Here is a 144,179-nt window from a genome sequence, read left to right as displayed (position 1 = left end):
TAACTAGGTTCAAAACCATAGATGTAAAAGTTCTAAACATCAATAAAGCTCAAAATAAACTCAGAGTCTGATCTCAGTAGCCTATTTTAACAGCATCTTCTAATAAGTTCAGCTTTAACAACCTCCAGCTGAGGGGTGGTTGGGTGCAGTTCACCAAAACATATAAGCAGAGGCATGGTGCAAAGAAGCAGCCCAAAAGCACTGTTTAGTTTTCTCATCACTGGTCCTGACTCCAGCACAGAACCAGTGACTGGTTTACATCTATTTTCCCACTAGCTGACATAAGCAGTTTAATCTGCAACCTGCCCTACCACGTAGACTTTAAAAGCCAATGATTGCTTCCCTTTTCAGTCACATCATATGACCATGGCCAAAAAATATGTTTGAAGAGCTCTCCCACCTCAGGCCACTGAGTTTTTGAGGGCTTATTTGGGCATGTTCCAGTTCAGATGCTTTTTTTGAAGTTAATCTTTGATTTTTACTTTAGTAGTTCTGCTACATCCTGAAATAAGTCATAGAGTCTGCAGACACTGATGCTCAGTCCTTGGGAACACCTGTAGAAGGGGAATAGCAGGTGCAGGTGAGAGAAGTACCTGGGCCAGCAGACCTAGGGCCCATGTCTCAGGTATGCCACCAGCTGACAGCCACTCAGTGACAAGTTTTTTAAAATAACATGACTTGGGAGCATCAGCTGTCTTTGTAAAAGTCACTGATGAATTTTGAACTCTAAGACCAAATGCCTTTCATAAAAGCCTTGGCTCCTAAAAGCCCTAGTAGGGCAGATGGGTGCAGACTGGCACCAGGAGCATCAAGTAACAAACAATCTGATTGCATTTGGAAACAAGAGTTTCAGCAGAACTGGAATTGGTCTTTAATGACCAATGCTAAAGCCCAGAAATTAAAATGATCCTTTTCTATACTGCCAAATACATGTTAAACTTATGTTCTATCTTTATGATAAGAAAGTTGTAGTGCATGAGGTGTTTGGGATTCACTGCTGCATGGCTGAGGGGCAGGAGGCTGTGTCAGGCAGGGGCAGGGCCAGAGATGTGCAGCTCAGCTTCCTTTGAGAAATGGATCTGAGTATGAGCGTGTGGGAGCTGTGCACCAGCCCATGGGATGGTTTTGCTTGGTCTGTAACAGATACTGCCTCAAACAGGATTTCTTCAAGGGGACAAAGCAGGCTGGAGGAGGACTAACACAGTGCCCCAATGGCTGTGGGATGATGTATTTGTGCCTTACCATCACATCTGTTAAGAGCTCAAATGCACTTTGGAAAAAAAGTCCAAACCTCACTCGAACTAGATCTCATGCAATCCAAATCCTCCACTCTCCCACCTCCCAGAGCTTTTGTGCTGCACTTTCAGTGCAATTACATGCTAAATATCTGTCTGTCAATATGCTGGATCCCCTCAATTTGTATGACACGCTTTAACGCAGGCCTAGCCAAGCTTAATGGAATGACAGCTATGCCCTCCAACCATAGACCGAGTGCTGCTGGGAGAGCTTGCCCGGCTCCGTGAGGAGCAGGGGAGGGGGAGGACAGAGGAAAACCAAATGCCACCAATTAGCTGCCACACTTGGACCCCTGGCTCAAAGAGAAGAGATTGCCACCTTCTTTGTTGTTGGCTCTGGATGAAAAACCAGCAATGGAATGCCATGCTGTGTGTGTTCCCTGGTCCCAGACAGATACACAGCCTCTGTCACGGGTGGTTTGCCAGCAGGTGTAAACATGGGTAGCATGTACTGAACTTTACTGGGCAACGCTGGTGTACAGCAGCTGAGGGTTAGATCCCTCTGTCTTTGCAGTGATCCCATATCATGGGTGTTTTAGTCATGCACACCAGGAAAGAGTCAAACTGACAAAAAAAAAAAATTCTTTTTGAAAGAAATCCTTAAACTCCCAGGCTAATCTTCCATAATATCGATGAATCTCTCCAAGCTTGTTTTTGTCTTCATGTCCAAAACAGCTGGGAAGGTCCTTAGAAATGACCAAATCCATCATCCTCTGGTAGGAAGCAAGAAAAAAGGGCCAAGGAGAACTGCTTAACAACCAGAGAGAATTCTATTTGTTCAGAACCTGGTACAAGGGGAGGGGGAAGATAAAATGTATCCCAACTGCAGATTATCAGGAGGGGAACGAAAACCGACTAGAGCGACACGGCACTAAAAATAATGATTTTTCAGCCAGCAGCCAGACAGGCGTCTAATCCCATCTGAATAGAGACATCACTGGAATAGCACCCGTCAGGGTGACTGCTGATGCTGATTCCAGCTGGACAGGTCTCATACAGCCCAATAAACATACCTCAATCCTGTGTCTCTGTCAAACCTTTTCTTTTATTCTTTTTGACTGCTTTCTTCCCTCAAACCTTATTGTCTCTATTGTAACCTAAGAGGGTTTTTTAAAAGCTATAATGAAAAAAGTTAAATGAAATCCATATATTATTAAGCCTGGCATTTCAAGGGACTGTACTGGCATTTGGTTGCAAAGGTGTTTGTAGCTGGGCTGTGGGACTGTTCCTTTATGCGATGGTTGACAACTCCATGGTGCAACATCTCTTTTTTACAGATAAAAACTGTTGACATTTTCCTTTTCAATATCAGAAGTGTTTAATAAACACCTCCATATAACAAATACCAATTCCTTTGCCTGGAATAACAGCTCTGGACAGAGATTCAGCTATTCTGTAGGGACAGTTTGTTTGTTTTAAATCAGTGCAAGAATTTCCTAACTTATATTTACGGAACAGAAAACAATAAATCAAATGAATACAAGCCAATTCTTGCCTCTGGTAGGAGCTGTCAACTTGAGCTCCCAGCCTTCCTCCTAGTTCTTGTTCTTGCAGGAGCCATTGAGCCTCCCTGAACCAAAGGCTATAGAATGGCTGCATCCAGGATAAATCACAACTACAATACCTTAGCTGTGGGATTCCTGCTCTGCAGTGGCTCTGCAAGCAAGACAAACACTGTGAGTTGGTGAGCTAAAGTCCTCTAGCTGAGGGCAGCAACGAGCAGTGTGCAGCTGGACTTGCACTGGGCACATTCCTCTGCGATGCCAGGCCTAGCCAGCCTGCAAGGGGAGTTCCTCGTTTCAAGACTCTCTTCATCTTGGCCTAATGCCCTGTCAAGTAGCTGATGTGTTTTATTGCACATTTTAGCAATGACTGCAACATGAGTGTGCAAATCAGCATCCCAAAGTATGGCCGTGCACCAGCTCAGTCCCCCTGCTCTCATAATCATTTTTATAGCCTTGAAACAGAGAGGTCCTGCTAGCTAATCATCACAGGGCACCAAGGACGCTTTGCTTTCTGATTTAGTGTCTTTTTCTTGCCTTTTGTTAGTGTTTAACTATGTCTATAAAGAAGTAATAAGCAAACCCCTCTACTTTGCTCTGTGACAACAAGAACAACAGAAGACCATCCCAAGGAAACAGCAGCACCTGAGAACTACCATTACTCCACCTTTTGTGGCTTCTTCATTCACCCTCTAAAGCTGACTGCCAGATTCTGTTTGTAATTAATTATTCCTCCTTTATGTGGACCTTTGTTGCCATGCAAATTCTGAAACTACAGACCACCTGAGAGAAAGAACAAAGGTTATGGGTGAGGGTTTGATTCTCATGTTCAATGCATTTTGACACTTGAGCAATCTTTCACCTATCTCAAAGGGTAGGAAATGAAGACAATCCAGACTAAAATGCCCCAAAATAAAAGCACTCAAAAAAATCAAACTTGAACATGGTTCAAAAGTGCCCAGTAGACTGCTTTTTATGGAAGGCTGAAATGAAATTCTGTTTCCAGGTTTTCCCTGGAGCATTCCAAATCTTGACCCGTGGCACCATTATTGCATTTTAAGCACATTTACTGAAATATAGAAAACACCTTTGCTCTTTAGGAGTTCAGAAACACTCTAGACTAAATGATTCAGAATGAATACCTGAAATAATGTCAGCAGAGCCAGATGTTTAGCATTTGCAGAAGTTAGTACAAAACAGCTCAGTCTGTACTTTCCAAATGCTCAAAAGCAAAATATCCCAAAATATTTCCAAACATGTCAAAATCAGAAGTTCTTCATATGGGCTTTGTGGAGAGATTTTTATTTTAAAGTCAGCCTTATGGGTTTTTTTCCTAGGCCTGAATAATGATTCAAATCTGATGAGAATTAAGACAGTAAAGGAGCCTACAAAATCCTTTGGCTACACAGCAACAGAGAGGGGGTCTCCAGAGAAGGAAATTTCATCCGTCTGCTTTGCTGACAGGAGAAGGCTCAGTGTGATAAAAGAGATCCTGCCACTTGCTCTGAGAAACCCCAGCAAAACTCTGCACTGATACATCTACTCTGACACCTGCTCCAGCTGATCCTTCGCAATTTGACAGGGCTGGAAGGCTGAGGGCTAAAGAGGAGGTAGGCCAGGTCCTGAGAACAAGCATAACATTTCATGTGTCTGATCTGGCTCTTGGCTGTTGCAAAGGCAGAAAATGGAAAAAATCAAATATTTGGGCACCCATTCTGTCATGTTGCCAAGGTTATGCAACCTATTCTCTGATGTTTATCTCCTACTTGAAGTTCATTTTGCAGTACAGTATTGCTAGACACTTTTTATTTTTGCCTTCTTAATATTTTATCTCACAAATCAATCCTTTCAGCTCCCTATTCCTTATCCTCCTTGAACTTGTATCTGTGCAGGAGAGCACTGCATCGTTTATCCCTCTCTAGTCCTCTTGGGACTTCACTGAAATCCTCACCTTGAGAACTAGGTGAAAACATAAACTGCCCCTGGCTCTAGTGCACAGCCAAAAAGCCTTGGAGGTTGCAGGAGACCAGAGGCAATGTTCCAGATGTGTAACACAACTTTCTCAATTTACACAAAACATATTCACTTGCAAATATTGACGACATGCAAACTCCTGATAATCTACATGCCACACATTACAGAACACATACACTTGCCACAGCATGACAACATCAGCTAATGTAGCTTTTAGTAAGTCTTAGAGAAGAGCTTTCTCTCAAAAGGCTGGCTTTGTAGCTGTGTCTCCAGAGCTTTTCTGTGAACATTACTGTTTGAGGCTATGATTTATCTCAGTTATTGCCTGTGAGGAGAACAATGTAATGGTCTGAACCTCACAGAATTTCTCAATTCCATGTACCGGCACTGCTTTTCTTTCTGGACTGAAGGAGTGTTTAGTCTATTTAGCCTTTGTAATTCATGAAAAAATAAATAAACAGGCACTGGCTGTGTTGATCTTTCCTCCCTTTATAAATACATCATCCTGATATGTGTTACCTGCTGCAAAACCCAGCCAATTTGCTCTTTCCTTTACAGGTAAGATGAAGCAGCTTTTTCCAGTGATGAAAAACTGAGTCAGACCACATTACCTGCAGTCATTGCAGGTGCCAACCAGCTGCACATCTCCAGCCCTCTTCCTCTGCCACTGTGGTTTGCCTTTCTGAGAACTGCTCCCAGGGACTGCACAGAAACCAGGCAGGGGGGAGGCTGAATGCACTGTTTCCACTCATAGAAAGCATAAACCTTACACAGCACTGGCTCCTTTGTGCCTCTCTTTCTGAAGGAGGAGTCTGTGTTTGGCCTCTAAAACTGGTGCATGGCCACAGCTTTATTCCCCAGTAGTGGTATGAAATTTCCTTATAATTCAATTCTCATAAAGTGGTGCTATCACAGCAACAAAATATGCTGCTGTCCTTTCATTCCCTTTCAGTCCATCTGTGTTTACAGTCCATTCTGTAACCACCGAACTTGAGTTTCCTCTGGTTAAAAATCGGTAAGAACAAAAATCAGGAAGGATTACACACCAGCAACAAACTAGTTTAAAAACCCACTCTGATGGCATTTCTTAAACTGTGCCAGATGGAAGACTTTCAACTAAGAGAAAAACTTGGAAAAGTCCCATGTCTTCTGGCTGAACTATGAGCAACTAAGTTTCATTGCACCCACACGAAAGGCAGTAAGAGGCAGTTCATAAATTACGCTCTGTTGCTGCCATCATGAGTTACCAGTTTGTAATTTTGTAGAGATTACACCAAAGCCATGGGCAACATCAACCTGTCCTGAGCTCTCAAAAGCTTCAAAGCTTTATAATTGTCTGAGCTTTCTGCTCCTCCTAACCTTGCAGCAGGGTTTGTTGTTTGCCTCAAACCATGCTAACAACAGACAGAACATTTTCTTTTAATGTCCTGTGCATTAAGACAAGACAGTCTCATTCCTAGTGGCACAGGTAAAGCTATAGTGCATGTCCCCTCTTAAGGAAGCACAGTCCAGAGCAACACCAGCCACACTCTGAAACACAGAGCTCCCCTGTGCACAGAGCAGTGTGAGGTTTATGAGCTCACACGTCATAAGACACATCAATTCTCATGATTGCAAAGTGGATTTTCACCTATTTTGCAAAGTGAATCAAAAAAGCAGAAGTTTTTAACACTTTAGTTAAGTTTGATCCAATCCCAAATGAGGTTTTTTTGGGTAGTTGGTGACTTGCCAAATGAGCAAACATGGAATAGCTCCACAAACACAGAGCAGTTCACTGGAATTCAGAGGGAGCTTGGAGAAACTGCAAAACCCAAAGGTGTACGAGGCACAGCCCATCCATTCTTCCCTCTTTAGGTGGCATAGAGTGAATTTTCTCCATGAAGGAAAGGAGAGAAATGAGAGAGCTGGTGTCAGGTGAGGATTTCAGGGTCTGGCTCATCAAATTCCAGGGAAATGACCACCCTCGTAATCCAAAACAGCTGCTGTGTTTATAGTAAACATAAATGATAACTGGGTGGCCTTTGAAGCCACCATGTCCAGTCCTGGTAATTATGGACAAGTGGATACAGCAATGATGATCCAGAGCATTTGTTTAATGTTCAGACATAATTAAGGCCATTATCAAATTTCTGCCCCTTCAGCAAAAAGGGGGAATGGGGTCAATCGCCTGATACCACAGGCAGAAAAGCAAGGGAGGAGTTTCTTCCCAGTGTAACTCACACTGGATAAAATTCCTGAGTACCACCTGGTGCAGAGGACGCCTTCACTCGGACAGAGGCAGGTGATGATGGAAAGCCCCTTGGGCACACCAGCCAAATGGATTCAACACCAGGGCCTCCCACAGAGCTGTCCCAGCCCCTGTCCCTTGGGTCCAGGAGACAGGGTAGTTCAAACACCAAATGCATGTCTTGGAATGTCACCTCTTGAGTGAGGGGAGGGGGCAGTGGCAGCATTACTAATTGCAGGGAGGTATTGCTTCTGTGCACTGGGAAGCATTACCTCCCCCCACCCCCCAGCGCCACCCCCATCCTGACCCATGGTGACTAGTTTGTGAAGGATGCTCTCCTTTCCCAAACACTCCAGCTTTATGGCAGAGGGAAATACCTAGTTTGCAAAGGGTTATTCCAAACACCAGAGCTGATGAAAAGGTAACTACACAAGGCCTTTATGGTGGGAAATTGAAATGACCCATAGTGAGAATTATCAAACAAAATCTAACCAAGTATGACAGTGAGAAAGGCTGGAGGGATGGGGAATGAATTTTACCTTTTCAAAGTCGGCGACCTAGTGCTTGTTTATTCCCTAAATAAAACTATATGATTATAGCACATCTAAAAATTCTCCAGAAGCTGGCAGGAGCTGCAAATGCCCAAACTGTCAAAACCACACTTTAGCCACACTGCAGTGAGATGCAAAGCACCATCCACAGATACCTGGGCATCCCAAAGGCCTTTTTTCTTGTGCCCTCACAGGATTAGCTTTCTTTCCCTCCTCAGAGGGAGAAGACTAGAGATTGGAGAGTGGACTGAGATGTCAAAGTGTGGCCCGGAGGACTTGGAGCAACACCCCTGCAGAGCTGCCCTATACAAACACAGCTCGTTGCTGAGCAGTCTAGGTGTGGATCATCATCCATCTCCTCACTTGCAGGAGTCCCTGGCACAGACTCATACTGCCAGAAGCACCTCTTGCTCCATCCAAAGGGATGCAGCTCCAGTAGGCCAGAGGGGCTGGAGGGATGGGGTAGCTGCTCTCTCAGGAGCTGCTCCCTAAGGTCAGGGCTGGGGCACAGTGCCAGAGCAGCACTGAGAATGCTTAGAGCTCTCTGCTCATAGGATAAACAGAGGGCTGAAATCCCTGGGGTTGTTAATCTGTCACCTTTCCCCAGCACTGAATTAATTTTTTTAATGTGTTTTTAAAAGGAAAGTAAATACAAAGAAAAAATAGAAGAGATGATAAATGGGTCCTTTTCTATTCCCTTCATCATGGGGCAATACCACCCAGATATCTGGCAGGGACAAAATATTAAAATGTTTCCCTGCCTTGCCATCCCCAAGAGCCATTTGGATTGACAGAAGTTCTAAAAACCCATGTATCCCAGATCTCTCCTCTCCTCTCCTCTCCTCTCCTCTCCTCTCCTCTCCTCTCCTCTCCTCTCCTCTCCTCTCCTCTCCTCTCCTCTCCTCTCCTCTCCTCTCCTCTCCTCTCCTCTCCTCTCCTCTCCTCTCCTCTCCTCTCCTCTCCTCTCCTCTCCCTGCTACAGAAGCTGCCATGGAGTGGCCCTGCTTTTCCCAAGTCAGGAAACTCCGGACTGCATGAACAGTGCTGCTCAAGTACAAACCTGATTTAACACCATGCTAAGCTATTCCAAAAAGATCCTGAGATTTCATTGTGCTGTCTGGATTTTCCTTCTAAGAAGCTGGAAGAACACATCACATAACCTGAATCTGTCCTGTGCAAAGCTTGCAGCTGTTAAAACACCAAACTGTTTCCCAGAGTGTGTCTGTCTTTGCTGCAGAAGGGAGTGTGTGAGGCTGCAGGCCACACTGGGCAGTGAATCAGCCTGGGACCCGCAGGACCCGGCCCAACTCTGACCTGCTGCATGACCTTGACCCTGTTACTCCACTTCTTTGTGCCTCTGCTCCCTTTGCAGTACTTTATCTGGCCTCCCTGTTTACCCTGTCAGCTCTCTGTGCTGGGTTTGTCTGCTGCAGCCTCATACAGATGACACAGGCAGGGGCCGATACCATAATATTAACACTTGCTAGCCAGGTTCTGCACAACTCTTCACCATGGAGCAAGGGATTTTTTTCCACAGCAGTGAAACATGGTAAGAGCTAGTACAGACCCTGCCATCACCCATGAACACAGACCAAACGACACACAGATCCTGACAAATACTGTCATCTATCTCTAAGAATCAATGCTTCCACCTCAGGGGTGGCCTTCTCCTGAAACCCAGTGCCTCTGCAGCCAGGTGCTTTTAGATGAGAGGTGCTTTAGGAAGCGTGTTGCCACAGGGAAAACTTACAGAGTTTCTCTCATTCCATTCATCTTCCTTGAAAATATAACTGAAGTAAAGCAAGCACTTGGCAGCATGTAGCAGGAGAGGAATATGCTCCAGAGGCTGCTGGAGCGCATGCGGTCCTGGTGACACCAGTTGTCTTTGGAACAGGTCATCTCAGCTGGATCGTCTGCTTTCTTCCTAACACAGCTGCCATTAACAAGGTTGCAGCAAAAGATAAACACTTCAGCCCCTGCAAAGTGCACGTTCATGTGTGCACCATCTCTCCAACTGTCAGAGCCAAATGTTTACTTGAGGCGCGAGCCAATTACTGCTGAAGACACACCAAAAAGAGCTGATTCAGTGGGAGACATGCAAATGCATGCTGGGGTTCCTGTGAGGGTGTGAAAGCGGCAGACCATGTGCTGCTCCTCTGAACACACCTGTAATTGCTTCTAGCCCAATATTTACCTTCCTGAAGAGAGCGGTGACCAACCACATAACAGCACCTGGCTACTGTACAAAGCCCCAGTGGAGCTGCTTCCTCTGTTTTGTGTGAAGGAGGAAGCAGGGACAGCTAGTAATTTCTTCTCTGTAGCTGTACCATACAAGTAATCAAACAACTGTTGAAAGTTGGGAAGGGAGGTGTGGGGGCGGGGGGGGGAGAGGACCATGTGTTAACGTAACTGATAGATAAGCTTTGCCCAGCTACAGTTCAGCCTGTCTTGAAGGTGAGGTGATGGGCATGTGGGTTTGTTCTTAGCAGTTCACCTGCTGCTGGCTTTCAGCACTTTTTATTCCGTTGTTTTGTTTACCTTACGGGCCTATTGTCATCACCTCCGTGCTGCCAGGGCAGGCCTCAGGTGCGAGCGAGCAGTCCACGGGCGCTCGAGGTGCAGCCACCACAGGGCCACGCCGGGAGGGGCTCCCTGCTCCCGCTGTTTGTGAAAATTGCTTCCTTTGCTGATAGTGATAACACCAGGCAAACAAAAGCTGTGTGGACTATTGAGCTTGTCTTTCTCCTCGGGACTTGAATTGCGTGGAGCATTCAAAGCAGTATAAATAGACCTAATATCCAATAATGAAGCTGGAGCAGACACGAGCAGGTCTGAGTACCACCTGATGACAGGTCCTGTTGTGGGATTACTGGATGAATGGAGGTGCTAAGCATGGTCATTGTTTTCAAGTAAGATTCAAAAGGACTGCTTCCCATCTTTTGAGCTCCCATTTTCAGATGTAAAAATCCTGCCCAATAAAGCCCAGTATATTCACATGTGATTTTTGGACCACTGTCACAATTACACACACAACACAGGCTCCATGCCCAGGGAAAGGCACCCTGCCTAACTCAATTTTGTAAATTTTCTGCAGATTGGGGGTGTGTGTGTAATTGGGAAGAACCAGTGGATGTGCCAGATTTTGACAAAAGTGCCTAAGAGGGTAAAAAAACCCCATCCAAGGGTTCGTCTCCAACTCACATGTCCTTAAGAAGGCTTTCCCTAAAATACAGAGCACCATCTTTCAGTGTTAATGAATCAGCTGCTTCCCTTGAATTTACTCCCAGTGTATTGGCAGAGCACAGCCACCACCCTGTTATTTATTCTGCTAGACAAAATAAGCCAAAATTTGTATATAAAATCCACAAACAGTACATTTTCCTGATCATTTTAGGTCTTCTCTGTACCTCCTCCAGTATCAATCTACCTCTTCTGAGTACAGGTCAACCAATACTGAACACAGCACTAAACATGGGATTTCCCAGATCTCCTAGACGGCACTGACACAGAGACAGTGTACCACCAAGCACAGGCATTCAGCATTGCAGTCATAACCAGCATCCTTAATGGTACCCCCATCACCATTTGAGCTCTTCTCCTCCCTTCCCTAGGCACTTCCCCCATTCTGCTCACGCAGTACAAGGGTGGCTGGTTCTCAGGCCTCCTGCTCAGAATCCTGCAGCAGCCTAGTCCACAGCTGCTCAGCCACTCAGGGATAGTGGTGTGCAGCTGCCAAGCCTCAGAGCCAGCCTCCAAGAGCCCTGACATGGATTTTAGTGGGATTTACTGCACTGAAATGCAGAAAATCTTGTTGCCTTTAGGATTAGCCCCCTCATTTGCACATAGAGTAGTGCATGCTGTCTGGGTCCGCTTCCTTGCACATGGTGCTCAGTCCTTCAGTTACCACCAAATGGACTTCTGCCTGCAGGACCCCCACAATTTCAATTCCTTCTGTCAGCAGTCATTGCAGCTGGGCGGCTTCCTAATGTTACTGGAACAAGGATCAACAGCAATTTTATCACAGTCAACCTAACTTGGGTTAATTTGTACTGATTATGAATGATCCCAGGTCATTAAATACAGATTAGTGTTACTGCAGTACAAGATTTTTACAGTGCTCTTGGAACTAAAATGTAGTTATTTCATTAGAAATGTTCTAATTTTCCATTACAAATGGTAAATAACAAGGCTGGAGCAAGGTGGGCTGAGGAAAGGCTGCTTGGGCAGGAGCAGTGCAGCCCTCAGCCTCCATGGCCCCCAGAGCCTGCTCAGGGAGCACAGCTGCACCGCAGGGTAGCATCCCGCAAGAATAACAGATAAACACGCTCGCTTCACAAGCCACTGGACACTATATTTCTTCTGATGAGAACCATCCATTATTCTTCCATCCTCCTCTTTGTGTCACATTAGTGAGAGGTTTTACAAAGCAAGTCAGGGGACAGCTTTATTTACTCCCAGACGCACTGCACGGCACCCAGGTCCATCAGTATTGGTTACACATGACCTCGGGTCTTCCATTACGGGCTAATGTCTGCAGCCCTCTGACCTCCGGAAGTGCTTGAGGAAGAGCTGCAGTAAATCAGAGCAGCACTTAGTCGTGGAGGAAGAAAGTCCCTCCTTATCAATCTGCCAGCAGGAGAGGAAGGACTCTGGCTGGGCTGCTGAAGGGTGATGTGCTGTCGGCTGCTCGGAATACTCCACAGACAGAAGCAGCCCTTGCATTGCATGTTGCCACCATGGACTGTAAGAGCAAAGGTGGAGGGGGGTGAGCCTGTCTGTGTTCACCTCTCAGCCTGGGCTGGCAGGGGGAATCCCACCCACTCCATTCACAGGGCAGGTACTGTCTATGAAGGCCTCTGCTTGGCACAGACAGACTTTTCTACTGCATTCCCTTGAAGGATGCCTGGTCTCACACACTGACTTCATGGTAAAGCAAGGGCTAACCCAGCCCTAGACCCTAACCCTGCACTAAGGTCTATAATCAATCCTTACTACCCAGCTTCTTACCAGAGGACATGAGTAGTCTGTGCAGTCTCAGAAAATCTGTCATCATGGAGTTAACCCAGGGATGCTATTAAACACCCTGTGTGCTAGAGCATGAGAAATTACAGGTGGAAGTAATAATGTAACCACAAAACACCATACTTGCAAATCATCATCAGTACAAGCAGTTCTTCCCGTGAGGATGGAAACAAGCAAATTTGCCACACATCCTCTGTGCCAACAGGTGAAGCCCCAGAAGGACACAGAGCAGGGAGAGCATTACAGAATAAAGTTCCCATTTCTGCTGGTCTTGCAATCAGCAGGAGATTTCAAAACTAGTAACAAGTAGCTCTCAGGGAGGCCCAAAGAACATTGGGACGGGACCAGGTACTTCTCTGCTCTGGATGGGGCCTTAAGGGGAGAGGATAAAGATCTGCCAATGAAATGCATTACAATCAAGGCAAGAGGACCTTGGAGAACAAAAAACCAAGGTGGCAATATCACTTTCCTTCCCCATTTATCTCCTACACAGTTGCAATGTTCATCTCATTCTCAGAGTGCCTGGCTCAGTCAGGTCAAGGAGCTCCCTCTCCCAAAGATAATCAAATACCTCATACAGAAAAAAAAAAAAAATCTGCAGTCCTAGAAACAAATGAAAAAGCAGCTGATCAGGTTGCTCAGGTCTGGAGAAGGCTTGAAGATCCAACATGCCATCTCCATCCTTCACCCCTAGAGCAAGAATACTACCCAACATAAAGAGCAAGGGAGGAAAAGGGAACAAAAGGATTTTATTGTAATCAAATGTGTCATGTGCCTAAAAAGTATTCTGCTGTGTCATATACATGTATACATAGTATATGTATGTGTTTTTTCCTTCTTGCCTGTCTGCAGAAAAACCACATCAATTTTACTCTCCCATAACTGGTTCTTGGCTCCCTCCACACATTCCAGTACAGCAGCATCACAAAATCTCTATAGGAAGGATTTACTCCCTCAGTTGATGTAGCTGACTGCCAGACTGGCATTATCCTCTTTGTATGAGGACTGGTTCTTCGGGGAAAGACAGGGTGTAACATCCAGCAAAAGGAGACGCTCTGCCCTTCAGGATATAGGAAATACTACCAGAAAGAATACTCTTTTTTTCTGGCAGAGCTTAAGATTCATACAAGATTCTCCAAGGGTGGAGAATCACCTCCTAATGACAACTCATTAGGTCACCTGGAGAGGTTTTTTATGGTTTATGTGCTTTGGGGGTTTTGTATTCTATTGCACAAGGAAGTTTACAGTGAGGAGGTTTTTGCTCAGCTACAATTAGAGACAGGCCCAGACCAAAACCTCCTAATTACGGAATCCCAGGTCTTGGAAATCCCCACACATGTATTCACACTTCACAGTTCAGACCCAACTTTCCACTACATAAGGACCAGTAATTGGGGTTTCTTTAACACGTAAATATTAAAACCAGCCACACAAACACAAAGACTGCAGAAGGAGCAGCATGTTTCCATACAAACAGTGCAGAAAAGATTTTTTAAAAGAATCTGCAGCATCCATTAGGATCCTGGGAGCCTGGATTCATGAAGACAGCAAATGTGACAGCCCTTTTCTCCTCACCTCTGTAACTATTTGCTTGCTGTTTACTTGGTGTTTCAGAAGTACTAAGTCACAAGATCCTGTCCTGTCAATTCTGTCACTTTTCATGTGACAGCTGTCTGTCTTCCACATGATGATAACGACTTTGAAATTCACTTGGCATTTCAGCTCCCTTCCTGCTTCTCTCAACAGCTACACAAATGATGTCAACACATACAGAACAATAGCCTGTCATGAGCTGATAAGCACAAAGTGCACAGGAGCCTGTTTCCACAGGGTGATCCCCAAAAAGAGACTTGCATGCATTAAAAAATGTATAGAATCACTATTTCTCATGGATATAAGGAAGCCAGAATTTATTGCTCTGTTCATGTTGAAGGTCCCAGGTGCTGTTAAGCACTGATGCAGATGGATCTTGCAAAACAGAAAGCTAAGCTAAGTAGACCTGAGCTGTCTCAAACAGAAAACTGAGCTGTCCCACATGTGTGTCTCAGTTGTCACAGTCACCAGGGTTTTTACTTTCTGCTATGCCTGAAGGAAGGAGCAGGACCACAGCCCAGCTCACCACACCAAATACACATTATGTGACATTTACACTTCAAGCCAGAGTTTCTCAAGGGCATACACTACCAAATTAATGCATAATTATAATTTACCACAGTCTTATAAAGACTTTCCCTACAAATCCCAGGATATCCTAGAATAAAATCCAATGTATGGTGTTCTTCAGAGGTTTCTTGTTTTGTAGTTACTTCATCTTTTTCAGTGCAAAAGTTTATTTAAATATTTCTCTAACAAAAAAACAAACAAAAACCAACCAAACAAAAGACCACAAACAAAAAACAACAAAACAATAGCAAAATAAGGCACAAATGCAAACCCAATGTTGTTTTCTGTGGTGCAAACATTTAATGCCAGTTTCTTATTATGGCAGCTTAAAATCCTGTGACTGCCCCCTAAGACACTATCTGAAATAAAATAAAAACAGTGACAAGTCTGTAGCTGAAGAAAAGGATCACCAAGGCAATAGCTCCTGACACACTATCTTTGGCAGTGGAGATATCCTTGCCTTTCACTGCTTCAGCCTACTCCTAGAGTGCTTTTATAGAGCGTTGTTTTAAAATCAGGATCATTCAATGACCAGATTTATAGCACAAATGGAAAAACCATGCCAAGGATCCCTTCGGTCCTGCTTCATAAGCACTGCTTAAAGCTGCCCATCCCCTTATTTTTTAACTTTTTTTTTTAAACAAGCAGTTTTCTGTCATGAACACACCTATCTATCAGCCATTAATAGTGAATGGTGGACAATTAACATGGGCACTTCAAATACCAGGGCCATATCAGCATACAAGTCTCTAAAATAGGAATAAATGCAACTCAAGTGTGCAAGGAAGTTCTATATAAATATGAATAGACTGAATCTGAGAGCTTTGAAAACTTGATAGTGCCAGTGAAATCCTGCTACTATGAAGACAACCAGACTTTGCGCCCATCCATACTAAATCATTTTGAAACCTGTTTGCTGACTATTTTTATAGTTACTGTAAAGTGAGAGAACTTCCAAATTCACACTTCCCCAAGTATTTTTTACCACAGAGAATCTTACTGCAATTAGTCTGGTTTGTAATGGAAAACAGATGAAAGGAGAAATTAAATCAAAACCTTGCCTCATATCTAAGGTGTTTTCATGCCATGCATCCCAAGAAGTTTCCCCAAAACCAACAACATTAAATTAAAAGCTCAAATATTTCTACCAGACCCAACAAATGCAGATTAAGCTTAAATTTAAATGGAAAGTGAAAAGATTTTTCCTTCTCCTCACCTGCCAAGTCTTCAAAGTTCAGGGCTCTGTGTTTCTCTTTCAACACTTAGCAGCAGAAACACCTAGGGTTGAGTGGAGAGATTTCCTCCTCACACTGGCATTATTCATTATTTCTGAAGTGTCGACAAATGTCTTCAACACTACACAACGCACACAAACAGAGAGTCCCTGCCCCAACAAATTTACAGTCTGAGGCTGTTATCTTTGTTCTGTTTTGGTATATCACCACAAATTTCAACAGGGTACCAAATGGGCCCAATCCACCTTCCACCAGCAGTTTTCCACTACTTTTAATAGGAGTTGGAACAGCCCCAGTCAGACTAAGTTATAGAATTAGCTGTTGCAGGAGAGAGCAGAGTTCTTGGCATGTCTGCAAACAGCAAAAAACCTGATTCTCAACAGTTTTGTTTGAAATTAAGTGTATATTTGAACGTTTTCACACATAATACATTTTGAGAACTTAAAGAGCTCCCTTTCACTGTGTCTTTCAACCCCAGCAGTGCTACAGATTAAGCAGCAGCAGGCAATTTCTGAACCAAGGCAGGCTGGCAGCTACAGTAACAGCTCCAGCTGGTGGAAGTTGGTGAAAGTTTTGGTTTAGTTTGTGCTAAGCTTTCTGCCAGGACATTTCACACACTGGAAGTGTGTATTTTCTCTGACATTTCTGAGAGCCTCCAAGTGTTCCTGCAAATAGCCCCACAAATTTATTTCAAATTCAAATTGTGGCAATTTCTACCTATCCAAAACTCTGCTCTGAGTTGTTATCCATGCCTTTTCCCCAGCTGTACCCTGTGGAAGAGAATGCAGTCACACAGCCCTGCATACTAACACACACAAGAGGCACATACACCTATTTACACCTAAAAAGTCGTACAAGGATAGTACCAGCTGGAGACATTGCCCCTCTGGCTTGTGCTCTAGCTGGGGCATGGATCCTTGTCAACATTCCTGTGTAAACCAGACTTGATTTTAAATGTTGTCATAATTAATTATTGCAGTTCAAGCAGCATTTCAAACCACAAGTGAAACACATTCCAGCTAAAGGCAGAAGGGAATTACTGGGAAAAGACTGGGACAAAAAGCATCTTAAACCCACACCCACAACGTCCTAGTTACTACTGATGCATACCATGCCAAAGCTCAGCACCAGCACAGCCAAATGCCAAATGCCACAGCTCACAACAGCCTGACCCCACCACTGCATAAACCACACTGAGTTCAGAGAAAGACAATGTGAAATGACTGAGAAAACTTCACAGTTCATAGAGCATCTTCAAAGTCACATACCAGCAGTGTCCCCACCCAAAGCCCTCTCCAGCCTACCTGGTGCCATCTTCTGGTAGAGAGGGATCCAAAAGGGCTTTCTTGCTTACAGCATTTTGCTGATCTGCTCTCCCTTCCAAACAGGACATGGCCACTAACTGCTGTGAACATCCAGGCCAGATGCCAGGTGTTGCTCTCCTTCTGTCCTCCAGCTTACAAGTGCTTCTTGCAGTTATCCCTGCTTAAAACCAGTATTTTCCTGATTTGCTCATAGATCTCCTCCTCCCTCCAAAACACGAAGTCCAAGGGGTTTCCATCCTTTTCCTCAACTGCTTGGCTCAGCCACTGTGGAAAGCAAAAATCAAGATCATGAGACTTGTGTGCAACAGAACAGACAACTTGTTTGCCGTAAGACATGAAAGTACACCACAAAGGTTTGCTCTGACAATTCTTATGTTCAACTCAAACAAATTGCTCTCTGATCCTTTTTAATGACATTTTTTTATTTCTATTTCACTGATATTTCCAAAAGCTCCAAAACAAACGTAGGCATTACTAGCTTCCATCAGAAAGTACTCAGCCTACTTACCTGGAAACACTGCTTGGGGATTTAATAAGGTAACTACTTGTCTACAGCGCATCAAAATACTTAATTTCCAGAACAAAGCTTTTTAGTACTTATTAAAGTTTTAGCTTGTACTTAACTTCCTTCTTTTGAAAAGCTTTTTCAGTTTCTTTCTCTGAAGTAGCATCATCCCACTGATTACACACTTCATGAAGACCTGATAGGACCAAACACACTGCTCAACTGTGTTCAATGTATAATTCAAGATCAGCTCTTTCCATCGTAAACTGATCTGTTTACTGTGGAACCACTCTGGGATACAAGCCTAGTATCAAATTGGTTATTTGGATAAGAAGGGGTTTTTTGCCACATCTTTCAGATGGAAATGGAGTGTTCCAAGATGCATTAGGTTTACGTTATTGTGCAAATGGGATCCATTGTGAAGGTTACATGCAAGCTTAGTTTCTGAATGATTATAAAATTTTCGATACCCAGGTTGAGAGCACAAGTCCAAGTCTTATATAGAAGCTGCCTTCAGCTTGAAGGAAATAAGAACTCTCAGGGAATGAAAGACTAGCTGATTTCCTTTATAAACCCTGAAAATTCTTGGGGGAGAAGAGACTTGCTCTACACTTTTGACATCTAGAAATAACCTCCTCTTGCTCCCTGTCTCCTACCTTCCACTTGTCCATTTCCCATAAAGGTCATTTCCAAACACAATTGATTTGAAAACTCAGATTATTCTGTTAAAATTGCTGACTTTGTACTTGGCACCCTGAGCCAGATTGGGACAACCCCCTCAGGTCCTTTTTCCAGCTAATTTATAGCAATTTTTGTTGAGACAAGGAGTTATGGTCTGTAAAAGGCTTGCTGTCAGCCTCTCATAAAACCCCAGCACCCTGTCAGAGAAGCGACAGAGCCTGGGAAGAAAGTTTCAGCAGTGATCAGCTGGTTTCCAGATGGGTGGCCTTCTACACGCTATCCAACCCCATGGGTCCAATAAACTAGCCCTGATTTTGCACTTTAAAAAAACAAAGATACAAACCCTCCTCTACTCTCCAATAGGGTTTTATAAACACGCTCCCAGTCTCTGTGTCAAATTTATTAGGAAGAAATTCATTCTGCTTTCTCTCTCTTTGCATGCATGTGGCCAGCCCCTTTTGCTCCAGTTTCTCACTTTTACATGGGGTGGAGAGACTTTATCATGATTTACATCCTTCTGGGTTGTTTTCCCATCAGAAATAAAGAAGGGGGTAAACAAGTCAGAAAGTTGAGGGATTGGCCTCCAAGGTATAAAACCACCCACATGAGGCAATGTTTGTTCTCAGTCTGGCATAAATTCTCCTCTTGTTCTCTCCTCTGCACCTTAGCAAACCAGAAGAGCACATGATTCAAGAGGTAAAAGCCTGATCAGCAGGACCAGTAGTGAGAAAACAGCCCAGTTCTGAGCAGGAGAGCATCCTGCCTCCGGAACAGAACTGCCCCAGTACCAGCACTGCTGCTTGGGGGCCTGGCTCTGCCTCAGCACACAAACCACACTACCTGCACCTACAGATCTTCAGTTCCCTTCTAAGTAGAGAAATCTGTACCAGCCTCTAGACAACTATTTATTCAGCTGATATGTCTGTCTGTTTACATTAATTGTGGCATGCATAATTTTCCCTGTATTTAGCCCAAACTCCCCTTTTACTTTCAGCTCATTATTCTTACTGGCATCACTGACTTCAGCAGTGCAAAGATTTCAACTTGGCATTACCCTGAAGGGAGACAGAAATGGCTGTTATCAGCCTTTTGCCTGGTAGATGCCTCAGGGCCAATGTTAAGGCTTTGGACTTTCCTTATAAAGCTGCAACTTCGAAGCCAATTGTGTTCTTCTCTAAACTCAGTCCATAAACATTACTACTTGATGACCCTGACTATAACATGCTCAGAGACTTTCAAATAGTGCAAAAATAGAAAACATAATTGTAGGGGGAGACTGATTGTCTTCACAAAGAGTGAGTAAATGTCATATTTAATCAAGATGTCGAACTAAATTTTTAGGCATCATAAATGTCTGCTCACTAAAACACATAATTATGGATGATCCTGGAATTTGAGTATGTAGGCTTTGCACTGAGGAAATTAGTAGAAAATATGCTAAGGAACAGACTTAATTGTAAATACGTGATAATGATACCACTGATCCCTTAGAGCTCTCTGAAGGATTCACTGTGTGTATGGGTAAGAACGAGCCAGTTGATACTATGTAAATATATTATTTTTTTTAAAAACCCAACCTTTTATGAAGGTCCCTTATGGATGTTTCATAATGGTGTGAGAAGGAGGCAACTGATAAGCCCCATCATTTCTCTGATATATCTATTAGAAAAAAATTTCAGATTTGCTTGCTCTGACTTGCAACCCCCTGAAGGCTCTGACCAGCTTCCCATGGACTGCACCATGGCCAGGATTTCATTCTCAGATATGATTAAACCTTAAATAAAAACAGCATGTCCCACAAACAATTACAGCATTTTTCATCAACACGAAACTCATCAACCTCAGCAGTACAGACAATCTTTGTTAGAACAATGAATTTTCAGCAGGGCCTACAGAAACCTCATGGTGTGGGATCAGGGTTATTATTACCTTTTTAGAGGTATAAAGTTCCCTTATTAGGTGCACTGAAACCCAGAGCTCCTTCGGAAAGAAAGAATGCTTCACATCCACTATTAATAAGCTTTCACTACTGACGTTCAGGACAGCCACAAAAAGTTAATATCAATCTTTCCTGTGAAGCTCTGCCCATCTGCAGCATTTGGCACAGATTTTAAAATACAGTAGACTCGAGTTTTCCAGGGAGCAGCCATCATTCCTGTGCTCCCTCTAGAGTGACTACTGGAAGCCAAAAGCATTTAAGCAAAGCTAGATAAAATCAGCAGCACCCAATGTGGGTTCTTTCTGGTTTCCTGCAAGTAAACAGACATGTTTACAAGGGGCTGTACATTCACATCAATCATAAGGTGACTTTGTTTACAGTAGAGGAATTTCCTGCAGGCTTTTGCTGTCCTGGTTTCTTTCTCTTTGTAATTACTTTTGTTCAAATGCAATTTAAAAAAGCCATAGGTACTCCAGCTCAATTCAAAACGTGACACACTGAAATCTGAAGCAGGCTATAATTCATGCCCAGATTTAGTTGTTCTTTTTCTTGTTTGTTTGTTTAAGCTAACACACATCTCTGCATTAAAAAGCCACTTTTCTCTACCTATCCAATTCATCTACACCTGGAAGAAGGCAGCTTTAATTTATCACCCCATAAAGAACTGCTTTTCTTACCAAACCTACACAACAGCAGAAGCCCACCTTACACAGGGATCAGGCTTATACTTCAGGTATCTAAGAGACAGATTCCTCAGGGGAATTAAAGTAAAAATGTTAGTGAATGCAACTGAAGACTGGTATTAATAGTAGCTGAGCAGCTGGGATTAAGGACTTCTGCTGCCATGAATCAGAGTGAACTATTTCTCCACCACTTCACTGAATGAAAATTTACTTCAGTGGGGATTTAATTTGAAGAAACACTACAGAATTTGGCTGCAAAGTTCAGAACTTGGACAGGGAACCATATTAGTTGTTCTGAGATACACATATGCTTGATAAAAAGTCATGAACCAAAAGTTCACTCATGCTTAAGCTACTGGGTGCAGATAAGAAAAGACTGCAGCACTTGGGCAGACATCTCACCCACTGTGATGGCACAGATCTTACAGTTGCTCCATCAGTCCCCTGAAGGGATGTGCTCACTCCAGCCTTTTCTGCCTGAGCTGTTTGCTCTCCACTCTGCTTCATGGTTCAACCACACTTTAGGTAACTCTGAATTATTCCTGAGTGCAAGTGAGCACTAAGAGGTCAAACACAGGAAGGGCCAGGAAAGGACACTCCTTTAACACACAAGTTTTAGGAGGCAAGGTGCACCTAACCCCCAAAGGCTACAAAAGAGAGATGTGCAAGAATATGAAGAGCAGAGCCAGAGATTCGCCAAGAAAGAAGTAGATTGGTGTTTATGAGTGGCAGAAGAGGGAAGTAGCCCCCGTTTGCTACTGAGAGGCTCAGTTGCACAAATAGGAGCAGGACCCACATGAATATAATTTCATGAATTTGGAATTTCTTTTCAGTAGTTCCCAATGTACAAGCCATGGTTCGGTATAAAAATCAGCCTAGTACAGGCTCTCTTTGTTAGCATCTGTTAGCAAGAATGTCAGCTAATCAATACATTGTTATTGCCAGATACCTACAGGGCTGGAATAGACACTATTTCTGACATTATTTTCAGTGTTCTTCTTACACTTCTTATTCCTGGAAGCTGTTTTCCTTCATCTTGTGTGGCATCATTATTCATCTTAAGCGATGCTTATCTACCTCCATAAATTTGCAAAAGGCCATCCAGAGAGCTGAGTCCCTCTGGACAGGTTACCAAACTCATGCAGGTAACTGTCTCCTCCTCACAACTTCATGCTGTCAGACTGTCACCTGCAGTTGGCTCAGGCTTTGGCTCTTCATGGTGGTGGGGACCCTTGTAGTTGACTTGCAGTGTCCCCACAGATCAGTTTCCCTGCTGTAGGTGATATGAGGGAACAGCCAGGACTTGGCAATACACGACAAAAAATCTTCCCAAACCTGTAATCCAATTTACAAGCAGCTCCTCGTACCACAATTGTGTGTCACAGGTGAATAGAGCCATGAGCTATATCTGTTAGCAGCTCCTGCTGCAACCATGGACTTCTGCAGAACTATTTGGCACCCTGAAGAATATGTTAGCAAGCCTGGAACTGCCTCCTGGAAATTTCCCAGCCTCTCTGTTTGCTTCTTCAGACAGACACTTCTTCTCCCATCCCAGGTATCTGCATTTTTCTCTCCCATACATTGGCAGAGCCCTGTGTTCCTCAGTGCTTTGTGCTTTTGAGGAATCCTGGCTGCACACACACAGGGCAGAGATAAACTGGCACATGGTGCTTTTCTGCTCCACAAGTGCTGTGTCCCAGGAGGATGAGTAGCACAGAGAGCAGGGCACTCTGAACCAACTGGGAAGCCCTGCAATCACTTCCAGTCTGACCTCTTGGCAAGTCACTCATCTCTCAGGGTCCTGTCCTGCACCTCAGCTATTGAACTGTCTGAAACAGCACCTTAAATGCACAAGCTCCAAGCTAGGTCTCTGCTCTGCTTTTCGTATTTCCTTTGAGATTATGGCCAAGTCACTTTTCGTGAAACTGTGTCCCAACCTGAATGTAGGGGTTCTCCTTCAGCAAGAAAAAACATGCAGTGTTGTGACACCACAGGGGGAACAGGAGGAGACAACACCAAAATTTTTCAAAGATGTCCATTGCCATGATAGAAGCTACAGAGAGCAAGATCTGTCTCTTGTCACGTGCTGGTAAAACCAAGCACCCACTATGCTGTGTCACTTTGCACTAATGCACCTCACTCCATAAATAATAGTGTATTGGTGTATGGGCCATAGCCAGCAGAATAAGTACCAAGTATATAGGATATACCACCTCTAAGTTAGTGTCTGAAGGGAATAAAATTAGGGTAAAATTCATCTACTCTCACTTCAAATCAAGTGAATAAGGCAATAACATTTAAAGGAAGGGGGACACAGTCAACTGTACCATGCACTCTTTGGCAAACACAACAATATCAACAGTATCTTGTAATAATATATTTAAGAGAATTATTATAATTCTGAATACTCTCTTGCCTCAGGACCAGTTTCTATTTGTCCCAAGACATGTTGAAACAATAAGGAACATTTTCTCACCAAGCCCCTGCAAAAAATTTTCTCTCAAGGGTTTAAAAAATTGGCAAAAAGCCTTCTGCAAGAAAAATGGAAATACTCTCTATTGCAAAATCATCACACTCCCTCAAACTGTGCATACAGATATCGGCAACTTAGAAAAACTCACATATTTAAAACAAGATCTTTTTCTGGTAAATACAAGGGACCACTCTGCCTTTATTTTTAGAAAGGGACAACATCAAGCAAAACTTCTCAGCATAGTACACAAACAGATGATTTCTGTAAATGCTTACACTGATGAAGTACGTGCTGTATTTGACAGGTAGGTTGTGAAATGTTTGTTTTGCTGCAGGACAACAAGATCCTGGAACTTCTACGTGCTAATACAATCCAAAGGATCATCAGGTATTTTGAAGGTTTAGAAATAACCAGGACATCACAATGAACACCCAAGTGTTTGCCATTTGCCTTACATTAACTGACCTAACAAGTCATCTGAATAAACCTGCATGTACATAAAACACAGGCGAACTGATCAAAATGAGGAGCTACTTTGCTTAGTGTCTGGCTGCAGCCTTAAATTCTTCAAGGGAAACTGGCTGAAGTAAAAAGCGAAAAAAGTCTTACTTCTCTGTGAACCTCTTTTGAGCAGTATCTGCCACTAAGAAGATACTGAGGGAGAAGAAACACATCCCTAGCATCCCATGTCCCGATATTTTGGATGGAAACACTAGGTGGTAGCCTGAAATTCATCAGACTTCAGAAGGAAAAATGCGAGGTACAGCAAGCTCTTTTTTAAATTACTCTTTTGCTGTAGAGAAGACCATAATGGCTGTTGAGCAATATACAGGGGCACTACGGAACAGCAGAGGGTACAAGGACTAGCTGGGGGTCTCTTTGGCAGTGCCTGCCACAGTAGCTCAGAGCCAGCCAGCAGCGGGAGGAGGAAGAAAATGGATTTCAGTGTATCAAACAAAAGACCCTGCAATTATTACCATCCTGAGGCATCCCTGACACAGAGTGGGCTCACTGCAGGAAAAGAAAAAGCTGCACAGAGAGCTGCCTCCCTTTGCATCATGTACTGAAAATCCACACAGAAAACACAGACCAAGCCTCAATAGTTTGCTCCTGGAGGCACCCTGCATGCAAAGAGGAGGGGGTTAATCTAGCCTATAGACAGGTACAATGTGAACTAGGGATAGGGGTAATAAGGAAGAAAACTTACTGAACCCAAAGCAGTGAAGTCACTAACGAATGACTTCCTTGTCTTTGCACCCCGTGTGAGGATAAACATAAACACTCACAAGTACCCTAGCGAGCCTGGGCTACTTATTTCATCAGAAAAGGCACAACCTATGCCATGAAGATAAATGAGCTACAACTGGGGGTGTTTTTCCTTTTTAAAGCACAGTGGGCAGCAGTAGACACCTAAATACTTGGTATTTCTCATCCCTGTAAGAAAAGGGTTTCTACAACTTTTTAAGAAAAGCAGAGGAATCATCAGCATTCCAATCTCCTTGACATTGTTCACTGTGAATATCTGCGTAACAAATTCTGCATACCTGACATTTCCTTACCCAGGCTGTGTGCATGCTCGCACCTGACAGCAGTTCTGCTGTATTTGCTGCCATAGAGATTGCTTGGCAAACATCAGAGATAAGCAGCAAACTCAGCTATCATTCTGTTATAAGGAATCCAATCAATTCTAATGTAAAAATTAGTCAAGTGTTCTTCCTCTGCCCATTCTGCTACTGATTAAAAGTTATAACAAGCTTCACAGACCTCCCATCCCTCCCCACCTTGTAAAACTATTTGTCTAATGCACTGGGGGGTGTGGCATAACCATTTGCACTGTCCTTCAGCATCAATTCAGAAAAGTGTTTCAGCATATGATTAAGGTTCTCTGAGTACAACACCAATGCTAAGCAAATGCCCAAGGACACTGCTGAGCTGGCTGTACCAGTGAACCAAGACTTTTAGCTGTCAAGCTTTGAATGAGCATCTTGCTGGGGCACCCTGGTCTCAGGGCATGGGCAGCGAACAGAAAGCAGCACTAGGGCAGAGCAGTGCTGATGAGCATAAAAGAATAGCATTAGAGCTAGGAAGGAAACACTTAAGAGATTCAAATCACAGGATGAAATGTAGGTAGCAAGACACATCACAGCTGTCTCATACATAACAGGAAATGTTTTAAATCCTCCTCAGTATCAAGACAATCAGATCAGATGATCCACTATGGTCCCTTCCAACCCAATCGATTCTGTGATTCTGAGAGCGTGAGGAAAGAAAGTGCTGCTGGCTTGCTCACCTTCTCTCAGGTCAGTGACCCCTGAGCTCAGAAGGAAAACTGGAATGGAGCAGGGAACAACCAGTCCAGGGTTCTTCTAACCCTCACGTCCAGCTGTCCTGCTGCCACACAAATAAGCTGATGAGGCACAAAGACACAGTGGAGCACAACTCAGAGGCAGCGTTGGACTCCTGGGGGCAGAAGATGATCACTCGTGCTGTGCTGCCAACCACTCCTGGGATCCCCTTCAGAACTCTGCTTGGCATGTGGGACTAAGAAACTGATGTCTCTGGGCACAGCACACAATTCTCTCTGTGTTGGGGTGGTATGCCCTAGGAGAGCACACACCTGCAAATACACTCCTTCAGGTGGCAAATAGAACAGGAAAGTGAATCTCCACTAGAAAGCAAAAAACCTCCTGATAATAAGCTGTGACTGAAGTGAAATTCTCTTTATGCATAGCCATGTGATATCCAAAACCAACCCAACTGTCCTTCATTCTGATCTTTACCAGGAATTATTAGCACCCCTCCAGGAGAAAATCCACCTCCTGTATTCTGTTTCCAGCTGGCTCCAATTCACTCATGTTCTAAATGTCCCACTGGATTCTTCTAACATTTTATAAGGTGTCAGCTTAAATTCCTGTAATCCGTGGCCCCAGCTATGGCTATTAGCATACAGTATGAAAAACAGTATTTGGGAACAGGAGAGCCAAACTGTGAAAGTGCAGTCTCTAAATATGGCTGCAACTTCAGAAAGGAGTTTGCAAATGTCCAGAGATTGGGCTGCTCTCATGTAAACCAGGTCACTTAGACACCAAATCTCCTGATCTGATCACATGTGTTGGAGCTTGAAAGAAGTAGGGAGAAGGGGAATATATGGAGCTACAAAAAGTCTCAATTTGCAACACTGCCAGTGTACATTTATCTTGAATATGTCTCAAACAGGAGAAAATCAAAAGAAATAATCTCCTGTGTCTGCTTGGCTCAGGACATAATAAAAAGTGGCAAAATTTCCCTCTTGTAATACAGACTATTAAGTTTTCCATCCCAAAGAAAATGGAGGGTTCCCTGCTATGTAAATGCTTCTCTCTAATAGCAACTGGTCAGCTAAAAGATGGGGGACTGATTTAAGAATTATTTAGTGAAATCTGGTGCCTTCTTTTCTGTTGGGTGCAGCCAAAGGCCAGCTCCAACTCTCCCCTCCCTAAGCATCTTGACAAATGGGTTTTTAAACACCTCTAGTCCCTCTGGAGGGGGACTTTTTACAAGAGCATGCAATGATAGGACAAGAGGGAATGGCTCGAAACTGAGAGAGGGCATGTGTAGATTACATATTAGAAAGAAATTCTTCCCCATGAGCGTGATGAGGCACTGGCACAGGCGGCCCAGAGAAGCTGTGGCTGTCCCATCCCTGTTCAAAGTTAGATGGGATAGGGCTTGGAGCAACCTGGTCTAGTGGAAGGTGTCCCTGCCCATGGCAGGGGGGTTAGAAACAGATGGTCTTTAAGGCCCAGTCCAACCCAAACCATTCTGTAACTCTGTGATAATAAATTAAGAAACCTTGTCTCAATTAATAGTCTCTCCAAATTGGAGGGGAGTGAGAATAGGGAGGAAGTTTGAGTCTTGGAGAAGATTCAGGTATTACAAGCTGAGTGTAATGTAACAAAACAAAGAACCAGATAAAGCTAATAATGAAGTAATCATTAATAACAAATCTGTCGTACCCTAAGCAACAACATATCATCTGCTAGCAGCATCAGTTTAAAATGCCATACGTACAAGCCCCTTCCACATGTATCAGATTTTGATTTCTTCTCTTAGTCATGTTCAAATACAGCTGCCCCTGAAACTACCTTGTCCCAAAGGAAACCACAACTTTAAAGTGCAAGCCAGGAATATTTCCTTGGCTACAATGATTCTCAGCAGCATTTGACATTACAGCCAAGGTCATTTATCCACTAGCTAGTCAGGGATCGTTAGTGACCTATAAGTGCAAGTCTATTACAAACCTGTAGGTCTTAAATGAGCTAACAGCACATACCGTCTCCAGCCTTTTAGGGTAAGTGTGAAGACGCCTCTTAGATCAGATCCTCAAGATAGCCTGGGGATACTGATGCATTCAAGTTGGAAATTCATGCCAAAACAACCCCAAATAAAAATGCTGTGAAAAAAATCCAGTGTCAGGGTGTCTACTTGGGAAACGAGAGTGCCAAAATCACTTATTTTGCTGGGAACAGAGCTTTTAGAAATCACAGGCCTATTTAAGGGGTGTATGTGGGTGTTTTGGTTTGAGACAAATTTGTAGGACAAATACAATATCATACAGTCACCCCAGGACATTGGGACACTTTACAAAAACAGTCTTATTACCAAACAGTAGAGAACTAATAAATGTTTCAAGTAAGATGAGCTTAAGCTTACCTCCATTTTTTGGTGCTGTTGGGAGCAACATGATAGTGATCTTAATGGACACATTTCCCATAAGTATCCTGGATTGCACCTTTATACTCTAGTGTATGGTTATTGATGAGCAGTATTGTATGTGCAGTTCTTCCCATCTGGGTGCAAAATCTGCACTTGCTATATTTGGAAGCTGAATAGAAAGCCATTTGGCATCTCCCCTCCTTGCCCTCACAGGATGCCCCTTTATAGCCCAGCAATCACCAAGCACTAGATGACACCTTTAACCAGTCACTCATCTTGACTCAAGTGTTTGTAAAGGTTCCCATTAGTCCATTTTTCTCTGTTTCACACCACCAGCATTTGAGCTCCCATTAAACTGAACCAAGGAGACATTCAAACATGACAGATCATCTCAGGATACTTTATATTTAGAAATCAGCCTCAGGCTACAACAGTTCCTGAGATTCCTAGCTCCCTTCAGACCCAGGTTTATAATGTATCCTCCACGAATCACTTTAATTTCAAATTAGCACTGCATAGTCCCCAAAAGCCACAGAGAAGAATGAGGCTTCCACCTAGCCAAAAACCCCACAAATGTCAGGAAATGGAAGACATGGTCCTAACCACACGTAAAATCCAATCAGAGTTGTTCTGATCATTGGAAAGCTGTTCTCACAAATACTTAGGTCTTTTCCCCCGCCATACATTTTATAATTAGTTGCTTGCTTTTATTTAACAAAATACGTTTCTCACACACTGCCTTCAAGGTTACCCTACTCTGTCGGTCTAACGTGAGCTGGCAAAAGATAAACACAAGCTGCCTACAAGATAAATCTAGAGAAGAACACACTCCATAGTAAAATCCTCCATTGCATCTGTTCTCTTCACATGAACAACTGCTGCAATCTGGTATTTCTGTTCCAAGATATTTATGTGTTCCATACACCAGTGGGAAGCGATTAGGCAAGGCAGTCCCGACGCTGCAAAGTGCTCACCAGCTGAACCGTGCGTGTGTGGGACGATCAGCTGTCAGTCTGAATCCACATGGATTTTGTTACCTGTTGCCCCTGTGCAACACAGTAATCAATATTAAGGGATTACACTCTAAGAACATGAGTGGGGTTCAGTTTTCTCTAAGTGACCCAAGCACATGCTCAACGTGTTTGTATGAGGAGATCAAGTGAAAGATCCATTAGACAATAAAGCAGCACAAGCCCACGTTCCTGTGGGCTGAAATCAAGGGCACATTTTCAAGCACTGAGTAGGCTAAAGAAACTTGATGCCATCTGAAACAGCCCTCAGCCAGTGTGTGCTGGCTGGATAGAAAGTTCTTATTATCTTCTTATCCTGCTTTGTTCCTTGCTGGGTTTTTGCAGACTCAATAATAAAACAGGAAAGTAACATCCCAGACAGAGAAACTGAAGAGCCGCCCCATGTTTTCTTTATGAAGTGCTTCATGTATTTGCCTCCGGTAGCTTTTTCATAGAAGCTAAGGATATTCATGGGGAGAGGCATAGCGAAACCAATCTGTGTCTGGAAAAGCTGATATGCTCCTTACTTGTCGTAACCTGAAGCCACTGCCTTCTTTTTTCTCTCTCTCTCTTTTTTTTTTTTTAATTACTGGTACATATTTGAGACCTGAGCCAAAATGATATAAGAAGGAATCCTGCCATGGCTTTGCTGATTACTTGAACAGGTCCTTTGACAGCAATAAACACCCGTGCTGACAGCAGAGTATAATGCAATCTCAAATCAGGCCATAAACCAGGAAAAACAGATGAATGCTGAAAAAAAAATCCTGATGTAAGTGCATGTGATGGTCTACTACTGCAGTGTAACCCCAGGTGCTCTGGTAACTCCTTCTTGTCAAGGAGACTACAGTGCTTTAAAAACTCTCATGAGCTAAACACTGCAACATCCCATGGAAACAGGGAGGTATCCTTCACTCTGCAATCTGGTAGAGAGCTGATGTCTGCTCCCACCCCTGTGGGGCTGGGGAGTCTGATCCCAGGAGGACCACACAGTGCTCATCCAGGAAGCCATTGACCGCACTGAGACTAAGCCTGCAAATCCCAGCCTTTTGCCTAACCAGGAGCACAGTCCTTCCTCCGAGATGAAGGAAGAAAATAGACAAAGTTAGGTTGATAAGCTAGTCTGATGACAGATGCTGTGTTGAATTCCCACATTAGATAGTGATGATAAGGACTTAATAATTTCTATACTGAATGTACAAAAAGTTTAATAATGCATTTCTTTTAATAAATATTGAAAGCATAGTCACATAGTGTCATACCCAAGCACTCAATTTTATGATTTTGTCCCCAAACCCATGGCATTAATATTAAGATAGCATAACTTAGTGGGTTGTTGCTTCTTTTAAATTTGCCTTCTATTTCTGAGCTTTAAGTCCTGTTTTTCAGCTATTACTTTTTTCCTATGACAAGGAGGGTTAGAAACTGCCTTGGTTTTCAAAGGCTGAGATTCTCCATTAATTACATGCATGGCTCTAGGAAATACACCAAATATCACATAACTTGGCATTCTTACCATGTTTCATGTTCAAAGCACTTAGTAAAATTCAGTTAATGGGTCCTGATAGCACTGCTGTATTTGGGGTTAGTAAAAAATGGTTGCTCTGAGCAGGACTTGGGACCCTGACAAGGCTCTTTGGAGGATCAGGCCCTAAGCAAGGTTCCTCACGGTCATTGGAGGACTCATAACTGGGATTACAGTTTTGGATTCCTCCTGTCCCGAAAGCACACTTCTCTTATTAAAGAAATTAGCACTCAAACAGAGCCACATCCACTCCTGAGCATCTGTTTACACACTCTGGGTAATTTTTGCTTTGTTTGTTACTGACCTATCCCTCTAGCCAACCCTGCAGTAATGAAGCAGTATACAACATCAATAAAAACAATGTACAAAAAAGTTTTTAAATTGAAATACCACACACCTCTGTAAGATCTGGAAAGTAACAAAGCACAAAATGGCAGCTCTTGTTTCCACACCTGCCTTTCTTTCCCATCCACCCACCCAAAATTTTAACAGGAGTGTTTATTTGAAGAAAGAAAAATTAAAAGCTAATAGGTAAGAGATGCACACTGGGGACTCAGAGGGCCCTGATCTAGGGACAGGGAAGGTCTCATTACACCTGAGAGCCCTTTTTCCTTTCACTGCTAAATCCCACTCTTGGGCGTCCCTTCTGGAAGGCTTTCTGAGGTTGGTAGTGTTTGCACTGCTTTGAAATGCAAGTCTCCCCTCTTTGTTTGTTTTTGAAATGGTTTGAAAGGGAGGAGCAGACGTCCTTGGCTACTAAAGCTGAGCTTTCCCAAAACACAAGCTGCTGCTCTTTGTTTGCTTCTCGTTAATTAGCTGTGTGTCTAATTAGTGACAGGTTCCCTTTGGCTTTCCTGAAACCAAAGCCGCTCCATGTCAGTAGAGGTCCATCAGGGGACTTGTCAGTGACCGAATGGTTTCCAGCTGCTCTGGGGCTCTCCTCAGGAGCACGGTGCACACACACTGTCACTTACCCCCGAGGGACTGCTGATAGCCGAAGGAGATACCCTTATCCGCACTGAACCCCTGATTTCAGGCAGGTCCAATCTGTAATATCCTAATCCACATCGCATCCTAATTCACATCACATCCTAATTCACCGTGGAGACAGTTTCACAGCAGGACAGGAAACAGGGGCTCATTTTCTAACCCTCTGCTCTAATCCACTTTCCCTTCCCAGTGTTTTGCTCCGACACTTCGGTCAAGATTCACCCCAGTCCAATAACACTAAGTTCACCCGAGGGTGAAAAACTACTTTTCATCTGCACAGTGCATCACTCAGCTTTCAGGGCACTCACTGTAGGATACTGTTACTGCAGTTTGTTTATTTAAACTGAGGTGAGCTTGGCCTGTTACCAGCTTTAAATTCACCTTTTTGGGGACTCATTGAAAAACCCCTTCAGCTGTACATGCTGGTGTGAGAAAGAGGAAGGACACAGACTTGTACCATCCCAGGGGACCACTGAGACTGTTTCTCCCCCACGAACACACTTCCTGCTCTTCTCTGCTCACTTCCCCCCTACGGGTTTCCATCAGCAGATCCCTAAAGAGAGAGGAGTTTATTTAATTCCCTACTGATGCCAGATCCTGTTGGTGCCAGAATGATTGATGGGCAAGCACCATGACTGACGGGAAGATGCGCTTTCAATTAGCTGTGTGGGCCCCTTCCCTCTCCTGCTCTCACTCCCCAAAGTCCCTCTGGGGCAGTGCCCTCATTGCAGGGCTTCTCTTTGTACCAGAATTCTGTATTCCCTACCCTCTCTTGTATCAGCAGCACCATTTTACACAAACATGGCTTATTTTAAACTGGGCAAAGCTGAACATGGAATTTTCTTGGACATTAAACAACCCCCAAACCCATCAACCCCAGGCCACCAGAGAAGATATTTCTCCCAAAAGCCACGGGGTTCATAGCATTTAATTCAAAACCTCTCTGAAACCCAAGGTCTGTGATACATGGCAGATGACAGCTCTGGGGAGTCATGGAGCCAGGAGAAAAAGCATAATCTTTACATGGTTTTGACTCCTTTTTTTGCAATGACCACTCTAAGACTGGCCTACATACAAAAACCGGGATTACTCCTACAAAACACTATCAAATGCAAGGGAGATGAGAATTCATCCTATTTGGTTTCTTGTTTCTGCAGAACATGTAATATCTTAGCTCTTGCTCTCATTCTTGGTTAACAAATCCAACCCCTGGCACAGCCATTTGTGCAAATACGATGGCATAAGAACATCAAAAGAGCATTTTCATTTCACCTTTTCAAAGGTGATTTTTTTGCGTTTCTTTTCAGGTTGCACTAGAAATAATATTGTTTCCTGGAAATATTTTCCTGCACCAAGATTTTCCATTAAGAACAAACAGTATGATCTAAACATTGACTGCAGCCCAGAAGACTGAAACCATTTTCCTGTGTCAGAGTTTTAACAATAGCCACATGTGGATGAACAGCAGGTGCCAACAGAAAACATCAGATCTGAGCTGATATGCTCTTCACCAGCCAAGTCCAAAGCCTGCAGCAAGGTTATTACTTCACTTCCCACAGTAAAGGTGATCTAGTCAGTAACAATGGTGTGGAGATGAGAGAAATCAGGGCAGTAATGAAGAACTACACTATTCTGGGACAATTGACTCCAGAAACAAAAGCATTGGACTAAGAGTTGAAGAGATATGTAGAGAGACTTTGCTGGTGATGTACTGGAGATATGAACATCTAAGACCTCCTCTACTGATCAAATAAAGCTGTTCTGAGGAACTTGTATGACATTAAATCATGGCCAGAGAAACTTATCTGAACCTAAATCCCCTGTAAATGCTTCTCTGTGCCCCATTCCTCCATCTGCAAACAGGGTTTGATTATTTCCAGTAGATCTACACAGACCACATTACAAAGCTCACTACTCCCAACCCACTGGCTTTATGTATTTCCAGAAGCACTATTGTCTTCTGAAGTTTACAAAGCATCTTGGATTCAATTCTGGAAACACACATCTAGACCTTGCCTAGAATATATATGTAATCAACAAACTTGAGACAAACACTTCCGTACTGGCTGGTACAAAGATTCCTTACTACACAAACTAAATAGCCTGCCAGTATCAATAGCAATTAAATACAGTTACATAATCAACTCTCATTTCCAGCAATGAACCAAATCTTCCTTGTTTTAGACAGGCAACATAAGTAAAAGTCAGTAACACTATCCTCATACTGTTCGAGGAAGAACACTCCAGAAGACTGGAAAGAAATAGCCTCTAATAGAGATTCTTTCCCACATTTCCACATGGAAAAGGAAACCCCAAAGTATGTCTCTACTGCAGCCTTTCAGCTTCTGTTGCTTTTCTAGTTCAAGTTAAAAACATGACACAGTCCATAGAAATGCATGAAAAAGAAATCAAGCACCTGATATACTTATGATGTGTATAAGCAGATGTGTGAGACTTTCCTGTATGACTCATTGCTCATCCTTGGTCAACTACAATTAGGAAAACAACAGGAGGAATTAAAATGGGACAGAAAACCATGACGGAACAAAAGCTGAGACATCAGTCAGCCTAACCCTAGCCTCAGTTACAGCATGTGAACCTGAAATAAGTCTGCTAAAATCAGTGCTATTCTTCCAGACTTACATACATGAAACAGAGATTAGGAGGTAGTTCAGACAATAAATCAGAAGATGTGCGTATCATCACTAGTTTCACTGCAGTTGGTGTACTGCAACACATGCCTCTGGTAGGGGGATGCTATGAACAACTGAAGCCTGACATTCAGACCTGGTTTGGACTCCAAAGGTTGGACTGCTTCTTACGGGTTGCACACTGAGGGATGGCAGGCTTGTCTACACACTGCCTGCTGAGCAGTCTGAAACGAAAAGGGAATCTGGCTTCACTCTCCACTGTTCATCTGTTGGGAAAAGAATTTCCAAGAAAAAAAAAGAAAATATATTTCTTCTTCACTTTCTATCAACTTCCCCTGCAATTACACATGGCTTAAATCTAGTGCAAAGGAGGGACCAGGGAAAAGGGAAATAGGGTTGTCTTTGGAGAAGCAACTTAATTATGTGCAGTGTGGAGCCAGATCCTACATTTAAAAGGCCATACTACAGAGTTCAGCAGGCCATGAGGGAAATAAGAATTTGAGATCTAACAAAAACAAAGAAAAAGGAATGTCTTTTTAGATACCCCATGCTTTCAAAACCAGGGCAAGAAGCCTATAAGGAATGCCATTAGTGCCAGCCACTGCAGCACATCTGGCTTCAAAGCTGCCCTTGCAACTCTACATGTTTTTTCATCTGTGTCAATAGAAAAGAGCAGTAAACAGTTCTAGCAGAGCTGTGATGGTCCGATTTGGGATGGAGTTAGAAAAAGCCAAATGCAGGCTAAGTAAGGAGCGCTCACAGAGCCAGTACTAACTCCTAAATAGCTTGTCTCTTGATCTAATAGAAATTTGGAATTCTAATTTGGAAATGCCGCATGTGTTCCCTGTCAACCACCTCCAAGATCACCTGTAACATGAAGCAAAGGAAAGGCAGAAGGATCTGATCCAGCCACTGACCCTGCCAACAAGATTTGTTTCAGCCACCGCAGCAGAGGTGAGCAGAGCACAGTCCTGTCTGTGTGTGCGAGCCCCGTGGGCAGGTAATAGGATTCAGACAATCCTTTTGTGAAGCAGCCCCTTGATCCATTCCCCCAGTCTGGCTGGCAGGAATGAGAAACCGGGTGGATGTTCCGGCTGGGGACATTTCTATCCAAACGTCGGTGAATTCTGCCCCAGAGCCGGACGTCTCTTTTCCTCGCCCGCTGGCCGGTGGAAGCGGCAGAGCAAGCGCATCCCAAAGACTGTCTCCAGGTTACTGGTGCCCTCTGCCGACCAGCAGGAGGAGGAAGAGCCTGATGCGATAGTGAGAGGAGAAAGATCCCAGGCCTCCGCCAGTCTGCGTGGAAAGGCCTCAAACACAACGTACAGACCACACTTAGGTGTAAAAAGCTCCTCCCCTCTCCCCAGTCTGACCGGGTACCCCACGCAGCAACACATCTGCAAAGGGACCACATGATCACTGTAAAATCATGTGCATGAGATGATTGCAAGTGTCATTCTGAACCTCAGCCCTCCAACAAGCAAAAGTATTGAAAAAATCACCAGCATCCGCGGGTTTGTCTTCAGTGAACAGCCCCCTCAGCACACACTGAAGTGCATCAGCTCCTGCAGTCCTGCACCACAATGGGGCAGGGGAAGCGCAGTGTGGCCCAGGAGCACTTTGTTTGTTCTGAGTGAAAGAGGGGATTACCTGAGTGGGGCTAAACAAGTGCCTGAAGATTCAAGTGATGTCCAGAGCCAGCTGAAAACAAGCTGTATTGCAGCCACTCTGATGGCAAAAGATAAAGGGGCTGATGGCTTTAAGAAAAGGGCTCATTGCACAGGAGAAATGGAGGGTAAATTGGTCTTTTTATTTCCTGCTCGTGTCAGCTGGTGATGAATTAGGAACAGAAGAAGAGCCCTGACAAAGAGCTCCCATAGGCCAACCAGCAGGCTGAGAATTTGGGAGGTTCAGGTCTGCAGGGACCCCATGGCTGCCTTGTCGTACCTGCCCAGCTGTCTGTGGGCTTGGGGTTTGACTGCAGGGTGGGTGAAGAGGCAGGAGCTGCCTGGGGACTGCTGCTGTGACTGGCAGGACAGCTTCCCCCCCCCCCGAGGCTGATGAAGGGGCTGAGGAGAGACGAAGAGGAGCTCTTTGTTAAAGTGTACCCGCCTCTTGTGGCAGAGCCAGCCAAGCAAGAGGAGTTGCTGTAACTTTGCCCCTGGCCTGTCAGGGCTTTTTACAGGACAGAAACTTTGCTCTCTTAGCACAACTTCAGGAGGGACAGCACACAGCTTTCATGCCCCACCAGCTCTGAAGAATAAGCACTTGCTGGCAACCCTTCAGCTCCAGCCCATCCCTGTACCCAACAGCCCAGGAGCAGCTGAAGCAGGCTCAGAGCACCTGCACTAGAGGGTTGTGCAAAACCCCAAAGCCACATGACTGTTTGCCACACAGAAAAGGGTGAATCAGCCCTTCCAGATTGATCTGCCACCCTCCAGCATATGACAGATTTAGCCCTTGGCTACCCACAGCAATATTATATCCACTTTGTTTGTTAGGGTGTCACTGGGCTGAAGGAGCCTTTTCCCTGACCTGTCTTGAAGCCAGCTGACCTCAGTAAGAGCCCTACTTCCCCACCTCAGTGCATGTAACTGTCTATCATTCACTTTATCCCACATTTTAGGTGCTGAAGAAGAGCCCTGGCCTTGGCATCTGCTCTGCAAGCCCAGGAGGTATGTACTGAAAGGCACCTGCTTTCAGGCTGTGGGAACAACCCTCTCAGGTCTCCATTAGAGAAGGCGATGACAGTTGCACTTATACAGGTGACTAGGTTTCACCCATAAGAGACAGGCAGAAGGATGCTTTAGCAAAGGGCACACCAAAGAAATGCACCTTCTCTTGGCTAACCTCTGCCCCCCTGGTCCTTGCCACTCACAGTGAACTAGAGGTGTTCCCTGAGGTAGGACAACCAGTTCTGGTGGCAAGAGCTTGGCTTGTTGTCACAGAGCAAGAGCCAGAACTTGCAATAAACCGTTCTTTATAAAAGCACTTTCCCACATGTTTCCCTTTGGTGGCACTGCAGCACCTCCCCTTCTCAGGTGCCCTCTCCAGGACTGGACCTCAATTAACTCACAGCCTCAGGCTATAAATCAAGTCAATAAAAGGGGCTGTAAAATAAACATGAACAGATCTTCCCCCTTCCATTCAAAGGTACTGAAGTGGCAAAGCCTTTTTCCAAGCAGAGCTTAGACACCCTGTACTTCACTGGCCTCAGAAGAGGGAATCCAATGTGCTCATACATTAATAGAGGTGACCTGGTCACTGGGATGCAGGCAGTGCTAGGAAGTGCCCCATGGCTTGGAGGTCAGCCCCGGGTCTCTTATTCAGAATTTCCATGGGGTGGACAGTTCTAATTTACAGCTCACAAGAGTTGGGAAATATTTTAGAGAGGGAGGTTAAATAAGCAATGTTGTTGGTTTTTATTAAAAGGCCTGGCCTACAAGAACATAAAAGCATACATTTCATCCAGCAGACCTACCTGACACCTCAAATAAGGAAGAAAAGTAGATCTTCAGCACTGGAGCCAAAATCTGCTCCAAGGGATGCCCAGGAGGTCAGTAAAGTTGGCTGCGTGACACTGTCAACACAAAGGACTAAATTCTGCTGTCAAAGCAGCAGCCATGAGAACTGTAACCTTTTCAAATAATTTGCAAAGGAAGAGAACAGAGGATATATAAACTATTGTTACTTGTAATGCTCCAGTGTCCAAAGCTTCCAGCTGAAAACAGGGCCACAGCATGCCAGGTGCTGTAAGCCAAAGTGAGAGAAACACCCTGCTTTGAAGTAGTGAGATCCCTGTAGGCATGAGGGAGTAAGAAGATAAAGCAAGGAGAACAGAGCTTTGGCCTGGTTGTCCTGATCCACCCAAGGCCCTGTATACCCTCACTGGGCAATAGAGCAGGATAACCCCTTCAAAGGCTGTTGGTAACAGTCTTTTAAAGTAAGATGACCCAATTTATGGAAGGTTCTGCCTTTCAACCAACTCTCCACACTGTCCAGCAGCACAGCAGCCTCACTCATCTGGTCCACAGAAAAGAAACCAGCTTTATTACTCCAAATCACTGCCAGTTCCCTCCATGGTCCAGAGTCTGCATCAAACATTTTTATAGCCTGAAAAGCCATATGGAACCTTGAAATACATTATTCACCTTCCTGGGTCAAAAACGGCAAAGTAACAGTAACTCTTCAGATCTTTGGACTACCACACCCTTTGGAAATCCTCCATCTCCCTTGTAGCTCATAATCCAGCCCCAGGGAGTGTCTAACTCATAAGGAGACTGTTTGCTTGGAGCTAAATCCTCTGCATATTATCATTAAGAAATGGATGAAGCAACTGTAGCCTGTTTTCATTAGCAAAGGGTCCAAAGCCTGTTCAGAACTCAGCTGCTCCTTGCATTAAGGAGGGAGTGAGCACATGTGCACACACCCACAGTGGAATGAGAAGGGTTAAAATCCTTAGGTCTATCCTTTTGTGGCCGCTCTTTCTGTTATTGTTGGTTTGCAAAGAACTGCTCATTCAGAGAAGCAGGTGAGACATCTTTAGAGTCATGAGATGGATCAGAAGATACAGAAAAAAAGAGTTCAAGAGAGGAAGAAAAAGCTGAAGGGGACTGAAATCTTCCTTCAAGTCTTTGTCCCTCCTCTATAAATGGGGAACTATGACAATGCTCCTGTAGTTTGTCCAGTTAATTATAGAACAATAAGAGGACCTGGACTGTGATGGATTGGTGATTTACAAGATAGGAGTGTGAGAGCGGAGAATGGCAATTACACGAGCACTTCCACACTGCCTATATAACAGAGTGTTTGACTAAGGAACAGAATCCCTCGTATCTGCCTTCCCCTGATGATAAGAGCCGAATGCCTCACAGGCCCAGGTAAACAACAGATTGGCTTCACTCAATCTGGATGCCCGTTATCTTCCCCCCCCCCCCCCCCCCCCCCGCCCGGTCCTGGAGAGGCACCTAGGGAGAAGGTGCAGCACTGGCAACTGCTCACCTTCCCTGCAGGGAGTGGATGCCCAGGACCAAGATAAGAATCACTGAAGTAAGGCCACAGGCAGGGGACAATGGCAGGACTTGGGCCACAAAGCCATCCATCACTTGGGAAACAAAGCTGTTGTCAGCAGGGGTGGCTGCATCCTCCAGGCATGTCAGTTGTCGAGTGAGTTGGATGACAGGCTCGTCAAGGGCTGAGGGGGCCTCCGGGGAGATGCCAGGAGGAGCAGAAAGACCATACAGTGATTGTTGCTACTCCGAACCAGTGCCAGGAAAGGCCACATTGCTTCACAGATTCCTTCCAGGTGAAGAAAGCATAAATCTCATGATACCAGGTTTGATTTTTCTTAACTGAAGTATTTCTCCAGTAGTTGAGGATGCAGCACTTTTCCTTGGCACAAGGGAGTATTGTAATTGCACAAATTAAGGCCCTTCATATTTTCTGACCAAAAAATCCAGGCTCAAAATATTCAGGGATTTTTTTCCTCTTTTTTGAATGGTGTGAACCTTTCCCTACAGTCTCTAAGTACCCATACAAGAATTCCCACCTGCTTACAGCTCATTTTCTAACTCTGTGGCTGGCAACTAACTGATACAAGTTTGGTCCAGTTACCCCATAATAAAAGAGAGAAACATTGGAGAGTACTGATAGCTCCACAGAGGGGTTGCAAGGGAAGGGAGCTGTAAGGTAGTGTACACATCTCCTTCACACTTTATGCACACACCTCTATATCTGAAGAATAGTTTTTCTGATGAGTCCCTTCAATGATTACCCTTATTTCAGAGTAACAAAGTAGCTCAGTTTGACTTCCCGACCCACTTAAGCCTAATTGCCCCGTGTAGCAAGCCCTTGCACAAGTAGCTTGGTATATATGTAGTTCCACCAAATGATCCACCTTGAGGGAACAAACAAATTTCCAGCAGGTCTGCCTTCCACATGAAAGTGATACAAGAAGAGTCTTTCCGAGTTCAGTAGTGGCCAGAAGACAAGAATGAAACACATGTTTCTGATCATTTCAGAAGCTCCAAAAGAACTCTGGTTCAGAGAATGGGCAAGAGTTCGAAGGGGAAGACGGGAAACATGTGTCCTGTTTGAAGTGTAAGGTCTCATTTTTTTATTAAGCCATCTTAGCCACTCTTAACACATGCACATGAAGTGTCAGCCCAGGGCAACGTGCAGAGTAGTTCATGATGCACATATTAGAAGTTAAGACATCCCAGAGCCTGGAAACTGCTGAATTCAGCAATGTGGTCTGAGCTCATTGTAAAGAAAGATTAAAATGATGATGAGAGTCAGAACTTGGACTCACAAGTACCAAGGTTTAGAGTGGGGTACATCTCGAATTATAAGCTGCTCTCTCTCCTTTCTTTTTCCTCATTGCAGCTCCTGGGACTTGCCTTCTCTGTGTCATGTTAGGTGACTTTTTGCTTATTTTTCTGCAGTCGGGAGAGATGCCACAAACCTGGAGCAGGGCCCTTCCACCCATTAATCAAAAGCTACAAGTGCTCTGCAGGGAGACAAAACCTCTGTGTGTTTTCTCTGATATTTCTGGAGCACGGCATGGAGGGCAGGGGGGCTGGGCCAAGGACCCCTAGTTAGATTAACGTTTTATTCAGAGACCTATTAATCAAAGTCAGAAGTGGCATGAAGCAGCACCAAGGGAGAAAAATAGCTGGACAATCAAGGCCCTTTCAAAAAAAACCCCAACCAACCAACCACCCAACAAAAAAACGCTCTCAGCTTGCCCTGATTTACTGCAACTCACTCACAGAACTAGGTGGGAAAGGGGGGATTTGCAGCCTCTATCCAAACAGGAGTGGACCATACAGGTAAATTCTGGCTTTTTTCACATTAAGCAAACAACTTTCTGTATCCTGCCCTCAGCACCAGTCAAAAAGGTCCCTATCTTTCTTTCTCCAGAGCATAACGTGCTTTCATGCAAGCTTATACTTTTTAATTATTATTTTTGGAAGACTGCACAATTACACTCCTTTTTCTTACAAGGAAAGACAGGCACAGTTAACGGGAACAGCTCTGGCCAGCGTTCTGCAGGGCCTTTTGGGGAGGAGATAAATGACCTTAACCGCACGATATGGACAGGAGTCAGGCATGTATGTGTTGGGAGCCTGAACAACCCCATATTTGTTCCCTCTGGCACCAGCACTAACTAATCACAAGATGAAGCACAGGGACAGGTGGTACGAGCCTGAAAACACAAAGATGCACTGGGCACGGTGCAAAAGGGGTACTTTGTTTTAAGATAGAGATCAGCCAGGGAAGAATTCAACACTCAACTCTACAGTTTGCCCCAAGAACACAGCCACTGAAGCTCTGCATGTCTCAGTGAGAGTCCAGTCCATCCATGACTTCTGTCTCCTCAGGCTGTTGGAGGATGGTACCTCAAGGACCTCTGAAACCTCAAGGCACAGAAGGGAATTGGGCCCCATGACCCCAAAGGCTGATGGCATTAAGAACGTTTTTCTGTAGGGGCTCAGCCAGTAGAACCACATAAATTAAACAGTTCCCAGAGGAAAACCTTGTGCTTTCCTCTGAAAGTGGGGCAAGCCTCCTGGAAGACGGAGGGCAGGGACTAAGCTGGACAGCAACATGATGACCAGTCATGTCAAGCAGTTAGTGGGAACCTATAGCAGCTGCCTTATACAAAGACAACTTTGCCACAAGGAAGAGGAGGTGGGGAAAACTCTATGAGTGCATTCTCTGCCCAGGAAAAACCAACGCATCTCCAGCAGCTTTGGGTTGGTTTTCTCCCATGGCGAGTTCCTGGCAGCTGATGAAAGCAAGGAAACTTAGGGAACTTGATCCCTTCTCTCTTCCTCAGGCTTCTGCCCCCTCCAATCCCAAAACACAAGTATATGGAGGAAGAAAGAGATTTTTCCTCTACAGATACACAAGACACCAGGCAAAGAGAGGCTTGTGGAATGCACAGCCCAATGGATCTAGTTTCCCAGAAAGTCTGGCCTGGCCTTAGCAGAGGGTTAATTAACTCTGGCAGCTCAGGGCTGGAAAATGTCCACTTCATGCACTGGAGTGCCTGGCCACGGGTGAAGAGAGGGCCAGGCAAACCATAGGGGCAAAGGTCCATCTGCAGACATGTATAAAAAGCTTGGCTGGGATTGTGCCTGGGTCCTGTGGGAGGAACACAAGAAAGATTTAGTTAATTGCGACAGCCAGTCCAGGGTCTTGTGGGTGCAAGGGGAGAACAACAAAACCACAAAAGAGCTAGAAAAACACAGCCATGCCAGGCATAGGTGGAGATGTATTATATGAGGCAGGCATGCACTCTGCCTTCCCTTCTCTGGGCATCACACGTGTCTTCGTACCTCAGCCTCCAGACAAAATGGCTGAGTGCTTGATGGGGCTTGGAGATACATTCCTCAGTGGGTGTTGGGGTTCACAAGTCAGGAAGCCAAGTGCATCACTGTGGCATAACAAAGAAATGAAGTTACTCCAAGGCCATGCAGACCTGATGAAAGCAGGATTTGGCTTCCCTTGCACACTGAAAGACAACACTATCCCATATCTCTGTGCACGCTTGAGTGAAGTGTGTTCAAGACAGGAGACCTCTGTTCCCATTGCTAGTTTTGCACATTGCCAGACTGCAGGATACATTTCATGGTCAACAAGAGCAAAGTCAGAGAGATCTCTTCCCAGTGTAGCAGCTCCCAGCTGCACCACACATGAAAAAATGCCCTTGTTCCCTGTTATTCCTCTAAGTAACTAGGATCTGAGTATTTTAAGAAGACTCCTGGTGGCGTTTTACAAGACTTCTGTGAGGTGGCAGCTGCCTATGTAGGCCCAGGGTCTGCTTCCCAGACCCTGGTGTCAACCTGTAATGCCAACTTTTCTATCCTCTGACTTACTGAAACCTAGAGGGAGCTTGGCAATTAGCTTAACCATGAAGAACAGGAGAACATGGTCCCTCTTCTCCAGTGTGCCAGTTATTGAGAAGGAAGCAAGAAGAGCTATGTGCAAAAGATACACCTTGGGCTGCGCATCCTTCCCTCTCACTTCTGAGGAAGGTGGTGCTAAATGCGGGGGTGTTCAGTCCCAGCTCTGCTGCTGCTGTGTTCTGGGAGAGGAGGCTCTCTTCCTGCTTCTGTTTCTCCATCTTTCCAATAGGTGTGACAGCTGGTATCCAGCTTGGCAAAGCCATCCAAGATCCATTGATGAGAAGGATCTATGACACAGCTGTTATTATTTTACTAATTATGTTCCTCACACTTCCTAAAACAGCAGGTTCATCACAAGGTAGGGAAAAGGATGAACAGTGCCTGGAGCTATTTCAAAGTGTCCCACCATCCAAAAGATAAGAGACCAAAACCTTTATGCTGTGTTAGGATAGAATACAGAGCAAGTGGGGAGCTTACCTATCTGCCCACTGTGTAGCAAAAGGAGGGTGAGAAATTAACACAGAATTTCTGTGATTCCTTGGCTTGCTACTCAAGATGAATATCACAGCCTTAAATATTTGAGGGAAATACTAAACCTAAACAAAGGAAAGTAAGATTCAAATGGAATTGTTTGCAAAGAATAGGGAAGAAAAAGAGAAGGAACACAGGCCAGGAGGTATTGGACAAGCCAAGGAAAACATTTTGAGAACACCATGCCACTTAGTGCAGTCAAATGTATTTCAAAAGCAAAGAAATAGTTTTTCAGAAGTTACTGCATAGCCCAGCTGTAGGCAGGAGGTATACTGTTGCCCCTGCTTTGAACCAGATATATCCTCTCCTTCTGCCCAGCATTTTTCACACACAAATTTCAAAGCACTTGCAGATGTTCAAATTTAGCTTCCGAGATTAACTTTCTAGATTAGCTTTCTTGATAACTCCACTCAATAAAATAGACGTCAGCTCATTCCTTCTGCTCACAAAGGTCCTGCAAAAGCTGCTTTGTTATTAAGGACTCATGGCGGCCCACAAGTTCTACTGCTTTCCTCTCCATTGGAAGTGCAGCAGCTCAAATATATTTTATGTCTTTTTTTTATGTACAACTTGGCATAGACTTGGGTACAGTGATTCAAATGAAGATCCTTCCTTTCCTGTGCTCTGAAATAGGGCTGGATTAGCCAGAAAGGTAGGAGGGCAGGGCAAGAGGAAAAAAAGTGAGCGCCAAGACAGGCAAGGGAATCCTGGCATTCCTCTCTGAGCCTGTAACCAGGTCCACCCTCCTCTGATATTCTGCCACTTATTCTCCATCTGTAGGAATTGCTGAGGAGACAACTAGGCCAGCTCGGTAGGCAACAAATGATTCAGCTTTTGTAAATACTCAGTAATTGGCCCAGATCAAGCTCTTGTTGCCAGGAAACTGCCCATCAGCTCTACTCCTTTTTTCTGCTCACTCCTGGTCTTTTCCTGGTCGTGTGCACAGACTTCATCCTGAGGGCTGTTTGCTGTCAGCTCGGCAGTGAGGTTCTTCCTTAGCTGAGCGAGGAAACCTTTTCCAGGTAGCTCACAGCAGAAAATGAACAGCCAGCAGGGAATGCTTCCATACACCTGCCAGGGACATCTTCATCTTTGTAGAGCTTAGGCCAGACCTTCCTGGCTCGGGGAAGCCAAGGGGAAACTGCCAGGCGGAGAGTGGCCCATTTCACTCCATACGAGGATCACGGGGGAATCCACTCGTGGCCCAAGGATGCTGGAGAATTGCTCTGGAGGAGACAGTGCCCCATGGCATAAGCCACCTCCCCTCAGCAGCAGGCCATGAGGACACTGGTAGTTGTACTAACAAAGACCATTTACCCCATCCTCCTTTTTCTGTTCACTCTCTCACCACACACAGTGAAAGACACTTCAGCAGACAGAGCCTTCTCACTGTGTAAGATACAAAGCTGGTGGAAACCATTCCATGAACTAATTTTTTAACATGAATGCTCAATTTGGCACGACTAAGGAACAGTTGGTATAGGCATCTATTTTTAAGACATGGGTTAAAAAATACATAAATCAGTGCCTTGTTTAGATGTCTGTTTTCCAGCTAACAAATACTGAAGCTCCAATTTTTGGATTAGAGTTATTTTTCATTTAGAAAGTCAAGTGTGTTGCTAGTAGGCAGGTGGATAAGCATGAAGATGAATGCACCAGTTGTATGCTCTGGGTTTCAGCTGAATCACTTCCAAGATAGATTTTTTTTTCCTCTAAGATGGGAAACATCCGAGATAATTTCCCATCCCACATGGATTTCACAATTTCCCATCCCTGGGAACATAGAGTGCCTAGCACATGGGGCCCTGCAGACATCTACAGATAAAGACAAGGCAAGGTAGGAATGCTGGAAACTCACAGACAAATGGGGATTGAAATTACATGCTAATTTTTCCACAGCTAATTAATCACTGGAACAAGTTTAGGGAATACAGTGCCCAATCTTCATCCCAATTTTCTTTCATTTTGACAGGATTCAGATGCTTTCTGTGGTTTTAGAAATACTTGCCTTACTGTATATAACTAATGTTATACTACCAAGACATGCATAATCCAGTGCTCTTGCCCCACCACTGGGCCTCCCTCCTCTTCTTAAAGAGATTCCTGTTGGCAATTTGTGTGCACGGCCCAGCACATGCTTCAAAGGCTCCTTCAGTGAACCCTGGCTTTACTGAAGTCGATGGCACAACAGACCAGGGCTAGGATTTCACTCCACTGCCCTCAGGTTTCACACATTTTCAGCAGTTGCATCTCCAAATTATTTTTTCCCTGCACATCTGGAACACAAAGGAGGCCACTGGATTATTGCAACACAAAGCAACTTACCCACAGCTGACTTCTCCCAGAGTGTGAACTCCACCACAGAGTTCTGCACTTACTGAGGAGCTTCCTTTCAGATATACACACAGGAAAATAAATCTCATTATATATTTTCAAATTACAGACAATACAATGCCCTGTCTCTCCATCTTTACCTGATGTAAGCATATCTCTTTACTTGTCTCAGCACAGAAAGAAACCAATGCAGTCTTTTCTTTTTTTGATCAGGCCACATCCAGCAATGGACAGAATATAAAACACTACCTGATGTGCTGTAGGAAACTGCATGGGAATTTGCACACTGAAATTCACACACAGCACTTGGAGAGAGTTTCCCTTTATTTAGGCAGCACAGAAATTACAATGCTGCTTCTTGTGCTCTTTCAAGTCTCAGGAAAAAAGGAAAAGAAGCAAAGGGATCATTAAAATGCCATTTTTGATGGATAGTGGCAAGAGGGGACGACAGGAGAGGAAGTAATCAAGAACACCAAGGTCTTGCTTTCAAAGCCTCCTGCACTGGATGATCAAATTAATATGTTTGGTGGTTTTGGTGCAGCTCGGCCATCAGAGAACCAAACATAGGAAAGTAGCAAGCTGTATTTTATACACAACTTGGGAAATGCCAACAGCAGTGGGAAGGGTGTGGAAGAGCAAGTACCAACAGAACAGGCAGCAGCTCACAGCAGAGCTGAGGACAAGGCAAGAAGGACAACAGCTGTTTGGTTAGAAGTAAGCAGCCAGCCCAGGCAGGAAGCTTTGGGCTGGACCTGGAGAGAAGTGCTCTAAGGCAGAAAACCACATACAACTGCACAGGGAAATTGCCCTCCACTTCATAGGTTTTAATGTGGACAAATTCCCAGCAGCACATGGGGATTTATGGAAACTAAATATGAAGCCCAAGTCCCACTGACTGTCATTTTGTCTCATGTCCCCACAGAAAAAAGATTTCATGTTTTACTTCCCTTCTCTCTCCCTGCAGGAATCAAGGCAGCTGACCTAATATGAAGATTCACCTGTGAGAGGTACAAAACAGCCCGGGGAAAAGCAGGTTCATTCACAGAGATCACGACACAGCACATAAGGGGGCCATTGTTCTGGAATAAAATCTCCATTTGAGCTCTCTTCTTTGGCCATGATCAATGGGAGGGAATTAAAGTCTCATCCTGGGAAAAAAACCAGCTTGCTAACACTGTGTTGAAAGATCAGGTAATGGAGATGCAGAGCAAGTGTGGGCACCCACATAATCCCTTGGTGAGCTTGAGAATGCTGAAGGTAAAATTTCCTGGTGAAAAAAGCTCCCCAAACACAGGGACATCCCTTATCATACCCTGTGAGAGACAACCAAGTCAGGGGCTAGGAGTCCTAACAGGAGATGTTGGTGTTTCACAGTCCTTTGATCCAGATTTCAGATCCCCACAGCTCCTCCCAGTGCAGGGACATTTAAATTCTGCAGGTGCTTTGCACAGCTTTTCAGCCTCTGCATTTTGTGTCCCACAGATGCACAGAGCCAACCCCAAGAATTTTGAGCCCTCTGTCCTACACAGCCCTGGGGTATTCTGAGAGTACTTACCTCCCACCCATCCTCCAGGCACCTTCCCATCTTCAACAGGCATGTCAGTAGAAACCCACTGCTCTCACAACTCAGTGACAATGGGCAAGGGCTTTTTCTACCACCTGCAAAAGGATGGATGGATTTCCACCCTCCAAAGCTCATCAGACTAAATACCCACAGAGAACCAACCCTGTTTCCACCACAGCCACAGCATCATAATGACCGCCTTCCTCCCCCTCTCTGGTTCAGTCTGATGCTTTGAAACATCAACAAGAAAAGGAGCTTTTTACCTAGTAGTTCCTGGTTCAAGAAGCAATGTCTGCTGCCTGGGCAACTATGCAATGTCTTCTGCTTGGAGCATCACTGTCAGCCTCTGGGCAGACACCTATCACACCTGCCTTCATCCTCTCCCAGTCCCAAATCTCGTGTGTATTTTACTAGTCAAAGCAAACAGGAGATTAAAAGTGATTTGCTGCCCTCTCCCGAGCAAGCCCCAGTGACATGTCAGTACTGTAGTGGCTCTGGAGACAGACTTTCCTTCAGTGAGCACAGCTGCTCCCCTGCAAAAGGAATTGTGCTGATGTGGCACCAAACAGCTGTGACAGGGCAGGTTAGAAGTGATCATCAGCTGTGACAGATGAGGACGGCAGGTCAGCTACACAGCCTGAACCATGTGGTATCCACAGAGGGCATTCCTGCCATATTGGTTTTGTAACTCTCAGGTTAATCTTCCTCTGTGGAAATACAAAGAAATACCTCCCAGCATATTCTGTTCTCAAGAGTTAGAAACATTTCAGAGCAGAAGCAGACCATGAGATATATAAAGAAATAGGGAAAAAATTCTTGTAGATTTAAGAGGGTAATTTGAGGATGTTTTTTTGGACTAAACCCACTTAAATCTTTTATGTCCTCCAGTAGAGCTCTATCCTGTCCTTCCAGGGAGCATGTAAGTTTACATAGAAAAAAGAGTATGTAAACACACATTATCTTCAGGACAGAACTTAACCCTGCAACCTGCTGCTTTCAAGGTGCTTCCCCAAGATAACTAATCTTTTGCAGAAACTTGTTAAATTAAACTGTGCTCTCCATTAAAGCCCCCCAAAATCAGGCCTACGAACCTGAGGGAGCCTCTGTTTTCAGATGAAAATATACACATAAAAAAAGTTAAAGCCACTTCTAAACATTTCTAAAATATTTTTTTTCCTATGTACCCTAGGACAGATAAGATGCCCCATGATGTGGAATCTACACTGCTCTTCTTGGCACTCTCTCTGAGATGCCCTTCATGCTTCAGTCCTGAAGGGAAATGAGGGGCTTGGCAAAGGCCAGGTAGCCTCATATTCATGACCATGAAAAATGTCTCTTACAATTTTTAAACAATGCAACAAATCCCAGATCAGGCTGCCACCAAGGCATCCACTCAAAGTTCTCACTTGGGCACACGCACAGCACACAGCTCTGACTATGTGAGAGAGGGATGTGCTGTGCTTCTCCAGCACTTTCTTCCATACTTTCTCCAAGCACTGCCTAATCTCCAAGTGCTGCATGGAATTGGCCTGTCCCAGTGACCAATCCCTGCAGTGGGTGATAATGAGTTGTTGCCTGTGTGTACAGATGTGATATTTTTATTGCATGCCTGAGGGTGCAGAACCTATGAAAGTGCAAGTAAAAGAACAGGGGCGGGTTCCCAAGGGTCACATGGACCCAGGCAATCTGTAAACAAGGGCCTGCAGCAACCTTGAAGCAAAACAGAACCACTATCACCATATGGTACAAGGACTGAAAAATGTGTTCTCTGTGGGATTACGGGTTACAATTCTCTAGGCTCCAAAATCAGCTTGCTTTGCTTTCAAGCCTTCTTTTTCTCTGCAAAACATGCTGAAGTCACCATTAAGATAACTGAGAAACAAGGCATTTGGAAGAAGAAAGAAGCAGTGTGCCTTCCCCAGTGTCATCCACCAGCTGTTTGGTCCTTCACTTAGAAAATGCTGACCTGCTTTTTAGATGCTTCAGGTTTGGAGCTCTGCATCATGGAGGCTGCAAACACCTTGGTCTGGCCTCCCAGGCTTCTTTAACCTGGTAACTTTCAGAGAAAGGAACTGCTTGGAAGCATCTGAACCTTTGACAATGCAGTTGCCTGTCCAGCAGGCCTGGCAGCCCAACCCTGCATGTCATGGGTTTGGATTGGCCTTGATACTAGAAAATTATTTGCAAAGCAGCTTAATAGCCTGTGTTTATCTTTGCCATATTTCATCGCTACTTCCCCTTTGAAGCATGTGTGCATTCTTGGACAGTATCTCCCTTCAGAAAGAAAGCCAGTTCTCCCTTCAACGACATCCCAGCAGATCCTCCTCTAGGTAGTGGAGCAAGAAAGCATCTGTGATATGCAGATTTCTGAGCCAGGAGAAGGCAAGATATGCAGGCTCTAGATTTATGGATTAGACATGCTGCCATGGCACACAAATCACTCTGCACTCAGTGCAATTCATTATCACTGTGCCATGGCTGGTCACATTTTTCACAGGTACAAATAATGCAAAGCCAAAAAGGCTTTTTGACTTTCATGTGCCAAGACTTAATGATGCAGAGTCAGGAGCCCTCCTGCCTGCCCAGGGAAGCAAAACCAAAGTCAGCAGTTGTTCTGTCTCTCTGGGCACACTGAGCCCTGAAGGTTTTCCAGCACCCCACAGCAGTGTTAACAGACTAAGCAGTCACAGGGCTGGGATTGTGCCTGTTCCCAGTCCAGCCTCTCCCAGCAACTGAACCTGTGCCTGTGGCACTGCCAGTACTGCCCACATGTACCAGCAACATCCTCTAACCCAGGTAAGTTCAGCTAAAAATCTGCAGGCAAACCTGGGGATTCATTCTGTCATGCCAGCACACTCTGCAAAGTCTTGGGCAAGCAAAGGGTCTTTTACATCTCTTGCATGTATCAATAAAGGAAAACAACAGGCATAAAATACTAAAATAACAGTATAATTGACCAACAGGAATGAGAAGGAAGGGATGAAGGGATGACAGTGGCTTGTGCTACTTCCTTACACAGCTGCATCTTGATTCTGGCGAATGGACAAGTCAGAAAATGGGATCACTATTCCTGTGGAAAGTTAGTTCCTCAGGGGTAAAAAATAATTTTAAAATACAACAGTACTTAAAAATCAGATTTGAGAGCATTTGGGGCCTCATGGAGCACCAATTTGGACCTCTCCACAGAGGAGGCACCTCGGTGGACCTGTGTCACTCCTTGGAGGTCATGGTCATGGTGATATTGCAGGGGATACTGGTGCAAGAGTTGCATTGGGCAAAGTCCAGCATGGTGCAATCCCCAGAAGAAAAAAACAAATCTGAGTTGGACCCTCATTTCCTTGGGTGCCTTACCGCCACATCCAGTCAGGCCAATGCCACAGGGGTTAGTGCTGGAAGGACACGGGGCACAGCAAGGAAATGGCAGAAGGAGACCCCCAAGTTGGAGCCGCATGTCACTCACCTCACCAGGCTGGCCCCGGCACACACAGCACAGGGAAAAGTCCATCTCAGCCATCGACCCCACCCGCGCGCTGCCCGTGAGGGGACCCACGGGGCTCCATCTTCCCGCCTCAGCTCCAGCCGCACCGCCGCCCCCGAGCACCTGGGGCTTTCCACTGCAACACCTGCTGCGTTTGGGGCTAGCGCAGCCCCCTGGGCTAAGCCGAGCCGAGGTGAAGCAGCCTGAGGCAGAGAAGCCCCACGGCTCCTTTCTTCCCCTCAGGCGGCCCCGCTGAGGGCGGCTCCGTCAGCTCCTTCCCCCCTCACGGGCTCCCTCAGCGGCCTCGGGCAGCGGCCGTCGGGCCGCTAGGGGGCGCTCGGCGGCCACGGGGCAGCGTCGCCCGGCGGTGCTCAGCCCCTGCCCCGGGTCCCGACAGCGCCCTGCCCTGGCCCGTGTGCCACCGCCCTGCCCTGGCCTGTGTCCCACCGCCCTGCCCTGGCCCGTGTGCCACCGCCGTCCCCTGCCCCGGGTCCCGACAGCGCCCTGCCCTGGCCCGTGTGCCACCGCCGTCCCCTGCCCCGGGTCCCGACAGCGCCCTGCCCTGGCCCGTGTGCCACCGCCGTCCCCTGCCCCGGGTCCCGACAGCGCCCTGCCCTGGCCCGTGTGCCACCGCCGTCCCCTGCCCCGGGTCCCGACAGCGCCCTGCCCTGGCCCGTGTCCCACCGCCCTGCCCTGGCCCGGGTCCCGACAGCGCCCTGCCCTGGCCCGTGTGCCACCGCCGTCCCCTGCCCCGGGTCCCGACAGCGCCCTGCCCTGGCCCGTGTCCCACCGCCCTGCCCTGGCCCGTGTGCCACCGCCGTCCCCTGCCCCGGGTCCCGACAGCGCCCTGCCCTGGCCCGTGTCCCACCGCCCTGCCCTGGCCTGTGTCCCACCGCCCTCCCCTGGCCCGTGTGCCACCGCCGTCCCCTGGCCCGTGTCCCACCGCCCTGCCGTGCCCCGTGTCCCACCGCCCTGCCCTGCCCCGGGTCCCACCGCCCTGCCGTGCCCCGTGTCCCACCGCCCTCCCCTGGCCCGTGTGCCACCGCCCTGCCCTGCCCCTTGTCCCACCGCTGTCCCCTGGCCCGTGTGCCACCGCCCTGCCGTGCCCCGTGTCCCACCGCCCTGCCCTGGCCCCTGTGCCACCGCTGTCCCCACCCGTTCGGTCACCGCCCTCCCCTGGCCCGTGTCCCACCGCCCTCCCCTGGCCCGTGTCCCATCACTGCCCCACCTGTTTGGTCACTGCCCCCACCTGCCCCATCCCCTGCCACCAGCTGCCCCGGCACCACCACTGCCCATAGCCCCCAGGCAAAGAGCTCTTCTCGCGGCCAAGCTCTATTCATGTGTGAACTGAGTGGGGAATGGACCCCCCACGATTTGGGTTTGGGGGCTGAGGGGCACCGGTCATTCACCTGCTGGTCACCCCACAGCCCTGCTGCCCCAAACAAACGCCCTCTCCTTTCCAGCTGCATCACAAAACAATAAGCAGCCACTCAGTGGCTTTAGAAGAAACTCCCTGTTTCTCCTGGCCCATGGTGGAAGCCAGCAGCTGCCAAAGTTTAACCCTACAGTGCACTCCAGTAATTTCTCCACCTGCCCTTGGGATTTGTTTTGCTTGGCACAAAATCTGAGGGTGAGGAACTCCAGGGAGCACAACAGCATGCAAGATACTCAATGTAGAATAGAAAAAAAAAGCCATTTAGATCATTATGCATCATTATTTTATTTCAATTTTGTTTCATTTCAAAAATAATTAAGGGACACCATAAACAGCAGTAGGCACAAGTGGGGTTTGCAGTTTGAGTCTCTAAAGACCAGACCTCTCATGCCAGGTGCCATACAGGCACAGTCAAACAATTCTTGGCTTCAGGATGAATTTCTCATGAAGATTCAGGGCCCCAGTCTCACTCACTTGAAATCAGTATTAAAACTACAAGCAGATTGAAAGAAATCCAGATAAGGTAAAATGAGTGGGCTTCTTGACATTCCCTCCCTCCCCCAGAAGAACATTAGAAAAGATGCATCAAGAAAGAAGGTATTTCCTTTCCCTTTTACTTGGGAAAGCAAGGCAGGAGAAGACTAAAACACTAGTCCAAAGCTCTTAATGCAGTCCGTGGTCGCAGAAGGAAACTGTATTTCTCCATTGTCCTAGCTCAGTACTTGAACAGTTCACTGCCCACCTCTGTCCTCACCTGATCCAGCACAACCAGAAGCATCCTGGAAATATGGCTGGAATACTGTAGGAGAGGAGGAACCGAGCACTGGAGCCCCTATGAGCTTATGAGCTGTTTGAGTCAGTTCTGGTTGCTGTAGTTCATTATTTCCTTAGTCTACCAAATCAGAACCACTTCCAGTTCAGTCAAGATCATGCTAAAGAATTTAAAGCATTGAAAAAAAACACAAGATTGATTTTCCAGGAACACAGCAAGTGTCTGATCAGTTCAAGTCCTGCTTCAGACTGCAGTCAGGATTAGATGTTGTACTGAATTGCCCCCTCTGAATATCACAAACTACAGGACCTTGGCACAGCAACCCCCAAAGGGAGGATGGTCTTCTGTCTTGTGACGTTAATCATCATTGTAAGGGTTTATTGAAGAAGATGCCCGAGGGTCTACCTGCCGGTCTAATTCTCGGGTGGTGCTCCAGGCTTCAGCGGTCATTTTCCGAAATTTCTGCAGGTAGACAATGATGAAGATAACCAAGATACCCTGGAGGAAAAGGAGGATGAAGAGAGACACCTGAGAGAGGAGAGCCAGGCTGCAGTACCAGTGCTGGCATGTGGAGACAATCTCATCTTCTGTCAGGTAGGCGATGATCCGGCCCTCCAGGTGCGCCGGGGAGCTGCATCTCACATCCCTGTACAGGCTCCGGTTCTGCTGCCACTGGAGCCAGGAGCGCAAGTAGAGGATGTCACAGGTGCACTCCCAAGGGTTGCCCTGTAGGTAGACTACCTGGAGGCTCCTCAGGTTGTCAAAGAGCCCATTGGGAATAGAGGTGAGCCTGTTGGAACCGAGGTGGATGATTTCAGCCGAAGGACGGAAAGCAACGGGCAGGTTTTCTACAGTCAGGTCTTTCGACGAGCAGTCGGTAATGTTGGTGGTGCACTTGCACGGCACAGGGCATAGGGGTGTCACGAGTGGGAGGAAGCCAAGGAGGGACAAGAGAATTCCACTCTTCATTTTCACCTGCAAACACTTCCCTGGTGAGACTGGATGAGGGGGAGGCCAGACAAGCAGACACCACACACTCTAGGACTGACACCACAGCCAAGGTCTTTTGTTGTTTTGTTCTGAGGATGAGTTTCTAAAGTTGGGTGGATTTGGTGTCCTTCACTGGAGACATGAGAACTCTGAAAAGAACAGAGTTAACAGAGAGCAAATTCTTGATCTCTCACTATAGGAGAAGGAATTTTCACAGTCTTCCAACCCTGGATTTGAAGAGGGATATGAATACATGGCTACTGGAAGGTTTAGCTGCAGCCATCAAATACATTTTCACTAGTCCTCAGAAGTGTACATGAGCTGCTTGTGTTTTCAGCATTATTGGAGTGCATTACCAGGGTAGCCAAGAAAATTTCTGTCAAGGAATCAAAAACTAGAATATGAAATTGCTCATGCCTTATCATAACTCTGGATTACATCTGTAAGCACAGCTTTGTTCATGCAAACTTCAGGAGGAGATTCAGAAATAAATTTACTGTTACCATGAGTACAAAATAGCCTTTCCAGTCTTGAAAAGAAGTAATAAACTGTAAATTGGCTGCAGAGAGGGTGCTGACCACTGAGGATGGAGGCCAGTGGAGTTTTTTATGCTAGACCCTGCTCCAGCAGGTGAATAATCACCTGTGCTGGGAGACATGGGTCAACAAGCCTTTTTTATATTACAGTCTTGTGCCAGTGCTGTAACTTCTCCAGGAGAACAACTACACATACCTGCAACAAGGCAGCAATTTCTGTGCTTGACAAATTGTAATTGTCAATCAATTAAAAACTAAAAAAAGAGTAGAAGGTAGCATTGTTGACTTACCAGAGTAGTTCAATCCTTGCTTTCTTGCTGGTTTTACAACACAAGAGAAAGGTCTCAAGGCAGTCCAGTCAGTGCAAGAGCATGTGCATAGCTGCGTTCCCGGATAATCCCCTTGCAGCTGGCCGGCAAGATAAGGGTCAGGCTCATCCCAGGGACACCTCCCACATGAGGCCTTCCTACAAGTCTGCTGCATGTCACCGGAAGCTGAGGCTTCATTGAGCAAGTCTTCCAAGAAATGGGAGCTGACAACCGCTCACAAGAACACAGTTGCTGGGAGAGATGCTGCCAGTACTGGTAACTGATTCTGGGCCCACAGGCTCAGCCCAATAGAAACATCACCATGTCTCAGTTGCATAACTCAAAATGCACTTCAGACTGGCAGGTGATATTACTGGTTTGTACCATACTCCCTGAGCACTGCGACCTTTAGGTTCCCATCTCATCAGGAAAACTTGGCAGAATGGTGACACCTAGCACTTTCTGGGTGCTGACCCTCAGGTTTCCCTTGAAGCAGTGACACAAAATCTACTTGTTACTGAAAGATCTGCTGACAGAAATATCTTTCAATCCATCCATCTTTCCAGAGAAACATTCTTCAGACACTTTCATCCTCTCATGATCATTATAGGGGTAAAATATAACTCTTGGCATTTCACTGTCTACATCAAAACAAAACTAGTTGGATTCACAGGATGGCCAACAGACTCGGGAAGACAGTGCTCTGAGGAGCTGCTCTTCAGGCAGCCAAAGGAGCTCACAGCTCTCGACAAGCACAGTTACTGAGAAAGACTGACCACATGCTTTATTCAGAAGCTGCGTTACACAAATACTTGAACAGGTAAGTCCAAGGGTCAAAATTACATTCAGGCAGAATCATGCCTTCTCATGGCCATCACATCTTCACAGACATTTCTCTGCCATCAGCCTGACCAGGCATACATTACACTCCTTAGCCTAAGGCCACCAGAACTAAGTTGTGAAACTGTTGCCCTATTGAACTCAACTCTGTTACCTTGTACTGTGGACATCCTAGAGAACAGAAATGATGAATGCCTTGAACGTGCTCATGTTAAGAGAACTGAGGGTGCAAAATATGGCAGAATGTGGCCCTAATCAAGGGAAATTTTTTATGCTCTAAAGAAAAAAATTAAACTTTAAATTTCTACAAAATTGGAGCAGATCATTCCAGTTGTTTCACTGTGGTGGCCAGAGTGGGAAAGAGATCTTAGGCAACAAACTAACCCCGTTTTTCCTGCAGGGCCTGCTTTCCACTTAGGAGCAGCTCGACTACTGCAGGGTAAGTTTGTTCAGCAAACTTACCTCATCTCATGCATTTGGCACCTTGTTTATTCACAGGCAGGTGTTCAGGCCAGCTGTGGCATGGAGCTGGTCTGAGCCAGACCTGATGTGGCTCTGCATGCAGCACAGACTTGGCAATGCTCTCCTGACTACTTACAAACTGGATTTCCTGGGACTGGATCTTGGCCAGCTGACCATTGATGATTTAGACACCACTGCTAGGGGAAGCCTGCATATAGAAGAACCTTCAAGATCATCCTGCTAGCTTCTGGAATAAACAGGCCAGAAATCCCATGCAGGAAGCCTGCCTGAAGCCCGCTCTGACTGAATTAGATAAAAGGAGAAACAGGGTCAGTTTTGCTCTCTCCTGCCCATAATGTATCACCAATGCTGCTCAAGGGGGCTGAAAATTAAACAGAAAGAGGCTGGATTGTTGAATGTATTTATTTCACTGATCAATTCAGGTAGTAAACATTAATAATAATAACAATAATCATTTAATAAAATGGATATGTTTTAAAAGGTTTTGTTTTCTTTGTTCACAATGACAAAATGTTCAAACAGAAATTTACAAAAAAATATAATTATAATAACCCAACAGATGGACAGGAACAAAGAGCCTAGGAATGGAGCAGGGGGTGAGGAAGGTGCATGGCAGGAGCAAGCCAGCATTAAAGCACAGTGGAGTTTGTGAGGAAGAGCAGGAAATGCCATTGCAGAGCACAAGGAGTGGAACCCCCTCCTTTGAGGGGAGGCATGCAAGGAGGCAGCAAGGACTGCACAGGCAGGACCAGCACAGCAGCACACACAAGGAGTTCATGCCATGGATCCTGTCAGGCACAGGGGCCAAGATGTACCAACAGCCCCAGCTGCAGCTGGGATAGCTGTGGAGTGGGACACCATCCCTGCAGCCACTCACTCAGCAGGGCAAAGCTCGGCAGAGGCATGGGAATGTGCCAGGGGATGCAGGGGATCGAATGTGACGCTGTGGAGGGTTGCATGAGGGGAGGTGTTAAATTACTTTCCTATCCACACTTCTCACTGCCAGAGCCACATGGCCAAGCTCCATGTGTTCAGGAGTCTCTTCTCCACTTACTGTAAGAACTGATGTCACAGTACAACACACTCCTTAAATATACAGATGTCACTTTCCAGGCCAGAATCTGAACCCCTGGTGTCCCCCAAAATCAGTCTCTAATCCCTTTCGCAGTCCCCAAACTCTGGAACTCTGAGCAGGGAATCTCCTGCACATGATTTCAGTGGTACCACCACCCCTCTGTAGAAGCCATCTCTGGTGCCTCACTCCTGTGTGTTTTCTCCTAACTGCAACTTGAACCATCTTTGCCAGCTGGTAGCCAAAGGCTTCAGCTCTCTGTAGAGAACAGGCTTGTGACTCTTGACTTGATGTAGGAGCCACGTGCACTGAGCTGATGGAGACTTCCCCACATGGAGGGATGGGCAGATCCACCCTCAGCAACTCTGCCTGCCTGTGACCAGCGTACCCTGTGCTCTCACCAGCACACAGCACCTCTGTGCACAGCCCAGCATGAAAGTTGTCAGGTGCTGTCTGTCCATGCTAAAGGGAAAGGGTCTCCTTTATCTTCTAGGAATGAATGAAGAAGGAAAATCTCCAAGTGGACAGGGCTCATTTGCAACAAAACATCCTCCTCACCAAGACTAGCGTAAGAAAAGAGGGGACAGATACTTCAAGATGCTTCCTGTTATACTAGCACAGAAAGAGCTGAGAATTCAGCTGTCCATCTTTTTGAAAAACCTGGAGGAAGCTCCTGTTTCAGTCTACTCCACTGCTCAAGTAAGCACATCATGCAAAGAAAGGCCATACTTCCTCTTAGGTGCCTTGGTCCTTCACGTTATTGAAGTCAAGCTGAAGCCGCCTGCTCTCCTAGCACCTGGCACTGCCACTTATGAGCCCAAAATAGGGAAGCATGAAAAAAAACCCCAAACATTGTTGAACACTGGTCTTGCCCAGCTTGCACAGTTCTGTCAAAGGGCTTCCATCCTTACTTTGTCCTTCCACATGGTACCAGGGTCTCTCCCCTGCCCCTACAGCCCATGCTGTGGCTAAGCAGAGGCTCTGTACAGTGAATAACTGGAACCAGCCAACCTACTCACCACCTGGACAAACCCTGACCAGGACTCTAAAGCCCCATGGAGGAATCAGACAAATGCAGTGCCTAGTAACAGAATCTAGGGCCTGGCTATTCCTGGCCAACACTGTGCTTCCTACCCAGGGAGATCTACTGGGGAGAGCCAGAGATGGAGGAGCAGATACAAAAGGGGAAAGGGGTCAGAGGAATCAGCCAAGGAGCAGAAGGGCCCAGCCCATGGTTGCACTCCCTGGAGTCAGAAGGAAGAGCCAAGTGTCTCTCCCTCCAACAGCCCTGACTCCTGTGAGCATGGCAGTGTTGCTGGCGAGCCCTGCCCTGTCAGGCATATCACACTGCAGGGCTCTGCTCTGGCTGGACTCAAGTTAAAAATACTGCAGGAAGCAAGAACAGGACAGGAGCTGCTGCCCAAAGAGTGCTTTTATCTCTGCCCAGCAGACCCACCAGCCTTCCCAGCACTAGGACAGGAAGAGCCAAGGAATAAGGAGGGGGAGAAGGGCTGAGTGCCCAGGGGAAGGGCAGGGGAGCAAGAGCCAAGCCTGCTGGGCTGTCCTCAGCCCCATGCAGTGACAGTCCTGCACCTGCAAGGCTGACCCAACACCTGCCCACACAGGCTGCCTGCAGATCTCGGGTACAGGCCCACAAAAACTGCCCCTTTCCCCAGGAGAAGCTCAGAGCCAGCAACGTGCTCATGGGACTGCAAAGCCCGGGGGCAGGGGACAGGTGTGCATTTGGGGTTAGATTTCAGCCCTAGTGTTTCTACCCCCTCCAAAGCAGTCTTGGCCAAGCACTCTAAATGCCACAGTGCTTTTCAGAGCAGACACTGAAGACACACTGCAGCTGACAACCAGAGCTGAACCATGAAACACCCTTGGGGCTCCTCTACCAATGCCTCCAGCCCGCTGTGGAAGGAAACCATGGCAGGGAAGGTGCTCACTCCCATCACCTCCTGCAGGCAATAGTCAACAACTCAGCCTCTCTGCCAGAAAGATGTAACTGAGAGCAGTTTTCTTCTAACCAACCTCGAGGCACTCAGTCTCTTGCTGCTCAGTGCAAACATCCTGAAGTTTTCTTGATAGGAAGAACAAAACCAACCAACTAAACAAAAAACCCATAAAAACCTGGACAGGATACCAGGCAGTCATCAGGACTCCTGAGCACGTCAGTGCACAGAGAAACCGCCAGCCCCATTTCTCTGGGCCAGCACTGTCCCCAGGCTGAGAAGCCCGAGCAGCGCAGGTCAAACTCACAGGAGGGTATGGCTGCCTTTACAATGCTCATGCTGGCCCCAGACAAGGGAAACAGGGATGGGGGCACAGCACCTCAGTTGGGAGTAAACACCTACGTGCATTGACACAGATACTGTTTAAGTTCGTACACCAGAGAAACCAGGACTTTAAATACCAGAGCATTCCCGAACAAGAGTACATAGGAAAGGGGGACCTTTTTCTTTTCTTTTTTTTAGGATGCCTTAGAGACTTCCCAGGCTAGTTTCTTTAAAAAAAAAAAAAAGAAATTAAAGAATAATTATTACAAAAGAAATACACATCAGTAAACTGTTAAGTGAACAGCCTTCTCCACAATCCAGCTGGTCGAAAAGCCAGCACTGCTGCTAATAAATTAGAGGGTGCGGGTGCAGCTCTTGCCCACAAGTCTCAATACAACAGGAAACGTTTTCTAAATGTTCACAGCTCTTGCCAGGTCTCAGATGGTCACTGAGGGATTCCCTCTGCCCTGCGGGTACCTGCCTCTCACTGATCCTGCATCTGCTGCTGCATCTTCTGCAGCATCTCTTGCATCCGCCGTAGCTGCAGGAGACACAGAAGAGAGAGTCAGAAAGGGACCAGGAGATACACACTGGGGCAGCCCCTTGGAGCTGACAAGGGAATCTCTCAGAGAGTATTAACTCCTGCCTGAGCACAGAAGCACCTGTGTCTGGGGTGGAATGGAGCTATGTTTCCCTGACAGAGGAAGCCACAGGTTTCACACCCTGTCCTCCACCCCAGGAGCCCACAACAGTGGGACACAGGAGCGGGAAGCCTCAGGACTGCCTCTATGGGGCAACCCTGGAGAAACTCCTTGGATTCCAGCTCTAACACCCAGGAGGCACAGGCAGAAATGGTACTCACCTCCTCATCCTTCATCTTTATCAGCTTCTCTGTCTCAGTGTCCGGTGTTGGGAGAGGCAGGATAGGAATGGGGCTTTCTATCCTGTTGTCCTGAGTCAGCTTACTAGAGAAATGGAGAGAGGGGGGAAGAGCAGTCAGTCATGGTTCAGGATGGCTGGCTTTGGTGTCACCACGCAATGACTGTCACTCCCCATGGCAGACCCGCCAGCAGTGCTGCATCAAACACCCAACCAGGTGGAGGGGCCATGGGACAATCCAGTTCAGAGCTGTGGCATGCCCTTGGATGGAGAATGAGACCTCCTGTTCAGGAGGCGGGAGGCATGAGACAGGCACAGCACAGCAGCATTGCTCTGAGGGCTGGGGTGCCCATGACTGCAGGTAGGGGACACAGGAAGGAGGCGATTTTCTTCCAAAAAACAAGAGCTCTCAGTACATAAGGAAGGAATGTTAGTAGCCAAAGAAGTCAGGGCTGAAACTGGAACTACAAAATGCTCCTTGCAGGTATTCACCACTTGGAGTCACCATTGGCTCATTACTGAGACAATTCCAGCCTTGGAGTTTAGGATCTCCTACCAAAACGACTCTCTAGAAATGGTTTTATGAAACTTGTTCACTGGCAAGGAACTAATCATGGCGTGAGAAACAGTACCAAGCTGAAGCTTTCTCTAAGCTTAGCAACCACTTTTTCACTGTGCTCTTCTTTTAATAGACACACAGCCTCACTTAAATAGCAGCTGTGACACTGCTCACCCAGCTCTAGCATTTAACATAGTTATTTTGGGACTCCATATACTTGCTACTGAAAAAAACAGGCTTGTCTGCTATGCAAAAGTACTCGGACACACTGTGTGTCAGGAGAATGTGCCAACCTGCACGTCAGCACACATGCAGGACTGCTCCTTGCTGAAGCACAGCCATTCTGCTCTGCAATGTGGCAGCACAGAGCTACCCAGCCAGGGCTGGCAGGAAGTGAAGGGAATGGTTCACAACAGAGGAGCCAAATCCTACCAAACCCAAATTTTTTCACCAGTATCTCAGTCATGGAAGGGAGAAGGAAAAATAGAGGTCTCAAATGAGAAGCCTGTGAGTGTTCTCTCCTCTGTTTTCTGATCATTCTAACTAAAACCACAGCGCATCAAATGCAAAGGGAAGACAATGCAGAGAAGTCTTTGGAGATGTGTTGTCTTACTAATTGCCTGGGCCCTGTTGTCTGAGAAACAGCAGCATCCCAAGGGCCATGCTGTTATTTAGACATAACTGCAGACCACAGAATGCATTCCTCTTTGGCAATGCACACAGCTATCACCCACCAGAGAGATGGTTCATCCCGTTTTATTAGGCTGGATGTATTTAATCCACTGCTACAAACAGCTCTTCAAAAGAATCTCCAGGCCTAATTCTCTATGTCTGCATGGGGAATCCTCAGACTGGAATGTGGATTCTCAAAAGCATTCCCGCCTTGGGTTCAGGCTGTGGGAAACATGCTTGGATTTGCTATTTTAGTTCCCAGTGCCATTCCTGAGGCTGCAGCCCAGCAAGTCCCCAGCAGATCCACAGCCTCCTGACCAATGAGCTGTTGTGAGAGCAATCCCAGCTCCACAGAGAGTGAGAGACCCCTTCCACCAGAGGTGGGCACCCACCTGGTCATTTGCTGGATGCACTGAGCTCGATAGTTCTCATAGTGGACATCACAAGTGACATCCTTCAGGTCGTGCATGTGTGTCCGGATCAGCATGTTCCGCAGCTTCACAAAGTCGCAGTGTGCCTGGTTTTCCACTGGAAGCAGCAACAGGAGAGTGCTTGGGTATCACACCTCACCACGCCTCTCCAGGGAGCCCCTTCTCAGCTCCTGGACACCCAGACTGGACTAAAACCCCACCTCAGGGCTCCTTCCTCATCCACCCCTGCCACTGCCCTGGCACAGGCCTTGATGGTGCTCTGCACTTCTCAACACTGAGGCCAGGCTGCCAAAGGCACTGTGCTCCCAGGACTTTATCTGTGTAAAAGGATTCACTAAGCACATGCAGCAGAGCCCTGAGAGAGAATCCCATGTACATCGGACGTCACTGTTATAACCACAGTGAGCACAGCTGGTGCTGGAGGTAAATTGCTTGTCTCATCAGAATTTAGGACTTATCAAAAGGCCCCTGTAGACAAAATCAGCTCCTGAGGGGCAAAGCCAAAAGCAGGCAATGGAGAGCTGAGCTGCTGTTGCCATGGGGAGCCTGGCTCCAGACAGCGCTGTGGGAAGCACTGTGCTGCCGTGATGATCTCCATTTGCCTCTCTGCAGGGCTGGGGAAAACCAGCTGTATCAGGCACAGGGATTCACAAAGTTGATCCTACTGCCAAATGCCAGCATCCCGACACGCACAGCCCCCTCTGAAGCCATCAAGGGTGCAGAGCCAACAGCTGGGCAGCCCAAGCAGCCAGCACCAGCCCATGAGTACAAACACAAGCTTTTGGGATCTAAAGCTGCAAGGTCTTAAAGCAGCAAACCAGCAAGGGCAAATCAGCAACAGCAGCAAAAGCCATTCCAGGGTTATTCTGCCTAAGGGCTTTAAGACCTTTCTCCCTTTAGAAACGAAGAAAGTTGGAGACAAACATTGTGCATCAGCACAGCCTCCAGCCCAGTAATTCCAGCACTTACAGGAGCAGCAGCAGAAGAGGGAGTGCACGAGGGTTTATGATTGTTTGGCTGAGGGCAACAGCTTCTCCCCAGAAAATAAATGGGCAATGCCCAGCCTCCCCTGCTTAATAAGAAGCCATTTCCTACTGCACATTAAAGCTCAAGCATTCTTCCATTCACACTGGAACCTCTCTTCCTCAGCCTGCAATGGTAGGGTTATTGATATACTCCCAGTAACAGACCTCCTGAACCAGTCCCGGTGCCTCTGTCTCTACCCTATCTTGTCCCCTGCCATGTGCCAAAGGTGGCACAGACAGTCCCAGCTCTCCTCTGCCATCCTTGTTGGAAATGCCTGTCTGTCCTTGCCCCATGCCTGCCTGCCCCTCCTCACAGTGCTCCCAGGCTCCATGCTTACCTTCCACAATGCCCCAGGGGTAGAGCCGTCCACGGACCCGCTGGCCTTTCGCCTCCACCACAGTGTTACTGCCGATGACAGCAAAGGGAGCACTCTCCTGGAATGAGAGGCACTGCTGAGCCCAGCTCAGCCCAGCCTGCCCATGGATCCCTTCTCCAGGAGCCAAGCTCAGGCATAGCAGAACAGCAGGAGGAAGGTGCTGGTAGGAAAGGCACAGGGACATCCACACGTGCCACAGAGCAGGGCACCACAACCCAGTTGCAGAGAACAGCCTAAGGCACTGGGATCTACAGGCAGTGTAGGTCCCAGCCTGACCTCAGCTGTCCTGAGGGAAGCTGTGTCTCTATAAGATGCCTGCATCCCTTTTAAGGGGAAGATCCACAAGGAAGCCAGAGCAAAGAGGCTGGAACACCAAGCAATTGGGACAATGTAGGCCAAGAGCAGGAATGTACAGGCTGTGCTCCACTCTGCTCAGAAGGGAGTCAAAGCCCAATGCCCCCCTCTGACAGGAGAAACAGGGCTGTACTGCATGCATACACAGGCTTGGGAGGCAGTCAGGACTGGGCTGCTAGGCCTCCAGATATGCCTGTACAATCATGTTGTGTCCCCCAATGCAACTAATGTGTCACAGTGGTGCCTAATCACTCACAAATCTCTCCTCCTTGCTGATGGCATCACTCAGAAACAGGTGCTCAGAACTGCTGTCCAACCCAGCTTTCATCTTAAACACACAAGCTGGGGCAGATGGAGGAAAGACTGACACTGCCTGGAAGGAGAGCAGAAGGGCCATATGTTCATGCCACACTTGACTTCATGGCACCAGCAAGGACATCAGCACCTTCTCCAGGCCATCTACCACATGAGCCAAGGCTGTTCCCTGGGTAGCAGTAGCACAGGCCTTCAGCACAAGCAGGGCAGCTCTGGGTCGTTCTGGACTGACCCACATACCCATGAGCCTGACATCACAGATCCTGCTGAGCAGATTCCTTACCTTCAGCTCTCTGTCTTGCTGCTTGAACTCCTCGTCTTCATCAGAGTCACACTCAGGAAACTGGTACACTTTAATGCCAAATTTGTCGATCTCTTCCCGGATCTGTGTCCATGCAAGACAAAACCAAAAGGATGTAAAACTGAACAATACAGAAATACTGGGTTTATTCTGTTTGTGCTGCCATGGTTTGCTATAGTCTACAGATGGCAAAAGGATTCGATGTTTCTTCTAGAGTCAGCCTCTCTGCTGACTTCCCTTCTCACAGCAGAGCACGGCTGCAACTGTATGTGCAGAATATATATATATATATATACACACAAACACACTGCACAGACACATAAATACATATATATCTATCTCCCCTCCCTCCTCAGCCCGTCCCTGCCACTACATCAGGTATAACTCGGTAGAGAAAGAGCATCTCACCCTCTCTTTTAGCTTCCGGATCTCGGAGGGGATCAGGCAGTCGGCTTTGGCAATCAGGGGCACAATGTTGACCTTCTCGTGCAGAGCCTTCATGAACTCAACATCCACAGGCCTCAGCCTGCAGCAGGGATGAGGGACACTGTTAGCAAAGACACACTGGGCAGCTCTCCCTCCAGCCTCTCTCACCCACCCAGCACAAAGGGAAAAGGACAGCACTGTCACAAGAGCCTGCAGCAGCACTGGGACAGCCCTCAGCTAGGGCCATACCCTCAGGAAAGCTGTGTCCAATTTTAGCTGCTGAGTGTCTCATTCAGACACAAGCTGGGTATTTGCTCCCTTGCAGGCCAAATACTGCCCAGGCCACAGCCTGGGGTCTCCCTCCAGCTGTCCTGGCAGCCAACACAGCCCCTTCAGCTGCTCCAGGCTAGGCTGACACATGAGCCAGCAAGGGGCAGGGACTGAAGGCAGCTTAAAACTCCCTTTCCTACACATCAGTCTGGCTTAGCTAGATAGGAACATACAAGTCTGAGTGACATTATTTCTCCTGATTTTCAAATCAGGCTGTAAGGCCTGAGGGAGATCTGCTCTGCCTGTTCACAGGCAGTCTGTCCTGCCAGTGATGGGAAGGGGGTGCTGTCATGCTTAGCAGAGGGAGAACATCCAGACAGCTCCTCTCCTGTGCCAACAGCCCTGGCAGTGTACAAGCTGCTACAGGGCAATCCTGGGGCACAAGGGTCTTCCCTCTGGACTGAGTCACGCCCCAGGCCTGGAGTGTGGGCTCTCACCCGTGCCCAAAGGGAGAGATGAAGTAGAGGCAGCAATGCACTCTGTTGTCCTGGATGTTCTTCCGGTTTAGGCCACTCTCATCACGGAAATACTGTTCAAACTGCTGGTCAATGTAGTCAGTGATGGGCTTCCAGCTGGGAAGGACAATTCAACCAAAACAAAATCATCAGTAGTGTCTCCTGTCTCCTAATGACTGTGAAGTCAAGGACAAAAAGGAAGGCAGCAGTGCCCTGCTCACCATTCAGTGTTGTTAACAGCATCTCCAAAGCCTGGTGTGTCCACTATGGTCAGCTTCAGCTTGACACCTTTCTCCTCAATGTCCACTGTGTGCTTGATGATCTCCACTGTCTGGTTGATCCTCTCTTTGAACAGGAGCACATGAATTAAAGCCAGGCAGTAATGCTGGGGGATCTCCACTGCACCCATGACCAGCCAGCTCCCCCTTATCACTGACACAGGGAGTAGCACAGGTTTAAAAAACCCCAGATCATGCTCTAAGGAGCTTCAAGGGGGTGGTGCTGCAGAAGGCCAGCAGACAGACTCCAAGAAGATACACAAATCACTGAAGTGCCAGTAGCCCAGCTGTTCTGAACATTTTGTCCGGTCACTGGGGAAGGGGAATTCCTATCACACTCCAGCATCCAAGAACAAAAGACAAATCTCAATATCCCATCCCAAAGGGCTAGTGCTGCTCTGCAGCCTCATCTTCCCTTCAAAGGGCAGAAGAGACCTACACCCAAACCCTTTTTGTTCAATACTAGTGCCTTTGCAGACACAAAGGAGAGCAGAGACACAAACAAGAGGGCTGGGTTCCAGCCAAGCTCGTAGCTGCTGCTGAAGCAAGGAACCAAAGTACTAGTCCTTAGGACAGTCCCATTCACCCCGCTTTGCCCCCAACTTACCCTCTGCATTGAGGAGCTTTCTGTCTTTGTAGAGGTCTGTCAGGAACAGGCTATTCACCAGCGTGGATTTGCCCAGACCCGACTCTCCTAATTGACAGAGCACAAAGGCGAGGAGGAAAAAGCAAGCAACATGACCCACTAATTGACTTACAAATGAAACTCTGAACAAGGCTTTGCATCCTGAGCCAGAGGAAGCGAGAGAGATGAGCTGTCAGGAGCTGTTTATTGGCACTGCATTTTTCCAGCAGTGGAAAGATTTTTGCTGCAAGATGTCTCAATCCTTGTACAAATGCGATCTCCCGGCTCCCCCATTCTCCCTCTCTTTCCCTTGGTCCTTGTTTGGCCCTGCCTTTACCACCCAGGGTGGTCACTGTTGAAGGTAAAGCTTGCTCGAGAGGGTTACAAGGGGTAAGGAGGGGCCCATTTCCTCCTGGGAGAACTGCCACAGGCTGGGGAGCAAAGCAAGGCCTGACACAAGGACCAGAACAGAGTGAGGAGAGGATCCAGGCGCTATGGAAGCACCTGAGGGAAGTGAGGAGAGCTGGTTCCCTCCACATATCCACCATGTGGCCCAGACACCTTCATTCACAGGCAGCCTCACCTGCAACCATCAGGGTGAAGTCGAAACCCTTCTTCACAGATTTCCGGTGGACCTGGTTCGGCAGAGTGGCAAAGCCCACGTACTGCTTCTCATGGTCCTGCAGGGCAGAGGTGGATGGCAGCAGGTCAGGGTGTGCCACCCCTTCTGCTTGAGCCTCACACAGTGACAGGGAGTTGGACTCAAAAAGCCCCTGGAGCAGAGCCAAGCACTGGAGGAGAGGCCGGTCCCTGCCCTAGCAGCAGTGCAGGGCGAGGCATACACCTCCTCTGGGCTCAGGGACTTGGCCCTTCCCACAGGTGTGCACAAAGGGACATCTCCCAGCAACAGCCCTGCTTGGCTGCTCTCCCAGCAGCTTCCCAGCACAGAGAGCACAAGGGAAAAGGCACAGCCCACCAATTCCACCAGAAAGCACATCCAGGGCTGCTGCTGACAGACAACCTTCTTAACTCTTTGCTTCTTCTGCACAGTCACAGGCTCCCTTCACAACAGGGTCACCAAATGCCACCTCTCCCCAGGTCATTTCCACACCCCTCCCTCCAGAGGCACGTGTGCTACATGATGGAGAGCTCTGTAATTAGCACCCTGGGGCTTGCACTGTCCTGAGCCATGTCTAGAGAAAGGTACAGTGGCTCAGCTTCTGCTTGACCTGAGAGGGGATTATTTCTTGCTGTGTCACAGACACTCCTGGCTGAATAAGAGGAAATCCTGAGTAATCTCTTGTGTTATTTCTGAAGAGACCAAAGTTCAAGGAGCATGGGAAGTGGAAGGATGTGGAAATACTGATAATAGAACTAAGATGATTTTGGTGAGGGTATTACATTTAGTATTACTGGAGTGTTACCTACCACCCAACCACCTCCCCAGACACAGCCTCTTGTCATTGAGCATTCTCTGACAGCACAAAATCCACAGGCATCCCACAAGCATGGCACATGCTCTGTACAAGCAACAAATGCCTGAGCTAGAGACATGATAGAGTTTGCTTTTCAACATGGCTGGATATAATCATACCACTGGGATTCACACCACAGACATATCCACGGAGCCAGGAGTTCCTCAAAATTGGCCCTAGCTCCTATTCCATGGATGTCTTCAAGCACACGACTCTCCTCATCCATTCTCCAGGCACAGTAGGGAACACATCTGTTCATAAGTTTAACTATCTCCATTCCTGAGCCGCACACTCAAAGAAATACAAAGTATGATCCAGGGTGTCGAGCTTAGGGCAGCGCTGACTTGCACCTATTTCCACACTGCAGGTGGGCAACGTTGCTCCCAAGCAAGTCTCTACAGTTACTAGTCCACCTGTGTGAGAATCCCTGGGCATCCTCAGTCAGACTGTGAAGTTCCAGTGGGGACATTGAGCAGGGAAGACAGAGAGTCTCCTCCTCCCAATTTATGGCTGCTCTGGAGCTGCCCGCTGAGATGGAAGAGATGTGGCTGACAGCCATTGTGGCCCAAGGATTCTGTTCTTTAGCACTGTCACTACCTTCCAGCCACTGAGGTTTGGTTTGGGTCTGAAACTTGGTCATTTTAGCCCTGAGTGACTGTCGGTTCTGATCTCCCTCACCTCCCATAGCTGAAGCAATGTTGTTTCACCACCCCACAGTCCAGAAAGGCAGGAAGAGACAGAGAAAATGAAATTAGAGAAATGGGAAGAATTAGAGAGTGCCCAAAGTGCTCCACTGGCAACTGGAATGACTGATCTAAAAGGCAGTGACATTCCAGGCAGCAGTGCAGCGAGCAGCAGTGAGACCCCCGGGTGATAAGTGGCAGCAAAGCAATGCCTGCCTGGGGGACACCACAAACTGCCACCCCAAGGGCTCAGTAAAGGGCAATGAGGTGTGCGAAGCAGAGTGAGAAACGTGATAACGGCAAGGTCACAAAAACAAGGAAGAAAAGACTGCTTCCAGCCTCTGTCCCTCAGTACCAGAGCTGTCTCCCAGCTACTTCACTTCCTGGTAAAACACATCCATGAGCACAGCCAAAGTGGACACATAACAGCCAACATCTCACAGTAAAATGTCCAGTGTTTCCCAGCAAGCACCACAAAACATACAGCATACTTCGTTTTTGTGCTTCTCCTGCCCTGATCTTTACCAGACTTTGGAAAGAGAAGGATCACCTTCTCTCCAGTGACTTGATGTGTGAAATAGTACTAGTAATGTGCTAATGAAACCATAGCTGAGGCGTGGGGTGTGTTTCTCTTGTTTTGTTTGGTTTTTAACCTAGATGACTAAGGGCTGACAGTGGAGACACTGGGGAGCTGTGCTCTGGTGCAACTCCACTTACTTCTGCCAGGTGTAACTGGCTGAACCTGATCTCTCATTTCTGCTCAGTCCAACCAAGAGAGCGTGGATTTGCTGTACCTCTGGTTGCCTCCCCACAGCTCCGTGGAATCACGATATCCAAAATGAGCAAATCCCAGCTGGTGCAGGACACTGCCCTTTACCCATGACTCATGCAGTCATTTCCCTCGCAGAAAGGAAGGTCAGTGCTGAGTGCAATACCAACAGAAGAGCTTCCCTCGCTATGGGAGGCAGCCAGACCTGTGAGGGGAAAAACCCTGTCCCCAGCCATGTCTCCCTCTGACCAGCCATGGACACACTGCAGAGCCCTGTCAAGGGTGAAGGCAAGAGATGCAAGTGGTACTTGTGAGGAGGGATCCCCTTCTTATAAGAGCCCTCTCTCAGGAACGGCAGCGTGGTCTCTGCACCAGCCTTGATTCATGGTTCTTCACATTTGCTTTGAGACGGTCAGCGTGTGCCCCTATCCCAGCCATATTTGGGCACTATGACAGGCACGTACCACCACCTTTGCCAGCATGGCAACATCAACATGGCCCTTAAGGGGCCCAAGTAGCCTCCTGAGCCTGGTGTGTGCCTTGCTCAAAGCTCTATACCACTCACCACCTCCAGGTACTATCTGGAGAGCAACCGTGCACGGAGTAGAGAGGCCTGGGAGGGCTATTGACAGAGACAGGCGGCTTTCTGGGTTATGAAAAGCTAAAATCCATTAATTAAATGAGAGGCTTGAATGGAAGGAGTTCCTAAATGTATCACAGCCCCCTCCCCATGCTCTTGACCCTCACAAGCCAGGTCCCATCAAGCTGACAAAAGCTGGGACAGCTGGTTCCTGCACTGCGCTTCCCTTGCCAGCTCCAGCTGTCGGGAAAGGGCCTCAGCCAGCCAAGCCAGCGGCACTCTGGCACAAGGAGCCCCTCTCCCACCGCCTGCTCCATGCTGCTGCCTTTGTTCCCACTGGCATCCCGCTACCACGTGCCTGGGAACGTGCCCTACACACCACCACTGAGGCCAGCAAGAGCTGTGGCCAGTCTTTGGGACCCTGTCACAAACCAAAGCACCCCAGGCCAAGCAAAACACACCCGTACTCTCCTTTGGCACATGCTTGCTGGTTCACCAGACATTACAGCAACATGTCACATCCTCACATCCCCTAATACCCAGCTGAGGCAGCCAGGGCTCCCTGGCAGCCAGTGTTCTCCCTGGGAGTTCAAGCCAAGCAACAAAGCCCTGGGTGGGTTCAAGCCCTGTTCCTGCTGGGGGCGTAGAAACATTCAGGATCTGTTGCACAGAGGAGAAGCTGTCCTGGTATTGAGGCATTCACAGGGCTGTCTGTACCTCCAAGACAGAGTACAGCCTCCATCACTGCTGTCCTTCCCAATTCTCTCCTCACATCTCTGGTGGATGTGCTGTTTAAACCAGCCCAGATCTCACGTGACTTCATCATTCATCCTGGGGATAAAAGGGGCCTTACTGGGTATATTCAAAAGGGCTAAAATTAAACATCATAAGACCAAAGTAAATTTGAAGACTAGTCCCTATCGAGGTCTGGAGCAAACCCCAGAAATGATGGAGCTGTGCTAGACCCTGGCGCATCTGCTTCTTCAGGGGGAAGGGGCCCTCTCGGTGTCACAGCATTCAGCACAAGCCACCCAGCTCCCTCCCAGGCAGCCCTTCCTCCAGCCTTTCCCCTGCGGCCAGGCACGGCCGGCCGCCACATCCGCGTCTGCACGAACCAGCACAGCCCAGCCCTGGAGGAGAGGCAGACCCTTTGCTTCCTTTCATTGCAGAAAGCTGCATAAAGTCATAACACAAACAGCCCCCGAGGCATCTGCCACGGACATCTGCTCCTCGGGCCTGGGGCTGAGCACAGGAGTATCGGCAAAACCACTCGCCCACCAGCATTTGCTGAAGAGAAGGAACCCGCCCAGCAAAGCACAGCATTAACACATTGTTAATTAACACAAATAGGACTGCGTGTGGGCACACATAGCGCTGACTCCTGCCCTGAGCCCCCCCAAGCCCGCACACGCCATTCAGCCAGGGAATCACTGCATCGCATAACCGCACAAAAGCGTCGCGCATCTCGCGGCTGCCCAGCGCGCCTCTCGGCCCTGCGCCCGCGGGGGCTGCTCCCCTCCTTTCTGTGCCCGCCGTCCCTCCCTTACCGGCGTCTTTCCGCTCCTCTGCTCCTCAGAGGTCTCATCTTGTGCTGCGCGCGTCTTCTCGGGCACCATCCTCCCCCCTCCTGTCCCCGCTGCTCCCCGGCTCGCGCAGTGCTATAAATACATCCCTGTACCTTCAGCTTGCCTGGGTGGCTTCGCTGTGCCTGCGTCCGGGGAGACAGCAGCCGCTCCACTAACCGCTCCTGAATAATGATCGAATCCATAACCGCGGCTGGCAGGACGGACGGACAGCCACCGCGGGCCAAAGGAAAAAACCCCAACCCATGTGTTCCCTCCCAGCCTTCGCTAAATCCATGCGGCAGCCCCCCCGCCTACGCGTGCACACACACGCAGGGCTGGCTCGGCTCGCCTCGGTGCCGAGGCGAGGCGAGGAGGAGAGGCGAGGAGAGGCGAGGAAAGGCGAGCAGGCTCCCAGGCAGCTGCCCGGGATTTCCTGCCTCCGCCTGTGCCGCGGGAGGAGCCTGCCAGCGAGGACAGGACAAAGGCCACGGCGGCCGCAGGCCAGAGGCGATGTCTCTCGCCCCGCCAGTGTCCCGCGGAGAGGCTGTGCACGTACCGGATGCTGTCCCTGCCATAAGTCTGACTCCGCGTGACAGATGGGCCTATTCAGCTGAAGGATTTCTTATATATCCTGCCTGACGCAGCCGAGACAAAGGTTTGCTGGAGGAAACCTGCTCTCAGCAAAAATGTGCTGCTTCTGGCTGTGTGGGTGAAGGTCTCAAGGGTCCGCAAAGCCCCCCAAAAGCAGGGTTTAAATATAACCCCCAGGTCCTAGTCCTGGTTGACGTGGATCTATCTCCACGTGGCGCAAGCTGATCTGTTGTCTAGTCCAGGCTCTACTGCAGCCTCATCTCTGAATCCAATTGGAATAGCAGCAGATGCATTCTGGATCTTACAGCAACCATTCAAGCTCTGAAGATGTTTCAGAATAAGGAAGTATCTGTGTGTTCATTAAGCAGACAAACCCAGCCCAGCAACAGCCCTTCACACCAAAAAAGTCGTTCAAATCTCAAGCCTGGGTTCCAAGCCTTTCTATGAAATACGCCTTCTAGCTCTTTTGTGCAGCCACAAAAACTGAACAGGAATTTATATAAAACAGACAAAAGCTGCTAATTTCATATAATCACACCATTCCAGAAACTGGGGGGTTAATACCACAGCATGTATAATGAAGTGACAGGAGATGACAGCACTGGTGGTGCTGGAGGAACCTGTCCCTTGCCCCACAGGTTCCTGAGCAGCTTTCTGCTCACCAATGGGAAGGACTCAGGCTACAGCCATACTCCTGCCTCGCTCTCTGTCAGAGTTCCTCCTGCTTCTCCAGGATCTGCAGGGCTCCAGCAGTGGCTCCACAGGGTGCCAGACCAGCAGGGCCTGCCCTGGTCACCTTGGGCCACAACCCAAGTACTCCAAGTCTGACTGACACCAGGTTCTGTTATAAGGTACTGAGTCACTACAAGGTCCAGTGGCCTGAAGTCTGGGAGCAGCTGTGAGTGTGGAAAGGTGAGAAGAGGGAAAAAAACCCCAATGTTTTACCTATGCTGCCATCCTACAAGCTGATAGGTAATGTCAGAAGTTGCAGGCACGAGGTCCTAAAGGCTGATGAAAATAAATGCAGAACTGGGAAACACTCCCAGAGCAGGAAAACTCCCGCCATACAACAGCTGTCATACCACATGCATGAAACCCTTCTCCAAACCACCCTGCTCCACCAGCAGCATCCTTAATTACACCCAATGAGTTTTGTTCCCAGTTGTTCCTGTGTGTAGCAGTCAAGCAGAAGGCCTGGACTGAGATCCAGGTGTGGCAGGAATTGCCACTGCTCAGAGCACGTCTCTGTTTGGCAGCTCTGCTCTCACTCTGGAGCATTGCTCCATTCCCCAGGGAGCTGACAGCCCTACATTGGTCAGCCAGCTCAGTGGTAGGTCAGGCCATACTCATGACACCTCTTCTTCCTCTCAGATTCACCTAATCCTTGCTTTCCAGGACTGGGGGACTCTCCCACCAGGGGCCGCAACTTGCACACGACTGAGGAGCAGTGACTGCACCACACTGCCTGCACTGGGCAGCAAAAGCAATGGCTTGTGGCACGCCCAAGGTGCATCCAAACCTTCTTAAGATAAAAGGAGGTTTCACCAGTCCTTCTACACCATAAACCACAATAGTTGCAAGCAAACCCTCTCCAACTCCCATGAATTCCCATGGCTTGGAAAACCCTTGTCTGAGGGCCACAGGCCATACGACCACCAACCACAAGCATCTTCTGAGGACACATGGAGACATGCTGTGTCCCCATGAGCCCACTGCACCAAATCAGAACATTCTTTTGAGCTGGGATCACGGATGAAGTCAACAATGATTTGGTTGCGACAAAACCACAGTGTTGTTCGTGGCCCCAGGAGCTGTGCTGACAGTGCAGAGAGGAACAAGGGACTACTGTCTCCTGAGTGCCTTGAGCTCTCACACATCACACATTCCCTCAGGATGGGCAGCCAGGGAGGAATTCCAGTCAGAAGACTAAGCCTGACAACTCAGAGAGCAGATTAGGAGAAGAAAAAAAGAGTGTATCTTGGCTACAGAGATCATCTTAAGGCTGAGTGGCCAATGCTATGGCTTCCAAAATACTAAAGGATCGTCGACTGGTCCCAGACTCAGCCTCTCCTGTCCCTCCTAGAGATGCTCATCTTTCATCCTCAGAGTCACCAAACCATAAATGACAGACTCATTTGTGTCCTTCAGATGTGCCACGTGACACACCCAGAGCTGCTGGCTCAGGCTGGTCTGTGTCCGAACTTCCCAAAGACAGCCAAGCCAATCTCGTTTTGCCCCTGTCCTTTCTGATCACACTCCTCTGTCCACACAGCTCCTAGAAATGCCCAGTGTAAATCCTGGCCTGCTCCTCCAAACAGAAATCGGATGTACACCGTCCTTAAAAGAAGAAAAGCAGCACACAGGACATCTCATGTGCAGTGTGCAGCAGAGCTCAGCAGGGAAGATCTTGGCACTTCCAAGATCTAGAGCAAATCCAAAGTGTTTTCTTCCACTGGCACCTCTAAGCTCCTCTCCAGGCAGGCACCCGCAACAGCGGCTCGGGGGTCAAACTGGCTGCAGGATCCAGGTTTCTGAGTGTCAGAGCAGAGCTCTGCCCAGCCCCAACCTGCCAAACAGTCACCGAGGGCAACACAGGCTTGGGGTGCACCAAGTCCTTCCCACATCACAGACCAGCTCTTCTTTGTCAAACTGTGACAGCAGAGAAGTCCCCCACCTGCAGGGGAGCTGTTTTCTGGCAGAGATGCTATGGCCTAAGGACTGCAGTGCTCAGGCTCCATCCTTGGTGAACAACCAGGAGCATGTCATGGAAGGAAAAATCTTCATCCTGATCCAGACAGACACTCTTGAGCAGCACAGAGCCAGGCAACAGGGTCCCACAAGGGATGCACCCAGCCAGCCTGGCCTGCATGGAAGAGTGGTGAAACTGCATATCCGTGGCTTGGCAGGGTCAGCACAGTCATGTAATAACAGCATTTATGCCTTTTCCTCTGAAGCAAACTAAGCTACTTTCAGAATTCCCCACAGAAGGGAAATTTTCTTCCTGGCTGTTTTCTAGGACGAAGGGAAGGGCAGTTCCAGAGAAGCTCTTTGCTCAAGCTGAACAGGAACAGCAGCAGGCAGCAAAACCCATTCCCAGCTTGGACCAGGGCAATGGAAGCTGAGGAACAGCAGATATCCTCCATGCAGGTGCATGGCTGGGAACCTCCAGGGCTTAGTTACCACCTTCTTCTCCTGCTGCCTCCTCTCCCACTATAAGGAACATCAGTGCTGACTTCAGACAGATGAATCTCACAGTTATTGCAAGGTCTGAACTCCGCTGCTCCATCACCAGCAGAGCTGCACACTCACCGTGAGGCTCCTGCTGACCTGATCCAAGGGAAAAAGCCTTGCTGATCTAAACTCTGATGAATAATTTAACCTCGAACTTGTGAGCAAGGCTTCATGTAAGCGGCTTCTGGGAGCATCAGAGCCCCAATGCTTTAGCCAGGCTTCATCCTGTGATGCTCAGGAAAAAGCAAGATACCAGACGAGAAATGCAGAAATCCCAATGCACAGGATTAATCCCCTGTATGTTCAGTGCCACAAACACAATCTGCACAGCAGCCAGATATCATATTTTCTTTTACCTATCCCACAGGTCAAACTTTAATTTCCGCTCAAGGATCACTGCTGCTTTGTCACATAATCCCTCCAGAAAGCTATCAAATTCCATTTCAAAGGTTTATTTAGGCTCCCTGCTTCCACTTGAAGTGCCTCGTGCTTCCCAAGAAGCACTGTGTGACTCATGCCATGCCTCCACTTCCAGCTCTTAAAAAGGAGCGACGACCGTAATTTGCCTCTTGCTTGTTTAAACTCGTGATTTGCTCTGGAGCGAGTTCACAGCACTTCTCACACCCAGCTCCTCATTTAGGGTAATTTGCACGATATAACAAACTGGGCAGACGTGGAGCTGGCTGGACGTCTTCCCGCAGCCCCTCGGTCGCTGCCCGGATCTCTTCCCGCAGCCCCTCGGTCGCTGCCCGCTGCCCTCCGCGGGACCAGCCGCCGTGCGGTTCCGGCGCGTTCCGCGCGAGGGAGAAGCCGGCCCGCGCAAGGGCCGTGTCCGAGCGGGGAGCGCCCAGGCGGCTTCCCCGGCCAGGGCCACACAGAAATCAACGCGCCGGTCAAACGAGCCGCCCTCGCTGCTTCCTCCGGTTGCGAACACATTCCTTAGCACAGGACAGAGGTTTCCAAATTTAGCCTGTTAAGACAGAAGGAGAAACCAGGTGGTGCAGCAAGGTCTGCGGCAGTCTCAGCACTACTGCTGCTCATCTCTCCCTCTGATTCATCCTCCAGCTCTGCAGCACAAATCAGGCTTAAATAGATGCTCGGCCTCTCATCTCAAAGGTACAGCTGGGAAAACCAGAGAGAGGCAGAGCAGAGCCCTGCCAGTCCTGGGAAGCCAAGAACAACGTTTGGGAGACAAACAGGTACACATTGCTCTGGGGCACAGAAGCTGGCTGGGCTGACAGCGGTTTGGTGGAAGAGGATGGAAAATATTGGTGATTTATCCTCTGAAATGGAAAGGCACTGCTTCTTCCAGCTCCCAGGTTCTCCATCCAAATGACAAGAACATCAGTTTTGGAAGTTCTTGATGCATGTTAACATACATGAATAGGAAAAGGTTGGGGACAGGATCCTACAGAAGGTGCAGTTTAAGTTACAGGTAGTGGTCCCAATCCTGCGATCCTTACTCACCGAGTAGTCCCTTTGAAATAGAGACGACTGCTCACGTGAGTAAGGGATGCAGGATCAGGCCTGTCTACCAAAGAGGCTGAATCCTGAACCGGAGAGGACATCACGGCCTCTGAGCATTGTCAGACACCCACGCCTGGCCCAGCAGGAGCTAATCCAACGGCATCACAGGGGAAGACAGTCCAGGCTGGGGCACCACACCTGCAAACAGCACACTCAGCAGAGACCATGGAGAGCAAGGCAGTGGACAAAAAAGATGCTCCACTCAAGCAGAAATTCTCCTGATTCATTCCCAGTTCACCCATCTCATGGATACTCCCAGGTCTGCAAGGAGATCTTTCTTAACCCTGCTGTCCTCCCAGCAGGCTCCTGAAAACCGAATTGGGAGAACAAAAGCCAACTGTCTTGGGTGAACTCCCAACCTCTATCTTCCAGCTACAATTAACATAACTTTAGGAGTAGCTGATGCCCACGAGAGAGGAGAATAAGCCCACTCAGCTCACCAAATAATTTTAAATTCCATTAATTAAGGGGGGAAAGGCAGCTCTCTAAAGCAACCTTCAGTTCTGGGAGGCACCCAAGGAGAGAAAAGCCAGCCTCAGACTGTGAGCAATAACCCCGAAAAGCTCTGCAGAACAAGGAGGTAGAGGTACCTTCTCCTTCCTAGTGGGTCTCCTGCAGGTCTCCCATCAAGCACTCAGAGGCCAAGGCTCCAGCCACACACCCTCCCTTCCCTGCTGTCAGCTGCCCCAGCACACTCAGTAACATGAAGCGGAGTCCTTGTGCATGTTGACATGGCAGAGGCACACAGGGACTTTCACCTTCCTTCCCTCCCTCACCCCTGGGCTTGCAGCCCCAGCCCACTTGACCGAGATGAGCCTGCTGAGAGGGAGCCAGGCACTCACCCTCCTCCCTTTGCACCAGCACAGCTCTGCCTGTGCTCCACCTCCATCTCCACACACCACAGCCATACCTGGCTGCGAAGTGCCATCCCTCGGAGCCTAGCATGGGCCAGTGTTCCTGGTGAAAGCAGCTGTGTGCCTTCCAGTCTCCCCTGGCTCGCTGTGATGTGTGCTGGACCATCTGCTATCCCAGAGGGGACCCCCAGGAGCCCATTTCCCAGCCCCGCCATAAAAACAGTCTGGGCAAACGTCACTGCCCACATCAGTCTGCCCAGGGCTGGGCCCTGTGTCGGGACTAGCATCTGTCTTTGCAGATGGATAATTAGATTCCGTTTCCATTTCCTTTCCCCTCCTGATGGTTTCTCTGGCTGGCAGTTCCCCCACAGCCCTGCACAATCCAGCAGCATTAGTCAGAGGAAAATTCTGCTCCCTTCCTCCCCAGGATGTTGTTCTTGGTTCAATATGAACAGCAGAATGAACTGCATGATGATTTGAGTGCTTCATTGCAGTAGCATTTGTCCTTTTCAGCCTGGCAAACACAGGCTTCCCTCCCATACCTTCACCCTGCCCCTTTTCCCCAGGCGTGATGTTGTTGGCCATTGGAAGCAATTAGCTAATCACCAGGAATAAGCAATCAGCTGGACTGAGGTTACAGCACACCTCCAATTTATGAGCAATTGTGCCAAACACTCCTTTTGGGCAGGGCCTAAAGAAGCGTACCTGATTCTCAGCCATGGTGTGAGATGCTCTCAGAAAAAGATCATAACACCCTCCTGCAGGAAACCTGAGAAAGAGATGGAGCAATGATGAAATTGGGGTAATTTAACACAGAGCTGTCTCTCAGAGCTCCCAGAGGAGGGGAGAATTGTGTGCCCAGATGAGGTATCCAAAGAGATCCTCACTGAGCGTACAAGATTGTCTGTCCTCCCCTGCCACTAAGAAGTGGCTTTCTGGGAAGCAGTACTGATACTGAAGCCCTGATGGTTGCACAAGCATCCCCAGGACTGCAGAGATGCACAGACACATCAGCTCCACCTGACAGAGAGGACTTATCCTGCTGGGATCCACAACTTTCCCACAGTTTTTCCCTCAGAGGAGATGTACAGACTGAAGTTTTCAGAGACAATCTGTCAATTCTGTCTTCTTGTACCCTGTGACATCCTGTGTTCTCCATGGGCAATGTCCTGAATCCATGCAGAGCACAGACCTCACAGCTCTCCATCGCAAACCATCGAGACTTCCAGAAGCTCCGCATCACTGCCTGCACCTGGCGGCAAAACCCAAACTGCTGCCTGCTCCATGCAAGGGGCTTTGAAATGCCTTTCAGAAGATCCCAGGAGCTTGCAGCTGACTCGCTCCCCTATGATCCATGCCAGCCCACTGCTGGCTGCCCACCAAGAGCTGGATGGAGTGTAACCCAGCTGTGCCAGGCTCGCAGGCCACAAGGCTGAGACACTGCAGCCGTTGAGCAGTCAGCACCTCTTGCACCATTTGGGGCCTGGCCAGGCTTCCCAGGGCCTGGCACGCACCGGTGCCCGCGCCGGATCACAGCGGCAGCAGGCGCGGTGTTCCCAAAGGGCATCGCAGCGCCAGCTGCCCGAGGAGGTCCCCAGCACAGCTGTGTTGTGCACCACCGACACAGCTGTGGGACTGCCCAGGCAGATACAGAGCCTGGCAGTTTGCCACATGAATGAAGAAGAAAAGGTAAGGGCAGCAAGGCAGCTGGGGACCAGGATTGTTCCCCACTTGCCTGCGGTTGTGCAGCCATCCAGCATTCACATCAGCTCCTTGTACCCTGCCATTGCAGACACTGAGGCCGTGCCTCAGGGAGAGCTGTCAGAATAATCAAAAATGGAATCAAGAAATGCTTTCCAACACCTTTCTCTCCCCTTCTCCATCACCTACTTGCTCCAGCAAACACCAAGCCTGGTTACACCTTTGCTGCACAACTCACCACTTCCCTCTGCCCTGCAGTGTGACTGGAGATTCACATTTTATGTGATGATAGGAGAAAACTTCAAGTCACAGAACATCTAAATCAAACTGTGCTGTCAAAGGGAATTTAAACAAAGTTTCTTCCAAGATGAAGAGTAATAGTCAGTAATTGCTGAGTGTTGCTTCTCCTTATCAGGGAGATGGTGACCAGTATGGCAAAAATAAGACTAGTTGGTCAACTACTAGTTGTAGTGAAACAGAGCAAAGGACCTTGCATGAAGAAGTATCTGGCTCAGAGTCTCAGCAGGGATTGTGTCAGATACTAGGGCTCCCCATGCTCTTCTGTAATACAGGTGTGAATTGCAAGGTCTGGAACCCACAGTAAGGATGACCAACCACACAGATCGTTTACCAAGACTGATGGACACTGACAGGTCCCAGTGCAGTACCCAGATGAACACCCTGGCTGAGGCTGCTGCAGGACAGTTTGCCAGGCTGGGGGGTCGGCTCAGCAATCTTGGTGCTCTTTTACAGAGGGGCAGTAACAGGCACCCCAACACAGAGCTGAGAGCCAGCACACCCCACCAGCACAGCAGCCTTGTCTGCTTCAGCCCAGCCCCAAACTTCATTAGCAGTTTTGCAGCAGTGAGAAATTCCTACTAACCGCTGAGATGGAGCCATCTGTTTCCATTTATGTGCTGGCTCACAGGAGCAGCTACCCAGCAAAGGACTCTAGAGAGGGTCTGCTCTCCTGAGCACACAGGGAGTGAACAGCCAGCCAGTTGGGACAGAGGCTGAATTCACCCTCCTCAGTGACTTAATACCTCCCTTCTGCAAAGTGAAGGCCTGAGAGGCACTGCAGCCCTCCCCCTTTGATTTTGTGACCGAGCTCCATCATATATCCACCTCAAGGCCACCTCCCTGAAGGCACAGAGGACCTGCTCCCAAGCACAACTACACAGAATTACTGCTCTGCATGGCACCACAGCAGAGGAGGGACTGATAAAGCTGTTCCCTCATCTCTTGGCCTGCCCTCTCATCAGTGGCAGATTCCTTTTGGCTTTAAGCCAGGATCCCTAAATTAACAGCTACCAGGCCCTCTTTTTTTCTATATCAGGGTCCTGCAGAAATCACATTGTGCAAAGAAATATTTACCCAGACACCTTTTCCATGCATTCATTTTTATGTACACGCTGCTTGGACCAACCATGTACCCAGCTGCAAAATACACTAGTGGTGCCTGTGCAGCACAAAAGCACAGGGAGTGGAGATGAAAATGGCAGCAGGTACCATGGGAGAGTCTAGGCAGCTTCCAAAAACAGTAGGAGGAAAAAAGGGAAAAAAACTGGGGACACCCTGTGTGCGGAGGGCTACAGAAGTATTGGTCCTGTCTGGCAGCTGAACTTTGGGACGACTTTGCCACCTTGTTTTACCAGTCACACCTGCTTTGTGAGGGCAAATAGTCTTCTTGCTCAACAGGAGGTTTCATACTATAAAACAGATTGCTTAATTCTTGGCAGTTTGTGTTCACCAACTACCCTTTTCCTGTGTTTGCTGCTTCCTGAGTACCCATTTTTTCAGAGTCAGAAGAGACATTATGCTCCTCTCAGCCTGCCCATGGGCCCTGCAATTCCCTTCAGAGATTGCTTCCATTTGGAAGAGCTGGTGCCTGTCGTGGACTCATGACAACAGCAGAGAGCAGCAGAACATGTACTAAGTTCTCCTTTCCTTAACAATAAAATCTTCCAAGTCTGGACTGGAGACAGCAGAACTGAGTGTTCCTGGAGAACAGTGCTCTTGGGTGAGAATGGAGGGAATACCAGGATGTAGCATGAACAAAACACAGCAACAATAGCACCCTGTGATACTGCAGTAGCAGCAACCAGCTGGACAAAACTGCCACAAACCCAAAATCCTAAAGCATGCTACACAGCTTCACGGAGGGATCCTTCCCAACATGATCTTGTCCCACTGCCCCAATCCCATCACCAGCCTCTCTGCCCCACTGTGTTTTTGATTATCTCACCTCCAACTGCACCCCCCTGGAGAGGGCAACTCTGGATCACTTGGCAGGCTCCACCATGGCTCAGCCCCACATCAACATGGCACTGAAGCTGCAGCCAGAGGTGGGAGAGCAGCCAGACCTCAGGTCCATTCTCAATAGCTGGAAAAGAGCTTTCTCTAAAGTGTATCCTCCTGTAGCTCGTGTATCTGGTGTAACAGCCCGAGCACAGGAGCTTCCCTTGCTTCTCCAATTCGCCTTTGCTTTGCTATCACATATTGTCAAGCTGTCCCACTCCGCCCTGCTCCACTGAAATCTTCCCAGGAGACATTTCTCCTCAAAGCTCCAGATAGAGTGACATTGCCATCCTGGTCCATTACAGCCCTGTCCCAGTCACCCTGAGGCTGCTCCCGGGGACTTAGTACATTGCAGAGAGCACACACAGCTTGAGCCACAGAGCACAGGGCTGCTGAACCTGAGAGACCAGGGGAGTCCTGCCTCCTGCAGTTCCCAGCCCACCGGCAAAGCTCTGCTCAGGCAAGCAGCATCATCTGCCAAGACCTCGCCCAGTGAAGGAAGAACCAACGACCCTGCCCTGATTCGGGGGAGGGCCTGAGCAGCACAGCAGGGCTGGGCACAGAGCCCTGCGTTACCATCCCAGCTCCAGAGCTGACAAACCTCCCACCAGAGGCAGCGCCTGGTACAAAGCCTCATTTGTTCCCAACACACGAGCCCGCTCCAGGCTGCTGCCGGGACACATCTTTATTGCTCCCTCCTGACTTCAGCAACAGGCAAGGCTTGGGGATAATGGTCCCTTTCTGGGATGCTGCTGGGGCTCACACACAGAGGCTGCAGATGCAGGGACTGCCAAGGTCCTGAGCCCTGCCAGGCAGTCACCACTGACAGCAGCACAAACCTCTCTTGGAGCTCCACTGACCCAAACTCCTTCTCAAAGACATGGCAGAGCTCCTCTGTCACCCAGCCAGCACCAGTCACCTGTCATTGCGCTTCAGTGTCATGGGCACAGCTGTGCAATGCTGAGCAGAGGGGAAAAGAGGGACATTTTTAACACAAAATCCTTGTTTGTCCATGCACTTTGAGATTGTTTCATCACGTACAGGCATGGAGACAATTCTGAGCCAGGAAGGAGGAAAGTGGGACTGCAAACTCTTGTCCTCACTGTGACATGGTCACAACAGGATTCATTTTCAGTCCCTGCTCCCAGTGCAACAGGGAAGAGGGGCAGGAGGGCTGAAGAAAGTCTCTTGCTAGATCCCACGAATGGTTAAACTCTCCTTATTTAGCAGTGGTGGGAGGAGAATTTATCTCCAAGAGTCTTGATGCCACCTGGGACAAGGCCAAAAGAAAAGCAAATTCTTCCAGTTAATTTATCCCCCTCCAATACTGCCTACCCAGCTACAGGGAGTTTCTGCAGCCACACAGCCACAGAGACATGAGAAAAGACTGCTTTTATTTTCCCAGCCGTAGCCTACCACAGCCCAGCATCTCTTCAGCTTGAGCTGGAGCCAGAAGACAAATAAGCTTAAGGGGAAGTGGCTGGACACTCCCACACAGCTTGTGAGACAGCACTTGGAAGTTGTCCTTGCTGAAAAATATGGATATTTACTGAAGTTCAGGGCTGCACCTGGCAGACCAGCTCCAGCATCCAGAATAGAGCTGGGCTTGCTGGACACCAGCAGAGTCCAAAGACTCCAGGCTCCAGCTGTGCAACAGAAAATCTTGGCCATCTCAAAATAGCAGACATCAAGGCAGGAGGAAGGGCCCTTTGCCATGTCAGGAAGCAGAATTATCTGGTAGCTTCTGCAAGCAGTATCTGTGGTCTCATGAGTCCCTCATCACTATCTGGACCTGCAGCTGACACCCCAGCTGGCTCCCACCCCATGCTCCAGATCCTCAGATCTCCCAGATTTCTCACTGACATCTTGGCTCCTAAAAAGCAAAGCCTCCCGGAGGGCTCTGATTCCCTTTTCTACTGATCCACAGAGCCCTCAGATTCAAGGAACCCAGCGGGGACTCTTCCGTGCATGCACATACCTTCAGCACCTTTCCACACAGCATATGATCACACTTAGCATGTTTTCCAGCTGGGCACAGCTCAGCACCCTTCAGGACAGGGCTGGACTTTTCATCAGAAACACTAACTGCTCAGATATGTGACACGTCCAGCTGTGTTTTTCAGACTCTGCTTCTCCCTCCTACTTCCCCCCACTCTAGCATGTAGAAAGATGAGAACGGAAAGATAAAAACCCCCACATCCATCACTCACTTCCCACCCCCTTGTACAGCTGCACCCCTGGCCATGCCCAGAGCAGCCCACTGGGCAGAAGGCACAGGGCTCTCCTGGAGTCTCAGCCCCTCGCCTGCATCATTCAAAGAGCATCATAAGCTCTGGCTGGGCCTCCAAACACTGCTCCACCTCAGAGCTGGAGACGGATGAGGTCACCTCCAGTCTGAAATCACTTCCGTTCTCAAACTGCTCCCAAAATTGTGCCACAGATTAAAAAGACTGGGATGGGTGGGGAGGGAAACCCAAACCAATGGAGCATGTGCCCCATTAAGAGCTCAACACTTCATTTATCTCTGCCTCCCAGTCAACTGCCATCCGAGCCCTCCACCCTCCCTCCTTCCCCTGCAAGAACAAACCTGGCAGAAACTGCTTTGAGTTAACAGCAGGGTATGGCACAAGCTGCACAGGACTACACTCAACCCCCAACTCCCCAAATCCAAACCCAAGCAGAGCAATGGGAGAAATCACAGCTTGGTGTTGTCAGATGAGCTCAGCCTCACTGCTCTGCCTTGTGCCAGCTCCAACTGCTGACCTCCAACTGCAGCAGCCCAACTCTATCTCCCCCCACACACACAGTGTTGGAAATGGTTTGTACTGGCAACACAGCACCACAACCCTGTGGTTTCTCCAGCACAGCACCATTCTCCACTGTACAAGTGGCCACACTGGCCAAGGTGGCAGCAGGATTCTCTCACCTGGATCAGACAGCACAAATGCCTGAGGAACCAGACTGAGAAAGGAAAATGAAAATTGAAGTCGCCAGCACAGGGCAATCCTAAGGAAAAGAGCCTTGTAGTGGTCACACTTGGCCAGGAGAAACCAGGCTGACAGTTTAGTGGCATTCTTTTAAAAACACATTGACCACAGATGAATCAGTGTCTCATTCTTGGAAGCTCTAACCCGACCGCAGTACCCAGCAGTGCCTCAGGCAGTAACGGCCACCACACATCACTGTCATACACACACACTCCTACACAGTCATGGGTTTTTCCCCTCACCCCAGACTTTGCTCAACACAGGAAGGCACCCAGGTTTTGTGGGTCTCTTCCAAAATTCCCAGTCTCACTGCAATGGCTGCCATTGGATGGGGCCATTTTGTCAGCAAATCCAGCTGCTGTGAACCATACGCTGCTTGGAATCCAACCCAGCTGCAGCCCCTGCACAAGGCCTTGGCCTCACTGGTGACACAGCAGCCACTGGACAAAGCAATGCTGGGCACGACTCCACAGGGTGATATGAGCTACTGCAAATGCAGTGGATAGAGGAACAAGGGGCAGAGCATGCTCGAGTGCAGCTATGGATCACATGCTGCATAATTTTAGACTTCCTTCAAGCAGGTGGAAGACTGGATTGTGTGCGCTGCCAATCCTGTGATAGTTTTTTTGGCTCACACAACAACCTTGGGGCTGAACAGCAGGAGAAGTACAGCATGACTGCATCGCCCAGAGGGCACTTTACTCCTCAGCCTCTTTCTAGAGGCCAGCCCTGGACAACAACCAGTCAAAACTGCAATGACCTTTCTTTCTTGTGGGCTTCAGCCCTTCTAGAAGCAGTGGGCACCAGAGAAAGGAACCTCTCTCAACCCCTGGCACCAGGCATGGACCTGGGCTGTGCATGTAGCTCCTCTTCAGCATAGACTAGGAATAAATACACTGCAGGACAAACAGGTTTCAGCAGAGGAAGCAGAAGGCTGTTCCCACCTGGCTGCATTCCCACCAGGTTCTTCCTGCCAGTTTTGGCTTCACACCTGTAACTCAGTAAGATCCAGTAGAAGTCATCAACACAATGAGAACCTGGTGGGGAAGCAACTGCCCAACAGACAGGCTGCCTTGTTGGGGAGATGAGGAGCCACAGACCTCCTACACAGCAGTGCCTGCGAGTTCCCAATGGGAGAGCTCCAACAGCAATGAGGGGAGCAGGGCGTGCTTCACACCCACTGCCCTGAGAAACACCAACCACTACATGGAAGGAACAGGTCTGAAGTTGAACATTTGGGCTAAGGGGAATCCTGAGGCTCAAGTGCCTCTGGGAAGCTTTAGTTGTGGTGTGATTGACTCACAGGGGAGCAGAGCCACTCCTTCATCAAAGTATGCTGTGTATCCCTAAAAATCATGGCCTCCAGACAGAAATGCCTCTAGACAGAGCTGTTATATCCTGGGCTTCAGTTCTGCCACCTTTAAGTAGAGAGAACTTCACTGCAAACACCCACACCTGCCCTGGCTGGGCCAGTGATGTCTGCTGAGCCCTTAAGGATACAGTGCTGGAGAGCCCTGAAGAAGGGTCATGCTCTTCACCCTGCATCCAGACACCCTGGAGAGCTCCAAGCCATGTTCTCTGTCCCCTGCAAAAGAGATCAACACTGCAAAAGATAAGAAAAGATCTGCAAGAGCAAAGCCTGTGTGAGTTTTCCATGCTGCGACAAGTCTGGGTGAAGCAGAGTCAGGCACATGGGAGCACAAGGCCTCAGGGCAAGCACTGCCTAGCTCCTCAGCCCTGGATTTGTCACCCAGAGAGCAGACTGCAGTCAGCCCCATGCTCCCAGAGAGCACATCCCTATGTCAGGGTGCCTAGCCAGAGCACAGAGGCGATCTCAGCTGCAGAGGGCTCGTGCTCAGCACACGAGACAACTGCCAGGCACACAGAGCAGTCAGAAAGCAGCACAGCCACTGCCATAAACAGTGACTATCCACTAGCCAGCTCCTGCCAGGGAGACACAGGAGGGCTTTAAGGAGAAGTCCAAAGGAAAATAAAGATGACAATTTTCAAATGAAGGTGGGATGAGGTTAAGAGCATTAATCCACAATGGAGCATCTCTGCTGAACAGATCCCTAAAATAGAAGCAGCATTGTAAAAGTTTCAGTTCCAATACAGAAACCAAAATGTTAGATGGCTCTGTCACTCCTGAGCACAGCCATGATCCTTTCACAGAGCTTCGACTCTGATTTTTTTGAGGCAAAGATGAAAGGGCCATTCAGAGCAGCCTGGAACATACCTCTTGCAGTATTTTCAGTTATTTTCCTTCACCAACCCCTTTCCTGGACCTAATCCATGGACCACAGCACATGAAAGGCAACTGTAAGCCTGGCACCAGGTGTGTAAATGCCGAGGCAGCAGCAGCCTCCTCATGGGAGATGATGAAAGCTCTTGCTACACCGCAGCTTAGATCAGAGAGGGATGGTGGGGGGAGAGCGGTGACAAGGCTGCTCACCAGAGCCAAATTTATAAAAATACAGGAGGTATCTAGCTCCTCTTAGTTTCAAAGGAGTTGGGCACTTTCATCTGTATTAAAAGAAGGCTGGCCCTTGGTTCCTATTATTGCAAATTGCCTAAAAAATTTTCCTTTTAAATAACTACATTGTACAACGGCCTTTGTGGAAAAGCTCATGTTTCAGCCTATTGCCTTTCATCTCTACACCACCAACCCAGACCAGAGGAATGTGTCAGCTCCTTGGTTAATCTAGAATGTGCTGACAATTTCAGAGGCACTGCAAGCAGGATCACTTAATTTGTGGTAGGAACAGCCCACAGTTCTGGGCTGGCACAGTAGGAAACTGCAAGGCTGTGGCACAGGAGAGGCTCCACAGACACCATTGCCATGCAAAGACTCAATAACCCTGCCACCATGTCACAAGGCCCCACTGAGCTTCATACTAGGAGCAAGAAGATCAGAGCTGATGCTATGATCTTCCAAAAAAAAAAGGCACTGGGTTTACAACCCAACTCTACAATTTTGGCAAATCTCACCACTGATAATTCAGTATAAAATACTACAGCAAGACCAGGCAACCCAATTTGACCAGGACAGATGTGGAATATGAGTCTTGTCCTGATAAGGTCTCAGGGATGGTACTTTCTACTGAATTCAAGACTGCCATTTTGCCTCTCTCCTCATCAAAAATTACAGCCTTAGGAACAAATCTTAGCATCCAACTGGACTGCAGGAGACAGAGACTAAAGGCCCACATCTTGCAGAGGGTTATTAAAAGACACACATTCAAAAGTGCATGCTCTACTCCTCCTAAAATCCTTTCCACCTTAAGATAACAATGTCTTCCCTGAACAACTGAGGAAAAAAGAAATCACAAAAGGTTAGTGCCCCGAGCTGAATAACTACTGTCCTTGCATCAGGACCACAGCCCAATCATTTAATAAACAGGGTTCTCCATAACATCTGTTCTTTGCAGATAATATCACTGTGACACTGGTCTTTGCTGCTATTTCAGTCTTGATTTCCACTGTAAAGTTTATCCAGTCAGAGTCATCAATATATGCTCTACTTGCCCTGTAGCAAAACTGTTATCAGCAACTCACTAATACAGTCCTGATTGTAAGGAACAGATAATTGTGGAATCCTCCCTCCTGAGAATTTTTCTGTGGTATTGCCAATTTCATAAATTTCTTTCTGGGCTCATCTGAAAATAGCAAAAATGGTAAAGTACATGAGATGTAAGATGAGAGATGCTAACATAGACACTGGAATAGCAGAGTTCATGAAGATGTCACCTTTGGGATGATTACAGTGGATTTCTAGAAGTCAGAATGAAACCAGATTAAAAAGATATTAGAGAAGACAGAAAGTCATTTGACTGTAAATTCTGTAGCTGTTGGACACACAAGGGGCAGCAACACACAATGTTAGAAAGAACTTGGAAGCAATGGAGTGGAAAAAATTGCATTTGCTAGACCGTGTTTTCCTATGAGGCAACCAAAGGAAATGGAAACAGTCACATAGGTAAGGCAGAGCAGCAAGGCAGGGTGGGGAATGCTCCACTCAGTCAAAGGGTTAGTGGAGAGCCAGCATCCTCATGCAATGTCAGCTCAAGTGACAGCCACAACAGGCCAAGAGTAATTTGTCACTCGCACCCCTTTAATGTGAACTGGGTGCAAAATCAGATTAGATACCCACTAACAGCTCTTGGGACTTGCAGCACAGCGTGAAATCAAACCTTTATATATTTTAAGAATCCAAAGATAACTATCTTCAAGCAAAGCCTGGAACCAATGTCACATGCAAAATGAGGAGGGGTTCTCTTGGGCTCCCAGCCTGGGCTCTGACTTGCCAGGCCAAACAGCGATCTCTTGGGATGTATTTTCTGGGATTTATTTTCTCAGATTTATTCTCTGTGTGGGTTCTCACCCCACTGCCCCTTGCAGGCTTTTCAGTCTCATTTATAAACCCCTGCCTTGCAAAGACAAAGCAAGACTTGCTTCCTCTTCTGAAGAAAACACATGCTGGCCTATTACTGCAGGATGCCAGCCAAGAGGTGGGTGGATGCCTTAGTTATTTTATTTTTTGAAAAATAATAAAGAAAAATAGTTATTTGTCATGAAGGAAAATCCCTAATCAACTAAGGGACAAGCTCTAGGTACCCAATACACATGGATTCACTGGAGCCACAAATAAGCTCAGCCCTCAAGCATACACAGGGTGTCTGAGGAAACGAGAGCAGCGGTCTCATCCAGGTACTTCCTGGACATCCACTGTCATTAATGTCATGATAAATGGGATCTGAGACCTCCAAAATGCCCAGTATGTGCTGTGAGCTCTACCTCTCAGGGACACACTTCAGTACCAAACATACCCAAGTGCAAGATGCAGCACAGGAACAGCGCACAGGAAGAAGCATCCACACACTTCGCAAAGAACCAGAAGATGGCTCATCATGCTTTCAGACTAACAAGCCCCATGATATCCCTCATTAGCAACCCCACGCACACACTGCACTGCTGCCACATGAGGGGCAGCTCCAGTAACACCATCACTTGTTTACAAAGAGAACAATTCTGCTATTGTCTGACACCTGCCCATGACAGTGTGACCACGGCAGGAGCAGGGAGTTGTTTGAATGACACTGGGCATTCAAACGAGGCAGCAAAACGCCTGGCACTGGCTGGAACGTCTGAGCAGCTGCTGAGGACCAGCCCTACCACCTCAAACAGAAAGGCTTTCACTGACATTAATGAGAGCTGCAGCAGATAATGCCATCCCACAGCTCCGAGATGGCAGGCAGCCTCTCCATTCGGGGACTGGCAGGCTGAACAGAGCTGGAACTGAGGGACAGGAACGCTGGGCTCCATCCAGTTACTTCTGGTTTACTCCAATTTCTGTGAGGTCCAATGCTGTGAACCTGGTGTGAGCCAAGCATGGTGGGGCAGGGCAGATGAGGCTTATCCAGGTGACAAGAGGACATGCTCCTGCATGTGATGGTCATCAGGGTCCCAAGCAGGTGCATGTGGCGTACAGAGCAAACAAGCCTCTAACTGGCTGACCTCCGTGGGCCTGCTCTGAGCCTCTGAAGTCTGAGCCCCAGGGCTGTTGGCAGACTAGAGCTGATCCAGAGGGTCCAGCTGCTCAGTGAACCTGGAGTGTTTCCCAAGCATGTGCCTGGATTAACTGCTCCATAAAAGCACCAATTCTGCTAAATGACTGTCTTCCCCAATACCCACTTCCCTCATAAATACACGCTCTGCCAAGGGCTCCTTTCAAGGGGAGGGGAGCTCCTTAAAGCAGCTGACCCGCACAGGTATAAACCTCGGGACAAGACACGAGCAGTTTCTCTTCTGCTTGCTACAGCTTCAGTGCACTGCTCCAGCTGCATCACAGAAACCATCTCTGAGAGTCGGGACTGCAAGAACAACTGCTGGGGGCCAAGAGATCATCCCTGACAGCATCTCTCACTGCCCCAATGACACATTCCTGCTCATCTTGGCCCTGTGCAATCACAGCGAGGCTTTGCTGCAGACCAGCTCCATCTCTTGTATTAACTCCTGCTGCCTTGATTCAGCCTACTGCCTACAAAACGGCAAATATCAGCTCCTGAAGGCTCTGATGCTTCTTCCATTACTGTCTGATCCCAGCTGGCACCAGAATCCCTAAGCAGCAGGAACCTCTGAGAATCTAGGATCTTAAAAGCCATAAATCTCCCTGACATTTTTGACAGCAGGTCTTGGGCAGAGGGAAATTACTATTGGTCCAGATAAGCATTTCCAGTACTGCCTACCCGCATTTCCAGGACTTCATATCACTTGCAGAGACTCAGGAGAGCTTTATACCAAACAGCACGCACAGCCAAGGGGACTGTGCATAGGGCAGGCAGATGCCTTTGTGACTCACATTTCACCTGAATATATAATTAATGTAGTATGTAATTTATTTGAAAATAAAAGTGGATGTAAGACTGCAGGATCTAAAGAGACTACATGTGTGTACGTATCACAGCAAGAATGAGCTCAGTGCGTCAGGAAGGATTAAAATAGTTCCCACACTGAGGAAACAGCCAGGAGACATTACAAAAAACTGAAAGCAAAGTGACTTGCCTGGGAAGTAATCTTAAAAATAATTGCAATACAAACTATAGCAGTAAAAGGCCTGGCTTGTGCTCTCATTTGTGTTCACACAGCTTCATGTACCAGGGGTCTGCAAGGAAAAATGAAACAATCACTGGAGCCACATCTGTACTGCCACAGGCTTTGCATCACAGAGAGCAGAAGGAAGATGTTAAGCCCTTGGAGCCTCTTTTCCCACAAGCTGAGTGGATCTCTTTCCCCTCCCTTGCTTCTGCACTGAAAACGTCCAGAGGTCAGTGGGACGGGCTCACTCCTCATGGCCAGTCTCCACGAGCTAGCACTCATGATCCTGTGGTTTATTTGCTCAGCCTGCACTCCCAGCTCCCAGTTTCCCTGCCAGGAGTCATTCTGGGAGAACGGCACCAACTGCGTCGGGTGGGGTCAGGCAGAGACGGGCCATCCCAGCTCCATACACACACCCTGGACACATTGGATAGCAAGCTTCAAGAGAAACAGGGCACTCCCAAAGATCCCCGGAAGAGCAAAGGGCTGAGCCGCACAAAGCTCAGGTCTCCCTCTCCTTGGCACCGAGGGGTCACACAGCACAGGCAGGGTCAGGCAGCCGCTGCCCCTCTCTCCCCAGCAGAGTCAGGGCAGGACGAGCAGGCGGCTGTTACTGCCAGCAGCCACTGCGCAGAGAAACAGCCCAGATTTAAGAGCTGAGTGAACTTCTAGTAAGGGCTTCCCCCCTCTGACTGACTTACAACTACACTGGCTCACACCCCACAGAGCCCCAGGCTTGCATGAACCACAGCCCAAGATCCCTCCACTGCTACATTTCCAAGTGTTAACCCTGAGTCTCCCTCGGCCCTGGCTGCCACGGCACGGCACCAGGCTGGGGCAAGCCGAGGGCTCCGCAGCTGTGTCCAGAGAGGTCTCTGCCACCCTGAGCATCCCCGCACTGCCCAGCACAGCTACATCCCTCTTCCAGAGCTCAACTTCAGCCTCAACTTCTCTTATTTCTTTTGACTTCAGGAGTGGACAGCTGTACTCAAGCCAAAAACTAAACAATTTTCCTCCCCCTCTTGGCGTTACACCCTTGCAGATGCTTGTGCAGGGTTTCATTTCCTCTTCAGCTCTTGGCCAACACTTAGCCAAGCTTTCCTCATTAGCAAAGCAGTCCCTGCATCTTCTCAGCACACTCTCCTTTCAGCCATCCCCAGCACTTGGCTGCTGTGATGTTGCTGGGGTACCAGCCTTGCGGGCAGGGAGTGAGGACTGAGGGAAGGGATAGCAGTGTAGAGCTGAATGTTAGCAGGTCATAACAGATTTCAATTAAATGCACTGAAAATACAAAAGAGAAGGAATGAAGAATATCACCCCATTCAGTCCTAAAACAAAGACAGCTCTAACTTAAGTCAGGAGCAACAGATCTGTTCCACTTCCTGCAGCCCAGCCCCTATGGTCAGCACTGTACATCCAAATCTTCCCTCTCAGCATGCAGTGCTGCCTTTCACTTTCATGCTGAACAGTGTTTCTGGAAAACCAAGTCATGGATGAACAGCAGCACACATACATACTGATGAGGAGCATATGTTCTGGCATCTGATCCCAGCACCACACACAAATCTAGCTCCTGAACACTTTTGTGGGAACAAGATGACTGCAAACCTCTTCACAGCTCCAGGGACAAATCTCTGGGAGAAAGGAATGTGTAACAGCAGACAAACATTTTTTCCTGTGCTTCAAGGCTAACCACACTGTAGACATGCACACACACACACAAAATCTAGCCCTTATGGGAATTATTCCAGTATGCTATGAAACAACTTGCAGACACTTCACAAACATCTGAAGTCATACACGTAGTAGAGGTGCCACACATTTCTTTTATGAGTAGAGCATTACCCTGTGTGGTTTCACTGTCACAGGGAAACCTCTGCCTTGCACAAGAAGGGGACAAACACTTAAGTGTTGGCCAGGCAAGAAAATGCTACAGGCAAGCAAAGAATGCACCCTCCAGCTCGTACTCTACTATCTAAGAAAAAAGGTAACACAGAGCCCACTTGAACTGGAAGAGAAATGGGAATGGGAGAGGAACCCTCTCGACTTAGCCAAGAGGTACCTCAGCAAGAAGTAGCTGAAGTATTAAGGATGGAGCCAAACTCCCCAGGCTTGGTTTCAGCACATATGAGCAGTAACTGCAGCATGGTCGTAGGAGCCACCACTGTGGGGTGTCCCAAAACAGCTGGGGAAACCCCTACGACCAAACATTTAAGACTAATTTGGCAAAGCTCTAGAGACACACAGCAGGCACCCAGCCTGGCCTGGTATAGCGACCAACCAGCTGGCTGAGATGGAATCTCCTCTGGATTTCCAAGATGTCCATTTTATTGGGTATTTAATGAACAGCACCTTAGATTGAAACTGGGCAATATGGGTTCTAGAAGACACTGAATTCCACCAGTTGTTTCTCTCTCTTGACTTGCCTTTCCTCAACTTTCCCAGGGAACTGTCATAACACAAGCCCCTTACATTTATTGCTAGAACCATCAAATGAAGAACAGCTACAGCATGAAGCCAGTAACATTTTTGAGAGTGTAAGTGGTTGTAAGAGACTCCTTGACTCTGGAGACTAAAAGCACCCAGGGACTGCGTTTCTCCTTTGTTCAAATGGCAGCAACATTTTCCCCTCTGCAATTGCAAGCCCTCTTTTGCAAAGCCCCAGCAGTCTGCAACCCAGCAGCGGAACAAGTCACCAGCATCTCTTGGGGTTAAATGAAGGTTGTTCCTACTTCCTTAACACCAGCAAGGATCATGTCCTAACATCTGTTGAACTTACACATTTGGTTAGTGTGCCTGGAACAGCCCTGCACATCTCTTACAAGTGCAGCAGAATTTTGGAGTTGCGCACAAGTAGCTGGGCAAGGAAATTGAAGTGACAAAAATCCTGTGCAGGAAGCACTTACTTCTCCTTTCCATAAACTGCAGATTGATACTTGCACCGAGAGGGCTGAACGTCTCCCCTGCCCTGCACTCACAACTGTTTCATCCATTTGGAGCATAAATAATTGAAGAGAGACAGCAGCAGCAGGAGGAGACAGAATCTGTTCCCAGCTCTCCAGTGGTTCCGTTTCACCATGAAGTCCATGCACTGACCTCTTCTTAAAGCCCTTTTACAGGTAGCCAAGCAGACAAAGAATGGGAATAAAAAAAGTCCAAGTGCCCAGGATGAGCTTTGCTTCCCAGCCCAGAACAGCCCATCTGTGATACAGGGCCTCTGCAGCCAGGCTGTTTAGACAGATGCACAGCAGAAAGACAGGCAAGGCTGAACCTCCTGACCTTCTGCAGTCCCAGCCCACTCCCAACACAGTGCTCTGAGCACTGAGCCTCTGCCCAGCTCGGAGGGCAAGGGACCAACGCTGTCTTTTGAAATGGGCCAAAAAAAATGAATGAAACACACAAGGCTTTTCACAGAGAAGTAAAAGCTTCCACTCCTATGCTACATCTGGCCAAGATATACTGGGACATCAGAAAAACAAGCAGGGATGTGCTGCTTTAAGAGTGTTTCCACTATTTACCTCCAGATTCTGTGACTAATTTGCTACTCCCCTTCTGGCAGGCGCATCTTGGTGGCCAGGATGCATGACCAGGGTTGGAAAACACAGAGGTTGGAAGAGACATTAATGTGGGGAGTCAAAGAGAAACAGCCTCACCCAGGGCAAGCTATGACACAGTGAGAGACTATCCAGCTGTGGTGAAATATCCCATTAGACAGCTGCAAATATAATTTTGCTTTCTCCAAGGGGGAAAAAAAAGCCACCTCACCACAACCACCCTGAATTGATACAGAGCAGGAACACAGATCCATACTGCTGCTCGCAATGATTCAAAGAATCACAATTATAAAATAATTGGTTTAATTCTGAGAAAATTAAAAAGTCAGTGGTAGTCTGTTCTCCTTCTAGGTTCCATACTTTTCTGCACAAGCAAGAACTTTCCTCTAGTTACAAGACTACAAGAATTGTTACTGTAAGAAAAACATTTAGGTGAAAGATGGCAATGCCACAAAGGTTCAGTGCAGGTACAAATCCTCCAAGCTACTCCAGCAGAGAGTTTGGGGAGATTGTGTAAAGACTAAGGTCTGCTTGTGGTCTTTGTTGTACAGTTGCTGTACAAGAGAACCTACCACTCTGATTATACTTCTCATCACATGCTTCACAAAACTCAACTAATCCATTTTCCCCACATAGGTATCTGCATAGAAATTGAGGGTCACATTAGGTCCTGTTCAACCAGCTCAAGGCACAAGGAATCACCTCTTTTCCCTCCTCTTAATCTGCTCTTGGTCATCAGCAGCTGCCTGCAGTAGAGTTGTCCTCAGTGTGACACAGGCAGTATCTACAACTACCTCAAGTGCCTCAGCTCTATCCAGAGTGCAGCTTTTCAGGAGATACACTTTCCTGTAAGCCCACCTGGGCTTATTTCTCCATAAGCATAGCAGAGAAAAGGAGAAGGCAGTTCAGCACAATTCAACAGGGAACTGGGGGATTTCCACCAGCCAATGTTCTCTGGTAGGCATGGCTGGGGTTGAAAGCTGACCTTAAAAATGATGCTCTGTGTTGGCACAGTTGCTATTTTAGATAGAAGACATCTCTGCTGTTGCAATATCTGCTGTTCCAGGAACAGACAGAAATCTCTGCTCCATTTTTTATAAGAAAAAAAATCAAAGGAGTCTGAATGAAAGTTTTTAACATATAAAACCCAGGTTCTCAAAAACTGAAACACAAAGGCAATGAATTCAGTTCTCAATGACTCACACTGAAACCACTCCTCCAATCAAACTACCTTTTACACACCATCTTCTCTATACACAGCCCCCCACATACATTTTTACTGACAAGCAGACCACTTCAAAATATGTTCAAGTAGAAAAAAAGGGCTAAGCTGAGTGCAAAAGGCACAGCCCTGTAATTTCAAACCCACTGAAAGAACTGGATCCACCAGATAGTCTCTGCTCCCACACCCAAACAACTTTGCAAGTTGATGGGGTGGGGAGAGATCAACTTGGGAAGGAGAGGTTCCCATCCTCCTGATTTAAAAAGAAACAATGACTTCAAAGAACATTAGAGACATGAGCCTGAATGAGCAGGAGCCAGCTTCAGAGACATGGCAAGGTAACACCCCAAACACACACACGCCAACAACACGAGCTAGGAGGCATGTTCTGGAGGAGTGTGCCAGGAGACTCCAGTTGAACCAGGTACTTGGGAGGTTTCACCTTTACTCCTCCCACACCAACACCTCTGGCTTTGGCAGAGCATCCATCTGCTGCACTTGCCCTGTTTGGTTCTCAAGTCAATACTCTTGACAAATTGCTGGGTTTCCCTACCCAGGGCCTATTCTTCTGCTCATGGGACGTTAGTCACTGCTTCATTTCCTACCCAGCTTCACCATGAGAATCTCTCCTAGTGATCCAGTGGTAAATAAATTGTTAGGAGAGAAGCCATCCCTCTCCAAGAGGTGCTGAACTGAGATGTAATAAAACTGAGGAGCTTGGTGTCACCAGGCAACCTGCCACAGAGCTCCATACCAGCCCAAGCTCTTAAACAACAACCCTTCCCCTGGGAATACTGGATGCTCTGCACACAGAGACTGGTATGAAACCTCCACTGACTTCAGTAATTAAGAGGTCATTCCTTGGAAAACAGAGAGGTGGAGAATCTACCGTTATTTTTTCCTGATGAATGGTAGTAATTAGGAGCCCAGCCTGCAAATCAGAGTACCCTGAACCCAGACAATGCATCAGCCCTGACCATGCTGTGAGGGAGGATGAAGACATATTGTTTGACACCACATTGTTCCATTCTATGGACTCGGTAAGTCATGAATATTATTAAGACTTTACCAAAGGTAACCCTACTTATATGCAATCTATTGTACTGCCCTCTCAGAAGTTCACTGCATTTCCCAAATATTCATTACAAAATAGCTTTTATAATAATTTTTGAAAAATTAATTCAGACAAGAACCACAGCTTTAGTAAATCCATTAAATTGTTATCTGCTGTCAGATGCAAGAAGACTGGAAAAAAGCAGCACAGGAAGAAAAATCCTGCTCTTAAAAAATGCTAAACAAAAATCATTTTATGCTTTTGCATGTTCACTTCAATTTTAACAGATCGCTTTGTGTTCACAGCTTGGTTTCCCCTTTCCATCCACAAGTAACAGGGCTGGCCCAAATCCATAATGAACTGTGCTCTGTCATGCAAGACCCACTCTACACTCAGCATAAGACACGCAGATAAACACACACCCCCTCCACAGTGGAGGAAAGACCTCCTCTGCCCCAGCGGGAACTGCACTGTCCTGCACACATGGGCTCTTTGGGGTTCAGGCTCCAGCCCACTTTTGCCTATGTAGTGTGACAAGGGCCTTCAGGAGTTATGATAATATCTACAACAGACTCCTCTGATCTCTACTTCACTTCTTCCCCTAGGGAATGCACAGAAAGGAGCCTTGTACATAACCCGCTTCCCTCTTAATTTAAAAACATGAACTGAAGAACAGCATGTTTCTGGGGAGGTTACAAAGCTTCTCCCCAGTTCACAGCTTACACTAGATGTTCCACAATGTCAGAACACATTCTGGATTGCTTTCATCCAGAAATAAAAGAAGAATTAACAGCAATACTCACAAAAAACTACAAAATAATAGCAAAATTTCAAGTACCTTGGAAAAATGCAACTGGTGATCCCATTATCCCATTACCCCTAGATTCACTTTGTTCTTCTCATCACTGCAATCAGCAGCTCACAAAAATGCACAGTGCCAAGTCTGCATTTTATAGGGAAATACCATCTCTTGCCATGACCAGGTGAATACCCAAGCTGCTACAATGCTAGTTTGCTTTTTTGTGGCCCAAAAAAGCTGTGCAGTACTAGGGTCTTAGCAGGCAAGGTGTTTGCTTCACACAGAATTGGAGCCTCAGAGAGCCTGGACCCAAAAGCAAGTGTAAGCCAGGCTGGGAATGGGTGAGATTCTTCCCATGCACTGCTCTGCTGTGTTAACCATCACTTCCATCCCCACCCTTCTGAGACAGAAAGACTCTTCCATTTACAGCAGATGTTGACTATATCATGATGATGGGGGCTGAGGAACACACGGGACCCTGATAACCTCTTACCTAAGCACTCAAGCTCTGCCGAAAAGGATTCTTCTTCTTTTCAAACACCCTAAATCCCTCCAAGTACCAAATAAACAAAAAAACCTGTCGATGTCATCTGATTGCATCACCCCTCCTCTCTCTCCAGGACTCAAAGGCATGTCTCCAAATAGCTATTAGCTTCGCAAAGCAAAGCAGATGTTCCCTAACACCCAAATCCTGGCCGCCTGCGAGGTGCCGATCGGCTGCAGCACCAAGGAGCGGCAGGGACCGGGGCTGTGTCTGCGCATCTGTGCTGCGGAGGGCAGACGGATGGGAGACGTGCTCCCAATACCCAAACGCCTCTGCCAGTCCCGCGCTGCCTTTCTCCATCTGAACCCGCTCGACACACCCAAAGGCAGCGACAAAAAAGAAACCCAAGCCAAAACCCGGGGGGATGCGGCAGGCAAAGCGCCTATTTCCCGGATGAATGCAGCCAAGCCGCCGCTGTGCCCAGGTAGCTGCCGCATCCCCGCGGAGAGCCGTGCCCGGCGGGAGCCCACCTACCTGCTTCTCCTCTGCGGGGCGGCGCGGCCAGGACGGGATGCCCGCGGCGGGGACCGGCAGCGGGGAGAGAAAAGGAGAGAGAGTGAGGCGAGAGGGACGCGCCGGGCCGCGGGGCGGAGCGGCCGCGCGTCCCCGCCGCCTCACCTGGGTTCACCAGCTTGCTCTTGTACCGCATGCCCGTGCTCATGATGCCTCCCCGGAGCGACAGCCGAGCCCGTGTGTGCGAGGGTGGGTGGGGGACTGAGGGAGTGCGAGCGGTGGGGCCGCCCCGCGCCGCCGCCGAGGGGCCGGGGCCGCCCGGGGCCGCCAATCCCGGGAGCCGAGCCCGCCCCGGGCCCGCCCCCGGCGGGTGACAGCCGGGCCGGGGGCTGCGGGAGCCGGGCAGGGCAGCGGGACCCGCCGGCAGGAGCACCGGAGCGATCCCCCCTCCAGCCCCGCCCCGTGCCAGCGGCTGGCGAACGCAGCCCTGGGCCGCGGTGATGTGCAGGAATAGTCCCCCCGCAGCCACCCGGACCCGGGCAGGCTACACCTCCCTGAAGGTTTAAACACTATAAAAGGCAGCAGTCCCTGCTCTCGAACAGAAAAACAGCGGCGAGAAGGAGGAATACAGTATTTTAAAAAAATACAAAACCCAAACACAAATGGAATAAATAGGAAATGTGTTTCCAGATTTAGCATCTCAAAATACAGTGGGAAGTCCTGAATCATACTGCAACCATGCTGTGTGGAGCAGGAATATGTGCTCCGTTCCCATTAAAAAAATTTAAAGAGGTTATATGGAAAGTTATTTTAGGTAAAAGCTGTCAGCATAACTCTTTAAGACAAGGCAAGAGAGAACTTAAATGAAAAGCAGCAGTTGCACATAACACGAGAACAGCTCATAGAAAACTCAACGGTAGAGAAGGAAGGAGAATGGGATGTGAAGACTAAGGACACCCAGATCCTTCCCCTGACTTCCATGGCTGCAGGGAGGGGTCATGCCTTCCCCATTTCAAGGACAGGCAAATTATCAGACTTGAAACTCTTCTGAATACAGGACAGGATAAACTTGGCAGGGTGATGGCTGCATAACTAAAGGGGACTGCCCTGCCTGGGAACAAATCTGACACCGATGCCACAATACCAACTTTTCAAATCCTTGTAGTCATCACAGCATTTACCTTGGCATTTCTTCCACCTTCTCAAATCAAAACATCCCTCATAACAAAACAAGAAGACACTTCCAAGGCACAGACATTTTAAAACCACATTAGCTCATCCCGAGTTCACTTTCAGCCATTGATTCAAAGCATAAGAAAAAAATAAATCAGGTAATTGTCAGCAAATTTCCTTGTTTTTAAATGCAAGAGAGCCACAGACCATTAGAGACTCTGCACCACAATTAAAGGCACCAACAAACCAATCAGCCTTTCATGAGTTGTTTTATATCTGCCACAGTGTTTTAAAACTAATGAAGGCTGAAAGGATTGCAGTCAAATGCTCTTTGATCCTGCTGAACAGTCATTAAAAAAGTTACATGTGGGCACTTTGTCCCAGTGCTGGAAAATGTCAGTCTGGAGAAGGCCAGGATGAAATTCAGAGAAAAGGACTTGTCTTCCAAGGCCCTGGCACTGCCAACACCTATGGGAGTTGAAATGCAAAGCCAGAAAGTAGGCTCTAGCCAGTGTCCTCTATCCAGAGAGCTCCACAATACAAAGACTTGGCTTAACAACTATATATTCTCCCAGTAAACTGTTAAGTATTTTAGCAAAACCAAGTTCAAATGTAACTGAAAACTAACATCAGTCAACATGAAAGAAGTGACAGAAAGCATAAAAAAAACCCCCTACATTGAAAGGAAAGTACTCACATATGGAATCAGCAGCTCTGCAAGCCCTTCTTGGACAATTATTGAAATATATCTCAAATTTTGAGCCAAAATGCTCCATCTGGAATCCACAAACCCAAAGAAAGTACAGACTATCAATTGGTACTCAGTATCCCCTAGTAAAAATCTTTTCACTGAGGCTTCCCAGACAAGAACTGTGACAGTGACTTTAGGCACCTTGCTTTAAAGAGAGAGAAAAAAACCCCTGTTTTTAATAAAATTAAAGACTAGATGCTTTTGATAGTCTGCTTCCCCATTGTCCTAGCTGGCTTAGAAAGATGAAGCTTTCATGCCACCTTTGCTCAGAGAGCTCATCTAGCTTGTAACTACCATCTCCAGCTGAAGTCTGGGCTTCTCAGGAGGGGTGTGGCTATCCTGACTTTCACAAGCACAAACGGACAGCACATCATTAACAGGCTTGCAAAATATGATACAAAATCCTGGAAGAAAAACAACAAGAAAGGTGCATATAACAGCAAACAAATCATGAAAGTTTGCCATTAAATCTCTCACCTCGGCCCTCTGGACAGACATGGTTAAATTCAAATCTTCATAAAAACAGTAGAAAATTTGTGTGAATGCAAATCTGTCACTCCATTTCTTCTTTCAACTTTGTTATAGCAGCCACTGAAGTAATAATGTAACGTCCATTTTATGCAATTCAACTCCAAACAAGCCAAATATGCATCCCTGTGATGCCAATCATCTGTGAATCCTGATTAAACACTCATTGCTAGACAGCAAAATTAGGCGTAATCATTACATGAAAGACACCTCAATCTAGGACAGAAGACAAAGTGTCTCAATCCCATATTTGGAAAGTAATTTACACTTGTGCATATATAAAACACACAAGACTACAAAAGCATGCAGAAGAGAGCTATAACTCAGCAATGACATAAAGGAAATAGCAACATTCATGAACTGAAGGTGTGTGATCAGATTTTCAAAGATATTCACCCACCTAAAGACATCAGTAGATGCCTAATGAACTTTGGAAAAAAAGCGGATGTGAAGTTTTGCTACCTAACTTATAGGTAAAACACTTTTAAAGCTGTTTTAAAATGAAATCAAAGCAGTTTGCAGGTAGACAAATTTTAGAAAACACCTTCATACCCCAGGGTAAACATCACAATTCCTCTGAATATGCACTGTGCACAACACCATTACAGCATTTCATACATTAGCTTGAAAAGGCAAAATAAAATAAAATAACAAAAAACACCCCAAAAAGAAAATCAACATTTTCCACATTCATACAATTTATTACAAAACTTCAATGAAAAGTAGTGCTATGGTATATATAAAAATTCAGTACATGCCATCGCTCAGCTGACAGATAGAAATGCCTGTGACAAATTTTTGCCATCAAAACTTGAGACCTGAAGCCAAACCTCCAGAGGCATCCACACAAGTTGTTGGTGTGTGGAGTGTTCATGGTGTGTTAAGGCACGGCGATTTAGAAAAGTCAGCTTTTTCGAATCACTGGTGAATCATGGGCGTTTTTGTACATTTTCTCATACATCACACAAATGCAAATCACCAGAGAAGAAGCTTCAAATGCAACAAAAGCACAGAGGAAGTTCTGAAAAATGGATATGATACATAATAACCTAAAATGGCAGGTGAAAGTTATAATACTGTGCAAACACACAAACGTTTACTGTAAACAGGCCACAAAGTCTTAGTATTAACCACGAAACCGTTCAGAACAACCTAGCAGATAAATGATTAATTCCTTAAACCCACCACAATGACTAGTCCACACAGTGTACTCTTGGCAGTTTCTGAATAAAAAGGTATAGGAAGGATAATAAAACCACATAGGTAAGTATGAAGACAGTGTTACCAAAAGAATCAAAAGAGATACACTATAAGTTGAATAACATTGAGTATATAAACCAAGCAGTTTTACAACACGATCTTCAGACTTTGTGTTTGTTTTAACGCAGGTCTTGGTCTGTGGCATCCAGCTTTTGGGCAAAGAAAAGAGAGCACCCATCCACTTAGAGAACCGTATGCTGCTGGGAACAAAAGTGGAAAACAGAGCATTAGAACGGACAAACTCTTGGCACTGTCAGAGCATTGGGGGCAGTTGGAGCCCCTCCGAGCAAAGCAGCATAATCCAGGGAATAGGGAGTTTCAGTTTCTGCATCACAGGGACCTGCATTACAACTAGATCAGCTGAGCAGTTTGGACCCAAATATTTATCACAAATGTCTAATAAGAGCTTATAAATGAGAACTTATTTTTAGCTACATAGTTTCTTAGGCACCTAAACCCCCCCTCAGCCTGCAAGAACACAAGCAGCCCTTACAGCTCCTCTCAACAGTCCTGCACACAACACATCGACCTTGGCCCGTTCTGTGAAGCATTATTGCTGCTGAGGGAAACAAACAACTCAGCTAAACAGGGCTAGCAGTAGGCAGCAAGTTCGACATCATACACCAACACTGCTAAGGTAAAGCAGGAAAGCAGACATTTTTTCAAGCATTCATACAGCACTGTCCCTGTGCCTGAAAAAGAAGGGATACTGGTCTGTAATTTCAAAAATAACTGTCAGTTTTGGGTATTTCTACAGTTACTTGCCAATCAAAAAGGCTGCTACAAAGAAAGCAGAATCCCAGCTTTCCCTGAAAGTTGGATCCTGCTTAAGAAGTTGCGTCCGATTTGGAACTCAGGGGAAACACCTCAAATTCTTCAGTCCCAAAAATACTCATTCCTGACAGAAAAAAATAGCTTAATCTAAATGCTCATCTGGATGGAAAAATAGAAACATCCTAAAAAACACCGTTGTGCCAACTTACTTGTAAAATACAGTGTAACACTCATCCAGACTACAGTGGGGTAAAGGAGCAACATGCTTTGCTCTTTGCCATTCTCATTGTGGGAATTCTGTTCAATACACAATTTCTTCTTATTTTAAGGAGCCCATCACCTCTAATAACAACTAAAACAAGCAAGCTAGCAATAAGGCTTTAAAGCTAGAGTCCATAAATTGCTAGGCAAATTAAATATTAAAATTCAAAATTAACCTCTTGTGCTACACTGCTACTTCAAATTTGAAAGAGAAACTTGATTTCTGCCAGTGCCTGCCCAACTCTAATCTGTTACAGAAGATACCTCAAGAAGAAACTGTAACTCATGTTTCAGACTCACAAAAGGACTGGAATTTCCAATAAACATGTCGGCTTGGGTTCTAAGCACAGCTGTGCACTAATGTTAGCAGCATTAGCTCCACGATACCCACATTTTATAAGCTCATAGAACACACTTGGGCAAAGTATGTTCGTGTAGTTCTAATGTGGATTCATCTCACCGCTCTTTCTTCCTCATCTCCTTGCAAGGCAGTATTTTATGATACAATTAGGTTGATACTACTCTTGACAAGTTTGACCTCCAGCTTTACTAGACCAGCCTTATAGTCCCCCATGCTCATTTCACGAACACACAGAGTTAACAAATGCCTCCATCTGCAATGTGAGTTCATACCATCATTTAACAAAGAGGGCATTTCTCCAGTGTGCCATTAAAACAGAACTCTCTCAGTAAGTAGCATAACTAGCAAGTACTGCATACACTTGCACCCTGATCATGTGGTCACATAGCTCAGAATCCTGTATTTGTAAAGATTTTGAAAACCTTGTAAAGGAAATGGGTTTGCCTCCCCCTCAGCTCTTCCAAGAACACCACTGCAATGCAGGGCGACTTGACACCTCTATGTGTTCACTTCTGAATTCCCAATGAGAGAAATTTGCTTTATAAGCAGCTGCACTTTCTCACCTCAGTTGTTTTTCTTCAAATAGCACTCATTTAATGTTATAACTACAGCCCTTTGTGTGTCCCTTCGTGAGCAAGAACTTTGAGAAATGGCATCTTTCCAAAAGGCAGAGGAGTACTGGATGATACCAGCGCCCTGCTGTAGGTTTTGACTCATTTTGTCACCACACCCCAAACATTTTGGTTTTCTGCTGTTTCAGTCACCCTCTGTTGACTTCACTGCTTCAAGTTTGCTCCCTTTCCTTTGCTACTCTGTAGCAAGACCTCATACTTCCCCACAGCAATCATCATCAGCTGAGTTCACAGTAAGTTACAAAACTGACCTTTGAACTGATTTCCAATGCTCATCAGTTAAATATGTTAATAGGGTTGATAACCACAGAAGCACATCTACATACCAGGATCTAAGCTTCAAAACTACCAGAAATGTTCCTCTGTTTCTTGGCAAAAAGTGGCCCTGACACATTTTCAGGTTCCCCATTATACCATACAATTTCCAGCTGAAGTCTGTTCTCTAAGGGTGAAAAAGCTTGTGCCAGCCCATCAATGCAGGATTTGCTGAACAACTCCAGAGTCAGAAGAGCTGAGGAGAGCTGGACACTGACAGCACTCTCCTGGTCTAGCTTCTAGCCAGAGAAACATCCACTGGCAGTGCCAGGCAGATGTTCCAAATACTACAAATTTGCCCAAGCTTCACATTCTCTAGGCTCTCAATTTCAGCTGCCAAAAAACTACATCATCATTTCTGCTGCCTCAAATGACATTTCTCATCAGATCAATTCAGTATTCAGCAGCATCATTTTAGAAGGCTGGTTGCTATGACAATGCTTTGTGTTGTTCTGTTAAATGATGTCAATTCATTGGTAGAAAGAAGAAGCTGTTTGGTGTCTTTAGCACTGTTCTTAGCAAGAACCAGAACAGTGTTAATGTGCTCAGGAGGCTTTAAAATACTTGTGGAAATCACAAGCTATACTAAAAGAATTTTCAACATGCTACAGATATTTTAAGTGCAAGATGCTTGGGTTTCTTTTTTGTCTGAATATACTTCCCTAACTATAACTACATTTCCAGATGGCTATATTAGCGTTCCACCGCCTGGCTTCTGTTACTGATTTGTCCCAGTATGATCTTGAAACTGAGTGAAGACAGACAAACCAGATTTGTTAGAATAGCAAGAGGAAAACAGATTGCAAAGAGATATGCTGTGAGAAACAGAGAAGCAAAGGGAAGAAACATCAACTAATAACCATTTCACTTGGTACAATTATTCCAGCTTTTCATAGTAATTGCTCATCTGAGATGGTAAAGTTCAGAAATTAGTAAATGTGCTGTTGGAGTTACTGCAGAGGCTTATTTCAAAAGCATTTCATATTTGAGCACCCAAATAAAACTAAACCTGTTTTAGGTTTTGGTACCTTACTCCACCCTTCCATCTTCCTCTTCAATCCTTTGTGTGAACTGTCAAATATAAGAACCAATAAGCTCCTACACTTTACAGCAGTATCTTGTGTTTTACAAGGGAAAAAAAAAATCTAAGGAAGATTAGTAAGGAGAGTATATCAAAAGTCAGGGTAAAAAATTGTTACTACTTATTCTAAGAATATCCTGGTGTCTAGCTGTGCTCTCATTGCCTGCTCCACCTGCACTGGTTGCACACAGAAGCTATTAAATGTTTAGAGGAAAGAGACAAAAGTGTAGCTCAACACACCTTTGTTAGGGCTGCACTCAAAAGATCTTAATCACCATCATCTGTTCTCACAGGCTTTTGTCAGAAACTGCAGCTGGAAACAGGAATGACCAGTGTGCCAAAATCATCTTCCTTTCCTACCTCTAACCCAGTCTCCACCAGCATTCATCTTCATTCCCTTTCAGGATTCTACTTCACAGCAAGAAATCTGTCCACCCTCTTTGGAAACCTTCATCTACGTCTAATCTTTGCCTTTGTCACTCCCCTTATTCTTCTCTTACCCCAGCCTTGAAAGAAAAGGAAACTGCTTGAAGTAAACTCTCCTTTTGCTCTTTCCATAAAACCTTTAAAGATGGCCCTATTCAAAAGGGATCAGGCAAACCAGACCTTCCAGTCATCCCATCGGTGCAGCAGTTTCTGGTAACACAGACTTGTCAGTCTTTTTGGCAAGGATTTGAATTTAGCACTTCTTAATCATTATGCAATGCTCCTCCCAGAACACTCCAAAGCATTCAACAATCTCCTCCCCACCCCAAAATACATCTGAAATCAGAAGTGGGTATTTCACATATTTGGATATTAACACATTTCATTACCCTACTGTTTATTCTCCAGCTCCTACCTATGAAAGTCTTCATACTATATCCCACTCCTCTTTTCCCAAAATACCTGAAAACATCTTTATATCTGTGCTTTATGTAGGGGAAAATATTTTAATGGACTTTTGAAGAAAACACAAAAAGTAGGTATGTATCCAAAATAAAAAGAGTGAAAATATTAATTTTTACATAAACTCTGTGTTTATAAAGTCACATATTTTTCTCAGCACAAAGTAAGGGTGCAAAAGAGCAATGGGAAGAGAGGCTGTGCTTTCAGTAGCACAGGTGATTCTTTAAAGTTCTTGTAAAACTAGAACCTGAGAGATGTTCAAGATAAACTCTGATAGAACAAAAAGATTAATACCAACTATATTTAAATTTGTTGGCAGTTTGGTTCTGTTAACCACTGTGTTAATTACAAGCTTCCTGGTTTCTCTAGAAATATTGAGTTCAATAAAATACATCGTGATGGGAATGGTGGAGGTTGAACTCATCACTCCTCCTAAGCTGCAAAGTCAGTTAACACGCATGAGAGAAACTTCCCTACGGCTAAGATCTGGATTAGGATTCCCTTCATTATGCTGCCAGAACCATACAACTGCATCTGCAGTTCTGACTGTGCATACTGGCCAACAAACTACACTAAAAATCAATCTATCTCTCACTCTCTCTCTCTCAAGGGTAACAAAACCCAAAGTTCAAAAGTCTTTCCTGAAAGCAACCTGTCAAACATGATTTCCACAGCAGCATCAGAAATGTATCTTAGCAAATTCCAAAATAACAGCAGGACCTCCATGTATGAGGATCTCATTCAAATCCTTCTCAAAATATCTCATCCATACTCAGTATTTCAGGCCAATAAACGTGACCTCAAGATTTAGTTCAAATCACAACAAGATCATGGGAACACTCAGTTAAATCTGCAAAGTCTCCTTAACACACAGAGTGGTCCAAGCTGCACTCCAGATTAGCAGTGTGAAGTATCTACAGAAGAACATTTCCCTTGGACACACATGAGCATGCTCAGAACTCTGTTTACTTACGTAGCCATGGCTGCAAATTCAGCCTGGGACAAACCATGCTCCAGTTCCTTTTTCTAAAGGCCATATCCAGTACTGCCAGAAGCTGTGAAACACAGGGGATCTGGGGCCATTTCTGGCTAACCATTAGTGGGAATACTACATCCCATTAGCCCTCAGATACTGATTTCAAAGCATTTAGGAACTGGAGAAAGAACTGTGAATATATTTGTACCCCTTGCCATCCTGTGCTCTGCCAGCAACTGTGGACAAGGTTAGGTTTATGGTGTTTTTTTCTTACTATCAGTTTTAAAGTGCCATGTAATTAAACATGATTTCTAACTCCTACAAAGAACTGAGCTCCTTAGCAAAAAACAGTAACAATAATTTACACTAAGAACACTTTCCTGCATCAAATAACCATTTCCACAAGTAGTCAGAATTTGACCATATGACAACAAAGTCACTGTGAAAACTTGGAACTTTCAATTCCAACTATAATATTTAACAATATTGAACAGGCTGCAAAATGACCAGCTCCTGTGCAGGGAATGAGAGCTTTCTGTCAGACACTGCTATCACATTCACCATGTGGTCAGCCTCAGTGTTTAGACTTCCAGCTCTGGGAAAACATATCAGTATGGAAGTTGGAAGACATGATGTGAAGACTCCTCTATCTACCACAGTTGAAACTGTGACAGTAAGAAACCTGAGACTGAGTTACTTATTTCCCCTTAAGTACTTCACTCAAAGATAACAGTGCACATACCAGTAAAACCATCAACTTCTGCTTAAGTGAGAATCCAGTGAATAAGTTTATTTCTTAATTATTTTTTTCTTCTTTTTATGTAAACAGGAAGACTGAAGGTTCAAATAAAGGCAACAAAAAATCTCCTTATTTTAGGCTTGGAATGTTGGCAGCTGACACAAGGTCATAAGGGATAACATAATCCATTTTATTCAAGCTTTACATTCCACAAGACCAGCAATCACAACTAGAATATTAAACTGAAGTATTAAGCAACAGGACTCCTCATATCCATCCATTTTTTGTTCTTGCGTTTAGAGGATGAATTCTACCAGAAGAAAGAATGAGTATGTGCTACACAAATTTTTTTCTTCACTCACTCTGATCCCCCCTAATACATCATACATATCATCACGGGAGTCTGTATTCAGCACACCTGACCAAAATTGTCTGGCTCTTTGAGAAAACTGTTGAAAACTCAGCAGCCTACATACCCCAAACCACTCTAACTTTTGTTTACATATCAAATTAACTTTCTGAGCAGCTTCTGCTAACAGAAGCAAAGCCTGATGATCCAAAAATAAGGCACTGAAGAGAAGGATTTACAGTTCTTAAAAAGGTAACATTGACATATACCTTTTCTAGTCTGCTCATGACATCACTTTTATTTCCTGTTAAGTACTGTAAATGCAAGTCCAAAGTGCAAACTTAACAACAATCACTGCCAAAATCTTATGTAAGAGGTGAAAACAAGTCAGAAAAGCAATACCTGATGCATCCAGACGTTAAGCACCTTAATCATCACCAGGCTTCATCCTCATTTGGGCTTGCATCTGGGCAATCATCTCCTGCATGCGGCGCAGCTGGAAGAGAAAGACACCCAAATGTTTACAACAATTTCATGAGAAGCCCAAAAATCCAGGAAACCTTAAAACTTTTTCTTCCATGGTAGGACACAGATCCTATTTTCATCTTCACAAACTGGAAACTTTCAGTAATTCACATAACTGAATACTTCGGTTTTTCCCATCTCATATTCTTCAATTCAGTCCATCTAACTTTCACAAAAGATTTGTAAGAATACTTATAATGAAAATTAAGCAACAGAATCCAAATCTTTTGAAGCCAGCTACGTTTGCAGACTTGTGAATCAGCATTTAATCCATAATAAGGAAAGCATGCACAGAGCTATACCTGAGTGAGCTAAAGCAGCTTTGTTCTGATACAGGTGCTCAAAGCACAGTATCATGTAGGAGCACTCATCCTGTGACTATCAGGGAACTCTGCACACTTTTAGAAGCACTAACAGCCAAACATGAAGACAAGATTTAAAAACTATTTCAAAAGAGAAATAGATGTTTATAAAATTTGGAAAGCCAGACTAAACATACTAAGCACCAATACTTTTTACATCTAAACAATGACTTTTCCTGGAAATAACTGTTTTCTTAAGGCATTTTCTTTTAACACTTAAAAGTTAGTTTCCATCTCATAAAAGGCCAGTTATATATAATGCTTTGTTGCTCGTTGTTTTTTCAAAAAAAAAAAATTAATTGGAACAAATGTTCTAAGAAAGAGGAAAGAACACTAATATAGATTTTCAAAGTATACATGCAAATACCTCTAATTTGCTTTACAAATGACTGGGTACTTCCTTCCAAATGCAGGTGGGGAAGCTCCACATACAGAACTACAAGTGCCCCATTTTACAAGGTGGAAAGGAAATACTCTGCTATTTCCATGCACATTGTATAACCTTTGAGTCCATCTCAAACCAGAGATCATGTAAAAACCTGAGGCTTGTATAGCAAGTTCTCTTTTTTTTTAAATTATGTAGAAAACTCCTTTCATTTATTTTCAGGGGGGAAACAAACTGAAAAAGCACTATGTCTAAACAATTATACTGTATTTTCATCCAGTCAGCCACATTAACTATTCTGATAGTCGCTACTCCACCAGGTTCAATACAAAAGAACCTGAGACAAATGCTTGAGTAAATGCACGTGGTGTTGAGCTGTTGTTTCGTTAAAAAAAAAACAAAACAAAAAAAACCACACCACCAAATGGAAAGAAAGAAACATCACAGAACAAAAAAAAATTAACTGCAGGTGCCTGTATCACTTTTCCTTGCCTGCTCTCAGATACATATTTAGGAAAGAGTAAAATACTGAAGATTAACTAAAGAGTAAAAAAGATTGCAGCACAGCCAGCAGTAACAGAGCTTGCCCAAAACTAGCTGGCTTATGTACTTATCCTCCTGCTGCAGCAGCACAGGGTTCAGGAGAGGCTAATTCAAGTTGCTGTGGCTGCTGCAGAGATGCCCTCTAACAAAAGGAGAGTCACGCAGGAACAGCATGAGATACAGCTAAGTCTGTGAGGATTATTATAAATCCATCAACATCTTTCTGCTAAATACTTAAAACAAAAAGCTTCTGATCAAGAAGATGGCATAACATTGCAGGAAGGAGGAAAAAAAAAGCAGAAAGTTCCCAAAATGAGTGTTGCATTGACTTCATGATACAAGAAAAAAGTAAGCTTCAAAGATCAACTTGTAAAATGTAAGACACCTGGTCCTTTGAATTGCCTCTCTGCAGATTTACCATCAGAATAAAACTAGCTTTTTGGAAGCTCTCCTACTTGAGCTTTCCCAAGAGCACTCCAAGCTGAGCCATGAAACATTCCCAAAATAGAAACCATTCAGTAATCACAGGGGGAAATGCTGCTGCACATGTATTACAGTGATTGCTCAAATGCAGAATTCTGCTAATAGCCAACATCATATTTTAAGACTTAAATATAGCATTGAGAATTGCATTTTCTTAACTGATAAAAATATGGCCATAGCAAAAAATAAATCAGATGCTGCGTATGACACAAATATAAGGTAGCACAAAAATCCCAGGATACCTACTCTGCTCTAATGTTAAGATTGTAAAAGATTTTCCTTTTCCATTCTCATGTGGTGTTTTTGAGACCTACTGGTGAAGTCTCATTCTTTTCCATTAAGTAAGTAATAGCAAGTTTCTGAAGCTATTTTAGAATAATTCAGCAGAAAAACTTGCAGGCAAGAGGTCCGTGAAAAAAACTAGGCACATTGCTGTAAAATGAAAAAAAGAGAATCAAGCTGTATTGTGCTCAAGTGGTAACCATGCCAGTCTCTTCAACAATTCCTCTTCGAGTAGAGGACAGGACACAAGAGCTGTTCTTCCACATTACAATACAAACCAAAACCAGCTCGTGTTCACCTTACTGGATCTACTGAATAGACAGAAAAAAACCTCTGCTCTTAATAAAGGCAAATGTAATTAAAAAATCACACCAAAGACTGAAATTGATGTCACGTCAACATCTGCGTTCCCTTAGCTGTTGGGGACTGCAAGCATCAAGGGCAGAAAATGACTTTGATCTTGCTCAGCAGCAAGTCCTCTCACTTGCAAGAGCAGCATTGATATATCTGTGTTCATCCCCTAAAGGACGGATGCTACAACATGACAGCATAGGGCCAAATGCACATAATGAAAAGGAAGCTAGCAAACAATGTTTGGAAATCTGTTAAAACAAATAATTCCTGTGAATTCTCAGATAACAAAAGGCAAAAGAATAAACGTAACCTTGGTATAAATGCCCCTTAGTTTACTTACGTCAGGTCTACAATTTAGTTCAAACTATCATGTAACTACTGCAGCAAAACAGAAAGGAAACAAACATTTAAAATGAGAGCTAAGGTTACAGAGCTAAAAGTGAACCATACATCTCTTGTTCATAGCTTCCATGCCCTTAACAGAAACCACAGACACACAGCTCTGCTGTACCTACAGGATTTCATCGCAATACCAACAAATACTATTCCTGTTTAAACAACGCGGATGGCTTCCCAGTGACCAGCATGCAGGTATCATAGGAGGAGAAATATTAAGAAACAAACAGCATTTACTTCCCACTGGTATGTTTCCCCTCTGCCAAGTCTGATTATTTCTGCCCATGCCTTTACATAAGAAAGGTGTAAGTGAAGAGGCTGCAAGAACAGGGCAAGATGGAAAACTGGAGACAGTGGATTTTTTCTAGTGAATGTTCCCATAAGAGTTCTTTTGATTAAAAATACCTCCAATACAAAAGAACAAAATAATTTTGTTAACTGAAGACAAGAAAAATACTCCTGATAAATTGGAAATGCAGCTACCATTGAGACAAATGTCTTCCATCGGACATGTTGACAAAGAGCAGAAGTCACTCTGACCACAGCCATTAGAGTACATGAGCAGTATGCACTGTTGGTTCAAAAACAGCTCAAAAGGACAAAAAAAAAAGCAATTACTCAAAAAAAGAAAAAAAGTTTTTACATTATAATTCCTCAGGGATTCCCAGTGCTAAGTGGTTATTAATGGTTTTCTTCTTCGGAAGTCTCCAGGAGTAAGACTGCACACTTCACAGGGCAAGGCTGAAGCATTCTGCCCCCTGCACCGGGCAGTAACATCCCACAAAACAAATTAAACTGCAGACCTGTTTTTATTTCCCTCAGGTCTGCAGGTCCTTCATCAGCAGTCATGCTGTCCCTTCCCATAAAAGTTTTCCCCTTACCTTTCAAAACAATGCTTTCCCAAACCCCAGCAGCAGCAGGCATTACCTGCACACATTGGTCACGTCCTCACTCCCCATGGGGCCACCGCTGGCCCCCAGCCTGGCAGCCCCCACACTTCTGCTCCCCCCTCCTGACTCCCACACTAACCCAGGGCTCTTTATCGCATCTGCCAAAGGATTACACACGTTCAGAAAATGGAAGGACAGAGAGAAAACAATTTCAACATTGTTTCATTCTACTATATACAGCCCATTGCTGACCAACTCCACTGAAAACAGCGGCGTGGCGGGTTTCGCCCGAAGTCTCAGGGTAGCTCACTAGAAAAACCAGAGGAATTTATTCCTTGCTGTTTTCATGTAATCACAGCCCTAACATTTTTCTGAAAGTACTACCTCTCAAAACTTTGAAAGGTTTTTATTAACAAGACATTTTCAGAGTAGGAGAAATACGGCACAAAACTACAAACTAAGTTTGTGTCCACTTACACTACAACATCAAAATAATCTGTTCTGCATCATATTTACAGAAAGGAACAAGAATATCTTTATGCCTATTTTCATTTTCCAGCTCTTAGAAACAGGTCATCACTTGCAAATGAGCAAAAGCACAACCAGACTAAGCAGTAAATCCAAAATGACAGATTAGCAATTCCAAATTGGCTGAAGTGGGGACCACATCCTTTGGCATAATAAAAGACCATTTAGCAAAAGTGATGCCTTGATAAAGATGATCCTGGCACTAGTTCAAGCATTCATTCCTTCCAAGGTTATATAAACCTCACAAAACTGTAAATAGAACATCAAGCACCGTTACTGATGGGAATGCAGAACAGGAGGGGAAATGGATATTTGTTTTCTCTGTGAAGGCCATGGAATGCAAGCCCATTTCCTCTGTGCCTCTTTCCTCCACAGATTTTTCCCAGTCTGAACCTTAGGGATGATTTGGAGATGAAGGGACTTCATACCAGCTTATCTACAGAAGATTCAGCAAAGCCTCTTGATCTCTTTGGAACAATAGAATGCAGAAGTTAAAAATGTATTTGTTTTTTCAAGTTCTAACCTAATCCCCTTCAACTTCAGCAGCAATTATTCAGAGATGATTAGCCCCAGAGGAAACTTTCAAAGACTGTCCCCTGAGAAATTCAAAATTTCATTCCTTTAGCCATGTTATATAAAAGGCACATTACATATTTATATACTGGTCTATTTTGATCACTCTGTGTCAATGCATAAATAGACATTATATATATATATATATGTAATGTGCCTGTCATATCAACAATTTCCAGGGAAAATATTTATAGGAGACTTTTTTCAGACATAAGTCTTAAAACAAGTAGTTCTACAAGGGTACCCAAGATTCTACTTAACTACTAGGCATGTACAATTTACATAGTTCAAATAACAGGAGAAACAGTTATGACTTAGAGAATTTAAGTCTACTTGTCTGCTTGGAAGCATTAAGGAAAAAAAAGAAAAACAAAAACCATTTTCAAAAAATGCTCTTGACATTTTCCAAGTGTCCAGTACTGCTGGCTATCAGCTGATGGGCTACTGCTCCTTTGCACGTGCCCCAGTAAATGGGAGGCAGCTAATTTGTGTACAGAACTTGCAGAAGCTCCACTCTTGTATGTGCACAGCCATCAAGTGTGCTTATGCTGCTGAAATGAAGTTATATAGTGATAAATATGCAGCTCACTCAATCTCCAGTAATTCATATTATTAACTACTAATTATGGTGATAATCAGCTGCTTCTGCATTTCCTCTTCGGAAAATTTTTTGCTATTTATATCAACATTCCAGGGTTAGCCAATATCTAACCAGGGTGAGCTATTTTTAAATATGGATGCTATAAGGGAAAAAGGAAATGCACAGACCAACATAAATTTCAAAAATTTCCATGTATGGGAGTCAATCTTCCACCTCAGAAATACACAAAACTGCTTGTAGTTTTGGATTTCTTATTCCAAATCACTGCACATGTGCAATGATCCTTCCAATCATGCTTTCCTGCAGTTATGGACATGGATCCAAGCTGAACTGGATAAAAGAAGGATAAAGAGAAAAAGCCCCACTATCTTACAATTGGCAGCAAGTCTTCAGTTTTCCCACTGCAAGTAGTAAAAGCACTGGCAGCATACTGCTAGAATTTAAATTGCCAGGCTAAAAATTTCTGAGTCTTTACAACTTGAACATAAAAATTCCAAGTTAAAAGGCCTAGCAATAACTTGGAAACAGAGTGAGAAATCAGAGTTTGAAAACACCAAATCCATAAATTGACAGGTGCAACAAAAATACTATGATTTAAGTCAAGGTTAAGATGAAAAAACATATGTATTACCTATATTATGGGATTTTTAAGACTCAAAAGCCTATTTCTACTCCATAACCACAAGAGATAAAAATAAATTTACTGGTAACATGCTTGCAGTAAGCACAAGCACATCTGAAATGACATTAGACTGTCAGTCTATCCCACCACTGTATGCTTAAGGCAGCATATGTAGCTGACAAACATAAATTGATTTCAATACTTAAAATAGCAAATATCCTTATGGAAAATTAGCACCCAAACGGGAAGTGATAAACATTCTGCCCACAAACAAGAGTGCACACACTACTTCTCATCCACAGTGCAAGTGACTATAAACAAAACACTAAGGGCAACTTGTATGCTCAGGTTAGGTCTGTCATTTTGCACAACTCCAATCCCACCTGCCATAGGCAGTAGCTGATGCAGAAAACTGAAATTGGAACATATCACCTTATAATAAAGAACAAGTCAGAAAACTGAAAATGGAACATTATCATGTTATATTAAAGAACAAGTTTTAGAAAGTCCCTCTTACCTCAGCCTCTTTCTGCTGGAGGATTCGATCCTTGTCTACCACTTCCTCTTCAACAGGCCTATTGAAGAAAAGAAGGCATTGATAGTATAAAATATAGAAGTAAAAATCTCCAAGAACAGATTCAAGACTTGTATTTTAATTAATATAACATTAACAAAGTCTACATGCTTCCACACAGGGGAAATTAGGACATTTTTAAAATCATACTTCCCTTTTGTAAAAGGCCATCTTTACCTCACAGACTTCTGCTATTCACTGTCCATTTCTTAAACTTTGATTTCTTTACTGCTATATGGATCTTTAATGAAGAGATTTCCTCCACTATCTATTCACGGTACAAAAATCAACCACTAAAAAGCTGTGTAGGCTATTTCCTATTTCCTTCCTTCTTTAACATCAAAATGATTTGCTGAATACTTAAAGAACAAGTGGAGTGTGGACAAGAGCAAGTTGCTATCCAAAAAGATGCAGCAAAGGTAGATGTGGATTTTTTGCATTAAGTTGCCAAGGACAACCTTGCCAAGAATTAAAAAAGAGATAATAAACTCCCTAAAAACACATAAATTATCAGAGAAGATTGTTTGGTCTAAACTTCTCTCTTTAGCTATATATGAAGGAGCAAGAGAAGAAACACCTCCCTAAGCAGATAGACTGGGGGCTGTTTAAATGTGCCCACTAGTGTTCATTTTCTCCAAGCAGACATCATTGTGTAAAACCTATTTTGTTCGCAGGCATCTTCTTTCTGCAGATTCCAATTAAAAGCACAGAGAAAAGGAAATGGATACAGAACACACAGCTGTTTATAAGCACAGCACTTCGCTATATATTAGTCCTCTTCAAGTACAGCATTTCATACAAATTTCAGAATTCCATAGATTGAAATCTCATCAGAAATAATTGTTTACAGGTGGGATTAGTTAGGAGGAAGAGCAAGTCCCATGCCAGTGGGGAATGAGGAGCAGCAGAGCCCAGGGGCAGCCCACACTTACTTGCCAGTGCGTTTTAGCCTCTCGGAACGGAAGTTCTCGTAGTGCAAGTCTTGGGTCACCTCCTGCAGGTCCTGCATGTGCGTTCTAGAACATGCAAAGGGCTATTAAACACTCCGTCATTCTCAGCAAAGCAAAGAAAAACACCCTTTTATCCTCTGTTTCTGTTTTATCTAATGGATCTATTTACCAGAAAAGTAAATCCTTACAGACCAAGGCAGTCAGAAAGCCAACCAGAACTCTGCTTTCAAGTTCATTGATCTTTAATTCATTCCTAAGTGCCCCCATCAATACTATTCAAAGACCCAAAATATGCTGTCCTCCTCTTGATCATTAATTACTCCAGACAAGTTGTTCATACCAGTTTTTGCAGTGTTAAGAATCTTCCAAAGACAGTTATTCAGAAAGATACTTTAACTCCTAAAGTATTTTATTACTCTTAAGTGCTGTCAAATATAATTTGTAACTGGGAACTAGGTGGAGCTGCTTGGCTCGCACAACAGCTGACACTGCTTAACTATTTCCAATTGCCAAAAAAAATAAAAAAGGAAAACCCACTTGCTCCCAATGCCCAGCAGAGGGCAATCCCTGCCCGGTGCAAACTGAATTTGGAATGACACAACGGAATTAATTTCCAACAATAGCAAACCATCGTTTTTTAAAAATCACTTAAAACCATTTACGCAGGCAGAATATCCGTATCGGCTAAAATCATAACGGGGTGGGGTATCATATTTAACAAAGGATTTCCCATACTGCCAAGAAAATTGCCCTTTGCTTTTAGAATACCCTTCACTTTGAAGAGTATTTTAAAAGCCTCTCTGCCCCACCAGCTGCGCCATAACAAAACTTCAGTTGGTATGTAAAGCCATCAAATCAGTTCACTTAAGACATAAAACCATCACACATATCTGGCAACATAAAATATAGAAAATATTCTGAATTCAGAGATCAGAGGATACAGCAGGAAAACAAGCTGCAGGGGACTAAAATGTCACTCTACACTGCCATCAGGGCTAGTTTTAAATTAAGGAATTAACACTGCTATAGGTCTTTAGTCATTGTGGCAGTTACGTCACCACAGGAGATGGGATCATTTTACCATTACTCACACCAGCATTGTGCGCAGCTTGAGGAAATCATTGTGCTCTGGATTTTCAACTTCAACAACTCCCCAGGGATACAGGCGGCCTCTGATTTTTTTCCCCTTCACCTCAATAAGTTGATTGGATCCAATAACAGCGAAGGGAATGCTAGCCTAGTTGAGACAGAAAAAACAAGTTACTGTTTTGATTTTTGGCTGGTTAGTTTTTGTATTTTGCTTTGTCTTTCTTTTAAAGAAAGGACAAAGATTCAAGTAACAGGCAGGAGGGGGGGAAAGAAATGTTGACAAACACTCTACTAAAATCCTTTCACATCAGAAAACCAACAAATCCCATTCTAGACAATGCAACCTCTCCTTATGAGCACCTGTAGCTTTGTTAGTATCAGTTTGTATGAACAGAGGCACAGAAGGAAATGACGTTTCATTTTAGGAACACTTGACTGTTGTTCAAGTACAGTTTGGGCATAATATGTCATCTGACATAATATCATGCATGGAGAACAGCCAACAGAAACATACTTCAGATACAGAGTGAAGTACTTAGAAAGAGAATTTCAGACACATTCTTCAAACACCTTTGCAAGCACAAAGAGGAAATTACTTGATTATCTGCTTTAACAAGAGGCAAGTTGTTAATTAGTACTGCAACCATAACACACACAATCTCTCTCCTTGCTTGCATGTTACAATGTTTGAGTCAAAAAACAGACTGCAAATAGTAGTTCATGTTTAACAGTTGTTTACACATAAAAGAGAAAAGAAGAGAAAGTAGTGACACACTACACTTGGAATTCTGAAGCAGAGACTGGACTAAAAAGGATTATAATGCAGAGTCAACGTACGAAGGAAACTGAAATTTTCAATACATTGTAAAAGTAATAAAGTACCCTTCGGCATATTGTAGAGTGAAGAACTACAGCAGCAAAATGATAAACTAGGAGTGAAACTTGCCTTTAAAACTCTAGTTTGTTCTTTAAACTCCTCATCTTCATCAGAATCTGCATCAGGGAGCTGATAAATCCTAATGCCATGTTCAGAAATCTCATCCAGAACCTGAAAGTTTGCAAAAAAGAAGCAGTAATACTCTTATTTCATTGAAGAGGTATTCAGTTAAAAATACATAAAATTGATTTACTAGTCTGTCACCAATATTCACTTGACTCAGTGTCCAAACTGCAAAATAACATAGGCTTGAAGATTTTTTTAAAAGGCACAGAAGATAAATGTATTTTCAGAAAACATAGCAAGTAAATCATTAAAAAGTGCCAGAAGATTTACAAGGCAAATACAGAAGCAAAGTGAGGTTAATATGAAAAAAAGAGTAAAAGTAACAAGAAGGAATTCATTAGTTACAGCATCAAAACCATTCACCCCATGTCAAACTACATTTCTGTGCATTTGATATGTTCAAAAATTTAGAAGACAGTGCCTATTGCCTCTTGAATCAAAAAAGATAAAAGCTTATTATCCACTTAAACTGCAGAAAGTCCTTAAAAATCCGCTGAGAAAAATACCCTGTTCTTGAACAGTTTTCTTTGTCATTAATGTCTGAGGTTAACATAAAAAATACAGTATCTGTATTCCTGGGCACATTCTTTTCCTAATGAAATCACTGCAGGGGTGAGCAGCCAGCATAACTCCAGGCCTTTGGCAGTTTCCAAAGGTGGCACAAGTCAACCCTTTTTTCAAAACCAAAGAGAATGTTTCTGCTGCCATACTATTGAATATACTTAAGTCAGCTCTTGTCACAGCATCAAATGCACTGACAAGAGTTACTTTCAGTAAAGGAAGTGTGGTGGTATAAAAACAGCATGAAGAATGCTGAGATTCCACAATGACTCTCTCCAAAGGGATCTCGGATGTTTCAGCAGAAAAGAGAAACTGTGCAAACTTCCTAGAGCAGCAACTGTAACCCTACAAACAGCACCTGAACCAAGCAGCTGCGCTGCTGAATGAACTCTCAGCACAGACAAAGCTTGGGCAAATTCACAGAGGGTTTTGAAGTAATTGTAAAAATATTCAGAAGAGCCTGTGTAAGGACTTGTGATGGCATTACTACGTATACAACTGGAGATTAACTTGGTAGCACAAAAAAAAATAGACTTCAAATAGAGAGGTCTTAATGAGCCTTCCATGAGTATTGTTGGCTTCCTCGATCCTCTGTCATCATGGCAACCAACAGCTACAGTATAAATGAAAATTGTCCAACCAGAACTTGGTTATTAAACAGGTGTTTAAAAGAAAACAATTCTCCAGACCATAAGCAGAGGAAAGAACCATGTATGAGCCACAGCTGTTCCCCTGACAATGTTTTCCTGCCAGGTATATAAACATCCCCCGCACTCACACACTGAATAAAAGTACTGTGAGCCCCCACCTACACAGAGAGCAATACTTCATAAAGAGAAAAGAAATTTGCGAATAAGTGTTGCCAATAAGCATTTAATACATTCACACAATGACATTTAAATCAATGCATGTTGTTACTGTTTTGCAAAACGGAAGAGACCTGAACTGTCACCAAATGACAGTAAAGGATGCACAGCTGGGATGGGTGGGGCAGCGCTGCAGTTCGATGCCTTTAAGTAGTTGCATAAAACAAGAAAGCACATTTAACCTGGCTGAGATTTTCAAGATAAAATGCAAGTGGAACAATAACGGGAAAGCCGACAGCAAGGGGTGCTAGAATAATATATTACAGCTGTTAAACCTAGTGCTTTCCTGAAAGGAAAAAGAATTGCAATAAAAACAAACTGTATTTTATGCTCCTAACAATGAAACAGCATTTTGCTTCTTCAAATCTGAATTTTATTGGCCTCAGAGGATTCTGTGTTCCTAAAGATTAGCCTTCCCATGGGAAATTAAAAAAAAAAGTCAAAATACTAGCTCCCCTCTCATGAAGTCATTCCTTTGAGCATGTTTCCTTAGCAGCCTTGCATGGCACAGCTTGTGAAAATGTCTTGCATTTCTTCCCACTCAAGAGTTTTAAAAAATAACTTTGAATTCCAGAAAGCCCAAACAGGAATTACTCCAAGCTGGGTTTCCTTTGCAAGCACCACAAGCTAATCTTGCTGCTTAGTCCATAGCGGCAAAACAAAAACATTTTACTTCAGATTGACGGCCAAATGGCAGAAACATCTAAAAAAAGTAGGACTTCAAGCTGCGTCAGCAAAGCAGGACTTTGATTCCTACTCTTGATTAGAGACTCTGTTGGCCAAGATGCTTTGAGTTAAAACAATATACAGTAGCTTTGATTTTCAAAGCTTTGGAAGCACATTATACATTTCACTTAATATAAACTCAGTTTGCAGACTGACCTTTGCCTGCAGTATAAAAATAATGCAAACTTGTTTACCTGCTTCCTAACCACTCCCTCGGACTACAGATGCCTTTTATCTTATTGTACTTAGCCAGTGTATAAATGTGGTGTCCATATGTCAAGACTGTTTTAAAGATTAGTTAGTTAAAAGTTTGTTAAATTCCCAGTGAATTATATTTTTAAATAATTAATGTACCACTTAAATGCCTCTTTCAATTCTTTCAACATCATTCTTCTCCCAAATGCTGAACCAAAAAGTAAGCAACTATGAATACTGAGCCTGAAGTACACTGCTGAAAGGGTAAATACAGGGGATTTTATAAAAAGTAGCAGCTCCACAAACAATGTGAGATATAAATCTTTCACCAAGTCAGTACAGTAACAGAAAAGGAATAGCAATAAAACCTGCACCATCAGCCACATTTTTGCTTTATTATTTCCCTATGAGTTCTTTCAATTTGCATGCAGTGCACCTGTCATTACCTTACAGTATTTGTGGAGGAACAAAATTAAAAGCTCAAGAGCCTGGACAGAATTTCTTCCAGCAAGATCTAAACGCCCTTCTTGTCTCAATGAACAAACTTTTTTTTTATTTCTTTCCTCCTTTCACCTGGTTCACCATAAAGCTGCTCATTTCTATACAAATATCTCTTCCCCTCTTCAGTGGATGTTTGTCTGCATTGCAGACAAGGTTCATACAATCACTGTCCCCGCTTTCAACCTCCTCAGCTACAAAGGATTCATTCCATTTCTTGGGCAAGTTTTCTTACATCACTGAGCTTTATAAAACACAGCAGCAATGCCAGCGGTACCTCACTCTGTCGAACTGTAGTTCTTCACATGCCCACACAAACCATGGCCACACCTGTCACTGTGGCGCTGGTTCACACAAAAGAGCCCCAAACAAATCCTCTGCATTTAGGTGCAGTTCAGCTAATGTGCTGCTCTGCCAGCATCATTTTATCTATACTATTTTCCCAGTTAAATAAAACTGTAGTCCCTCTTCAAGAAAATTGAAAAATACTCCCAACACAAACACCCTTGGAATAAAGATCCAATAACCATCCTAAAGGCTTACAGGAAGTCACAGGATCACAATTAAAACAACTGTCATGCCCTGTATGAAAACGTAATATAAAAGATACCTTACCATGAAAAGGTTTACTCTGGTGTAAAATACAGACTGCATTTTAGAAGTACTAATTATCTCTACATTACTCAAGTCATTACATTCGTAAAAATTCACAGGCTTTGTAGGGTTCAAACCCCTTAAGACTTTACAAATTATTGTACTTGTTTTGAGTCAATTGAACCTGACAAAGCTTGTGATCTCAATAAATTTTAGTGGGTCACCTCTAAGCATACACAATACAATCACACCACCTACCCATTCCTTTAAGAAGGTGCATGAAGCCATTCTCAGTCAAAGAAGATAAACCAGAACAGATTAAATATTTACATTCATTGCCCAGATGATGCGATAAAACGGAAATTCAATTTAAGGTTAAAGACTTGTATAACCACAAATATTGACGTTATTCCATTTAATTCACTACAGTGTCATATTTGCCAAAAGCTGGGCTGTCTTGGAAAGGTTTGTCAAAAAACAAAATTTCAAGATGCTGAGGAAACCTTCCAAAGCAAAAGAAAGATTTTAGTACCACTGTCTGGAAAGACAGACAGTCTCCACTCCAACCCTGAGTATGTCCTGGTGTTTCAGATGAACAGATAACCCAGGAGGAAAAATGTTCACACAATGACATGCATTTATCCATAACAACGGAGCTACAAAAGCATCCTGCTCATATATTAACCCAACTGTCCTGTCTCTGTACTAGTGTTTTAGTTTGTATCATGGGTGCACTAATTTAATAAGTTTCCAACCACATTTTGCTACAAACCATGCAGCAGAGTGCACAACCCAAGCACCTTTTGGATGAAACTGCACATATGCCCTCAGAACACACCTAATGCACTCCCAGCACTAATGGGCACTCAGGTCACTGCTCTATGAGAGCCAGTCTGAAACATCTCCACTTCTTCTTTCAGGATTGCCTGAACCCTTGTTACAGACCGTGTTGCTCAAAACCTGCCCTACTGGGTGCACTGCTTGCTAAGATACATGAAGCCAGTTAACAGACACATCTTAGCAAGTGGAACTGGTAGAGCACATCAGACTTCAATGAAGATTTCCCATCTCACACTTCCCGAAGATTAGGTCCTTGGCCAATATCATTCACCCCTCTTCAGTTTGAAATTACTTATATTTGGCTTTTATATTGTATGGGTTGCTCTGTTCTCATGACCAAGTGTTAGACCTACTCTTCTCTTCAGCCTCTCCCTCTCCTTCAGCGTCAGGGTGTCAGCCTTGGCAATCACAGGGACAATGTTCACTTTTCCATGAAGAGCCTTCATGAACTCTACATCTAATGGCTTCAGTCTGCCAACAAGCAGGAAAAAGAAAAAAAAAGATTTAAAATAGGCATGGGGTCTTGTGTTGTTTGTTTTTTAACAGACCAAATGTATTAAAAATTATTTATTTCAAGTGTCCACATAAACAATATTTTCATAATAAATTAAGTCAGCTTAATGCCCTTGCTTATTAACTTGGTTGTGTAAAGTTTAAGTTGTAATTAAAATTGTCACTATACAATTAATTGGATATTAAAAACACTTATGTTTCTGGGTGATAAACAATGCAGTATTGACTACCTCAAAACAATATTAAATGCCAAAAAGGGGACAAGGTAAAGGAGAGCATTAATCCCCAAAGACTGCTTTAATTGCACGAGCTGACAGGTTGGGAAGTAACTCAATTAATATTACTGCTAAGTTACCAGTTCAAGTAATGAACAGACAAGGTACAACACCCTAAAATAAAGCAGCTCAAGTTTTTGCTTACCCATGCCCAAAAGGAGAGATGAAGTAAAAGCAGCAGTGGACTCTGTTGTCTATGATGTGGCGCCTGTTCAGACCACTCTCATCATGTAGGTATCGCTCAAACTGGTTGTCAATGTAGTGGATAATTGTTTTGAAGCTGCGGTATGGGAGGGGGGAGAAAGAGAGGCATCTCACATCAGCTTTAAGTAATAAGGAAAGAATCACGAAAAGATAAGAACAGGACAAACACACTTTTATTAAAAACATTACTGTTACAAAAAATTCAACTTCCTAGCATTTTATCTAGTACTGAGGAAAAATATTTTGATAATGCAAAAGGGTGTTTTCATAACAACCACTAAGTGTCAACTTATGCCTAGAGCCAATTTCAAGTGTTATTCTGTTCACTGAATAAAAAGTTCAAGTGCAAGCTCAGAAAAAACGACTCTATGCTGAGACAACACAGGAATAGAAGATTGAGGATTTTTCTGCCTTTTTTTCTGGGGGTAGGGGGCTGAAGATGTTTTTAAACTAGTTGACAAATGACATAGCCTAGATATCCTCTTGATTTACAACCCTGAACCTAGAGCCAAGTTCCTATAGTTACCTCCGAAAATTCTGGTATTCTAGTCTGTTTGAATTAAATACAAATACATTTGCAAGTCATGCACTCAAGCATCACATGATTTATTAAGCTATTTTTGTTACCTTACAGAATTCTTTTCTGTTGGCGAAGAAAATAATTCCTACTTAGCTCAAGGTAATGTAAAATATTCCCTACAAAGAAGTAAATGAGCACAAAATCTGATCACATAGATTAATCAGACACAGAGAGCAGTGATTAGAGAGAGAAAACACAATGCATAACTAAGAAGATCATTTTAAGCTGTTCCAGAGCATGCAGACACCTGTAAATACCATTAATATAAAAGAACACTTTATATTAGGTACTGCAGGGGAAGGGAAATGAACAGCTGACGTAGATAAGATTAGGTAGATGACTGTGTATCATGAACATGTCTTAAACTACTTGAGAAACAACTAAGCAGAAAGCTTAACTTGAGAAATAGGAACATACATATTTCTGTTGCTGAGAAAGCACAAATTTGATGAGATACATTTAAGGAGGAAACAGAGCAGGTAACAGAAAAGAAAATTTGGAAAATGAACACAGAATGCTGGCAAATACTGCAACAGGCAGCAAGGTTTGACCCAGGGCTGCATGGCTGCAAAGAAGATAATAAAAGAAAGTAACAAGAATGATGGAAGAGATCCTGGAGGGAATTTGATTCTCCAAAGCTAGGTAAGCTTTTGGATTGAATTGCAGGAATAAATCCACAGTAGAATATATATACACATGCTTACATCTTTGCAAGATTCAGCTGTTCTAAGTCATACTACAGAACACAACACAGCAAAAGATGGAATTTATTGGGTTTTGACCTTACTTCTACTCATTAGGAACCAGCATCTTAATACCTAAATGTGCTGAAACACATCAATATGGTTTTTGTTCCTGCTGATCTTCAACTGCTGATCTCTTAGCTGGTAAAAGGTAATGAGACTGAAGACATAAAAATATTAGGACAGAAACCAAACACTAACAATGGGAAAGAGCTATCACACATTTCTCTGGCAATATAATCAGTTTACGTGCAGTTTTCTAGCTCTAACAGCTGTAATTTTCCCTACAAATATGGTGTTAAGTGTCCTGTACCTCCTGACTTCCGGGAAACACCTGGCTTATACCACAGCGCTGTCATTACTTAGGAGATAGCACATCCTGTATTGTAACAGCAAACAGCACAAATACTGCATTTAAGCCCACTGGGGGAAAATGAACAATATTATCAAGCTGCCAAAACCCACAAAATATAACCTTAGTCTGCTTAAAAAAAAAAAAAAGAGAAAGAAAGAAAAAAATAAATAATTTAGCAGCAGCCAGAGAGCAGAGAGCAGCTATCAAAGAATGACCTGCGACACCACAAGCAAGACGAAATAAAGCGTGTGATCAGTAATATCGAACAAGTTCACCTGTAGTCTGCTTTTGTCAACCACTTTTTTGAGGCCAAGTATCAAAGCAAATCTGAGCATCAAGCAATTTTTTTCCTCCCCGATTATATCCTCTCTCTTCTCATGAAAGATGTTATTTTAAGGACATGTCTCTCTCATGATCTCAATGTACTTACGCATGGAAAAGATGTCAAACGCGTCAAACCTCCCACCATAAGGAATTTTGCTGTTCTCTGAACACACCCCTAAACTGATGCCATGAGCAACCCTAGGTGTGGGTCTGATTGTAAAATACAGAAATCCAGCCAGCACTAAAGCTTCAGAATCTAAAAAATTATCACTATAGTTAACTGTGGTTCACCTCCACCTCTCCTTACATACTGTTTTAAGTACAATAGCATCCAGAAAACGAGAATTACTCTGCGTTGTACTAAATCTATAACAAATCATTTCCCAATCCAGTAGACCTCCTGGACACACTCCTGGTAGCACAAAATCCTTATCAGTCCTTCTTCTGTGACACAAAATACATAAAAATTTACCTGAGCTCCCATCCACGAAAGTCAAACTCTAAAATTTAGCCCTTTCATCAATGCCCAGACAGAGACTAAAAGCCATTAGGGAACCCACTCAGGAGAAAGATATTTGAAACAGTCCCAGCGATTGTTGCCTCCTAGAGACATCATGCCAGTTTGGTTTACCTGTGTTCAAAAATAGCCTTAGTAAAATTCATCACCCTGAAAAACAAATAGTCTGCACAAATTGTAGCCTTCCCAAAAAAAAAAAAGGGCTTTATAAACCGTGGATCATGATCAGCACTATCTATCAGTGAACCACAACTGCAGTAAATGCTCCTGAACACAAAGATAAGTTCAAGAACATGAACTTGCTCCTTCCTCTGAACTACCAAGGAAGGAAGGTGGTTGCACTGGGTTAGTCTTCACTACAGTTCAGAACAAAGAGTCTGTCCATCCAAGTCCTGGAGACATCCTGTAAAGATTAACAGACTTTGTCAAAATGACACTTGCCTGGGCTGAAAGGTTTTTCATGTGACATAAGCAGACTAAAGTGATACCATTAACTGCATCTTTTTATTTTGTAGGATGTAAGTGCTGTTTGTTCCTGTAGCGTATTTGATGTTTCAGATTTGTCACAGAAAATTACGTATAAATTGTTCTACTCAGGTCTGAATCACCACGGAATGATTCTACTCAGAAAACCTCCAAAAAGAATGGGGAAAATCTGAACATGGAGGTCTCCAAGAAACATCTGAGCAGAATAAACAAAGGGCACTAGAACACAATCAACAGGAAGAGCTCTCTGTAACACAATGCACAGGCTGCAGAGCTCTCAGCTCCAGCGGAAGGAAGCTCTAGTCAACAGTGCACAAAATAGGCAAGATCATGATGCAGCCCAGAAAGATGCCTTTGTTTTATTCCAAAAGTTCAGTTTTTTTCAACTTACTAAAGTAGGAAAAGTGGGAGGAAAATAAAAACCTCACTAAAGCTTCACTTTCAGACTTTCATTTAGTACATTACAGAACTTCGCTGCCTTCACTTTTGCTGTGTTCCTACATCTACACCATAGAAAGAAGAGAAAAACCCTGTCTGATAATAAGAACACTGCAGATACATCATTCTGTCAATGCAAGAATGAAAAACATTCTATTAGCAATATATATGTTTATTTTACCTGTTACTTATCTCTTTTCTTGTCTTTAACTTATACTGAAGGACTCAAATAAACCTGTATTAGCTTTATGTTCCATTTCTCTGCACAGTGACCCTTGTTTGCCTTGGGATTACCACCACCACCACCACAAATAAAGCGTCAACAAAATTAATAACTAAGTAAAATAAATATTGTTAGCGCTTCTTAAAAAACAATCATGTCAAAATTCGAAGTTTTACTCCACTGCAACTAGAAGCATCCCAGTAAGGATAGCTCATCTTTATTTGAAAAAAGTTACCAGCTTTCCACAGTTCATGAGAATTGCCTGAGTGTAATTATTTGGAAACTACATTTATGAACTTATTAATTCTAGCTTTGTTACTAATTGCCCAGTTCCTATCTAGCTACTTTATAAACTTCTCTCTTCACAATCATTATGCTAAAGCAATTATGTGTGTTTTCCAGTGTATTTGCTGACAATTACTTCATCCATTAAAGACTCTCAGTGATATTTAGGCCAGAGAGAGCCAAGTGCTAACTTCACCATAAAAAAACACCAGTTCTACCTAAATTGCTAGTAATACATATAGAAGACAGGGAATGAAAAGAACTGTCTTAAAAACATGGAAACTGGATGGGCCAGAGACACAGAAAGTAAAAGACAGAAAGTTTCCCCACCATAATTTTGCCCTATTGGAATGGCCATAGAGACAAAAAGCTGACTGCAGTGCTCAGAGAAACTTTTTGAAGGAGAGGCTGTTAATTTTGAGGCAGAATCATAGACACAGCCTACAAAACTTTTAAGAACATCAGAAGTGGTTAGAAAATTGAAAGTGGAAGTTGTAGAAAGTAACAGACACACTAAAGTAGTGTTTGTGTACGGCACACACTTTATTAACAAAGCAGTATTTACACACATACCAGTCCTGGCTGTTAATGGCATCTCCATATCCTGGTGTGTCAACTACAGTTAAACGCAGCTTCACCCCTCGCTCCTCTATCTCTACTGTAGAAGCTTCAATTTGAACTGTTCTCTCTATTTTCTCTAAAATAAAGGAACATTTGGATTGTTATTTGCCTATCAATTGCTGCAGAGACCCCCACAGGAGAGAGCAAGAGAGGAGAAACTGCAAACACAAGTGTGTTGTAACCTGCATGACATAAAATATTTTATCAAAATACACAAAGTAGTAGGCAAAATTTAACACCATGTTTTTGTAAGTAAACAAGAAACAATGAACAAAAACGTGGGCTTATTATGACTATATGCAAAAATAAAATCATAATACTCAAAAGCACAATAGATTCTTTGTAAAAAGGTTATTTACACCTCTAACCATGATTTAAGGCACTAGAGACAAAAAGCAGTAAGAAGAAATGGGGATTAGAGCAAAACCACATTTAGGTATTTGATACCTAAAAGGTTTGGGAGGTGTTTTTTTAATAACAACTGATAAAGAAACAAAAGCTGAGTCTTTGAAAGGAAATCTAAATAGGAAAATGACAACTCAGCAAAACGTAATTTAGAAAATTTAAATACAGCATGACGAAGTGGTGTAATAGGTGAAGAATGAAGCAATATTAAGTGAAAAGAACATGAACTTTTATAGGGTGGAGTGTGCTGGAGGAACTGCAAAACCACATTTACCTGCAGCTCCAGGAATATAACGTTCTGGATAAAGATCAGTCAGGAACAGACTGTTAATTAAAGTGGATTTTCCTAAGCCAGACTCACCTACAAACAAAATAATTCAGGTTATTAAGCATATACACTTTTTACTCCAAGATTTTTAAAGCACCTTGTCTTTCTCCAAGCCCACATTATAGGAAAAATAATTTGTTCATCAGGATCCACCCTAGCTTTTGATATAAAAACATCAAAGGTTCAGCTAAGCGCTTTGAAAACACCGGAAAAACAAGCCTCCAGTGTTTTCATAACAGTTACATGAAAATTTTAAGTTTACTGTAACAGATGTCACAATAAAAGCTGAAAGGTCATACAGCACTTGGACTATAGATCTAGAGATAGTTCAGTTACTTGCAGGGAAATCACAGCTTTTTTCATTTAAACTTACAAAATCAGGAGCTGTAACTCTCCTGCAGAAAATTTCTGAGAGCTTGAAGGTTTTCCTAAGCTAGAAATTGAACCTGGAACACTGCTGGGAAGAAAAATGAGTAAAGCAATCCCAAACTAACAGTCAAGTTTTGCACCCTTACAGTTAAGCCCATATATGTTCTATGAAACTGAAAACCATAAAGCAAATTATTCAAAATTCACCTGAGAAGTTTCATAATTCTGTAACTTCAAATGATACAAATTTTGTCCTACATCTGAGTAATAAAGTGAAACGTGTAAATTTAACTACTAAATCTGAGTTTCAAAAAATCACTTGTTTCCTAACTCAAGGAATCAAAGGAGTCAGCATTTAGACCAACTAGCCATATTATTTTAGATTCTACTAACCCGATCTTAGAGATGAAAAAGTTATCTGCATTTCTCATCACAAACTACATGACACAAGAACTCCACAATTATCATGAATTACCTATTTATCTCACAAACACTGCTGAATACTGTCACCAAGTAATCCCAAATGGTACTACAGAGCACATTTTCATTTTTCACTAGGTGCTACAAAAGAGTGACGGTTCTGTGGACTCCCTTTGCACATGTACACCATTAAACTGATTTAATGGAATCATAATTCAACATGTCCCTGGGAAGAGCTTTGTGCCTAAAGGACTCTCCATCAAAGAGACTGAGAGGTGCTCATTGATAGAACAGGCATATTACAGGTTTATCTCTGACACCAGAGTGAGTCAGTACAGAACAGCAGAAAACACAACAGCAGCATCACCATTTCAACAGCAAGATACTCACCATGAGCATTCAGGCTTTCAATGGGGAAACAAGACTCAAAGAAAGATTGAACAACTATCCCTATCATCTGACGATGAATCAGGAATACAAAAATGTCCTGTTGGCTCCAAGGCATCATCTTTAATCATTATAAATACTCCCTCCTACTAAACATGACAAAATAGTAACAGATTTAATTAGAAAGTGTATAGAGGTTCAAAGCTGCTTCTTCTGTGTAACAGCCAAATGCTAAGTAGGAAGATGTATATGTCTACCTGAAAGAAATGATGTTGTTGTTGTTGTATAACGCCAAAAATACTTAAAGAAGTCACTTACCAACCACCATCAGTGTGAATTCAAAGCCCTTCTTCACAGATTTCCTGTGAACCTGGTTGGGCAGATTAGCAAATCCCACATAGCCTGCCGAGTCGGAAAACTGACAAGAAAACAAAGGTTGAATATAAATGAGATCCCTTTCCCCCTAAAAAGCTGGAAAAGAGTTTACTTGATTCTACACAATAAAGTGCAGGGGTTTATAAAGCACAAGGAAGAATAGAGAATGAAACAATTCTTGCTGCAATAGCGAGGCAGACCTTGAAAAGGCTCATTTACCAAGCGGGCAGATACAAATAGAAATTAGGTAAGTACCTTGGGCTATACAAACAAAAGTCTTCCCTTGGATAAAATAAAAATAAAAATCTGCAAGCTTGCAAGAACACACTATTATTAATCTTAAGAAATAACTACAGCTAAAAATAAAAAAAATCTGTTCAAATTTGGTGTCTGCTGCTACTATCTTCTATAAAAATAATGTATACGCTTACAGGTAAAAAACAAGAACATTGTACTAAGGGGGGGATTACTGAGATATAATCACACAGAGATGTATCTTTTGCTTGTTAAGCTGTTCACCTATCTTCACAATCTTTAACTTCTAACACAAAAGCAGGAAAAAGAAACATGCCTGAAAAACTTATCAAAGAGATTTGGGCTATAAACAGGGCAGTCTGCTTCACCATCTGTTATCCATTGACTGAAAACCTAATAGGAGTCTAAATAAGAACTGCAGCCACCTGACTTAGGGACCTATGGGCTACCTGGAACCAGATGTTTTCTTCACAGATGAGTTTATGATGAGAACAGATTTTTTACAATGCCATACACTTCCAGTGGTGTGGGGGGATACAAGGGAAATCACTTAAAAGGTAATTATTTATTTGCTAACAATCCTTTTAAAGCCTATCCTTTTAAATCCTTTTTGCCTATCCACGTGGGCAAAAACATTAGAAATGAAGGCTTGTCATATGAAATTTCCTTAGGTGAAGGTACCATTTTAACTTTGTAAGCAGAGACTGAATGTCTGGTGAACACCAGAAAGCCTATCACTAGGATCACGTGCAATCTCTGTCTCTGCTAAGCAGTTCCTTTTAAGAAACACATCTGAAGAAATAAGGTATCTTTTATTCACATTTTTAGCACTTCAGTAAAACCACAAGTATTTCAGAAGTTGAACAGATTCTAGACAAAATTTTGGCTATGCAGCCATCTCTTTACCTTTACTTTTTCACCTGACTGAGACATGTTTCTTCACTTCAAGTTTCAGACGCTGGAAAAAAAAAGTCATAGTGCATGTTAGCTGACTTGAAGATTACATTACTTTTAATTTTGAACTGATCAATTGCATGTAATAATCACATTCTATTCTAGTAGAATGAAATGTCACATACTTAAGGATTACCAGAACAAACAAGCCATTAATCAAAATGTCTTGCTTCTGAAATAAATCACAGGAGTATTTAATTTAAATACTTAAAATTTTCAAAACAGAAATATTCATTTAAAATGCAAAATATTAAAATTTAGTATCACAACAAACTTTCACCCATCCTGTCTTCATAGAAGGATGGTTCACAGATAGGCGAATGTAATGCAAATGTTGTCCAAACATTACATTTGAGAATTATTACCACATCCAAAAATTCTCATGAGAACAGGACACCTACATGATTCTCAGGTGAGGGTCAGAACATAACATTATTTTCAGTGACTTCAAAGTGCTATTGCTGAATAGGACACTACACTTGGCTAACCCATGCTGGACACAAAAATTCACCCCGGTGTGAAGGACTATCAAAAAAGACTTGTTCTTTAGTTTCAGACACCCTGAACAGCTGGACTTTGGCAAGCCCTTATCTCTTTACTCAAGGATGTTAGCTGTGCTATAGATTAGTTATCAGGGCAATAGCAAGGCCCTTTCATTTAGAGCAGCCCCAGAGTAGGGACAGGAAACACAGAAGTGGCAGGAGCACTTCACAGCTTGGTTTGTTGACAATGCTGCTCTTGGCCTGGAAAAGCAGGGAAGTGACCTATGCAGGCACCTGTGTGTTCAGACTTTCCTGTTGGGTAGCAGGAGTCGTTTTAGCAGGATACAGTCCAGTTTCTAACACTGGCAGTTTGACAGTCAAATCCTGGCAGAGACACACTAAACTATGGACTGAAGGAAACATCGAAGTTAGCATAATTGCCACTTGGAGTTTTAAGTAAACAGGTCTTCAGCTCCCATGGTATTTCATTTGCCCTGCAGCAGGCACTTAAAATCCTGGCAGCTGTGCAGGTATCAGCTACCCTATGAGCAAGGAAAGTTGTTTTTTTCCTCCTCCAACTACTTTTCCCCCATACCCAGCTCATTTGCTTACTAATGAAAGCCCAATGCATCCATTGCCTGGAAAATAGGGAGGTCCTGATTCTAATCATCTTCTGTCATCCTCTAATTGTGTATTCCTCAAAACATTCTGGAAAGCATCCCTTAAGAATGGTTTTGAAAACACAGTGCTTATTTTTCTTTGACCAGTATTCAAAGGCTCATTCCAGCCTCCAGCTAACTATTGTCACAGATCCTTAAAGACAGTCACAAACCCACTGACAGAAGTAACTTGTGGCTCTGTCCACATCTTGTTTCTAGGTTTGGAAACCTCTGTTGTCACCTTGTCAATAAAATTAGTAACCTAGTTCAAGAGTTTAGAAAAGCTCATATTTACGGAGTGCTAATGTAGACATACCTGACCCATTTCTCACAGTAATGCCAGGGGAGAAGCCACCCAGGCCAGCTGTCCATAGACAAAGGAGAGGGGGGGAACGATTCAGGTTTCAATACATATGGCAAATTCTCTAACCACTTCTACCTTAAACTGACAGTATAGTCACATCCATTGTGGCATTACTAAAGTTACTTGATTAAAAAGCAGAAGAGGCAAAATTGTTGTCAACTGATTATGACACATTTGGCTTCAAAATTAGTCTGTCATCTCATAAAAGAACATTTTTTCATAAAATCATCTGTTCCACAAATACAGCTTACAAAACCTGTTTCCTATAAGGCAAACCTCGTGCCTTACTCTGACCGAAAAGTTGCTGTAGCCAAAGCAGCAGCCCAGCTGCTCTGATCACATCATGACTGCAGCTCACACTTCCAGTTAGTCACTTCCCAATGTCTTCTGTTAGAATAGAAATGTGCTAGCTAAAAGTTACCTCAACAACAACAAAAAAACCCACAGAAACACCTGCTGTGCTACAATGCTTAAGGCGCCAAGGTTCATTTGGGAGCTCAGTTGCTCAGCCGTGACATTTTGCAATTCCTAGTACTGCCCTCATGAGGTTTCCTCGAAAATCATTCCACCAAACAACTTCCCTGGATGACCACGTGCTGTCTTCCCGAAGCTCTACCATACAGTACAAATCAAAACCTCAGAATTAACAAAATGCCATACATTAAATCTCCTTAAAGCACCAAACAACCGCAGCACTCTCAGCACTGCTCACAAGTGAGAGCTTGGCGCTGGACCAGTCCACACTGCACATCAGTGACTGCGGAAACCCACAGCTCTGTCTGCACACAGCTGACTCAAACATCAAAACAACGTGAAGTTGAGTCTCTAACAACAGTCTGGGTAGTCCCACACCTGGAAATTGTAACATCTAATTTCTTATCAACTGTCCAGAACAAAATGTATAAAAAAACCCCACAACTAAGGCAAACGAGAGCAAGAACTGTATCCGTTCTGTTTTCTTTACATTTTCAAAGTACTCTTTCAATCAGTATGAGATTAGCAAATCAGCACATACAAAACAGTTCAAGGAGAAAGGAATAGACAAGATACATTCACAACAACTTGCAAAAAGCAGTGAAACTTTATTTGTAAATAATGCTGGGCCCTATTTAGCAGGCCTAGCAGAAAAAAAGGGACACTGCGCTACAGCATAGGAATGTCCAAATCTGGTTTTGAACAATGGATAACATAATAAAGTTTCATTTCAGATCTCAACATGTTTATTCCTATCCTGAACAACATCATGTTGGCAATCTAAAGGAGCAAAGTACGACCAAGTTCAGTTGTAGCTGGAACGTGCCATCCCACCGTCCTCTGCTAAGAACAGTATTCCGGTGAGAGAAAGAGAGGGGAAGGAAAATGGGTCATTTCCTTTGTTCCTGTCAGGATGCAAGAAGTAAACTGCGAGGAACAGGCAGACTGGGAGCTTCTTAATAGGAACCAGCACAAAGAAAGCACTACCAAACATGTACAAAGAGCATTTCCATATAAGGGTATCAAACAACATTTTCAAATAATCACTTTGGAGGGACCTTACAACCATCTCGACAAGCAGAACAGCCCTCCTGATTTCTCAGATGAGGCTTCCTTCTTTCCATCAGAGGCTATATAACTCAGATACTTTTTTGGCAGTATTTAATAAAAGCAGTGAAAACTTTAAAAGGTTTCCCAGTGCTGGAAATGGTCTCAACAACATCAGCATTCTGAAGTCACTTTTCAGACTTAAAGCAGACAGAAACACCGAGAATATGTCAGTAAACCACCAGTATTTGTGGTTTCTCACTAAATGAACCACAAAACCCAAGGAAGAAACGTCAAATACTGAGTCACACCTATAATAATAGAAAAAATGACATGAATCTGTGAATCACTGAGTTCTAACAAGTGTGTCCAGCAGAGCCTGTTCCGTGTGCCATGCTTCGTTCCTGGCACGTCCTCACCACTGCGGGAAACCCCCTCCTCCCCACTCCCTCTAGACCAGCAATCCCAGGTGATTTCATTTTTCCTCATTAGAAATGGATATTATCAGTTGAAGGAATCATCTTTTACACAGTAACAATTCTGCTTTATTCTTATTCAGGAAAATGACTGTCTCATTTCCACCAAATACAGAATTCACAGAAAATGCAACAACCCAGCTGTGACCTTTGCAGACAGACTATGCTAAGTGTGAGCCACAGCTCTGGCTTGGAATTGATGTTCAGTGCTCATAAGTTCTACAGCTTCCTTCTGCTATTGTATTTGAACCAAGGAAACTGTACGGGAATTACTACTAGGAATGCATCAAAATTTGGAACATGCATGTGACTGAACAGCACACATATGCACAGCAAAAGGAACAAGGACTAAACAGGAGTTCAACCACCTGTACGAGCACTATTCTTAAAAGGCCAAGAAAAAGCAATGCAGAAACCTAAAGCTCTAATCCTAAAAGTTCCATTTCAACGCTAACATATGACTCTAAACAACTTCTTTTCGTAGTGTTTTTTCAATTAATCCGATCACTTGAAACACACAAAGGAAGCAGTGATGCCATTCTTGTAAATGATCAGTTTTAGGGATGATGTTGTCCCTATGCGAGGAGCTTTTGACAGTATTTTTGCAGAGTTACTGTGTCACAGAAATACTTTTAAACAGACCTGTAATTGTGAAAAGCAGGGGCTTTTTAAAATTAAAAAGCTAAATATATTAGCCACAATCACTCATCAGGAAACAGGCAGCTCTGCCTCACACCCACAGAGCATAAATATAATTGTGTACATACTGGCAACGCACAGCAAACTGTTAAGTTTGTCTTTAAATCACTTCCACGTCATGCTTAAGTCTCATGATACCATCAAGTCTCTGACCTACACGTGAACAATAATTAAAGACAAAAAAGCCAAAAATCCAAGAAAAACACCACAAAAAGAAAACCCAGGAAAGTAAAGCACTGGTTCGGTCAGTGGTCAAAGCAGGTACGCGTCGCTCTGTGCATGCCCCCGCCGCATTCCCGGCTCCCGGCAGCTGCAATCCCATGGTGGGTGCTGCAATTTTAAAAGCATCCGAGGAATGCCCAGTGGAGACAGCACTTCCTGCTCCATCCTCTCCTCGCATCTCCGGCTACCCCAGCACCGCGGCCTTGTCCACATCTCAAATTAATCTCTGCCTTGTTTTAAAAACAAACCAAGGTGTGCGCGAAACGGCCCGACCGCGGCGTCCCGGGGCTCCTGCCCCGGTGCGCTTCTCCCGTCCCCACACACCGGCTACACAAACCTCGCCGCGAGCGGCGGCGGGAGGCCGGACCGAGGCCGCGCCTTGCAGGGGGCGAGCCCCTGGAGCGCTCTGGGGGCGGAGGCGCCGCCAGCGCGGAGGACGCGGCCCCTTCCCGGCGCTCACCTGAGGCCGCGGCCGCTCCCGCCGCCAGGCCGCGATCCGCCGCTCCCGCCCCACAGCCCTCCCGCATCCCACAACCCACCGCGGCAGAGTGCCCGCCTACCTCGCGCCACTCTATGGTCCGGGCCGTGCCGGAGACAGCAGCGAGAGGCGGCGCCGGGAGCAGCAAGAGGAGGGACAGAGCGTCCCCTGCCTCGGCGGGCGCGGCCATGGCGGCTCGCGGGCCAAAGCCACCGGCGGACTAACTCCTGAGGTGCCACATCTACACGGAATGGTTTGGTTTCTGTTTTCTACCCAAACGTCGTTGAACTTTGAGATTGCTCCACCTACAGCAGGTTTTAGCGATACTCCTCACTGGAAAACCTGTCTGGTGTGATAACCGGGGGAAATCGAGCTTAAACTTTGTGCTCTTTGATTGTAATGCAGTATGTAACACAACCCTGTTTAGTTTTCAGATGCTCATTCACACATGAAGCAAATTCCTCTCCCGAACATTGTGCAAAAAATCCAATGTACTTGTTTTACTTCCACTATTCTCTTTCCTCACGGCTTTCCCTCTGGTTCTGTGAGAGCCTTGGTCGCTGTCATCGCTGCAGAGCTGAGTGCGATTCTCACCTGCAAGTTCTCTGAGGTATCAGGGACTCCAGCGGACATAAACCTGGAGTGTAAAAGATACCTACAGTCAGATTACAGAAACAGATCACTTTCTCGTGGGGAAGCAGCGTGACATAGCCCAAACTCTAAATGCAACACTGTCAAAACTAAAACGCTATTAGCAGAAGTACCGGAAAGGTTTTTTCCAACTTTGCTGCTGCAAGAACTGTTCAGGAAAGTTTCTAGAAATCCATCCACACATTTTGAACGGGCAATTTGTATGTGTGGCCTAGCAGCAAATATTTTGATTTAAAATTCTGAATACCAAGAAATGCATTCCTGTTTTGCCTATATTCCCGTCCATTAAGCAAACTGGGTTGCAACTCACAACGGGAAAATGTGGAAGTGAAACAAATGCTGCTGAAGGCAGACTGGCATTATTTGCATTTCACATTGTGCTGATATTATCAGCTGGGCATTGATGTGATCTGAGTAAGAACAAGATAAAAGCCAGTGAAAGTGCAAGCAAGTTCCACTTCCTACAACAAAATATAATCTTATAACTCAAACTTTTGATACACACTTTTTTGCTGGAGGAGTTAAAAGATGCCATTTCAGTCTTCTTTAGAAACTAAGGTTTTATTTTAAAATATTCAATGGATTTCCATATAGGTGCTTTGTACTATCACCAAAGGAACAACTGTGGCAGTTTTTCTTTCACTAAATTAGAACACTGTGATGGACACAAGATTTTGCACACATGCACTGCTATTACAAACACCTGTTTAGTTAATTTGCAGAAATTATAAGAAATTAGCACAGACAATGCCAACCTACAGCCTGCCATCTGCCATCTCCCACAGTCAGGTGGGAGCTAGTGCTTTCCCATGACCGTCACTCCTTTCCTTTGGCAGGATTTAGTGCAAGGGGTGAAACAGCCTCCAGAAATTTCAAATCCTTCACTACTGAGGTACACCAATATTTTTCCCAAGTCATGGCTGAATCGGATCACTGACCAAAATGTTCCGGGAGGCCACAATCCTCCCCAAAAGGTTCCATTAGGCCAGAAAGTGACCTAGGGAAGGGCACTTGGGGTAAGAGCAGAGGTCAGTCCTAGCCAGTGCCCTGCCTCTGCAGTGCCCAGGAACAGATGCTTCGGAAAAGATAAAAGTAGCACCGTGCTTGTATTTCCTCCCAGCTTCCGGCAATCTGGGGCTCAGCAGCTTCCTGAGCCAGAAGTTTTATCTTGATAGTTCTCTCTTCCATGAATTTTTCTTCTTGCTTTTTGAACCCATCCCAACTTCTGGCATTAAAGAGCGTCCTGTGACAATGAGTGTTACAGTGCATTACTCACTTGATGAAAACATACTTTTGTTACTTTCGAAACCTGTTAGGAGACTCGTTACGGAACTGCAGTTTACAGGAATGCCAGGCAGCAGAACTGAAACTGTTTCGGATGTGGGACTGAGAAATGCTGCACTGCAGACACCTACAGCAAATGCAGGCCCCCCCAAACACATGCTGCATGTTTGTTATTTCTCACACCAGTATTAGCAGAAGTGCAAACAGAAGAAATGGTTGTACTGAAGAACACTGGTTAAATAGTTTAGAAATGTTCATGCTGTGAACAGCAGTCTGACTGTGATTCACTCATTCCCAGAATTATTATTTTAAAAATAATTCTGTTTTATTTTTCCCTTGGAAATTCCAATGCCTTTTATTAAAGTTCCTGGTACATCTAGGTTTACACTATCAAAAGCACAAAAGTCCTTCCTTGAATTCAAATCTCAGCTTCGTGTAGAGTCACATCTTAGTCAGAAATACCTCATTCATTCAGCAAAAGACATTATGTGCCTTTTGTTCCAGTCCTTACCAGAGAAAATGGTGATATTGATTATAATAAAATAAATACAACCATAAACTGAAACCTAAATTGAGTTTTAATAGATAAACCAACTCCACACTCCTTGGCATTATTTCCCTTAAGATATGCTGCTTAAAACTGTCCTTTTTTTTCAGTTGTGAGATCCCTTTTAACTTGATTTTCTTTCAGTGCAATCTTTTCCTCACATAGATGAATGTTTGGATTTGAGCCTAAAATTCTGTGTGATTGCTGTAATGGCTGCACTATAAAAGCAATTCATGGAGATACTGACTCACTAATGTGAGACTCTGACCATCTTGAATTCTCCCAATCCTCCCTGGAGATAAAATTGCCCAAGGCCTGATTAAACAACTTAATCATATACATAAATCATTTTCATTTCCGTAAGATTTCAGTTTGTGTTTGATTCAAAATATTTGTGTATGCTTTGCCAAGTTACAGTACATGGCTCCAGGTCCAAACCTTTAAGAAATAAATCTGCTGCACACTGTGGGTGACATCATCTTTTAAAGGATTACCAGAGAAAAAAGTACTTTGAATGTAGCTAGTGTGAATGTCAGATACCGTAATTTAGATATTCCCCGGGATAATTTGTAGGATTTGGGTGTGCTGAAAGACAGAAATTTAAGGGTGAAGTTCCCATTGTCTGTTAGTGTTTGGTAAAGTGCTGATTTGATCAAAATACTCTTCTGTGTAGGGCTTTATCTATGGAATCACCAACAGGTGATTCCCATTTATCTATGGAATCACCATTCTAACATCTGAAATTTCCTCTGTTTTTGCAGGCATGCCGCATCAGGAATCAGAGATGTCAGGTCCACGGAAGGCTGGTCTCACTGCTGAGCCCTTCCGAGGTCTGCAACTCAGAGCTGGAGCTCGGGCAGGGTACGAACAGGAAGCCACCATCTGTGCATGCACCAGGATTTACCGACACAACCTACTTTACAAGTAGGAATCCATACGAAAATCTGCAGCAGGTAAGTATTTTCCCTTGCTGCAAAAAGCACCCAAGCTTCATTTTCAGTGACACACTACAGGAAATGAAGACTGTTTGATTGATAGTGGTTTCAGAGGAACAGAAGTGTTTCTTTTGCATTTACAAGCACGTACAAGCCCTCCTTTTCAAGATGCTACTTATGGCAATGAAGAAGCAATAAGAAATGCCTACAAATATTCTCCAGTATAAGAGACATTTTGCATCTTTTCACCAGTAGCAGCCATCCTTCCTCTTACTGAAAACAAACTTCCCTTTTAAGAAAGAAATCAGGATTTACCAAACAGATGTGTGTTATTCCCAGTAGAGCTCATCTAAGACGTGTAGGGGCTGCACTGCCGAGAAGAGGTGTCCCAAACCTTCTAAACTTCTTCTCAGCAATGCACATTTCCTGGGAAACTTGATAAATGTAGTATATTTCCCATCACTAACCCTGAATAGTGTTCAGTAACTTCATGGTCATGTCTTTACTAATTACTTTCAACATCTGCGAAGTATATTTAAAACAATGGCATTTCTCTTTACTGACGCTGCTCTTTACAAACTGACATCTGATGTGATTTCCCAAGAATTACATCAGAAAGAGATCTACCAGGATCCTGGTACACCACAATCTGTGGAAGGAGGCTAACTCTGGAAGAGGACAAAATTAAACTACTTTTGTGCTGAAGGAAACACGATGTAGAATGAACCATTAGGCATGAAACAATGTGTATTTCCTATAGGTTCCCCCTCCCCCCCCCCCCCGCCTATCCAAGCTTTAATATGTTATGTTCTCAAGATCTGTCCATAGCATTAAAGAGAAATATTTGAAGTGGCATGGCCTAAGCATATATTCAGTGGGATCTTCTGACGAGCAGGATGATCAAACTCTTTATATGCTTGTCTACATGACATTCTAAACTTTTGGAAAGGGCCTTCATTGCCCATATTAACTGCCCTGGAACATCATTAACATGGGGTTAATGGCTGTCCAGTGACACCACAGTGTTCTCTGGAAAGCTAAATGGAGAAAACAAGGTGCTGAAGGGTTGGCTGCACAGCAGCTCACCAGTGCAGCCCAGCTGGTCCTGACTGTGGTGGCTGGAAATGTTCTCAGCAGGGTGTGCTTTAACAGAGAGACATGATGATCAATTCCAACACTGGGAAGTTTCAAGTGCTGCTCTAGAAGTTTGTGTGTAAAGAAATTCAAGCAGGGGGATGTGGAACTTAGTCCTAATGATGGTTTACCACTACTGTTTTCCTCATTCAGTGAGGAAAGCGCCTGTAACACTGTCTCAGCATTCCCACCGTGTGTAGCCCTGGCTGCATCCAGGCAGAGGGTGTGTGTAAAGAGCAGAGACTGATACAGGGCTAGGGCCTGGAAAGGGATATGCAGCAGCAAATATATGAAGGCTGGAAGCACATTTATTATTCTTTCAGTGTTTCTCCAGCTATATATATATATATCTGTTTCGTTCCTTTCTTTTACCTGAGTCTAGCCATATCACCACTGAGGGGGAGCAGGGCATCCATTCCTCAATCCCAAAGAGCAGCAGCAACACTTGTACTAAAAAAAGTGTTGGATTCTACATCATTAGCATTAGTCATTGAGAATACTACTTGTTCTTGCAAAATTTTGGTCTGGCTTTCTCTTTGCTCAAAAGATGATATAAGAGAAGAAGTGACAATTTCGTGTTAACCACTTCAGCTTATTTTCAAAATAAATCATCTTGAAATAGATCCTGTGGTGAAATTGTCCACTCTCATTTTGTAATAACCTGCTCATTTGACAAGAACTCATTTCCTATGTGCCAGTCTTCTGATGTGTCACGCTGAAGATACATTGGCACTGCTGACACACAAGAACTTCCTGGAGCCCTATCCTAGTATGGAATCTCTTCTGTTGGGAAAAAAATTGCACTTTAAATGATAATTCAGAAAGAAGTAATCTTTGCTGAGAAACCTCAGGCTTTCTAAATAAAGAACAGCCTTTGCCTAACCCCTCTGTGTTTGTAAATCTCCCTGCCTTTATTTCAGCACTAATTAGAATACAAAATATGGCACAAAATCTATCTCTAATAGGATTCCTAATTCTTCACCTTTGCTTATGTCTGATCCAAAAGTTATGGTAAGCTGTCTCGAGATCACTGGGCTTTTAATTAATCTTTTGACTCATACTCCATCTTACTCACACAAATAATACAAGGTTTGTGCATAAGATTGATCTCAAATGTCATTTTCCCTCTGTCTTCCAGATGCTTAATATTTTAGGAATTAGAAAGAGCAGAAGCACTTAGGTGAGGGACACTCCACAAATTATAAACCAAGTGTGCTCTGCACACTACATTGCAGGTCCAAAGGCAAATCTATCCAAACATTGGTGGTGGGAGGCCTTGGGGCTGAGCAAAGCCCTGGCAAGGCTGGAGGGCTGGGCACAGCAGGTCTGTGCCATGGGACAGGGTTCATACACCAGGACAAGCAATGCTGGTGAGAGCCTGGACCCCCCCATTCACAGCCCTCCCAATAACTCTGCGCCTGGTGTTTGTCCTGATTGTCAGGAAAGGAGCAAAAACACAATCACCTCTAATCCCAAAGCCCCTCTTGCCATAGTATGGCTCCTGTGCAATTGTTCTCAGCTTGAATACCACTTCCGCCCATTTTCACGGGCTGTAAAGCCCCCCTATGTATCCCCCTAGAATAATTCAATTAATACATAGCTGAAGCAGGAATAGATGTAATGACAGGAATGGTCATTTGTTAAAGAGCCACTT

The 144,179-nt window shown here is 45.2% G+C and overlaps 3 protein-coding genes across 10 annotated transcripts; all 3 read right to left on the bottom strand.

Moving 5' to 3' along the window:
• Positions 1-52,960: 52,960 nt before the first annotated feature.
• GP1BB (glycoprotein Ib platelet subunit beta) lies at positions 52,961-55,454 on the bottom strand. The gene is made up of 2 exons (XM_032127570.1): positions 55,289-55,454; positions 52,961-54,611 (listed from the first exon to the last, which is right to left on the bottom strand). Exon 2 carries the CDS (start codon positions 54,439-54,441, stop codon positions 53,830-53,832), a length of 612 nt encoding a protein of 203 aa, XP_031983461.1. The 5' UTR covers positions 54,442-54,611; positions 55,289-55,454; the 3' UTR covers positions 52,961-53,829.
• A 1,559-nt stretch (positions 55,455-57,013) lies between these two features.
• On the bottom strand, positions 57,014-99,742 carry SEPTIN5 (septin 5). 6 transcript variants are annotated; one of them, XM_032127567.1, is made up of 13 exons: positions 99,654-99,742; positions 99,510-99,520; positions 78,988-79,051; positions 67,591-67,687; positions 66,990-67,076; positions 66,326-66,449; positions 66,087-66,221; positions 65,302-65,419; positions 64,876-64,977; positions 63,885-63,981; positions 62,483-62,618; positions 60,843-60,945; positions 57,014-60,521 (listed from the first exon to the last, which is right to left on the bottom strand). In XM_032127567.1, the coding sequence occupies exons 3-13, from the start codon at positions 79,000-79,002 to the stop codon at positions 60,465-60,467; spliced, it is 1,071 nt and encodes a 356-aa protein (XP_031983458.1). In that variant the 5' UTR covers positions 79,003-79,051; positions 99,510-99,520; positions 99,654-99,742; the 3' UTR covers positions 57,014-60,464. The 6 variants fall into 6 exon arrangements, with proteins under 6 accessions (XP_031983458.1, XP_031983457.1, XP_031983459.1 ...); XM_032127566.1 differs by lacking the exon at positions 78,988-79,051 and having other exon boundaries at positions 99,654-99,736; XM_032127568.1 differs by lacking the exons at positions 67,591-67,687; positions 78,988-79,051 and having other exon boundaries at positions 99,510-99,566; positions 99,654-99,699.
• Positions 99,743-102,614: 2,872 nt separating this feature from the next.
• Positions 102,615-138,021, bottom strand: LOC116452849 (septin-2). 3 transcript variants are annotated; one of them, XR_004243616.1, is made up of 14 exons: positions 137,957-138,021; positions 133,026-133,077; positions 131,808-131,907; positions 130,260-130,346; positions 129,533-129,656; positions 124,950-125,084; positions 124,370-124,487; positions 119,680-119,781; positions 118,736-118,881; positions 117,627-117,710; positions 116,638-116,695; positions 109,979-110,072; positions 106,572-106,614; positions 102,615-103,400 (listed from the first exon to the last, which is right to left on the bottom strand). XR_004243616.1 is itself a non-coding variant. In XM_032127653.1 (13 exons), exons 2-12 carry the CDS (start codon positions 133,050-133,052, stop codon positions 110,004-110,006), a joined length of 1,050 nt encoding a protein of 349 aa, XP_031983544.1. In that variant the 5' UTR covers positions 133,053-133,077; positions 137,957-138,021; the 3' UTR covers positions 102,615-103,400; positions 109,979-110,003. The 3 variants fall into 3 exon arrangements, 2 of the variants coding, with proteins under 2 accessions (XP_031983544.1, XP_031983543.1); XM_032127653.1 differs by lacking the exon at positions 106,572-106,614; XM_032127652.1 differs by lacking the exon at positions 106,572-106,614 and having other exon boundaries at positions 102,615-103,397.
• Between the last annotated feature and the right edge of the window lie 6,158 nt (positions 138,022-144,179).

This window comes from Corvus moneduloides, chromosome 18, assembly GCF_009650955.1.
Source record: "Corvus moneduloides isolate bCorMon1 chromosome 18, bCorMon1.pri, whole genome shotgun sequence".
NCBI classification, from domain to species: domain Eukaryota; kingdom Metazoa; phylum Chordata; class Aves; order Passeriformes; family Corvidae; genus Corvus; species Corvus moneduloides.
Note: the sequence above shows the minus strand (reverse complement) of the source record. Positions and strands in the feature narration are given on the sequence as shown.

Excerpts from the sequence above, each read along its gene's own strand:
- GP1BB (XM_032127570.1), bottom strand. The coding sequence starts at position 54,441 with ATGAAGAGTGGAATTCTCTTGTCCCTCCTTGGCTTCCTCCCACTCGTG.
- SEPTIN5 (XM_032127564.1), bottom strand. The coding sequence starts at position 72,282 with ATGGATTCGATCATTATTCAGGAGCGGTTAGTGGAGCGGCTGCTGTCT. Across the intron at positions 67,688-72,192 it reads GCCACCCAGGCAAGCTGAAG|GACCATGAGAAGCAGTACGT; the intron begins GTACAGGGATGT and ends TCTGCCCTGCAG. Across the intron at positions 60,522-60,842 it reads TAAAGATGAAGGATGAGGAG|CTACGGCGGATGCAAGAGAT; the intron begins GTGAGTACCATT and ends TGTCTCCTGCAG.
- LOC116452849 (XM_032127653.1), bottom strand. The coding sequence starts at position 133,052 with ATGTCTCAGTCAGGTGAAAAAGTAAAG. Across the intron at positions 130,347-131,807 it reads ATTCACACTGATGGTGGTTG|GTGAGTCTGGCTTAGGAAAA; the intron begins GTAAGTGACTTC and ends TTTTGTTTGTAG. Across the intron at positions 117,711-118,735 it reads AAGCTGCGCACAATGCTGGT|AACGCACATGCAGGACCTGC; the intron begins GTGAGTAATGGT and ends TGCATGTTCTAG.